This window comes from Emydura macquarii, unplaced genomic scaffold (genome assembly GCF_026122565.2).
Source record: "Emydura macquarii macquarii isolate MOO-44397 ecotype Brisbane River unplaced genomic scaffold, CSIRO-AGI_Emac_v2 contig_2481, whole genome shotgun sequence".
Lineage (NCBI taxonomy): Eukaryota > Metazoa > Chordata > Testudines > Chelidae > Emydura > Emydura macquarii.
In genome coordinates, this window is record NW_027132618.1 from 580,166 (window position 1) to 724,344 (window position 144,179).

At 41.9% G+C, this 144,179-nt stretch overlaps 2 protein-coding genes across 6 annotated transcripts; one reads left to right on the forward strand and one right to left on the reverse strand.

The window, feature by feature from the left end:
• Positions 1 to 27,078: 27,078 nt before the first annotated feature.
• On the forward strand, positions 27,079 to 30,459 carry GADD45A (growth arrest and DNA damage inducible alpha). Of its 2 annotated transcripts, none has more exons than XM_067563348.1 (4): positions 27,079 to 27,283; positions 27,473 to 27,577; positions 28,194 to 28,413; positions 29,791 to 30,459. In XM_067563348.1, the coding sequence occupies exons 1-4, from the start codon at positions 27,240 to 27,242 to the stop codon at positions 29,902 to 29,904; spliced, it is 483 nt and encodes a 160-aa protein (XP_067419449.1). In that variant the 5' UTR covers positions 27,079 to 27,239; the 3' UTR covers positions 29,905 to 30,459. The 2 variants fall into 2 exon arrangements, with proteins under 2 accessions (XP_067419449.1, XP_067419450.1); XM_067563349.1 differs by having other exon boundaries at positions 27,085 to 27,279.
• A 7,383-nt stretch (positions 30,460 to 37,842) lies between these two features.
• GNG12 (G protein subunit gamma 12) lies at positions 37,843 to 102,711 on the reverse strand. 4 transcript variants are annotated; one of them, XR_010922660.1, is made up of 7 exons: positions 102,560 to 102,711; positions 94,820 to 94,890; positions 77,376 to 77,433; positions 75,381 to 75,510; positions 72,628 to 72,724; positions 71,002 to 71,101; positions 69,032 to 69,094 (listed from the first exon to the last, which is right to left on the reverse strand). XR_010922660.1 is itself a non-coding variant. In XM_067563350.1 (6 exons), the coding sequence occupies exons 5-6, from the start codon at positions 42,884 to 42,886 to the stop codon at positions 41,552 to 41,554; spliced, it is 222 nt and encodes a 73-aa protein (XP_067419451.1). In that variant the 5' UTR covers positions 42,887 to 42,908; positions 75,381 to 75,510; positions 77,376 to 77,433; positions 94,820 to 94,890; positions 102,560 to 102,711; the 3' UTR covers positions 37,843 to 41,551. The 4 variants fall into 4 exon arrangements, 1 of the variants encoding a protein (XP_067419451.1); XM_067563350.1 differs by lacking the exons at positions 69,032 to 69,094; positions 71,002 to 71,101; positions 72,628 to 72,724 and adding exons at positions 37,843 to 41,677; positions 42,791 to 42,908; XR_010922658.1 differs by lacking the exon at positions 72,628 to 72,724.
• Positions 102,712 to 144,179: the final 41,468 nt, after the last annotated feature.

Below are 144,179 nucleotides of genomic sequence, written 5' to 3' on the forward strand. Positions count from 1 at the left end.
AGCTCTCTGACTGTTCTCTGACCCTCTCTCTTTATGGGTCCTCCTCTGCTCCTCTCCTACCACTTGTGGGAGGTATCTCAGGGCTCTGTCCTTGGCTCCCTTTTCTCCTTACACCCTCTCTCTGGGCAATCTCCTCTGTTCACATGGCTTCAGCTGTCACCAATATGCTGATGATTCACAAATCTACCTCTCCAAACCTGACCTGGTGCCTCCCATCCAATCCCATGTCCCCCAGTGACTCTCTGACAGCTCCTGATGTCTTGTCATCAGATTAAACAGAACATGGCCCAAACTACACGCCTTGCTTTCCACCTTCTCTGTCACTGTTGACAGCACCACTATGCTCCCTGTCACTCAGGCCCACAATTTGGGGAGTGAGTTTTGACTTCTTCCTTTTCACACATCCAGGCCATTTGTAAATTTTGATGATGATGATGATGCTTTTTCAATGTCTCCAAGATCTCTCCTTTACTTCCCATCTCCATAGCTAAATCCTCCCTTATATCCCACCTTGACTGCTAGAACATGGCTACCCAGACATGCACATTGCCCACTCCCCACCCCCATCAGTCCAGAGTGCTGCAAGGAAAGCTATTGCGCCAGTTTGTTCTGGTTTGTAAAATAAATCCACACTTAGTTTGTGACGGGAGGAGGGGTGACTGAAGGGTGATTTGAGAAGGGTATTTGCAAGGAGGAGGAGAAATCAAAGGAATGGGTTCCCCCAGTAACAGCTCCTCAGATATTGAAACCAGCCTCGTTTCTGCCCCAAAGAACAATGGAAAAAGAGAAGTGCAAACATGGTCAGGGCCATCTTGTGACTCCCGTTCACTTCAGTGGGACTCCTTATGTGAATAACTGCTCACTAATGTGAGTAAGAGGGTCCCAGTCTATCCTGTAAGCACTTCAGGACACGGCCTCGTCTCCTGTATGGCATTTAGCACTATATAATAATTTACTGTACATATTCCTGGTGGCATTTCTATTTGTTATAGAATTATTCCCATGCCATCCACCAAACACTGAACCAGTAATTCTGCATGAACCTGGTCTCAAAAGCACAGACACTTGCATATTGTATTAAATTATTTAACAGGACAGCAGGAAAGAAACAAATTTCCTCTCCTTCCTCTCTGCCCTTCCTCAGTCTTTAGCACTCAAGTAAGGCTGGAACATGAGGGCTAGAGGGTTGCTCTGTGCATGGGCTGAGTTACCACAATCTCCTACATGCTGATAGTTAAATTCAGCCTGGGGTTGCATCAGCACAGTGTCCCGGTACCAGCAAAGTGAAGCAGCTGGTGGTGAAGCTGTGGTGGGGAAAAGCTACTCCAGCCTCTCTCCTTATTTGGGGTGGCCATAGGAGATCAGTGCAGACCAAGATAATGAGCAGAGCTAGTCAGGGAGTTGAGATAGGTAGGGCAGCTGGGGATGGTTTTATTCGATACATTTATTTGCCAGCCCCTGTTGGTGGGGGTCCCAGGCAAAGTTCGGACTTAAAGCTCTCCTTTCTGCAAGTAGAAAACTGAGAAGGGCACTGGTATAACCTCCTGCCCTCCATTAGGATGAATCCCTCATTGGATGTCAGAGGGCAGACGGAAGTGTCATTTCCAACTCTCTGTGCAAGCATTCTCCTTGAGAGATTACCTTTTTAGGGCCAGATTATCCTAATCCCAGTGACATGGTTAACATAGTCTCCTCCTGGGCATCAGTTTCCTTCTGTTGTACAGCCTACTTTTGTCTTTCCATGCTGTTGACATTCCTGCCGCCTTACACTGTCCCCATTCCTGGCATCAGAAGGTGCCAGTGGTGAGAAGTCGCCACACATAAATAACTGTCTTCTAGCAGGTTACACTGAGTAAGTGGCACCAATTGCTGCTGCCTCAAGCTAACAAGTGCTAACAGCCTCACCTGATCCTTCACTCCATACTCCCCAATCAGAACAAAAGCTTGCTACCATGAGAAGTAACAAATCACCTTCCCCTTGCAGAGGCTACATAGATATGGACTAGTATTTTTTCCATATAGATGAGAAGAAAAATAATCAGAGCAATCTAATAAATTAGGGCCATCACAAAACAATAAAAAGCTTCCTGTTTATATTTCAGTGTTATCATTGTTACATAACCACTCTGCGCAGTGCAATAAAAACCACAAACATAGGCAGATAAAACCCAGTCACAGTAAAACGAACAGCAGTGAATGGAACGTTAGCGTCTTTAACTCTGATCTTTCTGCTACCGGATAGAACCAGTGGCGAGCACAGAATTCTGCCCTGAACTCTGGTTTTAGCAGTGTGCAGTTTATTTGCTTATCTTTAAAAGTGAAGCCCCTAGCCAGACCTTTACAAGCATTCTTGGCAGGACCAGCTGTGTGCTCCTTTTTGCACAGCTCAGAGAAGTCCAGACAAAACATTGTTCTAGCCTTGTTTTCCATTCCCAGCATGTACTTTAGCAACATTTTTGTTTTCTCTTTGAGAGGAGATGGTTTGATAATCCAGCAGGATGTGTGTTTTAATCTGAAAATGAGACAGTCACTAAAGAGGATTTTCAGATGCACTTGTAGGAGGCTGACTGAGAATCAGCAGAACCACTGGGTTTCTAACCACAGATGAAAACATCCACTTACAGGATGTGGATTCTTTCCCAGTTTCATGTATAGCTGCCTTTCTTTAACCCACACTTTAAAAGTGCTCAGTACTCAGCACCGAAACTGAAGACACTCTGCACTAAACTAGATGACCTATTGAGTCCCAGCTCTAATTTCTATCAGACCTTGATTCTATGAAGATAACAGAATGGCTATAGGTGACAATTTATCACCTCATCTGAGCATAGGAACTTCTCTTTGACAGCATGGTACACAGGTTAAAATTAAAAAGGCTAAACTTTCTGCATCCAAACACCCCCAAACTTCAGGGAAGGTCAACTCCATATGCAAACCTTGCAGCTGGGTCTATACTGCGGACTGCAATAAAACTGTAAAGTCCTTGCTCTGTGTTTATAGCAGCTCTACCTTTTGAATTCCAAAAGCCACTTTGTTCTCAGAGGGTGTGTCTACGCTGCAGTTAGACACTCCCGGCTGACCTGTGCCACCCGGCTTGTCTCATGGGGCTCGGGCTTACACATTTAATTGCACTGCAGACGTTCCGTCTGGGTGTGCAGCCCGAGCTCTGGGATCCTCCCACCTCACAAGGTCCTAGAGCCCAGGTTCCAGCCTGAGCCTCTACACTAGAATTAAACAGCCCCATTGCCGGAGCCCCGCAAGCTCGTGTCAACTGGCATGGGCCAGTGGCAGGATTTTAATTGCAGTGTAGACATACCCAGAGTTTCTGACACCTATTACAGGGGAGTTGAACACACTGTGCTCTCTCGTGGAAGTGTACATTTGTTCTCTTTCATTTTCCTTATTCTAAAATAAACAGCAAAAACTTCAGCTTAAAATGGCTTTTGTGTCCAGAAACACAAGTTCCAGAGCTACATTAAACATAGCAATTTAAGGACTGATTTGCACAGCTTATCATAGTCATCAAAATCTGTTTCCTCCTGAGCCCACACTTACTTTCCTGGCATCAGGATTTCAGTCTAGTTCAGTAATTCTATTCTTACTGATGGTTAGTGCGGTGAAATCTAGCTCTGAGTGTCACAGGGTTAAAAAGTGCCAATAACTAACTGGCAGTTACAGTTTAACTTCTTGCCACCTACATCTACACAAACAAAACCCCAGCAGCTATGGAAAGTGTTTCAGAAAATGTGGATTTTGTTTAGGTTTTATGCAGCCAGCTTAGCCAGCACCTTCCAGGAAACAAGGCTTGACTTCTGCCAAGCAAGTCCTGTTCTTGCTTCATTAACTTCTAAAACATGTTTTTAAACTGCTGTGCAGTTTGAGAAATCATAGTTTGCTCAGACTTGATGCATTTTTAATCACGCTTCTGGTAAACTATTTTGTCAGCTGGTTCATGGCAATAGCAATGATCATTGAAGATTCAACATAGGACTGATATTAACAAACAGAACCCTTTTCAAGCTGCATTCAAATGGAGCCTCATGGATCTGTACTACAATAATGAGGATCAGTGAAGTACAGTTATCATTGCTCAACACATAGGTTAGAACAATATTAGTGAGTTTCTTTTACTGTACATCTCTCCTGCATCTACAAGAAGTAAAACTAATAATTAGCAAGACTTGTAGGTAGTTGTAATTCACTTGATGAAAAAAGCACCATACAACAAACCATGTTTTCTTGTGGACTCCCTTGACCCAGACTTTTAGGAAAGCGGTTGGCCAGCTGCCTAGACTCATGTTCACCCACAGTCCTCAGAAGCCAAATAAACTCAGAGAGCTGCATTTTCCCAGCTGCATTATGAACTCACTGAATGCCTGGCCAAAACAATAAAAACAGCCCAGCCTAGCCAGCAGAGCAGAGGGAGTTGCTTCAGCTGAGCTTTGTTTTTTATTTTCATTAAGAATCAAGAAACGCCTCTAAGTAGAAATGTGGGAAACAAATTTCCAAATGTTAGGGGCATAGTCTGTCCCAGATGAACACACCTAACTCCCATGCTTAGTGATAGGAACTGTGTGCAGTTGGCTGAAATATACCCCCAGGGTACAAACGCCCAAATAAATGGGCTTTATATTGAGACCTCTGTAGAGAGCAGGGGAGGATGTAATCCTCAGTCAGGCCATGGGCAGCCCCTCCATGACCACCATTCCACACCTATGAGCTGTAACTCATTGGTAGGGTCCCTAGCTACTGGATTCATATGTGAACAGACCCAGTGGTCTCTCCCTCATCCGTCCCCAGTGCTTCCCTCTATGCCAGTATAGTGAGAGCCAACATGAAGTTATTTACCCTGTGTGTAGGGTACCATAAGGGCATCATGGCATGGAGGGCCATGTGTGAGCCTTCCACCTATGAGTACAGGTCACCCATGTTGTATAGCACAACTAGAATCTGCGCTTCAGAGAGAAAGGGCCAGATTCTTGTGCCATGGGCTGTGAAGGGGATCAGTATAAATGAGAACAGGTGCAAAGTCTTTAACTTCGGAGAGGCAAAGTGATCTAATGCTCTGAGCATGGGACTGGGAGCCAGGGAGTGCTGAGCTCTGATCCATGGTTGTGTTACTGACTCCCTGTAACCTTGGGGAAGTCACTTAACTCTCTGTTCCTCAGTTCCCCGAAGTGGGGCTCACAATACCGCCTTGCCTCACCGCCTTGGTTGGAGGGTTAACTCAATAATGTTTGTGCAGCACTTTGAAAGGGCCTGGCTTGTCTCTGCCCCATCCTCCTCACCTGGCACAGCTCCACAGGAGCTGGGATTCCCAAGGGTAGTGGGTTGAGTTTGCACCACAGCCCTCCATAGGGTTCTGCAGGGCAGCTACAAACTACAGTTCAGGCTCCAAATGGAGCTGAGCTGGCAGAGATTACCATGGGGTTGTGTTTTTCCACCCACAAAGCCATTATCCTCACATCATCAAGTTCCCACCTGAGGACCTATTTCTAGGGGAGGAGCTGAAAAGTTATCTATTTCCTGTGGTTCTTATCTATTGGTGGTGGCTTATCTAGCCCTGTGGAGTGACCTGCTTGTGGACATGGGGAGAGGGGTAAGGGCACTGGAACTGAAGCCGCAAAGGAATCAGTGTAGGAGAGAGGCATAGACAGCAGCCTGAAGGGAAGCCCCTTAGAGGGATTGTTCGTACATTAATTTAAAAACCCACACAGATGAACAACTTCCACCGAACCTATAATTAGCAAGACGTGCCAGTCACAGCCCTGATCACTGCGACTGAGTGTTACAAATCCAACATCCTTCTTTGTCTAGGAGTACAGACAGTGAACTTTGGGGGTATTTCTAGAAGGCAAAGAAGACTCCGTGGTAGGAAGTAAATGGACAGAGAATTTACATTCATGGAAATGGGATCTCAGCCTACCTTTGCTGAAAAGGCCTGTGTGTGAGATAAACTTCTTTAGGTAGAAAGTGTATTATGGTTTTGTTTTATATGTAGCCATTTGTTTCCAAGATTCTTACTCACTATCTCCTGAATCTCTAGTCTTTAATAACAAACTTATTATTGTCTTCACTATAAATATATCTAAGTGCTGGCCCCGAGTTGAATCTTACAAGCTGGTGTGTACATGGTTCCTTTGGGAAGAGCAGGTCTGGCATTTCTGGGAGTGCTCAGTGGATAAGGGGCAGAACACTACCAGAAACACTCAGAGAGGCCCGGGGTTGGTGTGTGCCATTCACTAATATAGACAGAGGAAGTGAGGCCTAGAAGTCAGGACTTGTGCTGCCAGAGGCTGGTGGTTTTAGAGAGCTAAGCCACAGCAGGCACAGCCAAGACTCCTTCATGCTAAGGGCAGGTAGTGGCAAGGTGCCTCCCAACTCTGGCTACCCTGGGGAGCGTCACACCAGCTGCCTCCACAGCTGTTTTTCTGTGGGAGGTGTTCGTTCATCAAAATGAGACACCCAAATTGAAAGCCAGCTGGACTCTAGCTGCTTTCATGGCAGCGATGGTCACACCACGATGTTGTTATATGCAGGTCGGGGATATAGTGTCTGAGGGCAGTTCAGTGACTAACAATGTAAATATTCTCTTGAGAAGGGCAACTCTTGAGCCCCCGCTCACACACAGCACAGGTGGTCCAGTCACTGGACCTCCCTCCAGCTGCCTGGCTGCAGCATGTTTCAGTCTGCTGCCTGTGTCTGCAGAGACCTCGATTGCTATCCATAGCAACTCAAGAATTATGGAAACTCTTAACTGAAGGTGTGTGAAGTTAAATGAGACAAAGACAGATTCTTTTAAGACCTAAGTGAACAGGTCATGGAAACAGCAAAATGAACAGGGTGGATTTTTCTTCTCTTCTAGTGAATTTAGCACTTGTGAAAGGTGCTGGATGAACACCCCTAGTGAGGGAAGTCTTCTCCAAACTAGTGCAACAAAGGCAGAGTCAGTGCAAGAGTAGCAGACTAGCAAAGTGTGTGTCACGTCCCCTCTACTGGCTGGTCCGCTAGAGGATAACAGTTTACTACTACCAGCTAATGGAGTTGCCCCCCTCAGCTCAAACGGCTTCTGTAACAGGACTTTGGGTGTTTTTGTGAGTTCTGTGTACATGCCCTTGCAGTGTTGTTATATCAGCACCACTGCTAGTTACTTCATTACTGATTCTGAAGCCTGGTCTACACTGCTGCACTGGGTCGACGTGAGATACGCTCAGTATATTACATATTTACGTCCACGCAGCGTCATCTGCCTTCTGTCTTTTGGGGAGGTGGACTAATTCAGTCGACAGGAGAACGCTCTCCCATCGAATGAACGGGCCTACACAGACCTGCTCAATTGATGCTGCTGCATCAATGCCTGCCGCCGCAGCAGTGTAGGCATGCCCTTAGCGTGTTAATTCAGGAAGCTCACAGGAACCTGCGCTGGTTGGAAAATGAAATAACTGTGGAATCTGCTGGCTAGTATTCACTCTTCAATGTGAATCACTGTCGTGGTTTTCTCACATATTTAATGGGAAATTAAAATTACAATCCCGAGTCTGAGACAAATCTGAAAGAGTTTTGCTATGTTTGCCTTCCAGAGAGCCTGCTAACTGGTGCAGACAACATACTTCAGTACATTGTTGACCAAGGAACCAAATCCAGGGCCTTTACATAGCAACAACATGACAGAGGGGAGAGCTCAGTGAAGCAGGCTAACCATTCTAATAGTCAACAACAGCAGGCAGCTGGAGACAGGTTTCCACAACAGGCAATGCAAATGACAGAGGGACAGAGCTGAGATCCAACCATAAGATGGAAACTGGGCCAAATGAGCACATCAGCAAGGGACTGGGTAAAAGTGGAGCAGCCAGAAGGCAGGCAGGCAGGCAATTTCTGTGTCCTCTTGTGTAGAAAGAGAAGAAAAGAAGTGCTGCTATTAACAAAGGACGTTCGACTCTGGAATAAATTTATAGTTACTTTTCACTGAGTAAAGAACTAAAAGTTACTTTCCCCTGAGATGTGATACCTCGGCCCCCAGTTTCAGATCAGATTTTCATATATGAAAAAGTACTTTTTTTGTGCTAAAAAACCTCTTTCGGTAATAGCTGTGGTTCTCGCTACACTCAAGATGGGTGAATAATAATGAAAAGTTTCCTCTTCTTTTTGAGTGAGCCAATTGTCATGACTTCCTCAAATGTATTTGCTATTTGAGATTTACTGAACAATCTCAAACAATTTTGTTCATAGAGAGTTGCGGTGAGTGCTCGGTATTTAGTCATCTGATTGAACACATAGGTCCCCATGTACTGAACTACCCCGGACAGGAAGAGTGTAACTGCAAGGGCTGATTGTGACTTTTTAGGCACAGTTCTCCACAAGGGGCGTTGTGCACATCCTGCCACAAGAGCAGCCCCAGAGGGGAACTGTCTCTCAGAGACACCCTCTCAAGGAACAGTTCCTGCTCTGCATCTCCCTTGTGCAGATGTGCATGCTGGGGTAGTATGGGGTAGTCATCTGGTCTGAGAGAAATCAGTTAGCACACAGTCCTCGCTTACCGCTGTATGCCGGCACCAAACATCCATGTAGCAGGCACATAGGTTTAAGGAGGGTTCTTCCGCCCCTGCACAGGTGTGTATTCCAGCTTGCAATCTAGCTCTTAGCCTCAGTGTGAATGCTCCCAATTAAAAATTCAAAATATGCTTCCTGTAACTATTCTGCAAATCACTCAACATCTGCTGCCTCTTGCCAGTAACTATGACTGCTAGAGTAGACAGAGAAAGTTATTTCATGAGGGGCACAATCAACGTGAATTTGTTTTAAAATGCAAACAAGTATTCCTTGAAACTTTTGCAATATCTTCCCTGCTCTAATACATGCAGTGCACAGGATACATTTGTCCCAGCAAGATTCAGCCCTTTTCCCTCTCTGATATTTATGTTGTGATGAACCTACTTCATTTAGCATTGTATTTTTCCTATTCTAAAAGTCAACAACAAGTTATTGCGGCCCTGATTCAGGAACGCATCTAAGCGCATGCTTAAATGCTCTACTGAATAAGAGTTTCTGCTGAGTAACTTCCAGAAACATAGCATGATGCAGAGTTCAAGACACAGTTAGCATGCATAAATTCTTAACATTGTTCTTATTCTCTGCTTCAGCTCATTTCCAACTAGAAAATTCAGGAACAGGTAGATCCTGGGAGCAGGGTCAGACACTGTACCTGTAATGTGAGCTCCAGCCAGTTACTTTCACTAGTTAACCCAGATGCATCCCAGAGGTGAATGCCTGGCTGCGAGGATGCTGCCAGGAAGGCTTTGGCTTCCTTGACCACGGGATGTTATTCCGGGAAGAAGGACTGCTCAGCAGAGATGGGGCCCCCTATCAAAGACCGGGGAGACCATATCTGAATACAGACTGGCTAACATAGTGAGGAGGCCGTTAAACTAGGTTTGATGTGGTCAGGAGACAAAAGCCCAAAGGTAAGTCAAAAACATGGAGACCTGGGAGAAGGTTGGAATCCGGCGGGAGCATGGGCCATTATAGCAGGGATAAGAGAGAGACAAGAAAGAACGTACGGGGGAAATCAAATCAGTATCTTAGATGTCTGTATAGTAATGTGAAAAGTATGGGGAATACGCAGGAAGAACTAGAAATGCTAGTTAATAAATACAACTATGACATAGTTGGCATCACAGACTTGTGGGATAATACATGTGACTGGAATATTGGTATAGAAGAGTACAGCTTGCTCAGGACGGACAGGCAGGGAAAAAAGGAATGAGATGTTGCCTTATATATCAAAAATGTATATACTTGGACTGAGGTTGAGATGGAAATAGGAGACAAACTTGTTGAAAGTCTCTTGATAAGGATAAAAGGGATAAAAAATGAGGGTGATGTCATGGTAGGGATCTACTCAGATCACCTAACCAGAAGGAAGAGGTGGATGAAGCTTTTTTTTAAACAAACAACTGACAAAAATCATCCAACGCACAAGGCTTGATGGTGATGGGGGACTTCAACTACCCAGACATCTGTTGGGAAAATAACACAGCAGGGCACAGATTATCCAACCAATTTTTGGAATGTATTAGAGACAATTTTTTATTTCAGAAGGTGGAGAAAGCAACTGGGAGAGAAGGTGTTCTAGATTTGATTTTGACAAAGAGGGAGGAATTGGTTGAGGATTTGAAAGCAGAAGGCAGCATGAGTGAAAGTGATCATGGAATGATAAGAGTTCATGATTCTAAGGAATGGTAGAAGGGAAAACAGTACAATAAAGATAAGAAGGCAAACTTTAGCAAAACTTAGGGAGTTGGTAGGAAAGATCATATGGGAAGCAAGTTTAAGGGGAAAAACTATTCAAGAGAGTTGACAGTTTTTCAAAGAGACATTATTAAGGGAACAGGAGCAAACTATCCAACCGCATAGTAAAGATTAGAGGTATGGCAAGAGACCCTCCTGGCTTAACCAGGAGATCTTCAATTATCTGAATCTCAAAAAAGAGTCCTACAAAAAGTGGAAACCAGGTCAAATTACAAAGGATGAATATAAACAAACAGCACAAGCATTTAGGGACCAAATTAGAAAGGTCATGGCACAAAATGAGATTAAACAAACTAGAGACATAAGGGTAACAAGAAAACATTCTACAAATACATTAGAAGCAAGAGGAAGACCCAGGACAGGGTTGGCCCATTACTCAGTGAGAGAGAGGGGGGAAAACAATAACAGAAAATGTTGAAATGACAGATGTGCTAAATGACTTTTTTGTTTCAGTTTTCACCAAAAAGTTTAGTAGTGATTGGACATCTAACATAGGGAATGCCAGTGAAAATGAGGTAGGATCCAGAGGCTAAAACGGGGAAAGAACAAGTTAAAAATTACTTAGACAAGTTAGATATCTTCAAGTCACCAGGGCTTGATGAAATACATCCTAGTATACTGAAGGAGCTGACTGAGGAGATAGCTGAGTCATTAGTGATTATCTTTGAAAAGTCATAGAAGATGAGAGAGATTTCAGAGGACTGGAAAAGGGCAAATATAGTGTCAATCTATAAAAGGGGGAATGAGGACAACCCAGGAAATTACAGACTAGTCATCTTAACTTCAGTACTTGGAAAGATAATGGAGCAAATAATTAAGCAATCAATTGCAAATACCTAGAAGATAATAAGGAGATAAGTAATAGTCAGCATGGATTTGTCAAGAACAAACCATGTCAAACCAACCTAATAGCTTTCTTTGACAGGGTAACAAGCCTTGTGGATGGGGAGAAAGGTATGTGGTATATCTAGTAGTATATATGTGGTAGATGTGGTATATCTAGACTTTAGTAAGGCTTTTTATACTGTCTCACATGACCTCATAAACAAACTAGGAAAATACAACCTAGATGAAGCTACTATAAGGTAAGTGCATAACTGGTTGGAAAACCGTTCCCAGAGAATAGTTATCAGTGGTTCATAGTCAAGGTGGAAGGGCATATCCAGTGGATCCCGCAGGGATCAGTGCTGTTCAATATCTCTATCAATTATTTAGATAATGGCATAAGGAGTACACTTATAAAGTTTGCAGACAATACCAAGCTGGGAGGGGTTGCAAGTGCTTTGGAGGATAGCATTAAAATTCAAAACGATCTGGACAAACTGGAGAAATGGTCTGAAGTAAATAGGATAAAATTCAATAAGGACAAATGCAAAGTACTCCACTTAGGAAGGAACAATCAGTTTTACACATACAAAATGGGAAAGGACTACCTAGGAAGGAGTACCGCAGAAAGGGATCTGGGGATCATAGTGGATCACAAACTAAATGAGTCAACAATGTAACGTTGCAAAAACAGCAAACATCATTCTGGGATGTATTAGCAGAAGTGTTGTAAGCAAGACATGAGAAGTAATTCTTTCACTCTATTTCATGCTGATTAGGCCTTAACTGGAGTATTGTGTCCAGTTCTGGGCGCCACATTTCAGGAATGATGTGGCCAAACTGAGGAAAGTGCAGAAGAAGAGCAACAACAATGATTAAAGGTCTAGAAAACATAACCTATGAGGGAAGACTGAAAAAAATTGGGTTTAGTCTAGAGAAGACTGAAGCGGGATATAATAGTTTTCAAGTACATAAAAGGTTGTTACAAGGAAGAGGGAGAAATATTGTTCTCGTTAACCTCTGAGGATAGAGCAAGAAGCAATGGGCTTAAATTGCAGCAAGGACAGTATAGGTTGGATATTAGGAAAAACTTCTTCAGGGTAGTTAAGCACGGGAATAAATTGCCTAGGGAGGCTGTGGAATCTACGTCATTGGAGATTTTTAAGGGCAGGATAGACAAAAATCTCTTGAAGTCCCTTCCAGTCCTACAATTCTATGATTTAGTGCATGGGCCACATCATTTGCATGTTGTGGAGCAGTCTGAATTACTGATAATAAAGTTAGACTTCTCCTGCATAATGGATTCAAACAATTTCAAAAACAGGTTGGCAGACTCGTTTATTGTCTCCACCAAACCCTAATTTGTTAACTATGAGGAAGTGAGTCGACTCTGCTTGGTTTATTCTTGTTTATTTGAAGTGAGCACAGCTCAATTTCCCACTTACAGGATTTGCTTTTGGGTTTCATTCCCAAAAGCTCAAGCTAGGCAAATTGTATTTTTACATGCAGGGAACCTTTCTGTTTAATGCAGCTTTCACAACCCCTGCTTCATGGAAAGGCTTATGGCTCTTCGTGTATTTTCAACATGCAGGCATTGGCTGCTGATCAGGCCTCTTGTAACTCTGAATATTTAGTCCATGGATTTCCATTATACCATGAAACAGTTAACAGGTGAAGGACAATGTCACAGGCACATGTGGTGTAATATTTTAGCTTGATCTGTAGAGAATTAGCTGTTCCTAAATCATAAAGGGTTTTTTTAAGTCAATTAAAATTCTTAATTATAATTTGTGTCCATTTTATCTCTCTCAGAATTGCTAATGCACCCACCACCTTAGTATGAGTGCTTTTGTTCACAATTGAAGTGTTTCTGAGAATGACAGAGACATAGTTTTCTACTGTATCTCTGTGTGAAGAGCTTCATTTTGGAAGTATAAACAAGGGTGCAAAATATAATCCACGTATTTTGCATAATAAGAACATAAGAACGGCCATACTGGGTCAGATGAATGTCCCATCTAGCCCAGTATCCTGTCTTCTGACAGTGGCCAAAGCCAGGAGCTTCAGAGGGAATGAATAGAACAGGTAATCATCAAGTGATCCATCCCATCGGCCATTCCCCAAATGCTTTATTTGGTATTTTACTGGAATAAATTCCGATTAAAATGTCAGTAATTGTGCCGTCAGACTGAACCATTCTCCTATAACTGGCTGACTACGAGAGTTATGCATGTACTGTATATGGTTGCTATCTCAGGTGTCTCAACAGTGCCTGTGAACATTGTATTTAAACACTGCACTTTGCAACAGTAACTGAGGTGGGTCTTAAGCCAACCCTTGATTACAATTAAAGACAGATCAGGGTTTTAAAAAATCCCAAAGTTAGAGGGTATTTGAATGGGGGATTTTAGCTCAGGGTTGCAAAAAGGCATATCTGCCCTCTAGCACACCCTGATGGCTCTGAGGAGACCTGTTTCAGTTTCCCCTTCTCTCTGAGTTTCTTAATAAATTCCACACAGGCTTTCTTACGGCTAACACCACCCAGGCCTGGGGATGGTTTAATTGCATAAGCAGTTAAAAAACAATCCCCAAGTCCTAAAATAAAGTCTGTTACCACGCATCTCTGAGTTACAAGTCTGCACGTTTGATTATGGTCAGCGGAGATTGAAAGCCTTCTAATCTGACAGCTATGGTGACCTATGTGAAATGAGTTGGTGGTTTCGCTCTATTTCCTAGTGGTTGTAATAGTACACTGGTTTTGACGACAGAGATTGAAAAGGCAAGTAGAGTGAATCACCATTAAAAACAGCATAGCCTAGCATCTGAACATCGTGGTAGGGTCAGGAACTCTTCAGTTCTAATCCTAGTTCTCACATTTGCTCTGTAGCCTTTGCATGTAACCTACAAAGTCAACATTCACAGAATTTATTCATTTTCTGAAACTTTTCTATGCATCAGAATAGTCACAACTTGCTGATCTGAAGACTGAACCCTGGTTAAAATAAAACAAAAAACTGGAAGCTAAAGGTAGACAAATTCAATAAATAAGGTATACATTTATAACAATGGGGGTAATTAACCAGTAGAATAAATTATCTAGGGACTTGGTGGATTCTCCATCACTTGAAGTCTTTAAATCAAGATAGTTTTCCACAAGATGTACAATAGCTCAAACTGAAGTGATGGGTTTGATACATAAGCTACTGGGTGGGTTGTACAGTCTGTGTTATGCAGCAAATCAGACTGTGACTCTAAAACTCTGTTATGTTACATTAAGATCTAGTGTAAAAGTGGAGGATGGGGTGGAGACGGACTGGAGATCTTCATGACACAGACACAGATAATCAGAAAGAGAAAACCTCCATGCCTCTGGGTATGCTTCCCTATCCCATGTCATTGCATGGACATAGTCAGCTTGAAACCACTTGGTTGTCTGAAAACTTTTCATTTACTAATATTACTGGTAACTAGGGTGACCAGACAGCATGTGTGAAAAATCGGGACGGGGGTGTGGAGTAATAGGCACCTATACTAGAAAAAGCCCCAAATATTAGGACTGTCCCTATAAAGTTGGGACATCTGGCCACCGTACTGGAAACATGTATAGTTTCCAATAACAGAGAGATTAAAGGGGGAAAATGTCTCTGTATTTTCAGTTTGTTTACATTATGCATTTGACAGCACATTGTGTATAGTCAGTTTAAGAGTTTCCCCGTTCCAGTTGCCTGTTTTCCCCTGTTCTTTGTATGGGTCTTTCACACAGCAACAAAGGAGGAAAAAAACCATAAACAAAGATAAGAAAGTGAGATTATGAAACCAGAAACGTTGGCAGGGGGACTCAGAGACTGGTGTAATTCCTAAAACTGCTCTGAATTTCCTTTTTAAACTGACTAGATTTCAAGCTGACGATGTCCCTTCAACCTTTCTGGGCCAAATCCAGAGGTGAGTCAGAGGGCTAGACTACATATAAAGTAATAGCAGTTTAACAAAAGATGTGGTTTTAAACCGATTTAATTAAACCGGTGCAAAAAACTGTGCAAATGCTCTTATTTTGGTTTAAACTAGATTCATTTCAGTTACAGTGAAACAGGAGTGTCCATGCAGCCATTTGCAATGATGTAACTAAACTGGATTTAGGCTATGTCGACACTACGAGCTAAGGGTGTGATTCTCCTGCTCTCACTGAACTAGTGCGAGTATAAATAGCAGGTGGCAGCAGCAGAGGCATGGCTGGGCTGTGCTGAGCACAAACCTGCCTGAAATCAGTGGGCTCAGCACAGCTCAGCTGCCACTACCTGTGCAACCACAACTACACTGCTGAGCTAGCACGAGTCTGTGTACACGAGCAGGGGAATCACTCCTCTAGCTTATAGTGTAAACATCGCCCTAGTTAGCAACTTTCCCCTAGAGATAATACCTCTGTTGCTGTAATTTACAGCTTCTGGTCTCTGGATCAAGTGATTTATACCAACCTAGATTCTATTAGGCTGGGAGGGCCAAATTCACAGGTGAAGTAGTAAGGGATGAAAGTTACATGATAGCAAATGGATGTGAATCTAAGGGAGAATTAGTTGCTATAATTTACAAGCATGAAGGGGCTGGAAGAAGGTAAAAAGTTACTCCATCTCAGAGCCATCTCTGAATTGGTCTCTCTGTGTCTCAGTTTCTCCTCCATACAATAAAGGTGTTAAAACTGACCTACCTACCTGACATGGGCGTTGTAAGGATTAATTTATTAATGCTGGTAAAGGGCTAATTTTTGCTATTAGCTTTTCAACTGACTGGTGCTGCCAGGTCAGTGCTGAATCACATTGGTGTGGCAGTCTGAGGAAGCTTGCACCGCTGCTGGCCGTGCAATACGTGCACCTCTGGATACACATAAGACTTCCACTGAAGTCAATCTGGCACCTTTCCCGGGAACTGAATTAACTGAAAACAGAAGAGCCCTCATTTGGCTACTAAAGGAGCATTAACATCAGCAGTTAGTCCAATGCCTGGCCATGAAGCATGGCAAACACACCCTTATCCTGGCAGACTTCAGCAAATCATCACCTGAAGACTTGGCCTGTGCAAATCGGAGCACAGAGCTGCTCCTCTACCAGGAGCATATGTGGAGAAATACTTGAGCAGCTGCATCTAAGGCTAATTGCAGTTTCTTGACAGAGCTATCAGGGAGACCCATTAAGAGAGAATTACAAGCATCAACCTGGCAAATTATGAAAGTCAAGATTAAAGTTCAGAGTTTGTGTGAGACTGAAATGCCCTCAGCACTTTTTGGCAGGTGATGAAAGGCAGATTTAGTGACAGCTGCCAGATGAGAATCAAAGGACAACTGAGTTCATATGATCTCTAGCTTGTTGGCAAGCTCTGAATCTTCTAATGTAACGTGGTGTGGGTAATGGGGGAGCCTGACTCAGATAGCACTTCAGGCCAAGCAGGATCACATCAGCTTTATCTGACTTGAGCCAGAACCAATTTTGAAACATTCCATCCTGACCAGCTAATGTTAAGACAGCACTGAGCCTTCCCTTCCCCCATTCCCTCAGCCACTTCTGCAAGGTAAATCTATAGGTTGTTCACACAGCAGAGGAATCCCAGAATAACTGAGCCAGCTGAAAGACTTTTAAAGGGAAATTGATTAAATTTGGTAATGACTGCACCTCACAGGCCCTAGATGGGTCCATAGGAATGACAGAACCCAATGATCTAGTGCATCAAGCACTATAGTCAGATCTAAAGCTGGTTGAAACTCTGAATTTCTGTTCTGTGGGAAATCCTGACATTCCAAAATTGGCTCAAATCAGAACAAAAAGTTAAAATTTCAAATTTCCTGCAAAATGAAATTTCAGAAGAATTCTGTTTCTGTAATATCAGAATGACCTTATCTAAACATTTCCTTTCAATAAAGACAAAGCACTTCACTTCAATTGAGAATAGCCTAGAATAGAAAAGTTGAAATGATAAAGTCAAAGCAAAGCTTTTTGATCATATCAAAATAAAATGGTTTGCGCCCTTATCAAAGCCAAACATTATGACAATGTTTCATCAAATTTCCATTAAATCAATATGTTCCCGTAAAATGTTTTGATTTTGTGGAATCAGCATTTTCCAAAATGTTCCATCAGAAAATTTTAAATCAACTCTAGTCTCTGCTAATAGTGCAACGAATTCAAAGGAGGACAAGATATCCCCACCTATTTGCTATGGAGGTATTAACCACCCCATATCAGACTGTCTTTATACTGTGTCTACATGTGAAACTAAGTGGGAATTTTCATACAAGCAAAGGTAGATGGGATGCATTGCTACGCCTTTCCCTACAATCTTGCTCACAAATCAGCGGGTCTGAAACAAGCTTAGTCCATCCAAAAGAGAAGAGGGAAAAGAGAGCTTTTCAGCAAATCAAATAGTTCATCTAAGTACACAAAGACATGCCACACACTTCAAGGGGGAATGAATTAGCCTGACCAATATCTGACCCAGGATTAAAAACCACTGAGTAAGCAACTAGGCTGATCATAGATCCATTTGACAAGGACAGGGGTGCATCTGGTTTACCATTTCAACTAACTCTGTTTTGGAAATCAACTCAAAAGTATCCCAAGTTCTTGACAGCAACTTCAGCATGATTGGGGGCCCTGATTCTGAAAATTTCAGGGTAGGCCTCTAGTGGAGAAAGATTAATCTATGTCATGATCAGTTTATCAGTTTTGCAGTTTATCAGTATAAGGAGAATGGAGGGGAATTGCCCTGTGCATGAAAATCCCAAGAAAATACATCTTTTTATAGCACTGCACAGGGTTTCTAATGTCCTGGCTTCTGGGGCTTACTGACACCCAGAAGAGAGAAATAGGCGTTTTGTTTTGCAGTTGATTTTAAGACAGATTTGGCTCTACAAGCAGTCACAAATGGACTTGCACTGACAGTTTGTCTGCGAAGGATAAACCTGATCTCGTGCAACGAAGTCTGAGATTTTAGTTGCTAGGGATAAGCAAAGATATAGCAAATTAACCGAAGTTAATTCAGATGGTCATCAAACAATGGTTCCACCTGTTTTGCTGTTGTCTTACCATCTGCCATCCCTCTATCTGCTGCAAAAGAAGCTTTTCCCTTTCCCCCTATGTGATACACACTGTTAAGTTACGTCATGTCATATCTCATGCACTGCCACCTTAGAAGTGATAAAAGGACAATACAATGTGCAGGCTGAGCTCAGCCAGTAAAATGTGCCCAAAACTGTTTTCTTTGACTTGTCGAAAGCAACTAAAGAGCCACAAATTTTGCATTTGCTGAATTACCTCTTTATACTGTGCTATGGCAGATACAACCATTTAACTGAGCATCTGGTATCAAGATCTGTGTATGAACTATGTACAGCATACAGAATAAACCTCTACCTCACTTAGCTGCATGCTTCAAGTTACGGTTTTAGAGGGTTTCAGACATGCATGGCACTAGATTGACTTAATCGTTCTGAAAATTCCATGTTGCCATTTATAACAAGCAAAAGCAAATCTGAAAACAAACAACAAAGCATATTAAACCACATTGCCAAGAATCTTTATTGGATTTTTCAGGGCCCGATCCTTAGCTAATGTAAATCAGCATAGGTCTGTTGAAATCTAGGGAGCTATGCTGTTTTACACCAGTAGAGGATCTGATCCTCCAGCTCTGTGTTTCTGTAGGTAATTGCACAATGAATGCAAGTCTTCTGGAAAAGGGAGGCTTGTTTCTTGGGGCAGCAGCTGAGAAAGCATGATCTCTGACATAGTTCTGATTGTAATAAACCCTCCCCTGTAGGTCTTACAGGGTGAACTGAAACATATGGCAGGAAAAGTTCAAAGAGAAGCATTGGGTTGACTTCTGTCCTTACAGAGTTTTACAGGTCAACTGTAGAATCTGAAAGCACGTACAGAAAGCCAGTACAGTTTACCAAATGCAGGAGTAAAGCATAATAGCTAGCCAGAGAATAGCCTGGTAGAAGCAGTCTGTGTTAGCTAAAGGTGGTAGATTTTCTTTTCCAGGAGTCCAGGTTGTAAGGTTTTATATAGAAGATAAGCACCTAGAAGATAAGGTAATAAGTAACAGTCAACATGGATTTGTCAAGAACAAATCATGTCAAACCAACCTAATATCCTTTTTTGAAAGGGTACTAAGCCTTGTGGATCAGGGAAGAAGCAGTACATGTGATATATCTTGACTTTAGTAAGTGTTTTGATACTGTCTCACATGACCGTCTCATGAGCAAACTAAGGAAATATAGCTTAGGCGAACCTAGTATAAGATGGGTGCACAACTGCTTGGAAAACGGAATAGAAGTTATCAATGGTTCACAGTCAAGCTGGAAGGGCATAACTAGTGGGGTCCCACAGGGATCTGTCCGGGGTCTGGTTCTATTCAGTATCTTCTATAATGGCATAGACTGTACACATATAAAGTCTGCAGATGATACCAACCTGGGAGGGATTGCAAGAACTTCAGAAGACAGGATTAGAATTCAAAGTGATCTTTACAAACTGGAGAAGTGGTCTGAAATAAATTGGATGAAATTCAATATGGACAAATGCAAAGTACTACACTTAGGAAGGAATAATCAAGTGCACAAATACAAAATGGGAAATGACTGCCTAGGAAGGAGAACTGCAGACAAGGATCTGGGGGTTATAGTGGATCACAAACATGAGTCAACAATGTAATACTATTGCAAAAAATCTGAACATCATTCTGGGATGTATTAGCACAACTCTTACAAGCAAGAGAAGACACGCAAAGAATTTCTTCCACTCTACTCAGCACTGATAAGGCCTCAGTGGAAGTATTGTGTGCAGTTCCAGGCATCACTCTTCCAGAAAGATGTGGACAAATTGGAGAAAGTCCAGAGGAGAGCAATAAAACAGATTAAAGATCTAGAAAACATGACCTACAAGGAAAGATTGAAAAAACTGCGTTTGTTTAGTCTGAAGAAGAGAAGACCGAGGGGTACATGATAACAGTCTTCAAGTATGTGAAAGGTTGCTATAAAGAAGGAGGCGATAAATTGTTTTCCTTAATAACTGATGACAGGACAAGACGTAATAGGCTTAAAATGCAGCAATGGAGAGTTAGGTTAAACATTAGGAAAAATGGGGTTTTAAGGGTAGTTAAGCCCTGGAAAAATTACCTAAGGAGGTTGTGGAATCTCCATCATTGGAGGATTTTAAGAAAAGGTTAGACAAACACCTGTCAGGGATGATCTAGATAATACTTAGTCTTGCCTTAGTACAGGGGATAGATGACCTATCGAGGTCCCTTCCAGTCCTACATTTCTATGATAGGCAAGTATCAGATAAAAAAGGCTATGTGTAAACTAAGCTTCCTAACTCTATGCAATGTGGATTACCATTGAAATAAATAAGATTTGCTCTAGCATAGAGGATGGTGGCAAGTCTCTCTCTCCCCCACAGCCAATAGCCCACACCAACATCTCCTTTCCATCAGAGCAAGAATTTCAATGGAAAACAATCACATGCTTCTTCTACATCTCAGCAATCACCAGCCAGCTGAGAGACCACCAGTCTCTCCTTGGAGGAAAGTAGGTTGCCACACACACATTTTCTGGCACTGCCCCCAAATCTAGCCATTCTGATCAGACATTACAAAACCTTTGACAGACCAGAAAGATTAATAAAAAAAATCACAGCCCAATCCTCAGCTGGTGTAAATCAGTGCAGCTCCATTGACCATAGACTATTACATTCCAGGAGATACACCTCCAAACCTACAAAAAAACCAACACAGGACATTTATTAACAGAAACAGCAAAGACTGTGACTCACAGGAATATTACAACATGGCTAAACAGCATATGAAAAACAGGGGAGAGGGAACAGATCACTTCTTAAATCAGACAGCCTGTAACTCCTCTGAAGAGCTAACACACAGGAAACAAATGACAATGCCTCAGGGCTAAAGTTCCACTGCACTATCTCTAGGGTGAGCAGACAGCAAGTGTGAAAAATCGGGAGGGGGGTGGGTAGGAGGTAATAGGCGCCTATAGAAGAAAAAGCCCCAAATATTGGGACTGTTCCTATAAGATCAGTTCTTCTGGACACCCTAACTCTCTCTCAAAAAATATGAGTCACTGAATAATCATCAACCCGAACACAATGCTGCACGAACCATCCAAGTATCTATATATGTATAACAATCTCAGACCTACCCTACCTGCGTATAACAGTGCTGCACTGAATACCTATGTACATACAACAGTTAAACGCAATAGCTATAAACATACCTATGTATAACAATACCACACCAAACCGTACTGGATCTTTCTGTTCTGCAATATTATATCAAATATTTACAGGTATACTTTACCTTTGGACTTACCTAGAAGTACTCCTATGAACTTCAAATGAACAGCTAAATAAAAGACTGCATACAATCTCAGACTTTCCCATTCCGAAGTTGTTTAAAACCAGCTTTGCCCCTTCCCCCTTTTCTTCCTGCACTGAGTATGGCTCAGCTTGAATGGAGAGTTGAAGCCCAAGTTTGCATTTCACTCTCTACCTTAGATAATTTTGTGGGGTTTTGTTTTCTTTCCTGGCTTTGAGGAAGGTGCTGGATTTACCTTTGAATTATACCTTGTATTTTTAATATGTGAAGCATGGGCAGGTGCTTTTTAAATGTCTGATGTAAATAAGCCCAAACAAATAGTAATTCTCTCAGGTGGATCCACACTTTCAGACCTGGCCTGAATGACCCATGCACAGCAAGCTGCAGGGAACTGAATGGATCTCCCTTAGAAGGATGGATGCACCCTGATGGGATCTGAGCTTCGGTTCTAGGGAATCTAATGATTTCAAATCTGCGGCTTGGCTCTTCAGGCTATGCTTCTCTCCAAAAGCTAGTTATTTGCAACTGCTGGAATACTAACAAAATAACTTGCTTTTCTAAAAGGCAAGGTGAGAAGCCTTCCATTTTGCTCAGTGTCTTGTCTCTTTTAAGCTCTGGTGCATCTTTAAAGCATGGTGCTAAGAGGGCCCAAGCCTAACAGATGGTAAGCAGCTTCTGGAATGTGCTGAGCCCCCTCAAATCCTACTGAGGCCCATGGGAGCTGAGGGTGTACTGTACCTTCCAGGTTGCTCTCAGCACTTCACATTATCAGTGGTACCTTACCAGCAAGGGGCAGAGATAAGGTGCCATTGTATAGATAGTGTTCTTATTTTAAGACTCTATTGCCATATTTAGGGACCTTCTGAGCCCAAGAGGTCCACTTTAATAAGCATCAGACTAAAGTGTTCTGAATCCAGTAACTGTCTAAGACAGGAAGCATGTTCTCTAGGAGGAACAACTAAGGGTGACCAGGAACACCAAGACTCACCATCTGACTTACCACACAGTTTAGTACAGGAAGCTTCCTCCAGTAAAAATCTTTGGTGACAAGATCACACCACACATGTCCCTTCACATACACAGGGCAGAATTTAACGATGGCAAAAGATGACACAATTGTATGATCAAAAACCATGTCACAATAAAAGTTATGGACTTGAGGAAACCTTTGGGCTCCTAAAAACAAACCCACACATTCCACAAACTCAATGACAAAAGCTCCTATAGTCTTTAGAGGATGATGTATGAAGAGGACATTGACCCCAGCAACTGAATGCCTAATAAGGACAGATGTTCAGAAAGCCACCAAGGGTGCGGGATAGGCTGCATTGTGCAATCAGGATATACAGTATCTGCTGCACCCATGCCCCATCCACCTTCTACTTACTCTTAGCATGTTATTGGTATGAGTAATTTGAATTGCTGCACAATTAAAATAATAAAATACTTAAATAAAGCGGAGTGGCTATTTTTTTTACCAGCTTCTTGGAGAAAAACACAAATAAACCTACTAAGAGGCGGCTGTGTCTGTCGCTTTCAGTGTTGCCAGCTCTTAGGATTGTATTGCAAGTCCTGCAATATTTGGTGCTTTGTTCTTAAAGCCCTAGCTGCTGAGGTCAGAGTATCTCAGCGTTCATTTAAAAAAGCAAAGTAAGTACCTAGCCCTCCTGGGTGTGGAGAACAGTTTGAAAAACATGACCTGAGTGTACCCTAAAGCTCAGAAACAAGATGGCAAATTAAAGAGAACCAAACATTTATTATTTTTTTTAAAAATTTCATTATTTTTAATCCAGTCCCATGATTTTGGGGGCCCTAACTTGAGATTTTTGAATGCTTGGGGTTGACAATATTGCACGTAAGAAATTCTGCTGCAGAAGGAAAATCGATTTCATTGGGCCAAATACCCAATTATTGGGCCCAATGATAGTTACCTGTGTGGAAACCAGAGTGACACCATTGATTCTGATACTAAGCACATATCAAACTAACTCAACTTAAAGCATTTCCAGTTATGCCGTGAAATGCAGCTCCCAATTCTTCCTCCTTTTGAAAGCACCAACTCATCTCCGTCCCACTCATAGCTGCCATCTCACTTTTATCACAGTGAATTCACATATATGCTGACTCTGGCAATGGATATGATAGAAAAATTTGTACCTATGCTAAAGCAGGGGCACCTGAACATAAAGTCACTGACAGCTGTATTGGCAATTGGCCCAGGACTTAACTTGACTTGCATGTACATTTACCCCCAGTACAAGATTGAATGTGGGCCTTAAAATCATACAAAGGTAATTTCTTTTCACAGGAGCTGCCCATTGTGTGGCACATGATTTAAAGGATGATTTCAGCCATCTCCTCTCTCAAGAAAAGTACAAGTTCAGGCATTTCTAATGGTGATATGACTTCATATTTCAGGATTTTTTTAAACAGATCTAGCTCTGGCTGATTGCCAACACAGATGTCACGGACTTTACCTTTTGCTTTAGCCTAGAGATAAAGTTTTCTGTCATTTCCACCGCATGAGTCAGCATATTTTACGTCAGTAACTTACTGTAAGAACTGTGAGATAGCAGATTTGGGTGGGACAGAGGTGAATTGGTCTATACAATGAGGGAGTTTAGAAATGCATTTCAGTGCATGACTGGGAATGCTTTAGGGTTATTTGGTTTGATACGTACTTACCACAGGAATCAGACTTTTACTTATTTCCAGCCTATTTTTTTCCTTTAGTTACCATCCTTACCTAGGGAGAGCAGATTTTTAAACTGGAAAACCAGGGCAGTTGCCATGGTAGATTGTGGGCAGAGAGGCCAGTGCTTAGAGGCACCTGTGATGCTCCCCTCCAAAGCTAGCCACTTGTCCCTCTTCCAGAATAGAAACTAGGACTGTTATCATAAAGGATGAAGTGGGAGAAAACAGTCATTACACCCCAGTGCTCCCTTTAGCCAGGGTTTCCCCACTCTGAGCACCACCTCTTGCAGACTTTTCTTCCTTTTTAATTTAGTCCAGCCTTATTTCTTTATTGCGTCTCTGAGTTTCTGTCTCCCAGAGTTCTTGGTGCTTTTTTCTTCTCTCTGTTCACAATATTTCCCTCTTCCTTCAACCTGCACTACTTAGGCCTTGTCTACAATAGCACTTATGCTGGCATAACTTTTGTCGCTCAGGGGTGTGAAAAAACGCCCCGAGCGACATAAGTTTTGCCAGCAGAAGTGCTTGTGTAGCCGTGTTACGTCAATGGGAGAGCGCTAACCACCTAAGCAAGCGGCGGTAACTATGTTGGTGCAGATTCTCCATGAATGCAAACAGCAATCTGACGCTGTTTGTTTGCATGGCACACAGCAGGTCAGGCGTCTTGGATTCGAGTTCAGATTGGGAACTCATGATGTACTGCACGAACAGCCGCGATGTGGTCAGAATGCTGACAACAACAGTGGAGAGCAGTGCAGGATTCACTCTTTCAGATAGAGATGGCGAGTGCTCAGGAAACAAGAGCAGCTGAAAAATGCTGCAAAACGCAGTCTGAAACCCATGGAGTGACAGGATGGAAATCACTGCATCATGGGATGTTAAGCCCAAATCCATGATGCACTGCGATCCTCTTCGCCTTTCCACAACTCCTAGCAGCACAGTGGCATAGTTGCCTACAGTGCACCGCTTTCAATGTCGATGCTAGAGCACCAACTATGGATGTGCTTCAGCAACACGAGTGCTGTGTGGGGGACAGGCACAAAACACAATTACAGTCATTTTTGATCATCGCTGTAATTTCGGTCAACAAAACTTTCTAGCGTAGACAAGGCCTCAGTCTCCCACTTACTCTCCTCCAATGTCTCTTTCCTTGCTCGTTCTCCCCCACCTCTATCTCACGGTGGCCAGAAGAGAAGGGAGACATCCTACCAGGGGAACGGGGTACCTGGAAGTAAAGAGGAGCTGTTGGGGTGAAAAGAGGCAGAAATTAACAGTAGCTGGTTGCAGTAGCAGGTTGGAGGCCAGAAACAGAGGCATTGGGATAGGGGGAAGGAACCTAGAAATGTAGCTGGAGTCCAGAAATAGATGGATTAGGGGTGAGGGGTGCAGGAGTGTGACCCTAAAAAGGTGCAGTTAGAGTGGAGGTAGGGGAGAGAAATGGAGCTATTGTGTAGCAGGCAGGAAATGATGTCAGAGTGCACAGCTGAGAAGTGGCCTGCAGGAGCTCAGGGGCAGTTATCCAGAGATGGTCAAAGGCAGCACAATGAGGCGGCCATATCTTCCAGTACACAGCAGATACTTAGACTAACCTAACCAGGAAGACAAGGCAGGCCCCATAAACTGGAAAATTCCCAGTAACCCAGCTCCCTCTGCCTGTAACCATAATGCTGGCTAGCAAAGATCTGCCAGGTCAGCGCTCTGGCCCTGACCCAGAAAAGCACATGCTTAAACATTAAGTGCTTTTATGGAGTAGCGCCAGAGCATTCAGCACCTTGTTGCTTACTAAGCCTACACATCTTGATTTTCAGGAGTCAAGGGCTACATCCTCAGCCTGTGTAAATCCACAGAGCACCTTTGACTTACATGGAGCTATGCCAATTTATATCAACTGAGACTATGCCCCTACTTTCTAGTTACAGTTGCTTCGCAATCACCTTTTCACATTACAAGTGACTGGGGAGCTCACGTCTGATGTTAATGAATTCAACAGTAACACTTGCAATGGCATTCGTCAAACAGACGTTAAAAATGGCTCTGCCGGAACAACCACTCTCAATAACAGGGTTTTGTGTTTCCATAGCACCTTCCATCTGAGGGGCTCCTACACTCCCACCAGCATTAAGGGACTGAGCCTCGCCACGGTCCTTGGAGGTGTTCAGGTGGGGAAACTGAGGCACGACGTCTGATTTTGGTGCCGGGCACGCCCAGCTGCCCTTGTAAGACAACAGCTACAGTGGAGTCAAGGGGGGGGCTGTGGGTACTCAGCACCTCTCCGATCGCAGCCGCATGCACGGGACAGGTCATGTGCAGCAGCAGCAGAGCTGGCAGCAGACCCCGGCTCCCTCCCCAGCCCACGCAGCGTGACTCCTGGGGTGAGGGGGTCACATATCGCACTGCACTGCAATGCACTGCACTGCTGGCCACACGTGGAGTCATGCAGCGCCTGGCAGCACAACGCGCTGCCTGCCGCAGGCGGCCGGACCCCAGCTCTAACAACGCCCATTGTCCAGGGGCTGCGCGAGCGTCAGCCCTGGCAACAGATTCCGGAGCCGCCCCTCCCCCCACACAACGAGGGGGGGGGAAATGTGCACCGACCAGAAAAACAGCTGAAGCAGCCCGCACAGAGGCTGCAAGGACGATCGACAACGCCCTGCCACCAAAGAGAGACCCCGCCTCCCAACCCGCTCGCTCCGCCAATCCGCAGGAGAGGAGCCGCCGGCGTCACGCCCCCGGCTTCCCGGGCCCCCACCTCTCGCCGGCGGGGCCCGGCCAAAGGGGGCCGCGAAACTCTTATTTGCATGGCCCAATGGGGAGGCCGCATGCAAATGAGGAAGAAGACGGTTGGCTGGATGTTGGCAGGATAAGCCCAGCCGAGGCCGCCTTTGTCCCTCAGTCGGAGGGCGGCTGCGGCGCTGCTGGCGGCGGCGGGTGCCGGGGGACTCGCAAGTTGGTGTGAGGGCCGCGGCTGAGCCCCCGCCGGTGTGTCGGGAGAGGCGGGGCAGGGCACGCTCCGGCCGGCCCTGCCTGCGGGCGGCTGCACTATGACGCTGGAGGAGCTCGCTGGAGAGCAGCAGGCCATGGGCAGGTACCGCGGCTCGGGGGCTGGGAGGAGGGGGCCGCCCGCCCGCCCGCCACGGGCCGGTGCGCTGCGGGGGTGGGGCTACCTGTCAGTCGATCGCACCTCCCGGAGGTGTTCCCGTCCCGTCCTCACCCGCGCCGCGGCCGGAGCCGGGGGTGGCTGACGCGAGTTTCGGCTTCTTCTTGCTGCTCTCAGGATGGTGGAGACGGCGGGGAGCGCGCTGCAGGAAGTTCTCAGCAAAGCCCTGACCCAGAGCAGCGTCACCATCGGGGTCTACGAGGCGGCCAAGCTGCTCAACGTGTAAGTGAGGGAGGCCCCGGCTGCCTTCTGCTGCTCTCTGCCAATCCCCTGCTCCCCCCCACCCCTCCCCGGGGCAGGTGGCGGCCCCTGGGCACAGCCTGCTGCCCGGCTGTGCAAGGAGCTGACCTCTTCACGGGGCTGGGGGGCGCATCTCTGTCTGGGTGTGCACAGACCGACGTGTCCCGGGCTGACCTCTTCACGGGGCTGGGGGGGCGCATCTCTGTCTGTCTGGGTGTGCACAGACCGACGTGTCCCGGGCTGACCTCTTCACGGGGCTGGGGGGCGCATCTCTGTCTGGGTGTGCACAGACCGATGTGCCCCGTGCCTGCAACACCTATGTGCACCGACCGATGTGCCCACAACACCGGTGTGCACAGACCACAGGCATTTAGGGGTGCATCTGTGTGTACACAGGTCTCGCTTTGTGTACGTGTGTGTGTGTGTGTGTGTGTGTGTGTGTGTGTGATTGCTCGTGACTCAGACACACACCATCAGCCTGCCCGGTATCGTGTGTGTAAGGTGTGAGTGTTTGTTGTTTCATCGGTGTGTGTCCATGTTAAATACGGAATCGTGGGTTAGCTGTGACTAATCAGCCTGGATTGTTTCATCCTTGTAGGGATCCGGATAATGTGGTGCTTTGTTTGCTGGCTGCAGATGAGGAGGATGATCGGGATGTGGCTTTGCAAATCCACTTCACCCTGATCCAGGCTTTCTGCTGTGAGAATGACATTAACATCCTACGAGTGAGCAACCCAGGCCGGCTGGCTGAGCTGTTGCTTCTGGGGGCGACTGGGGGAGCTGAGCAGCCTGCAGACCTGCACTGTGTGCTTGTCACAGTAAGTGACCCTCCTGCCCTCCCTCCCAACTGGAGCTCAAAAGACTCCCAGCACAGAGTTCTTTGCTGTTGCTTAAACTGGATCTCAAAGGCCTGTTCCTCACCTGATTACTATGGAGTTTGCTTTAGAGATGAGCATAACATCTGGGTTTGGATAAGATATTAAACATACCCACAGCTTTATGTTTGGGATCTGGGGTTCTGCCCATTATATATTCAGATCTGGGTTTGGATTTACACCCTCCACCCCCAAATCTGGGAGTGCTCAGATCTGGGATTTGGATCAGGCCCATGTTTAATGTGCTATAGGGAAGGACATGCCCTTTTCCCTAATTAGGTATTTCCTGTACGAGGGATGTTTTGCATCAGAGCTGTTCCTGATTTGATTATAAAAGATTTTTTTCCAGTATGGACATATGCAAACATGTTAGATCCTGCCAGCAGCAGAGAAATCCCCATAAGTCACCTTGCTACAACAGCCTCCTCTATTTGTCTTTCCTTATTACTAAGTGGCTCAGAGTAGAGATTAGATAGCACAGGTTAGTTGCTTTTAGAGTGGGAGGAAATTTTCATTAAAAGTTCTGGCAAGCCTGAACATATGAGTAATTTCTTAACTCTAGGCCATGTTCAAAAGTTACTGTGTAAATTTCTCTGGAGAAAAATAGGAAAATCACTCAACTCAATTGAGATCCATCTGTTCTTTAGAGAGACAGAGCAGGAAAAGGGTAAATAATTTTCTGATTTAAAAAGTAGAAAAAGTTTTTATGCATCCTGCTCTTAGTATTTTTTCCTATACTAAAAGTAATCCACAAAACACTTGTATGCCCATACTGCAGAAGAAACATGAAAGGAATCCTTAGTGGTCTTCCTCTTGTTTGCTTTGCTGTTCTGGGTTATTAAAGCTATTTCTACAACCTCACTACAATAACCTGACACACTTATCGAACTTTCACTGAAATCAATGGGAGTTATAACCCATCATATATAATCCTATATTTCAAATAAGCCAGTTTGAGTATGTGTGGTTTTCAGCATGATGAACACTAGACTGAAACAAAATTTCGAGATGTCAGGAAGATGCCAGTACATAAAATAGGAATGTATTCACAGTACTCTGACCACTAGACCACACTTCCACCACAGCCAAATTCTGAAGCCTTTGCGTAGCTTTTAGATTCCTATTGCAGTCATGTATATAGACTTAAGATTTCAAGAAATCTCTCAAGAGCTTGAGGGCAACTGTCTGTATCAAACTAAAATCTGAGTTCAAGGATCCAGCCTAGCTTTACTTTTGGATGTTAGTTAGTAGCCATCTTTTTGCACTAGTGATTTAAGACTATTTTTTTGTTTTAAAAACAACTTTTTTTTTCTCCTCCAGAATCCCCATTCGTCTCAATGGAAGGATCCAGCACTGAGTCAGCTGATTTGCTTTTGCCGGCAAAGTCGCTACATGGATCAGTGGGTTCCAGTGATTAATCTCCCTGAGCGGTGATGGGATTTGGATGAAAACTAACTGAACAAAATTGCACTGAAATTTTGAAATACTTTAGCAGTTGGTCAGGGAGTAAATCCCGACACCTGACGCAAGGATTACAAACAACTGATGTCAAGTGGGTAGACTGAGATTGAACTACATGGTGTGTGGGGCTGAAGGAAGTTGATTTTTGCAGCCAGAAAGTCGTGGGAATGAAAACAGAACTTGTGTTGAAAGAGTAATAAGCAAGTGTCACTAAAGGAACTAAAAACCAGGCAGGAAGATATAAGAAGCTGCATGGTTGAGTTACTTTCAAAATGCACCAAACACGTTGAAGTTTTTAAAAGTGCAACTAGTAGTTTCTGGTTTAAAACACTTTTAACACGAAAGAGCAAAAAGGTTAATCAAAACATTATTAAAAAAAAGTATTGTATTTTGGGACGTTGATGCTCTAGGTTTTATTCTAAGATATATTAAGTTATTTTATGATATTGACGGAAGATTTTATTTATGCTATGAACTTCAGAACCAGAATACCCTTAAGCAACTGGTATACACCTACACCACTTGTTTTAATAAAAAGTTAAAACAGCTACATTAATATAATTTGTTTGAAACTGGATGGTGTTTATTTTACTGAAATAAAAATTTTAAAACCTCAAAAAACTATGTTAGGTTTTATTTCACACCAATTGGGGCTGATTCTAGTGCTACAGTTCATTTTAGCAGACAGGCATTCCATGTACACAGAAGTTACAGGACCAAGCCTGAAAGTTGGATGTGGGTCTAATTCCTAAACTCTGTCATGGTCTTAAAAAAAAGAGAGTACAGTGTTGAGCACGGAGCTTGCTATGAATTATTTAAGCACTTCAAAATGGGCTAGATGCTTTACAGCCTAAATTCAGACAGGTAAGAATTTTCAAAAGTGCCTAAGTGACTTAGAAGCCTATTGAAAGTCAAAGAGTGTTAGGTGCTTTTGAGAACTTTGCAGCAAGGTTCCTATGCTAAAAAGCTGACTACCTAATGTTACATTTTGGTCTATGAACCTCTTAGCAACTCCTACCTCCCTTGTATCTGAGAAGGGTAACAAGGCACCTGTTCCAATGAGTCAGCAAAACCCATGTAAGACTTTTCCTGCTTGATCGACATCTGTTAACAGGATGGAGGTGAGTCAGACAAACGGCCAGCTCTGTTACAAAGAATCCATGCTCAGAGAGCAGGGGGCAGCCACCAAAATCAAAGAAAGCTAAAAGAGGAAGGGGTGGGGGTTAGTCAGTAGAATCTGCCTGTCAGCAACATGCACCTGTATTTTTTACAGCCCTGCTGCACAGGACCTGATGAAGGCAGCCTTACAGGCCAAGAACGAACTTATAGAGGTTAATCTATCTTTGACTAGGCCCACTGCCAATACATCAACTTCACCATAGGCTCAGAAACCCTGGAAGGACTAGCATTCCTAGGTGGGAAGACTCCTCATGTTCTAGATGATTCTTCTATCGGGTCTACCAGGCCTGTTTATACCTGACCTCTGTTTAGACAGGGTATCTACTTCAGACACAGCCTGGAGGTTACATAGGCAGCCAGTATAACCCTGCAAGCGGCATCCTTTCTGCAGCAAGCCTTGTGTCCAGATTACCTGCATGTAAGGCTGTCTTCACTACAGTTTATGTTGGCATAATTTAAATTAGTCCCCTGAGCAGCACAAGTTACATGTTGTGTGCACAGCTTCTCCCACCACCATAGCTTCTGTCGCTTGTGGAGGTGGTTTTAGTATGCTGATAGGAGAGCTCTCTCCCGTCGACATAAAACGTCCACCAGACGTGCTGCAGTGGCACAGCTGCATTGGTACATCTGTGCCACTGCAGTGCTGTACATGTAGACATACCCTTAGAAAAGAGTGACAGACAGGAAGCTGGGGCTGACGTGTAATCTACAGAGACCAGCCAAATTCTACCCACACTTACACCATATGTCCCAATTTTATAGGGACAGTCCTGATACTCAGGGCTTTTACTTATATAGGAGCCTATTTCTCCCCACCCCATCCTGATTTTTCACATTTGCTACGTGCTCACCCTATTTACACCTATTTCAGACTGGATTTGCACCATGTGTAAGGCAGGGCAGAATATGGCCAATTTTAGCATGGGCCTGGGAAACACAAAGATTAATCGTAGGGCCAAACTGCATGCAATACTAAATGTTGATAAATGCAAAGTAATGCACGTTGGAAAACAATTCCAACTATACATATAAAATGATGGGATCTAAATTAGCTATTACCACTCAAGAAAGATCTTTGAGTCACTGTGATGGTTCTCTGAAAACATCCACTCAAGGTGCTGCAGCCATCAAAAAAGCCAACAATGTTGAGAATCATTAGGAAAGAGCAAGATAATAAGACAGAAAATATTGTATTGCCTTGTTATAAATCCATGTTATGCCCACATCTTGAATTCTGTGTGCAGAGCTGGTCACCCCGTCTCAAAAAAAAAAATATTAGAATTGGAAAATGTACAGAAAAGGGCAACTAAAATGAGTAGGGGGATGGAACAGCTTCTATATGAGGAGGGATTAATAAAACTGGGACTTTTCAGTTTGGAAAAGAGATGACTCAAGGGGGAATATGATAGAAGTCTATAAAATCATGACTGGTGTGGAGAATTTAATAAGTGTTGTTTATTCCTTATCATAACACAAAAACTAGGGGGTCACCAAATGAAATTAATAGGCAGCAGGTTTAAAACAAAAGGAAGTATTTCTTCACACAATGCACAGTCAACCTGTGGAACTCCTCGCTAGAGGATGTTGTGAAGGCAAAACGATAACAGGGTTAAAAAAAGAACTAGATAAGTTTATGGAAATCCGGTCCATCTCTGGCTATTAGCCAGATGGGCAGGGATTGCTGTTTGCCAGAGGCTGGGAATGGCCAACAGGATGGATCACTTGATTACCTGTTCTAGTCATTCCCTCTGAAGGACCTGGCATTGGCCACTATCAGAAGACAGGATACTGGGCTAGATGGACCATTGGTCTGACCCAGTATGGCCGTTCTTATTTTTATGGCCCCCCCTTTTCCTAATTTTTTCCAGACTGAATATTAATGCTTTGTCATTTGAAACAAAAAGCCAGTAACAATTTTTTAAAATTCAGATTTAAACATTCCCTTGCAGTGTTTGCAACCCACACATTGTATGTGTGCAGGATCACCAGAAAGTGAAAGTGAGTATAGCCAAAAGTGACACTGATCAGTTTACAGCAGAAAAGGTGAAGAGTAAATTATTCTTAGGTAGGGTTAGTGACACAGGAAAGGAATTTTTTAAAAACATTTTTAAATTTGACATTGTCTCTTTAAATTCTGATGTGCTGCTTTACCATGGCATGTAAATTTACTGTCAGCATTTCAAAGGTACACACTGAATGCTTAAAATGTTAGACATTTCCCCTAACTCATGCCCCTCTCAAAAATCTCTCTCTTCTGTTGTGCTAGAGGTAATACAGAAGCAGAAATGTAGATAATAAGGCAATAGTTTAGGCAGCCCTTAGCTATATGTGACTATAAACATCTAATTATAGTTTGCTAGATCTTTAATCTTTCTTAAAATCCATATCCCAGAATTTGTTCCTTTTGTTGCTAATTCCTGTGTCAATAAGGTAAATGGTGTAATGACTGTTGGAATCAGGAGCTGGAAAATTAGTTACAATCCCTCCGTCTTCAGCCACTAGCTTCATTTTATCCTGATCTACACAACAAATCTAATGGTGTGATCACACATTTGTCCAGTGCTGTTAGGAGCATCCGCATGTTCTAACACTGTCTTTTTGTTGGTAATGGTGACAAGTTATAGAAGAGTATTAGGGAACCACAACACAGACTAACAGTGTGTTAGAATACGGACAGTTGTAATGGTGCCAAACCACCATGAACTGGCATGGATAGACTTGTAGCATATTTGGAGTCTTACATTAACAGTGCCCAGACAACATAGCAATTGGTACAATATAAAAGCCTACATAGAATAAAATAGCATAAATCTTAACATACAGCTGTGTGAAATCTGCCCCCATCATAAATCTGAAGGACATGGGAGCAGAGCTTCCTTGTCCAGTCACTTTTCCCCAGAGAAGAACAGAAAGTTCTTTGTGGCCCTTCTCACCGAAAGGCATTTTAGCACATTTACAAATATAAGCTATTTTCTGGAAAGGTATTGTACCACTTCTGTGGCTACCTGCAACATCACTGTTGTCGCTTTGCTGCACAACAGAACTACTCTGAACTTTGTGGAGAGCATGGGGAACTTAACATACATCCTTCTACTCCAGAAACACAAATCTCTAGTATGTGATTTAAAAGAGAATCTCTTTTACCTGTTTGCAGTACATAGCCTATGACACAACTGAATAGTTTGGATCCTACCCCATACAGTGCAGGGGTACACAGTGACCCATTCATTACAAGATAGAAGTTTCAGACTATTTATTACTGATTCCCTCCCCCCATCATTGTGGAATAGTGTCATGGAAAGAGACTTAAGCATTCAGGTGGGCCTATTAGTTTCTATGTATCATCTAGTAGTTAGAGCACAGACCCGGGAGTCAGTATTTATGGGTACAATTTGATGGCTCCAGAGGCATAGCCAGAACTGATTTTTTGGCAGGACCTGTGGTTGACATGGGTGGGCACAAATGAAACAGGCTGATAAAAATGCAGGATGAATTGCTTAAAATCTGATTGGATGGGCCTGCTTTCAAAGCGGGTAGGCCATGGCTCACCCAGGCCCACTTGTAGCTACTCCACTGGCTGGCTCCATCCCGGACTTACTATATGAAAATGGGGACACTTCCTATTAAAAATACTACTAACTATAAACGTGCAGGAAGAGCTGTTTTGAGACCTATATTGGACCATTCCTGCAGAATCGTAAAGAGAGGATTGTAACAGGAGAGAGGCATTGTAGCAGGAGCGGTGTAGGGAGAGAACATGTAAAGAACAGACATATGCAAAATGACCAGAGAGCAGCACAGTTAAAAAAAAAAAAGGGGGGGCAAAATAAACACATCCTGACTCCACTGGAGTCAATGGGAGTTTTATCATTGAGCCAGGTTTTCACCCTTTTGGTGTCCAATCATTTTAATTGAAGAGAGTAAGCATCAATAAATGTACATTTTGTAACTCTGCAGCAGATCAATTGCTAAGTGAGTGTATGAAAAAGGGTCATGTAAATTGTCTCCTTAAGTGTAGAAATGTGGTCCTTTGCATGCAAAGCTAAATGGCATCCTCAGTTATATGCCCTAGTCCTACTATCAGGCCCATGACGAGTCCCACTGAGGTTAGTGGAACTCCCCACAGATGCAGGGCTCTGCCCACATGGGCCGTGATGTGGAACGTTGTTGCTTTTGTAAGTGCCATTAATAGTTTAAAATAAGTGCACTGCTATAAGGGCCTGATCCTGCTTTCACGGAGGTCAGCAGTAGTTGTACATTGACTCCTGTCCAAACAGGATTGGCTATTAGGTCAGATATCTTATGTTCAGTGACACTGAAATAGCTCAGGCCCAGAGAGTCACAAAACCTAGAAACGTAGTGAAACACTTCCTTGACACCGAAAAAAAAAAATCCAATAAAAAACGCTTGTTTGGATTTAAACCATCCCCTGTTCTGTTTGCAACTCAAACACTGGACCAGTGCCTGAGAACCAGAAACGGACTATAAAATGATTATAAACTTAAGTGAAATGGGACTAGTCTTCTGTACTGTTCAAAGTCCAAACTGAGTGAAGTGTAAGGAGCAAACAAGCAGCAGAAATGCTGTGAAGTTGAATCTTTAAAAAAAAAAATCCATTTTAATAACCATGGGCAGTAATGATATACAGAACGAAGAATATTGGTTTTAAAATCATATTTTGACCCAACAGCATTTCTTTCCACTTGAATTTCTGCAGTCTCATTTCTGCATCACAGGAGGGCGTTTGCAGGATGTGTGTGAAGGAACACTAATATCATTTGGGTACAGTTTAGAACGGGCCCTGCAACTTGCTTTAGCACTCTGCATATGCTCATTGATGATGAGCACACTTGAAAGTGCCCCTCAGTGCCATGTTTATTATCCTCTGTATAGCGGTAGCTGTGTTGTGGCTGCCAAATTGTTCAGTGAATTTCAGCAGCTGTTGCTTCTTTCTGGAATGAGCACAATCTGTAGCACTGGCACAACAGCCCCACATGGAACATTAATTTAGAAGAACTTTTCCATTGACATGTATGAATGAGACATGGATTTGGGATGAAGGATGGTATTGTAGCTAAGGTAGGGAGTAGGACTCAGGAGATCTCAATTGAAAGCATTCAGGAGACAGAAGTGCTTCATGCTTTGGAGAACTGGGAACAATTCTCCCCAAATCCCTTATTACAATGGGGATATGGTGCTTGTTTCTAGCCTGTAAGATATCACCCCTTAAAAGTTAATCATTTTTATGGATTTCAAAAATTTACTGGTTATAATTTCTCTCTCCCTCTGAGGTCTGTGCAATTGGACTAAGACAGGCCAGTTTTACAACTGGAAGGAGATGAAAAATCATTTAAAAGAAAAATTGGTACTTAGTCTTTACTAAAGATTTAACAACAAACAAACATAACTCGACCAAGTTTTCAGTAAAATATGGTTTGGCATGTAGTTTTTACTACTGGCACTCACTTGGGATGATTAGCATAGCTCACTGGTGCTCCCAACGCTTGGGCCAAAAAAAACCTTCATACCAGCCTGCTCGTTGCGAGTGTCAAAGAGAAAAAATCACATTCACAGTGTAATCAGGAATACAAATCATAGCTTCATAAGTTCTATATACATTATGAAAGACTTGATAAAAGGGCACGAGGGAAGTAGTAACAAGATTTAAAGAAGCCCAATGGGTAAATTTCCAGGATATCAATATGTGCTGTCTCATAGCCATGTTTGGATTTTGTAGAAAGACATGCACTGAATTCTGTCTCCCACAAGGATTTATGCAGAGGTCCTTATAACTCCAAAGGGAGAATACTGAGGAAGTTAAAAAGTACCTTTGAGCCAGCAGAGCATTTGAATTGGAGATCCTCATGTAGGGCTAAATCTGGGCTGGCACAACTCTACCGACCCCAATGGAGCACTGCAAGAGCAGAACAGGCAAAATAAAACGGTTGTACTCTTCCAAGCGCTGTCCACTTGAGATGTCACTCACTGGAAGAGCGTGCAGATGTTCTGAATACGAGCCTGCATGCTCTGCTGGGCTATGACTTTCCCCTCTGTGGAGATCAGGTACCAGTGAGGCTTTGCTAGCCTAGTGGCCTTGACTCCTCGATTGTGGAGTTGGGGAGAGAGAGGCACTAACTCTTCCAAACATTACCAGTTAATGGCACCATAATGGTATCTCACTTGCAGTTCACTGTGCAGATCTTCATAACATGATCTTCCTTTTCCTTCTTCTTCCCCGCAAGGCAACACTGACATTTAAATTTAGCCTCATTTGGCAACCAAGTTAACACTCCTTTGAGATGAGCTGTCACTGTCATGAATTTCTCTGAGTTTTTAATTCAGGTTCTCTGCATGAGCAGGCAGAGATCCCTCTATCTGCTACATTTTGAAGGTTTTCTTGATAACCACACGGTCAGAGACTTCTTTTTTAAAAAGAAAGAAAGCTAAAATTTTAGACTAAGATTACAGCTAGCAGTAACACTGCTCATTCATAGCCACCCTCCCAAGTTTTAAACCCTAGTGCTGAGCTAATTTGGTCTACAGAATGTGTCGTTCCTCTTCCCCCAAAAAGTATATCTAGTCTATCTTTCTTCCAAGAACATCATCTTTGTCAGTGTTTGACACCCTTGTGCTGACACCCTTCGGACCCTCTGGATGGCTGACGTTTGTATAGTTCAACGTTCTCTGTACATCGGAAAGTGAATTGAACTACAATGACAAGCTGAAACAATATACAAAGCAGTGATTTTTTTTTAATAAAGGTGTTTCATATCCATGGTACTGAACATATTAGCCATCCATCAAATTCTCTAGGTTAACAGGTTTTTTCCCTCATTGCGAAAAGAAGCCCTCTTCTACACAAAGACTACAATGAACTACTCATGAATGGCAAAAGCATGTTAGAGAAAACAAAGGAATTTCACAAAGTCATTTGTAAGTCAAAAGCAAATCATTGTGACAACATTCATGTGAATCTGAAGTTACAATGACAATACAAAACAACACAGTATTAAAACAATCAAATTAGCAAACTCAGAGGAAAAAGATATAAAAAACAAACAGGCCTCTTAGTTTAAGAAAAAAAGCCCTAAAACACTTTCTGGAATAACATCGGTTTCATTTTACATGACAAAGATTTTACATTTGAGGTATCTGCACTCAGAGCACCAAGTTGCAGTACTGTGGACAATTGTTCTGGTTAGCCAGCAGGGCTGAAAATCGTTCCTGCAACCTCCAATATCCCAACAGCTATGAATTTGTGATGGCTTGGTTTTCATTATTTCATCTCACTAACTAGAAAGTCTGTATATTTTCAAACTTCTTCGTAAATCTGCATGACATATTCTCCTCACAAGTTCATCACACAAAATGTCTACTTTATACTGCATTTTGTATACTGAAAGAGCAGTGTTATTTGTACATAAGTAGCTGCTTGAGCCTTCAGATACGCTACATATTATGTTTAAAATACAATAGCGAGAGTTTATTTAAAAATCTATACAACAAAAGTCATCAGAAGCAGGCAGTTGTATTTCACTGTTTTAGCTGTAGTTTCCATGTGTTTTAGGCTAAATGTTAGAAGGCATCTGAAAGAAGTTGGCACACTATTTACTCTATTTCTAATCATACATCTGTGGATAAGGGGAAATCATGTTCTAATAAAACTCTTGTTCTTTAAATGCATATGTATAAGAAAGAATTAAACAGCTGCTACTATAAATTTTGTCCTGGTGTTGTAAAGATGTCAAAAGTGTATGAAAAAAGTAGAAAAATACACTTCAGGTTAAATAGGGCAGAAGAGGATAACTATTAGCTCTTCCTTTAAAAAACAGGCATACATTGTGGCATTATGAAAATTTAGAATCCTAATATTTATGAAGACATTTTCAACAGGTTACAAGTATAGTATAGTATCCTAGTCACTCCAACTCTGATCATGCTCCCACTGAAGTCAATGGCAAAACTCTCACTGACTTCAATGCGAACTGAGTCAGGCCCTAGTTGTTTACGAAAATATTTCCAGTAGCATTTGTTTATGGCAACATGTTTGTAACAACACTGTAAGATGTATTATTTATATATTTTGATTCAGGAAGTTAAAAAACACAATCATGGCACCTATGACTCCAGCTTTAAAAATACTGTGTAGATATGATATAGAAGTAGCAACCGAACAAAATGGATTCATGGATTCAGGTCAAAAGAAAATCCATGAAAAAAAAGTCTGCAGCTAAACTCCGTACTCAAATTAATGCAACGTAAGTGGTTATAAAATGAGTTTGCAAAGTTCTAATTCAGTTAAATACAGGCTAACCGAACAGCAGTAAGAACAGCTTAGAAATGGCCAAAGAGAAAGATCAGGTATCAAAATACCCTTTGTATTTCCATATTTGTTAAACTCTACCCTTTCATACATTTGTTTGGGTTCTAAACAGATCAAACATTTACCCACAAATTCCTGTTAATACTGGGCATAATAGATCAATTGAAGGGCAGTATGTGGGTTGTAAAATGTTATTTTGAAAAAACAAGGTATTACAGAACTGAAGGAATACAGCGTGACTGCTTCTAAGCTCAGTTATGAAACTAGATAGCTAAGTTAATTACTATTTTTAACAAGATGCATTATAAAATGATAGACTGAATTATGATAAATAAAATCAGTGAAAATCTAAACTGTTTTGAAATTGTCGTTAGAAAAATATTCTAATTATAAAAATAATTTGAATGTCAGCACAGAACGAGCAGTGGTGCATTTCTTTTTTCTTACAGGAAGTCTCAAATTTAGATTTTTTAGGGAGGCTTGTTAAAAACAATATATAATTTCTCAATATATTATCAACAGTGTCTATATAATTTAATACAGAATTAGACAAATATGCAACATAAAACAGTAAATTAAAAATGGTTAATACATTCTGTAAATACCATTACAGAGGATCACAATTTCAGGCGTTGTATAGTTGGCCACAGAGAAACACAAAACACGAATGTAGCCCACTAGAAAGAAGTCAACATTGTTTTCTTTTCACTCACTTATTCCATCAATACACAAAACATATATAATTTTATTAGGCTATTTGTACATCTGTGATATTTTGGAAATGCCTTCAAATTACATTTGTTTGATCATAATCTGGATAGGATTTGGCTTTTTCTTCTTCTTCTTTTTTTTTTTTTTTTTTTTTTTTTAAAAGAGAAAAAAGTGAATTTGATCCTGGATCACTGCACAAAACCTAAATGAGACTTGCACAGGTGACTTACATGGCTTGGAGTGATAGAATCCTCCCCCTCACTTTAGCCGCAAGGCAAAAGAAATGCTAGTTCCAAAGCATTTGCGTTTTACTGTAGCCCTACTAAAGGAGCTACATTTATCATAATTTGAGGGGAAAATGTAGAGGGCCAGAATGAGAGGACTAAAATCCTCCTTTTTTAAACTGTCCCAAAAATGAAAAATTACATAAATCATCAGAAATCTGTTGATTCTTGACACAAAAACAGATTTTGCATTTCTTAAAAGAATTAAGACATAACTGAAGGTAAATACATGAACTTCTGGAGTTCAATAATTGCAGCAGTTGTTTGCAAGGAGTCTTTTGTCAGAGAATGCACTTTGGAATGTGTATATATACAAACACATACGTATGCACAAAACCAATACACATATATACTAACTGAATGCAAATACACCATTTTAAAAAAAATGAAGTAAATTAATCTTGATTAAGAATCAAATTACTTGTCTACCTTGCTGATCAGTAGGTGAAACTCAAGCAACTTTGGTCTTGATTTTGTAGCCTAACACCTTAAACTGAAATGTGGACATTACACATTTTTTAAAAAGACCTTTGCCTCATCCAACCCTCTCCCCCTAGGGCTGGTCTTCATGTATAGTGCTATAATGCACTGATGCAGTTGCGCCGCTGTAGCGCTTTAGTGAAGATGCTCCTACGCTGATGGGAGAGCTTCTCCCTCAGCATAGTTAGTCCACCTTCCCAAGAGGCAGTAACTGTCGACGGGAGAAGCTCTCCTGCCAACACGGTGCTGTCTACATGGGGGGAGGGTATTAGGTTGGTATAACTATGTCATCAGGTGAGTGGATTTTTCACACCCTTGAGCGACATAGTTATATCAATATAGGTCTGTAGTGTAGATTGGGACTTATATAAAAGACAACACAAGAGAATTACCAGCTGCATGCCACAGACCCTATTCCATTTTACAAGAAATAGGATAATTTAGTTTACAATCTTCCTTCCCAGTAAGGATGCTATAAAGAAAAGAAAAAAACTTAAGAAGCTTAAAAATTCATTGACACACATAGTAAATACATTGCTGTTTTATACAGATGATACCCAGGTGACCATAAGGTTATTTCTCTAAGAATTTGCTTGTAGTTTTTGTTTTTCTTGGGAAAGCTAGGGAGGTGTTTACTGCTCTGCTATAATATAATGCATGTTTTTTTATCCTTGAAAGGGTTTTCAGAAGCAGGTATGCCCATTAGTAAAGGATCTTTCCTGGCATGTTCTTCACAATAGCACATGAGATCTGCTGATGCTTTGGACACCTGACAAAAATAAATAAATAAAACAAGACACAAAATGGTAAATATCCCAAATCATTTGCAATAGGATGGAATGGGCTGAGGGATGCGTCCAGAGCTACAATGAATTAGTTCTGCATGTGGAAAATCAGTTTGAGAAATCTATAAAATCTTCAGGTCCAGACCTAAGGCCATTGAGCAAAGTTCAAAGTTTTCTGGGATTTGCTTCTTGGACTGGCCTTGGTGAGACTGGTAGAGTGGGAAAAGAGTAAGCTAAAACAAGGATGAGCCAGGTTGCTGTGTCTTTAAAGATACTTTTGGGTTAGTTTGGGAGGGTAGGTATCAGTAACTTTACATTTTTCTGAAACTTAAACAATAGATTCAGAATAATACATCAGGCTTCTAATAAGATTTTATATTTTTAGACATTATTGTTAATAAACACTGAAGTGTCATCAATTGATTTAGAGTTTTTAAGAAATTGATTCAGTCATTTCCTTGCAAGACATTGTTTGTTCCTAATCTCTAGTTGACTAAAGAAAAGCACCTATGTCAGGTGAATTAACCAGTCTGCTGGCCTTTGGACAGCTGGTAGACTGCAGAGAAGTATTAATAAAACAGAGAATGAAGACAAGGAATGGTATGGTCAGAACAACCAAAAAAAGTTCGGGCTCCCTGCCATCATAATTTAGCTATGCCGTCTCAACTCTCTTCCTCTTTCAAGAAGCCAATAAACCCTTAACCTACCTACAGAGACATATAAAGTATAATTTAAACATCCAAAACTAACATGTTCAATTGGAAAAAACTCTCACTGCTTTTCATCACAGCCCATCTTCCATCCGCTACTTATGTATTATAGATTTAGATTATAAACTCACAGTAGCAAGGATTTGGTCTTCTCAGAGGTCCCTAAAGTATTATCATACTGTTGGTACAATTTTTTGTATAGGAATAAGAAGGAATCAATGAAATTCAGTAACCCAGATCTGAGTAAAGTTTAGTCAAATTCAAAGATAATGTGATGTATAATGCACAGTAAAAAATAGGTACATAAATATTGGGAGTTTACTAAAAGATACCTGCCATATTTCATATGATTCATATAAAAAGGAGAAAGAAGAATGTGTTTCTCACCTTTATTCTTTCAATAGAAGCTTCTATTCTTAACTGCTGAACAGTCCTTCGTGCCTGAGCTATATTGTTTGTTGTGCTAGCTGTTTTGCTAGACATTTTCAATTAAATCTCTGAAACTCTGTTAAGAAAAACAATTAGTTATTTTTCTAAAAAACTGCATCGAAGCTTAAAAACTGTCTCCCTGCAAAGAGGCAATGTCATATGTTGAAAAAGGATTTTTAGTTCTTTACGTAAAGTGTTGACAGATCAGATATTGGACAGAGAAAACACTAACAATAAAAAGTGCATAACACAGCTGAAGCTTTTATATATCTTCTCTCTCTCTAATTCAAAGCCCATTAATATGAAGTGTCCCCACTTGTACTTTCCCCTAACAGCTTTTTATTAATCTATTTATTATCTTAAAATGGAAAACATACATAAAAGTATTCCTATGCTCATTTTTAAACCAGACATTTGCACAGTAGAGTATGGAGATTGTATACTAGCTTTAGAGCCACATACACCTCTCCAAAGCTAGAGTATTATTACTGATTGTCACGGGATGAACTTTGCCCCTAGGCACAGCCCAGAGCAAGGGGAGGTTGTAGAATCTAGATTGTACCGGAGACACTAGGTCTGAGATAGACACCATTTCTCTCCTGCTGGCCTCTGGTGCTATTGTAGATGGGAGGAGGGGTGTATTTTACAACAGTCCTTACAGGGGACAGCATCCTTTCTTCAGCCAGATCTGCTGGTCAGCAAAGGAAGGAAGGAAGGGGGCAGAGACATGTCCCACTTGCTCATTAAGAGAGGGAATAAAGTCATGTATGCACCCCCTGCTCCCCCCTCCCCCACACCTCCTGTGCCACACATCCAGGTAAGGTTATGTATGGATTTTGTAGTGACTCAGGAACAATCTTCCTGCTCCTCACAGGAATCAGACATAGCAGCTGCCAAAGTCTAGAGAAATACTCCCACTCCACACCCCTACCCATCCTCTCTCCCCACGCACGGCCAGCTCAAGATGTGTTTCTGGTAAAAAGAGTGAGCAACATTGGGACTGATCATACTTTTCTTTTCAGGGTGAGAATTCAAAGCAGCACTCACGCCACACAGTTTAACACGGCAGCACTTAGACGCCATCCAATGAGCAGTGAGGACATTACCCATTGTGTTCAGTTGACGACTGATCTCAGCAGCACATGACTGCAATTCTCTCAAAGCTTTTGGACATTGATTCTATAGCGCGTAAAGTTAGCCTCTGTGAAGGCATGAGTGATCTGAGTGCAGCTTTTGATCAGACAATCCAAGCGTGTGACTAAACCAGTGCCAGTAAATCAGAGTATCTCACTGGGAGTCATGCACAGAAATACCAGATTTGCTCTCAGCATCACAGACAAGCAAATCCTAAGAAGTAGCTAATGAGAATTCTGTTTAAGGCCATACTTTGACAAGCATGAGAGCAACTGTCTCTGTGCCAGATCCAGCTCAATGGTGTGTGTGTGTGTGTGTGTGTGTGTGTGTGTGTGTGTGTGTGTGTGTGTGTGTGTGTGTGTGTGTGTGGGGGGGGGGGGGGGGGGGGAAGAAAACTGCTATCTGAATCAAAACTGCAGCAAAAGTAAATAGTTAAGTATGACTGTTTGCTCAGACTGGTGTTTTCATCTGGGAAGCACAACGAAGGGCCTTAACAGGTTCCTTTATCATGTCCACAGAAGTGCATTTCCTTATGTCTGTCTGCTCATGACACATTACTCTCCCAACTTCTACACCATTCAAACTTCGAAGATCTACCAAATCACAAGAGTGTCCTCTGAAAGCCCTGGCTTTTCTAGCTGTGCAATAAGCAAGTTCTAAAGATACCTCATGTGATCAAGCCACTTTCAATTTGTTACACATGTATGGAGGACTACAGGATTGTTGAGGATTTCATTGCCCATATATTGTTCCCCCCCACTAAATCCTGCTGAAGCATAATCTTTGCAAAATCTTCTTTCTAAAAGACCTCTGTATCTTTGATTTACCATCACTTCTTTATTACATAATACTGTAATAAAACCCTGGCATCCTGGCAAGAGATGGATCTTTGCTTCCTGACAACCATCATGGGCCAGTGTCATTGTCTCAAAAGATTATACCTGTTACATGTCCAGGGTCACTATCCACCCACAGTGGTAGCTACTGTTACATTTTGATCTTTTTTTTTTTTTTTTTAATTAAAGTCAAATGCAAAAAAAGCATATCAGTCAAGACCAACCACAAAACAATGCGTCCAATTAAACAACACACAAATAGAGACATCCAAGACGAGTAAGAGTACTCTTAAGAAGATCAAGAAATGCAAATTCCTGGACCCATCTATTTCACGATGGATTTAAATCACTACTGGGGCTGAAGCCTCTCTCATTTTTAGCAGAAAATGTTGCTGCTTTGCTAACAGTAGAAAACACTATGCTGGAACTCACAGCAATGAAAGACAATCCTCGCCTTTATGTCCAAAAATTTATCCTTGATGAGCACCCGCAGCTCCCATTGAAAATTTCAGCCTAGCATGACAGGTGCTAAACACAGTTCCTCTGCACTCCTGTTGGAGCTAGCTTATGCAGCACTCCTGAAAAGTAAGACTGCATGCCACTCTCATGTAACTCTCCACCTACAAAGCATCCTAAAGAAGAGCTAAGTATAATTATTTATTTATTTTAGTGCAGCAACATTCATGCCATTTGTTCTATGCAATCCAAGCTGCTTTTCATCTCTGCAGAAAGTATGGCCTCCACTTCAGAAATGAGCATTATTTCTGCTTAAACACAAGCACTGTTAACTTTGTGTCATGCTGTGAAAATACCTGCTTGATCACAAGTGTCATTAAATAAATTCCTTAGTTTAGCCTCTCACACTGCAAGGATGACAGAGGTAAAAAATCCAGGGTCAGCTCTGGATTTTAGAGCCCCATTGTATTGCTTCTGCCTAGTGAAGAACTTTATAGCCTGATGGTATTGCTTCTGCCTAGTGAAGAACTTAACCTGCAGGCACTTGTGTCACAAGCAGTCATCTCAGATGGCAGTTTACCTTTGTTTCCCTGCCCAACCCTCTCTAGAGGAGTGTGGCTAAGAGAACAAAATCTAAACAAAAAGATACTTGTTTCAGCAGTACATTGCTTCTATATCTGGATACACAAAGAAGAGCTAATTAGGACAAATCCACTTTGCCAGACTGTAATTTAAACTATGTCAATCTTTTATCAAAATATTGGCACGTCTCTAATAGGACTTGTATACATATTCAACAGTGTCAGGCTTATTCTCCACAGATGTTTGTGAATAATCAACTACTGCTGTGCTGTGTTTAAATTCTTCATTTATACTACAAGGACTCAACTGAAACATATAAAAATCACCTCTCGAAGATCCTTAATATAGCATTTCATAGGAAGTTTCATATTTCTCACCTTTGTCCAAGTAGCCAGAACACCCCATTTTTTTCCTCTTGATTCTTGCACTTATCTAGCCAAACAAGCATGGCATTATTTTATCCTAACAGAAAGGCCTCCTTTTTTTTTTTTTTTTTTGCACATACTGTAGTTTTCAGCCTGTTCAGCAGCACCTTGCTTTTTAAAAAGCTCTTTTGCACAGAATAGTATAGAGCATTCTCTCCCTCTCTGAATTTTAATTGCATTCCAGTACTTTTCTAGATCTGGTCGAACAGTTCTGCATTGCAAGTCAGCAAAGATTTATCAAGACATAGATACATTAACATTAGCTGTGATATATGCAGAAAGTATATGAAGTTTTTTCAAAACACTTCCTGCTAGCTTCTTGCCAGACATGCACTCTGGACTCCGTACAGTGAAAGCTGGTCAAGCAGCAGCCTCAGACCCTGTCCCAGTGCAAACCTGGTCTCCTCCCAACTCCCTTGGCCTCATCATTAATGTCACTGCTCTCCCCAGACAGTGACATGAGTAATTATCCAGTATTTTCTATTAACTGTGAATTCCATGTCATCAGGATTAAAGGTCATCTATAGAGGCATCCTAATTTAGCAGATTCTACTATAAATAATTAGCTGAAAGTATATAATAGGGATGTAATTACATCGAAGGGTCCCTGTGACAAACTAAAGAAGCAAAGAGTGTATGTTATGTTCATGCTGTGAGTACAAAGAGAAAATATCAAAAGTAACTGTAATCTCATTTACACATATTTTGATATCTTCTTGTTTAGTAAAATACAAGCAATAGTAAAGAAAAAAAAGCTCTACTAGTGTAAGAAAAGTCTTGTGGCTAAGGCACTGAATTGGAAACCATAAGATTTCTATTATATTCTGCCATGAACTTCCAGAGTGACCTCTGGAATTAAGAAATTAAGTAACTTAATTTTGCTGCACTTCAGTTTAAGTAATAACACTTCTCTACCTCACAGAGGTGTTGTGAAAGTAAATTCATTTTTTCAGGTGTATAGCTACTACAGCGAGTGCCATAGAAAGGCCTATAGTAATCATATATAGTCTTCATTTCCCTTATTATTAAAGATTTGTATTACCATGGCGCCTGAGAGCCCCAGGCATAGATCAGGACCTGACTGTGCAAGGTTATGTTCAAAACACAGAACAAAAAGACAGTTGCTACCTGTCATGGAGTCCTCCAAGGTGGAAACTGGAAAGTGGGGTACCGCTGAGCCTCCTTACCCTTGCAGCCCGGGCTGATCTCCAACCATACTTCTACTGATGATAAACAACCAGCCCCTCAGGACCCTGTTATCACCCAACACAACAGCAGATGGTGTCACACACTCAACTGCATTACATGAATATTTTGCCTGAGCTGCTCATGAACCCACCATAGAGCAAGACATTAGCCAATTTACCACCACAGTCCCCAAACTCTTCACTACAGGAATGTACCCGGAGATTATACTCTCTTGCACTGGACAAAGGTTTTGTTCAGTACAAGCTCATTAATAATCTGCTTCCCCCTTGATGTGGGGAAGGCATACACCAGCTTGTTAACAGAAAACAAGGTTACTTACCAGTAACTGTTGTTCTTCGAGATGTGTTGCTCATATCCATTCCAATATAGGTGTGTGCGCGCCCCGTGCACAGATTCCCGGAACTTTTTTCCCTAGCAAGCCCCGCATGGCCAGCTCAGGCGCCCCCTGGAGTGCCGCGCTCATATCACGGTATAAAGGGCGCTGCTGGCTCCGCGGGTCCCCAGTCCCTTCTTTCTGCCAACTCCGACAGTGGGGACGGGGGGTGGGTTTGGAATGGATATGAGCAACACATCTCGAAGAACAACAGTTACTGGTAAGTAACCTTGTTTTCTATCTTCGAGTGATTGCTCATATGCATTCCAATATAGGTGATTGCGTAGCCGTACCTTAGAGGAGGGTAGGAGTTATCGGTGACCTGCTCTTGACAGCACGGCTCTGCCGAACCCTGCGTCCTCCCTCGCTTGTTCCACGATGGCGTAATGCAACGTGAACGTATGGACTGACGACCAGGTCGCTGCCCTGCAGATGTCCTGCAGGGGAACCCGCTCCAGGAAATCTGCGGAAGAGGCCTGGGCCCTAGTGGAGTGTGCTCTCACCGCACCTGGGAGGGGTACTCCTGCCTGCTCATAGCATGCCTTAATGCAGGCAGTAATCCACTTGGAGATGCGCTGGGTGGAGACAGGTGAGCCCTTCATCCTATCTGCCACAGCTACGAAGAGCTGTGTTGACTTCCGGAAAGGCTTGGTCCTCTCGAGATAGAAGGCCAAGGCTCGCCTGACATCCAGCGAATGTCCTCTCCTTTCCTCCTCCGACCCATGGGGTTTTGGAAAGAACACAGGAAGGAAAATGTCCTGGTTACAGTGGAACTGAGACACCACCTTAGGCAGAAAAGCCGGGTGAGGCCTCAGCCGGATCTTATCCTTATAAAAAACCGTGTAGGGGGGCTCCGAGGTTAACGCCCTCAGTTCGGAGACCCTTCTGGCCGAGGTGATAGCCACCAGGAAGGCCACCTTCCATGATAAAAGGAGAAGGGAGCATGTAGCTAAGGGCTCGAATGGGTGGCCCATCAGCCCGTTGAGGACCAAGTTGAGGTCCCAGGGTGGCACCGGGTCCCGCACCTGAGGGAAAGTCCTCTCCACCCCCTTAAGGAACCTCACCGACATGGGGTGAGAGAATAGGGAGCGGCCCTCCATGTGCTGGTGGAAGGCCGAGATGGCCGCTAAGTGTACCTTGAGGGAGGCCAAAGCCAGGCCCTGCAGTTTAAGCTGCAGTAAGTACTCCAAGATAGCCTGTATAGGCGAGATGCTTGGGTGTAACCCCCTTGCTTCTGCCCACCCCGAAAACCTCCGCCACTTAGCTTTATATGTTACTTGCGTGGACAGCTTCCTGCTGCCCAGGAGGACCTGTTGAACCTGCATGGAACAAGCTCTCTCTCCCTCCGTCAGCCACAAAGTCTCCAGGCGGTGAGGTGGAGGGAGTCCAGGTCGGGGTGTAACAATCTCCCATGGTCCTGGGAGATCAGGTCGCACCGTCTGGGTAGCGGAATCGGCTCGGTGATGGAGAGGTCGAGCAGCATGCTGTACCAGTGCTGCCTCGGCCACGCTGGGGCGATCAGGATTATGTCTGCCCTGTCCCTCTTGACTTTGAGGAGGACTTGGGGCAGGAGCGGGACAGGGGGAATGCATACATTAAATCCCCTGTCCAGGGAATCAAAAAGGCATCGGACAGAGAGTCCAGCTCGCGACCCCTGAGCGAGCAAAACCTTGGGCATTTCCTGTTCTCTGCTGTAGCGAACAGGTCCAGACGGGGAGTACCCCACCGTTGGAAGATGAAAGCCACTATGTCCTGGTGTAAGGACCATTCGTGGCGGGGAGAAAAAGATCTGCTGAGGCGGTCCGCCTCGCTGTTTCGTACCCCCTGGGAGGTGAGAGGCAGATAAATGAAACCCGTGTCTCACCGCGAAGTCCCAGAGGCGAATAGCTTCCTGGCAGAGTGCCGAGGAGCGTGCCCCTCCTTGCCTGTTCACATAGAACATGGCTGCCGTATTGTCCGTGAGGACTTGGACTACCCTGCCCCTCAGGAATTGGAGGAAGGCCTTGCAGGCCAATCGGACCGCTCTGAGCTCGCGCACATTGATGTGCAGAGCTCTCTCCTCCGGTGACCAAAGCCCCTGGGTGCCCTGGTCGTGAGAAATGTGGGCTCCCCATCCCCGATCGGATGCGTCTGTGATGAGCGTCACAGATGGGGTAAACTCTCTGAAGGGGACGCCCATCATCACTTCCCTCGGGTCCCTCCACCAATCGAGGGATGACAGCACCTGTGGGGGAACCAGGACCATTCTAGTTAGAGAATGCCTATGCGGTACATACACTGAAGCCAACCACGTCTGGAGAGGTCTAAGCCTCAATCGTGCTAGTCTTACTACATATGTAGAAGCCGCCATGTGTCCCAACAGCTGCAGGCAGTGCCTGGCTGTCGTCATGGGGGACAAGTGGAGATCAGATATAATGACTGCCATCGCCTCAAACCTTGCTTGAGGGAGGAAGGCTCTGGCTTGTACCGCATCTAGCCTGGCTCCAATAAACTCTATACATTGCACCGGAGTGAGTGTGGACTTTTGCTCATTAATAAGCAACCCCAGCCTAGTGCACAATTCGCGTGTGAGAAGCAGACTATGTCTCACATGTGAACTCGACTTCCCCCTGATTAACCAGTCAAACAACTAGGGAATGAGCTACTTGCACGCAGCAAGAGGCGATAGTTCCAGCAACCGTCACAGGCGGAAAGAAGGAACTGGGGACCCGCGGAGCCAGCAGCGCCCTTTATACCGCGATATGAGCGCGGCACTCCAGGGGGCGCCTGAGCTGGCCATGCGGGGCTTGCTAGGGAAAAAAGTTCCGGGAATCTGTGCACGGGGCGCGCACACACCTATATTGGAATGCATATGAGCAATCACTCGAAGATAGAACTATGATATTCAAAACACTTCAATCAAAAACATACTGGTTAAGATAAAACACTAAACAAGTTTATTACTACAGAAAAATAGATTTTAAGTGATTATAAGTGGTAAGTGTAAAGAGAGTAGAAATAGTTACCAAAGAAATAAAAATAAGCATACAACCTAAATTCTATATTACCAAACAGGATTGGAATGTTTCACCCTTGTTAGTTGGTACAAGCAGTTCCTTAAATGCAGGCTGGGGACTACCTTCCCTGCCTGGGACTCCCCCTTCTTCCTTCAAAGGTGTTGAGGTGAGGGATTGAAGCCAAGTGATGTCACTCCCCTTCTTTTTTAGCAAGCTGGAACAATTGAAACTTGTGACCTGGAGGAGGGGGAGGGGGGGGCATCCTCACTGATCACTCAGCGTCCATTGCCTATGTGCTTTCTCAGTGAAATCTTCACTGTAAACAATTCCTGTTAGTGGATTCCCTGAATTGGCAACAGAGAGCCATCAATGCTGCCTGACCACTTTGTTATTCTACCTGAAAAGTTGGTCTGTGGGTGTTTCCCACCTTACAACATGTTCTAGTAGTACTTTCAGCAATATTTCATAACTTCACATACAATGATAGCACATACAATTCACCAGGAGACTAATGTTTAGCAGATCAAGACTTTTAAAATAATACCTTACAAGGCATATTTTGCACAGAACATATCATAATTACGGGACTGTATTGAATACATGGTTCTGGGGTGTTGTTTTCAGACACTCAATGTCATACTGCCACAAAGAGTTTACAGTCTAAGGGTATGTCTGCATTGCAATTGGGAGGCGTGACTGCAGCACATAGAGGCTTAGCTTTGATCGTGCTAGCTTGCTAAAAATAGTGGGATAGCTACACTGGCATGCATGGGTAGCAGCACTGGCTAGCCATCACACTACAAGTATGCCCAGGATCCCAGCCAGGTATATACTCTATTGGTTAGCCCTCGCTGCGGCAGCTACCCTGCTATTTTCAGTGAGCTACCATGATCAAAGCTAGCTTGATTTTGTCTACACGTTGTCATGACTGAGGTGTTAGACATACCTTAAGTATAAGACACAAGACAACAGATGGATACAGACTGACGGGGGAGTACAAGGAAGCAAAGAGACGACGTTGGTCAGCATGACAGGCAGTGGCCTCTGCACACCAGCAGCCTAACTGTTGTCAAGATTTCTGTAGGCATCGTGGCAAAAGAGAGTTTTAAGGAGTTACCTGTTCTATTCATTCCCTTTTAAGTGCCTGGCATTGGCCACTGTCTGAAGACAGGATACTGGGCTACATGGACCATTGGTCTGGCCCAGTATGGCCGTTCTTATGTTCTAAGGAGGATTTTGAAAGAGAAGTTAGTTCTGCAGCTATTTATGGTGAGCTCCTCCCAGACGTGAGGGGTAGCGTGGCACAAAGCACAAAGATATCTGTTTGAAAATTTAGCAAATGGGTGACGAAGGTTGGTGTAATGGGCTGACTGGAGGCAGGAGATGACCTTCTGATACTGAAATGAGAGGTGACTGATAGGGTGGAGATAGGCTGTGAAGGACCTTGAAATTGAAGACAATTAGTTTATGTTCATTGTTTTACATTTGTCAAGGCTGGAGAAAAGGATGTTGCAGTTATCTTAATTTAGGTCCCTTGCCTCTCTCTTTTCTTTTGTATCCCTTTTCTATATGTGAAAATGATTGTGATTGTTTTTTCCAAGACTTCATTTCTCCATGGCATTGTCAGAAGTCTCTGCTTTTGGATGGCCTAGGACTGGAATAGCAGAAAAACTGAAAGCCATGACTGAGATGCATTGCCAGTTCAACATTGAGAAGCTCACACGACATTTGCTTATACAATACCTGGCTCAGAAGGGCTGATTTAAGGACAATTCACATCACAGATCTGTTATTGCACAATCTCAGGTGGCTGAATACCCTTGGCACTCTAAGAATCTGGACGTTGACTGCCAGGGGTTGCATAACTGGATAGCATGCCAGAGACTCATTCGTTATCAAAATTAGCCAGACAAGTCACTCAAGAAACCAACAGCTGTACATCTCCACCCACAGAACTGAAAAAGAGCTATCAATCTGTCAGTCTTGGCTGGGCCCTAACTATCTTGAGCCTTGACAATTCACCATTTTTTTTTAAAGTGGGCCACCATAACAAATGCATGTATTATAATTACATAAAGCCTCAACACTCAATGTGATAGCATTATAAAAACAGCTGTATGTTTTATACAGAGCGATTACAGAGGTTACTGAATTCTAACTCCATAAAGAAACTCAAATTCAACCTATAAGCATCTCACAGGGGCTCTTGTGAGAGCAGACGTAAACGTTCCATATTTCCAAGTTCTCTTTTGTAATAGCAAATTGAATCTTATTAACAGACATTCGTACATGCAGGAGAGTAGATTCATTGCAGTAAAACACGTTTGGTTCCTTACAACTATTTTCACATACCCTTTGCACTTTTATTTTTAAGAAGTGTATTTCCATTAAGATTTTATTCTTTTCTTCTGTTTCCCTGCACATTTGTTTCATGTCCTGATTTGTTACAGGGCAACTGTGGAATGCTGAAGGTTAAGTATGCAGTAGAGGATTTGTAAATGCTGGCTATTATTTCTCTAAGTTAGTAAGATGAGACCATGAATTACATGAAGGACACTGATGTAAGCAGAATACTACTTCTTAACCTTTTGTACTTAGTTTGCCCTTAGTTTGAGCCTCTAAAGAACAGTGAAAAACCATCATAATTTGGCTGAACTAAGAGTCCTTGAGCAAGAAACTGTCCACATTTCATTAGTAAGTGGGATGTCAATTCTACTTGTAAAGGAGCCATAAAGCAAATGAACGAGCAAACAGAGAGAGAGAGAGAGAGAGCACTGATAGGTAGGAAACATGGTAGTCCAGTCATTTGGAAATACACATACAATGTTCAGAGTTGTCATTTATACAGGGGTGTTATGGTGGGGACTCATTCTGGCAGTACCTCCTTGTGTCAAGGCTGATGTTGGTCTGCGTGCTTCCTGGTGGCCTGGTACAGAACTGTAGGTGCATCCCTGCCTCAGTTTTCTCTAGAAGGCTTTCAATTAATTCAATTAAGCTTTTGTGTCATTAACATGGCCCCTTCAAGGGGTATAATTTACTTAACCGAAGGCCAAATGGACAGGCAAGCAAGCCTTTACCCCCAGAGTCCTCGCTGGGGCTGGGGGCAGGAAACAAATTTATCTTAGTCTGTCTACCTGCAAATCCATCCATCTCCTCCATCCTCTTTCCCATACAGCTCTCTTGACTTGGGGCCCCCTTTTAGAGTCAGGCCTCTGGCCATCACTCAGTGGACTCAGCCTCCAGAGAGGTCAAACCATTGCTGCTCTTCTCTGGAGTTGCATGTAGTTCTTCTATCTGGACCACCTGCCAACAACTGGTAAGGTCCATTCATTCCTTTATTAGGCCCAAATGTTCCTTAGCTTATTAACTGCTGCCCAGCCACCTTGGCAATTAACTACTCAAAGATGAATTTGGATTGGCTCATCCTCTTTAGTGGAGCCTATCACAGGTAGCTGGATGCCTGACCCCCCTCAGACGGCCAGACACCCTGTGACAAGGGGATTCTGGGGTGTGTGCTGGGGGAACAGACATTTAAAAGCATTAGGGTGTACCAAATTTAAATATACTTTAGAAAAGTATATTTGACTACAACCCACCTGAACTGCTGTATCACTGATAAACACTAAGATATCTGTAGGTAACAGCTTTCTTTATAATCAAGCTACTGTCCATTACCAGTTTGAATCAGTAATGCCAGAATCACTAGTTGGATCAGGTACAAGGTTAAGCTGCCTGGTTTCTAACCAGGCCCCCTTTTTATAACGTGTCCAGTCCCTCTGGTTTTATGGGCCATGTGAAGTGGCTAACTCATTGGATTCCCACCTGCAGTGATGGGTCTGCTTGGTTGGCACTCTGACAAATACACATGAATCAGGAGCAGTGCATTTCAGAGGACTGAACAAAGTGGAGTCTTACATTATCTGTGTAATACACATCTACCTGGCAGACCACTCTCCCAATTTTGTATTTGGCTTGGTTATTTAGAATTTCTTTCCTGCACCCTTGGGGGAGTTGTGTATATGTGGGGAACAGGAATTGCTGCTGATTCAGAGAAAAGTGTAAAATTAGATACTAAAATGAGGAATGCTCTCTAAATATGGATTATAGACTCCAACTCCCCACAGTTACTTACATTGTGATGGATCTGCATAGTACTGAGTACCCTCAACTTCCATTGATTCAAAGGAGGTTAAGAACACTTGACATCTTAGAAGATCAGGCCCATTAACCTTAGATGAGGGCTCTGTGGTGCTGGAGCAATTTTTATAGTGTAGTCGCCGAAGGTGGAAGCCATGTAGTTGGATTATTATTACTATTTCAAGCCAGGGGGTGCAAGTAGCACCCCCAGCACCTGTAATTCCAGCACCTATGTAAAGGCTCAGAGTTTGCAGAATTCCCTCCTTCCTTGGGATCACCATTTCAATTGACTTTTCAAAACTTGGTCTCACTATCCCCACTTGCTAACCTGACAAAAAGATTACACCTACAAGTGATATCAAAAGATAAAGCAAGTGGGAGTGGTGTGTGCTAAGGGCTTGCTGGTAGGTCCAAAAGCAAAATTCCAGTGAAAGACAGAGAGAAGTTTCTCACTACCTTTCAAAGTTTAAGGGACTTTACCTGCCTCTGAGTTGATCCTAAAATTAGGATAGATCTGTGTCTCCTATTTTAAATAAAAGCTTTCCCCTCCATTTCTGCTCTCCAGTAACTCTGACAAGGCTCAGCAAATCCACCTTTCAGGGGGGTGTAGGCAACTGCTTTGTCTAGATGGACGAAAACTTGCCTGAGCTGGAATACAAGGTTCTGTAAGATTCTGATTTAATCAAAATAAAGAAATCTTGATTGTTTAAATCTCAGATTCAGAATCTAAACATTAAAATATCCATGAAATTCCAAGATATCATAGAAGTAATAGAATGCAAATGATTAAACATTTTTGGGAGGATGGTTCTCTTTAAGTATGGGCCTGAAAAAATCATAAAGTGTTGAGTTTGCCTGGGGAAAGGGAAAAAAACCCACTACTTGTCTTTAAAAGTCAGTTAAATTTAATCTTGGATCCTAAAAACCAAAATGCCTTAATCATAATCATACGGTTATTGCATAGTCTCACAGGGCAGAGTTAAGGTTGTTTGTGTGTCTCAACTATGTATTTCTATATTTTAACTTGATTGGATGTCTTTAAATTTAACCTTAACTCTGAATGTTGTAAGTTTATATTGCTTGATTTGAGACTAATTACAACATTCCTGTAATGTATTTTACCCTAAATTACTGGTAAGTACTCTCAAATTTAACTCCACTTTAACTTAGTTTTTGTCTAGGATTTTGTGCGCTTTATGGACTGTGCCACGAATTGTTCTATGCAATAGTACCTGTATATGAACTGACAATCTCTGCAAGGGACTGAACTAGATTGTCAAATTAAATTCAGTTAAGGACTTTAGGTGTAGTTTATGTTTAGCCCACCGATGAGCGTCCAGTGAAGTATATATTGTGACCAAATGGATAGAGACTGGACTGGGACTTATGAAGTCTGGGTTCTATTGCTGGATCTACTAGTGGTTTGCTGAGTGACCATGAGCAAGTCACTTCTTCTCTCTATGCCTCAATTTCCCCATCTGTAAAATGGAGATGATATTTACCTCCTTTGTACAGCGCTTTGAGATTAATGAGAAAATCACTGTACAAGAGCTAGGTACTAATTATTAGCGATAGACTCTTTTTATTGTCACTGTTCTTTTAAGTTTTTCTTCAATTAACTTAATTCTGTTATGTTTATATAATCACAATGACTAATCAGGAGACAACACAAAGATCATCAAGAGCCTGCTGCCATTCCCGCTGAAGCCAGAGTAGCAGAACTCTCATTGATTTCAATGGGAGCAGAAGCAGGCTGCACAAAAGCAGCACATAGAAAAAAGTGAAACAGCAGAGTATAGAGCTTTAGAATGAATACAGTCAGCCTTCAACAAGCTACACATAATACAAAAGCTTTTCCAGCTTGGAAAAAGTCAAATACACAATGTGGAAGGACTCTACTTAGCATGTTGGTGACTAGCTTAATTAGAAAACAACAGGCAGTGCCTCCTATTGAAAAGCAGGTAGAAGAGACATTAAATAACTGATTTTCAAGTATCATTTAAAACTTATTTCCTGGATTATGCATATTAAAAACACATTCATAAATCTCACAGATCTAGATGAATCTGGCTATTTAAATAATCACCTGCTTTCGCAGCACTGACCTACTTTTCCAACAACTCCCTTATTTCCAATGGGACACGGAGACTAGAGAATGAAACACAATAAATTTAATTTATGCTACCATTCCAAATGGCTGACTTTCAGCAAACATGACTGAAGGAGTTCTTCTATAAATCATCACCAGTTCAAAGATTAGGATAGTCTCTAGTGCACACTGCATACAAATTTTTCAGAACTGAACTAGCCTTGGGTTATGTACTATTCAATTCACAAAGTATTTCCATTGAGGGTTTGTGTGTGCAGCTTTCCTTAGCAGAGCTGGAGCAAAGATGGTGAAATCTGGGAAGAAAAGACATCTCTCACAGCTGTATGCTGGGAAGGCAGAGCAGACAGCACGCACAGCCAGTCCTTTCAAACACAGATCACTACCAGAAGGAAGTCATCCAAATTCTGTGATAGGAAAACCTATTAGCTGATTAGTTGCAGTGCAGGTAGCTCCCTCATCTCAAGTTTACTGTGTCAATGACCTGAATCTAGACTTCTATCAAACTTACAACACTCCATTTTACAGAAACCTATTCAGTTTTCTCACTGTCCTCAACACAAAATATTTCCAAGACAAATCAAAATGCTGATAGTGCTTCCTTTGGAACAGTTTGTTTTCAAGGGCTTAAATGAATCATTATTTTTGTGATACCATAGCACCTAGAATCCCCTATTGAGATCTAGTCCTATTATGCTAGGCACTGCCCATACACACAGCAACATACAGTCTCTGTCCTGAAATTCTGAAGAAGTACTATTAATCTGCTGATAAAAATCTGGTCAAGTAACAATGCATTGTGGCCATTTTTATCCTAAATACTGAGGTATGGTCCACAGAAACTACAGCATACAATGTGCCATTTGGGATTGAGAAATGCATGCTGGGACCTGCTGTCTCCCCAGGTCACATGTATGATGAATGTGGCTACAATCTGCTCCATTTTATGCAAATCAGCAGTGCCTATCCGGATCCTGCGAAGCTGTCAATGTGGCCCTCCGGTGGTAACAATTTGGACATATCTGTATATTACTCAAAGTTAGAAGAAAACCCCAAGCTGATTTTGTCCTTTTTGTTTGGTAAATATTGATTCCCCCCCCCCCGCCTTTCCCATCCCGCTAAAAAATCAGTGTGACTTCTGGAGAGGGTGGGCAGGGGAGGGATGAAGGAAATTAGGCCATGCATGGCACTAATTCACTAGCCTTTCAGCTCTGCGGACCTATATTAAACTCCTGATTTAAGTCACACGTGACAAAGTTTTTGGTCACAATTGGCAGACACTGCTCAAAAGAGGTGCAGGACTGGAGTAGCTGAAGTGCTATAGGTTAGGACTGCAGTATACTGGCAGAAGTGGGTGAAGCAGCTCATACAGCATCTGAGAATTAAAACTCACTCGATCTGCTCAAATCCCACACTTTCAGGAACAAACATTTATTTTATTAAATTTAAAGGAAAAAAAGCCCTAGCACTAATAACTGCTTAATCTGGCATAAGCAACGTCTAACCTGAATAATGTCTGTTTTCGGGAGGTGAGAAGTATGTGTAAATTTGGCTGTGCAGAAGATGGTCAAAGGCTGACAAATTATGTGTATCAACATTTTGACACAAAAATATCTAACAAATGCTAATAACAGCCTTCTAGTCTGGCCTACCATATTAAATTAAAATACCAGCATAATTTGTGAGAATAATATCCTGGTAGTAATGTACAGTGTGTGCACAGAGGGAAATTGTGCATTACTCAGCTATTAAAATGCTGTCAGCATGGCAGTTTTAGCAATTTCACTTGCAAAGGACTTGAAGAGTAGAAAATTCTACCAACAGGTCAATTAATTTGTCTGAACACAGTGACAATCTGCATATGAAAAATTAATATTAACAAGGCAGATAGTTTTTCTTTATGGCAAGGAAACAGCATCCTGCTATTATCTGAACAGGATGTCTTGTTTTGGTGGTGGTGGTGAAGTGTTTTCAGGTGCACTTTTTATTTTTGGAAAATATGATCCAACAGAAAACTGCTGACAATTAAAGTCAAGAGACTTTCTGTTTTGGTTTCTTGTGTGGTGAATTAACCATCTGCTGACTCACCATATATAAAGGCCTACACAGCAAACAGTCTCTTTTTCAAATACAAGATAGAGACAGTCAGCTCAATAAGGGATATTTTAAGTGACATTCCTGGATGATCAATGTATAATACAGTCTACCACAAATATGGAAGTAGAGTTTTTAAAATGGGAAGAAATAATTTAATGCTGAAAAACAGCTTAGTCTAGTTTAAAATCTTACACTTTCTGATGCCTAACAGTTGAGTTAATATAAAATGTTTTAGCATCAGAGAATCACAAAATAATCTGTAGTTAGTCTAAAGAACTCACAACAGTTCAGATTTCCTGTTGTGCAACTACAAAAGGGAAGCCAGTCCCATGAGAGCACTGGCTGTTTTGTACCAGACATGTGTGAGCAATATGATCTTTAAGAGATTGCTAACCAGAACTTACAACAGTGCCAAACCAAAGTTGTTATGACGCTGTCTCAAGGGCAGCACCTGAGTTGACATATTTACAACTCTACCAGTAAAACTACTCACATGACATAGCTCTACCACTGTCTAGAGAACTAAGCCAGGAGACTGGAACATTACTGGACAGTGACTTGCAACTACTAAAAACAGAGGAGTTGGCTTAAGGAGCTAGAAAGCCAGAACTCATGTACAATAACGAACTGCCTTGGTTTTACAGCAGTGTGTTTAAGTTTAAAAACATCTTAAAGATAGAATGTAATTTTTAAAAAATTGAGAAAAGGTTCCTGTTAAAGTATTGTTCAAAAACCCACACATAATAAACTCCATTAATTACCTTGGAAGGGTGAAGGGCTGAGCCAACCTTAATGGGATTTAACCTGTCAATCTAGTGAGTTTAACTATTTCAGATCTGATGAATAAACTACTAAATCCCCAGTGGAAGGAGTTTAAGTTCGAATTTATACTACACAAACCCACTAATACATTCAGGACCTAATCCTACAGTCTTTACTGAGTCAAAGTTCCCATAGAGTTCAAGGAGGAGTTTTGCCTAAAGACTGCAGGATCAAACTTTTATTTATAAATACAAGTCATATTTCTTGCAAAAATATAAGAAGCATCTTAAACTGTTCACTTCGGTTCTGCAGTTATAAAGAGCTCAATAAGCTTTTGTTATAATTTATACAAATTATTCCTTATTTGCTAGAAATGTTACAAGTCAAATTTATTTGACAGTGAATTTTTTTATTTAGACTCAGCCCTGAAACTAGGACTTTATCATGGAAATACTGACAGAACTTTAATAGCAGAACAAAAAGGCACTGCTATGATATCAGTTTTCCTTCTGTGCAGGAAGAGAGTTTACATTATTAATTTTTGATGAAGGTTTTTGCTATGTGACTGTTCCTCTTCATTAAATAGATGATTTCATCTTGCTATGAGACAATCAGAGAAAGAATCAGCTACTGTGCTGGAAAGTCAAGCTGTTTTCTGCAAGTAGTCAAGTGCAATTTCAAAATAATATTTTAACTGCAGGGAAATCAATTAGCAAGACTGGAGTTAGACAGGGGCATGTATTATCACCAATCCTCTTTGCATTGGCAGTAGACTGGGTGATGAAGCAGGTAACAAAAAGTATTGTGGATGCTGTAAACTGGGTTAGCAGAGATGAGTTACGCAACCTTGACTTTGCTGATGACATTGCTTTACTAAGTCTGAAATGGAACGGAATGATTGCCCTTACATCAGAGGTAGAACAGGAACTGAGATTATGAAGGTAGGGTAGGACAACAGATGCAAAGGTGTACATGGATGGAACAGAAATTGAACAGGTAGAAGAATTCTGCTAACTGGGGACTGTGATGAATTTAAAAGGTGGCTGTGATAAAGCTATGCATACAAGATTAGGAAAAGCAAGCAGCACTTTTGGAAGGATGAACATCATCCGGTCAAACAGAGGTCTCCAGACCAAACTGAAGGTCCGATTATACCATGACTTGTACTGAGCATGCCATTGTACGGAGCAGAGACTTGGCCAATGAGAGTCGCTAACAAAAAGAGGTTGGAGGCTACCCATCACAGACTGCAGAGGAAGATACTACACATTTCATGGAAACACAAAATAACAAATGTGAGTAAGGGGGCTGACAAAGCAGGATGTTAGAAAATATCACCACAGAAAGAAGGTTCAGGTGGTTGGGACATGTACACCAAATGGAAGATGGAAGACATGGTAAGCAAGCATTGAATTGGGTTGCAAGAGAGGAAAGAGAAAGCAAGGTAGGCCAAGGAAGAACTGGCAGAAGACAATGACAGAGGATACTGAGTGTGCTGGCATAAAGTAGGAAGTACCACAATTAGCGAATGACTGTTATCAATGGAGGAACTGGACTATCTGATGTGAGTGTCAGTGGTACAGAAGGAACTAAGGTCTAAGGTAAGGACTGTACTGGAAGACTGCTGGGCACAAGTTGAAAAAATTTAAATACTTTTACCCAAACAATTGCTGTTGTTGTCACAAGTATGTTATGTGACTGTAATAGGGCAGGGGAGTGTGCCTGTATTCGCATGTGGTTCGCACTACAAAATGTTTGAGAACTCTGGTCTAACTGGACTTCCCACAGATTTAATTTTTTTTTTTTTTTTAAAAAGAATCAAGCCAGATTGAGAGTTGTATTCTCTAGGTTAGTTATTTATTAATTGTATTACAATAGCACCTAGGAGTCCCAGTCACGGACCACAGCCTCATTGTCCTAGGTGCCATGCAATCACCTAGCAAAAAGATGGTCCCTTGTTGCAAGAATAAAATGTGCTTGTCTGAACATGCTGTTTTTTGTTTAAGACAAGACTTCCAACTGCTAGCCTCCAACACATATTGTTAGATGTGACAAGCAATACAGCCATTGAATTTGATATTAAGTACATTATATCCATATTCAAAGATTTACTGGTTATCAACAACAGAGCAAATTGATTGTATGTTTGGAATAACAAAGAGCTATTTCCTAATTGGTGTGAAGTCCTTTCCCAACAAATGCAATCCAAACTTTGTTTCCATGCTCCTCAATTTTTACTTAATATACTATAAAATTTTGTCCTGTGTTTGTACAGTGCATACCACAATGGTTCTGGTCCATGACTAACACTTACAGGTGTTATAATATAAATAATAACAAAAATTACAGGGGGGGAAAAGGATATCTGAGATTTGCTTTTCTTCTTAAAATGGAATACACATATTTCTAGGATATAACACTTGCTGATTTCCCTAGCTTTTGCATTAAATCTTCCTTGGCCAAAGAAAAAACAGATAACAAGGCAGTTACTAAAAAGTTTAAGAGCTAAATTTTTCTCTCACTTTCACTGGTGTTAATCCAGATTCATTTCATTAAAAATACTTTCTCCCATTTAAATCAGTGGAGTTAGTCTGGATTTACATTGTAAAATTGGACATTAGAAGTACTGGATAATAGAATATTCTATTTGCCTGTCATACTAAAATAATGACCTTATTAGTAAGTTCCACTGCTCATTTTCTTAAATAATTAGGCTTGTTGGTAATTTAGATGTACAAGACATTCACACCATTTGGAAATTAAATTGCCAAGTTTGATACTGAACCTACACTATTTCTTCCCTCATCGTCAAACCAACATAAGAAGCAGCACTACTTTACATAGTCCTCCTAAAATTGAGTAAATCTTTTCTGCAGAGTTTTGAAAAGGAAGACACTAGCTATATGACTGTAAAGATGGATTGGCTGCCTACATAAATTCGTAATTTTAAGAGGAGTTTTAAACAGACAACCACCAAATAATATTCTTTTCCTTCAGAGTCCAGGGGAACCCACATTTATACAGTCACAAAAATCCTAAATAAATGGCTGCAATTCTTTGAGGTTGCATTCCACTTTAGACTGTGGTGGTACACCAAGCCCACTATTTGTAGCTTGATATATATTGTGAACAAAACTCTTAAGAATTTATATATTTATTTGCGCTCAAAGTTTAGGAGAAGGATTTTCTCAACAGGTTATTAAGCAATTCATTCTATAAAAAGCTCTTCAAAGAGGTAGAAATAGGTCACCCTTCCAATTACTAGTAAATATGCAATCATACACTCCCATCAGCAGGTAGGGCATTACAGTAGAAAGACAAAAACATCAGAAGATTCCAAGTCAGTAATTTTCTCAGTAGGATACCCATAGATCTGTCATTTCTCCTTTAGCAGTTTGCAGTTATTTTCTGCTATGTTTAAGTCCACCTTACATTGTGATCGGGGGAGGGGAGGAGGGAGGAGTTGATCTCCATTTTACGCACTGCAACTCAAATCATTACCTAGTGCATATGGTGCAACTGGAAACAATGGGTGTGTTAAATATATTCTCAAAAGCTTGCTTGTTCAAATGGATATATTGTTTTCCACGCATCAAGACAACTTTGGTATCATTGCTATTATAAAACATCTACATGCAACTGTAAAACGAGATAATTTTACAGAACATAGGTAGGGCACATTTCTTGCCCCAAAGACCTCACCGTACACAATCTACATAAGACAAGATATTATTATTTAACATAATATTGTGTAAGCACCCAGATGTCAGCCAGGTAAAGCCCCATTGTGCTAGATGCAGTGCAAACACATAGCAAATGACAGCCCCTGCCCCAAACAGCTTGCAATCTAAAATACTAGACATAAGAAGCAGATGAGATAAAGAAGTGAGTGAGGGTAACAAAAATGATACGATAAGTGCACTTTTTACCTAGTTAGGAGCACTAATCCAAATCACCACCTACTTAGCCATAGGTTAAGGACAACAATCGAAGAGAGAAAGGATCTGGTATTTACTAATGATGATATGAAAGATTTCCTGAAGAGGTGGAATTTAAAGAGGAATTTGAAGGAGAGAGGACTCTTGGTGGCAGAGAACAAAGAGACTGCTGCACTCATGGGGCAGCAAGAGAGAAGGCAGGAAGCTGGGATTGGGAAAAGAGTATAGAGAGCAGAGATGTAGGTAGGGTCAAGATTACACAGAGCGTTGCAAGTGAGGAAGAGGAGCTTGAACGTATGTGGTGAGAAACAGGAAGCATAAGAATACAAGGAGGAGATGATGTGGAATGGAAGCATCTCTTCCACTTCCTCCCCCCCAAAAATCTGGCTCATCACTACAATGACACTCAATTGTCTGAGGGTTTTGTCTGTGCGACTGCGTATTCAGGGGTGTGTACAGGAATAAAAATTGGGGCCCTTTTGGAGGAGCACATTCTGTGCTCTCACCATGGCCCTGGATCCGGAGGAACTTGCTCTCCCCGCTGTGGCGCCACTGGGGATTCTATGCTCCCCCCTCCTACCTACTCACAGCACGGGGTACCCTGTGCTCCCCCCTCCAACTGACTCCTTCCTTCCCTGCCCCACCTCAAGGACTCTGCTACTCTTGGTTAGGAGGATTGTCACTCCATATTGTCTCAGCTGCCAATTGGTAGATGCAGAGAAGGGGGTAGGCTGAGTGAACTCCGGAGAATGCCAACTCCTGGAAGAGGGGATCCATCTGGCTGTTCAGCGCTGCAGCTAAGAGCTCTGCCTGGGGTTGAACGTGCATACCTCTGGTGTGAAATTTTGGGGGGAAGCAGGTGCCCTTCCCCACCCTCCCTAAATGGCATCCCTGCCCCAGGGGCCGGAGGAGGTCACTCTCCTCACTGCAGCCCCAGGGGCCGGAGGAGTTCTGTGGCCCTGCCAATTATTGGGGGAGCCTCCGCTTACCCCCTCCACCTTCCTTGTGCATGCCCTGGTAGTACTTCAACGCAGACACACTCTACAGCAATCGGAGGGGTTCTTCCACAGGCATAGGTAATCCACCTCTCTAAGAGGTGACAGTTAGGCTGATGGAAGAATTCTTCTGTCACCTAGTGCTGTCTACACCAGAGGTTAGGTCATCTTAACTATGTCGCTCAGGAGTGTGGATTTTTCACACCCCTGAGCAATGTAGCTGGGTCAACCTAACTTTTTAGTGTAGACCAGGCCTTACTCACAAGCTACAAATAGGAATATACTAATCAGATTTATCTGTAACCTTTTCTGTCAGATATGTCAAAGAGAGCACAAATGTCAAGATATCTGAAAGGGCTCTGGAGACAATTCATTTTGCAATTTGATGATGATTTCTTTTTGGGGGTAATCCCCGTCAGATCAATCAGCAATGAAATAGTTCAACTTGGCCTTTTTAAACAGTGACTACCCTGTACCCACAACCTGAACCCTCATGCCTCTCTGCTGATTCAATGCTCCCATTAATTCTGAGCCATGGATCCTGAACAATCTTAATCCTCCAGCTATCCCCCAGAGTATCATCTTCTATTTTATTGTGTGTTCTCTATCATCTTTTGTCCTTTTCTCCCCTTCCCCTTTCTCAGTGTTTTCTCTCTTATTGCTCCTCACTCCGGCTTCATAGCAGAATGATGGAATCAGCTACCCACCAGGAAGATACCTGTGCTCCAATGGTTGAGTTCAGAAAGCAGCATCACAACAATCACGTTTGCATTGCAGTTATCTGCACGAATCCATCATAAAGAAGTTCTTCCCTTAAAAAAAGAACTTTTGAAAAATAAAATAAATGATCTAAATCAGAAGAGAAACAAAGTTTGTTGGGGGGAAATTAATCAGCACTAGAAACTAGCAAAATCACCTGCCCTCTTCTACATATTTCAAAGTTATGTAAGTATCAGCTGTGCTAAAACTCTTTATTTAACAGCAGAACAAACAAACAGATCTGCCAATGGGCAGACTTAACTCAGCCTTTGGGGGAAAATGCCTGGTTTTTCCACAGAGAAATGAAGAGATTTTAGTTTTGTTTTAACAATGACCTCTATCTACCAGGAGAACATTAGCTAGCCACAAACTGGTAGGAAAGGTTTAATGAATAGGGTGGGAAATGTGATTTTTTTTAATGTGCATTTGGTGTGTTCTGCACATTCCCCCTTTTACAAGTGAAAACAGAAAACCACATACACAAAGTTAAAATTTTTTTCCCAGCTAGAATGCATACACTATTTTCAACTCGTCATCCTGCTTCTTTTTGCAGACTTTGTTAAATGCCGAAGATACAGTGCTATATGTGTTTAAAACAACAGTCTCAGCAGGTACATAGCTCAGTCTTAAAGCTGCGCTCCAGCTGGGATAATTAAAGGCCAATCTATCTTTTTTTTACTGGTTCTCTTAGATCTAGGACTTATGAACAACCTGCTGAGTGAAGTGTAATTAACTCACTCCTGTAAAAGTACACAAGGGAATTCCATTTCAGCATTCCTTTGTAGATAATTTGCTATTCACTCCAGTTGCATAAATTCAGCTGATGCTCTAGTTTTAAAAGAATACATCAAAAACTCAAATCTACCAAACCTAAATGAAGATTCAGAATAAAATATGGAGTATTTTGCCACTAATTCTTTTGACAGAGAGCTGCTTTTAAGTTGAATAACGTAAGAATATGAATCCAACAACAAATCACTGAACATAGAGCCACAGTGATCATTACAGTACTTAAGATGTGGGTAATCTTAGTACACCAATTAACTGATTTTATAACCATGCACTGTGTCAATCCATGGTATGAGGACAATATTAACAGGGATCCAAAGTCACAGTCTACATGTAGCTGCAAGTTTAATGTTTTTATACCAAAAGTAACACCAGCCCAAAGTAAAACTAAAGGCCATACCCTACACACTGATAGAAACACCACAGGGACAGGGGTGGCAAAATGGCCAAGCAGCTCTGGAATGAAGGTGACCTTTGAATACACCCCTGACTACACTGAGATTTGGAGGGCTGCACGGTGGAAGATGATACTGCCTTCAAATTTGTGCAGACCCCAGGGAACTGTGGGCAAAAGAAGATGCATCCACATGGTGTGCTGAAGTCTCTATGGCACTGCCAGGCTCCCCATGATGGTGCACAATCTTGGCGATGCTGCTACTGGCTCTTCTGGCCAAACATAGGCAATCCCTCCTCTCTGAGAAAGGTATAGGCATAAATCAGGATTAAGGGCAAATCTTCACAACAGCAGCACAGCTGTAGTAGTACACAGTACAGCTGTGCCTTTGTAAGAGCACTCCTGTAGCCGTGTTATGTCGACAAGAGACAGCTCTCCCGCCAACATAGCGCTATCCACACAAGCACTTAAGTCGGCAAAATTTATGTTGCTCAGGGGGTTGTTTTTTTCACACCCATGAATGACAAATGTTTTGCCAGCATAAGTGCTAGAGTAGATAAGGCCTTAGTGATATGGAGTAGTGTTAACTTTTGCTCAAAGATCCATGCACTCGTGCAGGGAGCATGCCCCAAAGAGTGGCTGCTCCCCCAATTCACCACCTTCTGAACAACCGAGTCTCAATCTTGTGGAATCAGAGTGATGAATCTTCTATGGGACATGGGGAACAAACTATGGAGCCACTACTCTCCCCTTCTGCATGCAAAAAATGCATCATCCTGCTGTTCATATTAATGGAGGGGAGCATAATTTTAATTACCCACTCAATACTATGCTCAATCATCATAAATACTACACAATAAGTGTAAGAGTCATTTCAAAAAGTTTTTTTCTTTAAATCATAGTAATGAAAAAAAAATGGAAAAAACAGCAAGCTCTGGAATCCCAAAATACTTCACTTGCTCTGTGTGACAAAATCAGATCTGGCAGCTATCAGAGAGTGGTGGAAGGCTGGTATATCAGGCCTAGAATGGTGAAGGCCCTTTTCCCCATGAGCTGAAAAGAGGTCAACTCAGGTTAATTATAGACACCAGAGTCCAATTTAAGAGCCTCCAGTGACCTTTAAAAATCCCTTTTCTGGTGAAAGAGAAGGAGGAGGGATGAGAAACAAGCTGCAGCAGGGACAAAAGGCTACTCCTAGGTGGAAGGCTGTTTTTCCTATAGAGGGAAACAATCAAGTAATTTCTGTTGGGTAAAGGACTGGTGATTAGAAGGCAGAATAAGGCAACACCCTGGGGAGAGAAAAGAGACATGTATTTCTTTTGTGTTCTGCCTTTGTTTTTTTGCTTAAGAGAACTATTCAGGCCTACCTTGAGGCCAACCTTATAAATACTAAAAAAATAAACCAAAGCGAAGAATTAAAAACCTCTGAAGCAGGGCTTTGTCTACACTAGAAAGTTTTGTTGACACACGTTTTGCGGGCATACAGCTATTGCTGTAATTAAATCGCTGCTGCATGTCTTCACTGTCTCCTGTCAGTGGAGTGCATTCACACTATCAGCTCTTTTGTCTACACAAGGAGCAGTGCACTGTGGGTAGCTATCCCACTGTGCAATTGCAGACAGGGTGCTTTGGGAAGGGTTTGCAATGTCTCACGGGACAGGCACAGTGTCACATGATGAAGGTTTCTGAATCCCATCATTCCATGGGCATCCTACTAGTTTGATAGTCACTTTTAAACTGCCCTGTCAGCCAAACTGGCACTGCTGAACACAAACACAAGAAGCCCACAGAAGCGGGGAGGGGGAGAGGGAGTGTGTGAGAGAGAGAAAAAGACAGACACACACACAGACACAGTGTGTGTTGGGGGACAGCAAGCGTGTCTCCAGGTATCGCTGTCTCTTTAAATTCAGACAGCAGCAGCTGGAAGCAACCAATCCTGAGGCAGAAGCTGCTGCACAGACAATTTATATAGTGGGGTGCTGAGAGCCATTGAACCAAACTGCAAACCCTGTATATGATGGAAACCATTTCAAGCCAGGGGCTTGGGTAGCACGCCGAACATCCCTAATTCCAGCACCTATAGTTATCAACAACTTCTAATCATACCATAAAGGTAAATATCACACATTGCCACAATATTTGCTGCACGCTTAAACAGGATTTTCCATAAGTGTGATTCACCTTAAAATAAAATCAACAAAGCAGATGATGTTTCCCACAGTTTTTTACTGCATTTGGTGATCTTTCACAGCATATTTTCAGCATCCATGCAACTAAGGTTAAAACAAATGAAAACAACCTTTTGTTACAATTTAAAAAAAACCAATTTTTAACTGGGCCTTAACATGGCCTCTAATATTTTGGACATATTTAGTGGTTCCTACAACTGCATACATTTATTATACTAATACTAAGTTACAGTAATCTTTGCATTTAACGAATACCTTCTATCTAAGAATTTCAAAGTGCTTTGCAAACATGATTAAAATAACTTTCACAATACCCATCTGAAAAACACTGGCATTACACTCAACTTGCTAGCATTTCTGTTTGTCTATAACATAACTTTTAAACATCACATCCAATCAATTCCAAAATTTCTTGTCTCTTTGATTGTATTTCTCTCTGTCTGTAACATGACAACTTTGGAATTCCACATCCAATCAGAGACCGTTTCTGTTGAATGTGGACTTCACTACCACCTACGGTACCACCACTGCCTTTGTCACCTCAAAATTAGATTACATAGTGCTGCATTTTATAACTATTCAGAAACCGAAGTTAGATCAGATCAGAACACAGCTGCCTGCCTGCTGCCTAGTCTATCAGCAGCAGCATATTACACCAATACTCTGAATTCAGCATCCGTTCCTTATTAGTTTTTAGGTGGCAATTACATTCTATTTCTAATCTGAAAACAGACTATAAAAAGTACATTGTAGAATTACCTGTTTATGGTCTCTGATTTCATATTAAATGTGCTCACTTTACAAGTGAACATTTTTTCTAACTGCTAGCTCTGCAAACTCCCCAGTCTGGGCTCAGATGGTTATCACCGCCAGCAACAAAGGGCCAAATTACACATGTACCAACCTATTATTTCTAACTTATGCCCTTGGGGATACCTGTGTAATGACCTTATCTTTCTAATTATGCTCTCAGTGACACGTTTGGACCCCACTGCCCTTAAATGGAAATTTGTAGACAAATTGATAGATGATACACAAGGAGGTACAGAATCCAGCTCAGTCTCTCCTTAGGTGCTTTGACTTTTCAGAGCTAACAGGAGTAAAAAGCAGCAAACTTATGGTCACTTAAGTCATCAGTTTTAATGTTGAATACATAGAGAAAGCAGATCTGTTGAGTAAGGAGGTGTTATTTTTATAAGCCATGTTTCACAATACATCTGCTCCTTTCAGATGTTGACTTTGAGCTATAAAGCCACCTGCTTCTCTTGAGATTCTGCCACAGTTGCAACTGTTGGAGGCACTTGACTAGAGCTGGGACCTTGATTTAAATGGGAAGGGCTTCTGACCATGTGATTTTGGTGAAAGGACCTGGACTTTGGAATTCACCTGGGCCTCTGGGTCTGAAACACCTCAAGTTTATTCCCTGTAGGGCATGCTTCAAGACTCAGCTATTTTTTCAGATATTTAGGGTGGCTTAAAAGGTTTGGGGTTTGTTGGGGCATTAGGGAGGGAGAAGTGTTACTTGAGTACTGGTTAGTTGTTTATTTAGCTGTAGGGGTTCTGATGTTCTAGACCAGATTTGCTATTTTTAAAATGAGTTGTGTAATTTAGAAAAAAAATGGCCTCAGCCAAAATTTTCAAACTTGAGAGCCTAAAGTTAGGCATCAAAGTCCATAGTTAGGCAACAAAAATAAATTACCTAATTTTCAAAGCAACTGAGCATCCAGGAGCAAAATAAAACTTGTCAACTACACAACCTTTGCTGAGTACAGGTATTTAAATTTCACAATCTGTTTGACTATTTTCAGGTCCCTGAGGGAAGTACCAGTTGAAGGACCTTGTAAGAATGCCTGACATTGCCATCCTACTGAATTGCCTGGCTCACTGCACTGGAATTTGCACTCCCTGCACTGGAATTTGCCTAGAGGACTATGTTTAGACTCCTTGAACTTTCGAAGCTCAAACACATCTTTATGGATAAATTTTCATACATGCAGCCAGGTGATCCAGTGAGGTTCTATGATTCTTCTTCCAGTGATGTGTGCATTTCCACACTTCCTTCAGCAGATCCTCCCGTAAGGGTCCTGAACACTGAATGAGATTGTTATTTGTTTAACATCAACTCTGTGCTTATTGCTGTGCAATACACAAAAACAGAGTCTATCCTTGTCAGATGAGGTCACAGGCCCTGAGTTTGCAGGCCACAAGACTGCAAAAACATATGCATGTACCTAACTTTATGCATGAGTACTCCCACTGAAATCAGTGGTACTAATGTGCACAAAGTTAATCATTTTCAGGTTTGCAGGATCATGCCTTAAAAGAGAGCCACTAAATAAAAGCATTCACCAGCGACTCCAGTGGTTGGAATAAAAGAGAGTTTTATTGGTTTACCATCTATTTAAAATGTCAGTCACTGAGGCTTTAAACACAGTGTGTGTTCAAGTTGATAACCAAATTGAAAAGGAGTTATTTAAAGGATTTCTGTAAAAATATATCACTAAATATTATGCATATTGAAAAACTATGAAATACTTACAGCACAAAGGAAAGTAAAAGTGTGATACAGTGTATTTCATGAATCATAGAAGATAATGTATTTATGAGAAGCATTTTAGTGCATTAAAATGATTGCTCTTTTTTTCTGTTTCACTTAAACATTGACCAAAGTTAAAATACTACAAGAGTTCAAGTTATTTTGCTCTACGTGACGTCTCAGGCAGCCATGAAGGTTATGGAAAATGTGATTTTCCCCTCCCCCCCTTTCCATGGTATTGTTTTGATTTTTTGTTTAACATCAACTACCTTGAGGAGGAGAGACATACTGTTGATAAACGTGCGAGTGTAACCCACTACTGAGTGCAAGCTGCTGAGGATACAAGTCACTTTACAGATGCAGTTAGAGAGCCTGGACTTTTTGGCGCAAGCTGTTAACAGTTTATGCTTTTAGTTCTGGAGGTCTCCAGTTTGCTCCCTGGTATGTCACCAAGATGCCAGTCATGACAGGGGTAGGGATGCTTACTCTGTAATGCTAGTCAGATGACTAGCTCTCCTCTTTGCTGTGCTCCAAGGCTGGAGATCCCCATTGCAAGCACCTTAGTGCTAACTAGCTGAGCAATCTTATCTTCACTGCTTTGGATGACTGGGGTTCTGGAGGGCAGGCTCCTCACTGCTGGCTTCCCAGTCCAGTCTTTTCTTCACTATATAGTGGGGCTGGGGACCTGGAGGGCAGACTTCTTACTGCTGTCTGCTCCCTTAACAAAATAGTCTAGTTACCAAGGCACTGCAATGTGAGATGCATCATAATCTACTGTATAGGAACAAGGAGAAAGGTGGGGGTAATTAGGCCCAGCACAGGCACAATGAGACCTAACAGCATGAGTGAGGGGGAGAAAAGTAATTGACATAGCTGAAGCAGCACGAGGACCCAACAAAGACAACAGAGCTCTGGGGTTGTTAACTGTGAGGGGATGGCACCCCTGCTATCAAAACCCCACGGATCACCCTCAGTTCCAGACTGACAGGTTTTGCATTTTATATATCTGGTCACCCTACAGGTAGCAAAGTTTATAATATCCAGTTTCATCACAACTAATGTCAAAATTATCCATCCCAACCTTATTAAAGACAGTCCAATGCTCTATGCATAGTCTTGGAATTGGAAAATCCTCTGATGACAACTCCAAATGGATGATGCAGCTTTTCACCAACATCCTGGAGACCAGTGAAATTCCCCGCAAGTGGAGAGAAGCCAAGATCATTTCAATCCTAAAGCCTGGAATATCTGCAGATCACCCTTCTAATTATAGGCCAATCTCCTCTTCACCACCACCTACAAGGTGATGGAGCATATAATTCTGAAACGAAATTGGGCCCACTGTGGATGCCAGCGTACCCAAGGATCAACCTCGTGTTTGATCACACAGAAATTGCTGCAACCACTACAGATATGGAGGCTGGATTCCAATGAAAATTCAAGACCAGTAATGCTTTCATCAATCTGTCAGAGGCAACTGCTCTCCAGCTAACAGACCTCTTGCAGCTTCTCAAAGAAACATGTGTTACTTCAAAGCTGAACATCTGATTCAGGCTTGCTCAGCTGTTACATAGCTAGCCTCATTTCTAATTATGAACACATACAGAGAAAATCTTAATAAGGCATACTTAATTTATCTCTTACATAGGCTTCTATTTCTTTCACTTGTAAACCCAAGGGTTTTTACTGCCTTCCTAATATTGGAACAAGAGTGACACCTAGCGGACAGCAAAGAAATTAGATTTATCAGACTATCAACAAAACTGACACTGTCTGGAATTTGTAGTCCATTATTTTATCTTTTTATTTTGAGTTGCATTCAATAGTTTAATGCAACAGAAAAATTGTGTGATTAGACGAAGACTTAAAGTTTTGTCCTCATTGACATCAGGACTCATGATGGATTAAAAAAACCACAAAATGCCTTACAATCATTTAGATTATGAGCTATTTGATACAGGGATTATCTCTGTTATATGAATGTACTGCTCCTAGCACAATGGATCGTAAGTATGAGATTCTGTGCTGTTCCAGATCATGCAGCCCAGGGGGAGGGAATAGTTAAGGTGGCCTTGAGCCACCTTTCTACCCTCCTAGTCCTGCTTTGCTTTGGCAATGGAGAAGTCCTGGAGTAACTTAAGACAGTCCTTGGGGCCTGTTTAAATTTCAGAAGCCTCCCCTAGTTGCCTTAAGGGCCACCGTGCTGCTTAGAATCTACTGTTGAATGCTGTGATCCCATCCCAACACACCGTCTATGCTAGGTAAGGCTTGCAGTGGAGTTTTCAGAAGACAGCCCTCTGGCTGTCTTCTAAACTGCCTGTGCTTGGGCTTCTACAGCCACTTTATGTCACTTCGGCTGTTTTATAAAGGGGTTAGAGCAGGGCTGCCCCTGACCCCGCATTCTTGGTACTACCACAGTACAAAGGATTAACAACAACAACAGTAATGCCAATAAAACTAGAGTCCTGTGGCACCTTAAAGACTAACAAATTTATTTGGGCATAAGCCAATTATACCAATAACGCCAATGATTTACTAGCAGGGATTGAATAGAGGGATTTTTTTTTAAATGCATGCTTTTCAACATAAAGCTTTTATAGTCAAATAAAAAAGCTCTTGAAAATCCCTGCTGTGTTGCCCCTTTTAAAGTTTTTCCATTTTCTGTTTCATAGAAGAACTTTACATGCACACAAAAGTTATTTTTCATATATCCTATGATTATCCAAAAAGGATTTCCAGTCCTACTGTAATATGTACAGTGTAAAAGACTGTATATTTTAGTATGCAATATGACACTGAAATAAATGCACTGAGATATGATTTTACAGAAGAGAGTTGAAATTAGTGATTTAAGCATGGGACTGGAATGTCCATATTGTAATCAGAGCAATGCCTCTGTTTACCTATTGCCTGGATTCTGATGCATATTAATATATGTCACAATCACTTCCATAATAAATAATAGTACAATATCATTCTCCCCATTATAGATTTAAAATCTGAGGCACACGGAGGTACAGTGACTTTTTTGAAGTCATTCATCAGGTCAGTGCATGTGCACAGTGAAAGAGATCCTTTTTATAAGGAAACAGATTCTTGCTTCCAAGAGATTACTCAGAGTACATTTTAAAAAATTACAGCCAAACTAAAAGACAGTGATAAAAGTGGCATTTGTATTCTTGAACAACATAAAAAACCCTCCTACGGTGAAGTGAAGGAAAAGACAGTTACTTCCAACCTTCTCAACTAGATTCAGCATATTGGATAGTGGATAACTGGATATCAGTTAAGGATTGGATCCTTCAAATCCTTACTCCAAGAGCAATTCTTTTGCAAGTTGCCGCACTGACTAATGGGGCTACTTGTGTGATTTAGGCTTTTCAAGGTTAAGCTCTCCTTCAGCATGTCTTGGGGATGAATGGCATGTGCAGTTCTGTCGAGCACAACTGATTGGTGGTAATGTGAATAAATAGTGGAGAAAACTGTCTCTTTTCCTCCATTTTTACTGATCACATTCCCAAAACTCACAGATCATTACAGTAAATAACAGTATAAAAGTGAAAGTTGACCCTTAGACCTATATTACTTTGAAACCACTGAAAATTATCTTATTCAGGTAATATCAACAAAAGGTCATTTATAAGAACAATTTGTACTCCTCAATAAACTGTAGGGTGATTTCTCTAAATCTTTCTCTAATGAATATACCAGTTACCCTCCAGATGGCGCTGTCAGCATAATCTACCATTGGAAAGTTTTCCAATCATTTAAAAGTACATATAAACACAACTTTAATTTATAAAGAAGTCTTCTTCCCTATCAGAAATAGCTTACCTTACAGCATGTAGGGCAGAGATGATCCTTTGGTCAAAACACCAGACTAGAAGTCAGGAGATCTGTGTTCTGTTGTTTCCGGCTCCACCACACACTTTGAGTGTTTGTTACCTTGGGCAAATTCTTTAACCTGTAAAACAGGGATAACATCCACCTGAAAGGGTTGACAAGAGGCTATTTATAAAGTACTCAAGGTCCTTGTTTGAAAGGCACTACATAAATACAAAGTTGAGATTGTATGGAGCAGATGACGCTTAAAATTACCATTAAAAACACTGGAGCAGGGATGTTGTTTCCTGAAATTCATGAATCAGATCAGTACACAAAAAATGAAGAGCAGTCCAGGTCACTACATTTTTATTCAAGCTGAACTGGTTTTTATCAGATGTCTGACATGCCTGCTTCTGCACATGCACGCTCTCTCTCTCACCACCCACACCTCCAGAATAGCCACCACTGTTAGTTTTGGAGGTGTGGTCCATAATGCTTACTATATTATGAAATACATTCTATCTAGATTCTTATATGGCTTCCATCACTGTACTATATGAGTGCTTGATTTCACACATGAGATAGTACCCTAATATAAATGCCCCTAAAATCATTTACCAACTTCTGCCTATCCACTTCCCTACAGGAAAACTGAACAAACTGACTCTTGTCCACCATGATCACACTCCACCCTGTATTTATGTGAATTAACACCACAGTTTCAGGGGTTTATAAATAAATAGGGCAAACAAGTATCCCTGAAAACTGACAAAGTCTCTGTCGGTTTTACACAAGACATTGTTTTGTCTTGATTGTTGTAAACCCCAGGAGACTGGGCACCTGTAGGATACCCCAGATAACTGAACTTTTGGAACTGACAGTGGGGCTGGGTAAGCATGTGTGCACCTCAGGGACCATGCACAGATTTACCAAGCAATCATATCCCCACTCAATTAAATCTCACAATGAGCAACTCTATGAGCCAGATCTTCCTCACACATAGGCCCTTGCTTACTCTATGGAAATCTTCTTAAAGTTTCCCATCATTGTTGACACCTGTTCAGTTCCACTGCTGTTAGCAGCACTGGAAGCCTTAGTATGGATGGGATACCAGCTGCTGCAGATTCTTTTATTATTATTTATAATAACAATAATTAATAATAATACTATTATTATTATTAATAACAAACACAGTGTTAGAGCTGATCTGAGAAGAGTTATGACACTATGATAAAGATGCCAGCAGCCCATCTACACCCAGTCTCCTAATATGCAAACACCAGCAGAGCTAAACAAGTGTTAACTGTTGTGGAAAGTTGTCAGAAAATTTCCATAGCACAGACAGGGCTGTACAGTCAGATCTGAGCAGAGTCTGAGACTCTAGGCACTGCTGCAAGTGGCAAGTCGACAGGTAGCTTGGTTGTCATGCTATTATATGCAGGCAGCTACTGACCTAGAGTTGGAAATGGCATTCACGCTTCTGTTCACCTCTCCTGCACTTAGCAAGCACTGGACTGTTGCTGAGTTTTAAGAGCGGTGGTGATGAAGCAAAATGGAGGAAAAGGATTGAGAGTGGACGTGAGAGAGAGGATATTCTGAAGGAGGAAGACGTGAGGGAATAACTAAGGATGAAAGATGATAAAGGTTGGAGCAAGGGAAGACAGAATAGAAAGGAGCAGAAGAAAGTGAAGACAAGGAAATAGAGAAGACAAAAGCATAGCAAATATGAGGAAAGAATGAACATCCAGTACGTTTAATTTGTTTAGTAGATTCTTCATAATAGAAAGAAATTCAGTCGCTAATATTTCCTCCTACCCGAATAGGATACACAAACTATTCCAGATCAACAAACATGTTCAAATTCAGAGCCCAGTATAAATGTTGACTTACTTTATTTATTTTACTCCAGAGTAAGATTAAGGCAACTTGGTTTGACAAATTAAATATCACGTCATTTTATATTTTGCAACCAAAGACAGAAAAGGGTGTGTGCTGAAAACGTACCAGACAAGCAGTCTTTCCACTTGTCCCAGCTTGTTCAGGTTTAATTAGTGTTGTAAATCTGTAACACAGGAAAATTAAAAATACGGACATACACATAGTATAAGAAAGCCAAGGATTAGAATTGAACACTGAAATTTCTTATTGCAAAGACTACAGTATTTTGAAAGTTTCCTTATATACAGGAAAAAAATTACTGTATTCACCTCCCAAAGCATAAAACAGCAGTGTCTATGGCCATGGCACAGGAAGTTCTCCCAAAATGGATGAAAAATCAGGAAGCTGCCAAAGAAGAAGCCAAGAGGAGCCATTTTACATCTGTCCTCCAGACCACTTCTACTGTTACATCTAAAGAAACCAGAACAGATTTATCTAGCCAACAGATAATGGCTAAATAGAGGGCCAATGAGCATACCCAATAACTACTTAACAAGTAATCCTTTGTATGTTTTATCCATCTCCCAACTCTTTGTACTTTACTTGTCCTTTACAACTGAGAGCTCTATGGGGCAGGAATGGCATCTTGTGTTTGGGAAATGCCTAACACATAGGAGACACAAAAGCAATAATAAATAATAGTTACTCCTATAATTTTGAAAATGATCTGAACACATGCCTCTTTGAAAAGTAAACTGGCGGCTAGTCTACATTTAAAAATTATATTGGCATAGCTACATCTGTCAGGGTTCTGAAAAACCACATCCCTGTCCAACAGCTATGTTGTCAAAACACCCAGTGTAGACACAGCTATGCTGACAAGAGTGCTTCTGTCAAGGTAGCTAACATCATTTGAGGCAGTGGTGTTCTGCGCTGATAGAAACAATCATTCTGTGGCTGTACACTGTATCTATGTTAGAGGATATGCAATCATAGGCTATGTGGTGTGCACATAGCCTCAATGTCTGAAACTCTGACTCCCGTTGAAGTCAGTAGCAAAACTCCCATTGACTGCAATGGGGTCAGGATTTCACCTCGTTCCTGCTCCTGTTTAGTGACTTCTGAGCCTGATTGTAAGGAAAGCCCCAGCCCCCAGCATCAGGCCTTTAGCAACAATCAAGCTACTCACTCCCTCTCCACAATTATTAATATTTCATGTATTCTGTCTCACTTTAATTTAAATGTTATAATAAAAATGAGCAAATAATGTAAGCTTTTGGCTACAAGATTTTGATATGGTTCAATGTTTGTAACAAAAAAAAAAAAAAAATGTAAAAAAGAGCTTTTTCATAGATAACCCTTCATAGCTCAGTGTAGATGCCCACCATCAAAAACACAAGATGAATTCTATACTCACTTGGTGATTACTCCACTGAAAATGTAGATGGGCAACAGATAATTCATTACCAGCACTGAAAGAAGCCATAGGATTTGGGACACTCACTGAATTTTTTTGCAATTAAAACAAGAAGCCTGGGCCAGTGCTATTGGAGACCTAAAGCAGAGCCCTGGCTTAGTCTGGCGGCTGACAGATTAATATAATTAGCTAAAGATTTATATTTATTGCTATGCATGAAATGTAAAACAAGCTTCCAGCACGTCAGAAGTAGAATGATGCATAAGTGGTTTACTGATTATTAAACTAAAAACAGATACATAACTCCTTCCTCCTGCTGGCATTTAAAAAAAAAAAAAAACCCTGCTAAATATAATGCTAACATGTAAGAATGAAAAGATTTTGAATGTTAGGCCTGGTCTATACTGGCAATGGAGCCTAAAATATACGTCTCCACTGGCACGTAAGTGCCGTCCATTTAAAGCATGGTAAAAGTCGACCTAATAAAACCACCTCTGCAAAAGGCATAGCACTGAATTCAATTACATGGGTTGAATTTGCACCTGTGTAGGTAAAGCGCAATGTAAATCAACGCCATTGGCTTCTGGGAGGTATCCCATAATGTCCCATTGTGACCGCTCTGGACATTCACACTCTGCTGTAATGTGGCCACATACACGGGAAATAGCTCCTCACCTCAAGACCTGGGAAATTTTGAATTTCCATTTCCAGTTTAGACAGCGTGGAAAGAGCTTTGTAGCTGAACTATTCATGGTGACTGCGAGACCCAAACACACTCCAGCTTAGAGTCGACCAGAGGCCTTAGATCTCATCAGCCTGTGGGGCAAAGAGTCTGTTCTGACTCAGCTCCGAGCCAGCAAAAGAAATTTAGATATCTACAAAAAGATATTTTGTGGCATGTTGGAGACGGGGCACAACAGGGACACGCAGCAGTTCTGCGATAAGATCGAAGAGCTGAGGCAGGCTTATCAGAAAACTAGGAAAGCTAACAGCCATTCTGGCTCCTCGCCCAAAACATGCCACTTTTATGAGGAGCTGCATGCAATTCTCGGTGGGGACCCCACCACTGTGCCACCAAGCAGCAACAATACCTCCGAAGAATCCTAGTCCAGGACGAATGAGGAGGACTCAGTGGACAAGGAAGATGATGATGAGGAGAGCAGGGTATCCATTCTCCCTGAGAGCCAGGACTTGTTTGTTTCCCCAGAGCAGTCCAGCCACACACAAGACGGCGAGACTGATCAAGATGCAGGGGAAGGCACATCTAGTGAGTGTGTGTGGCAAATCTTTTTTTTGCAGTTCTGTCCCCAGTCAAGCTACTTAAAAGGAGTTTGTATTTTTGAGGGGAGGGTCTTACTGTGTGGTGGCAAACTTCAGTGGAGAGTTACTCCCAGAACAGACTATTTATGTGCAGAGGTATGCTCCGAGAATCCTCTGTGGAAAGTTTCCTTGAGATATCATGTAGGTAATCTGTTAACCTTTGCAGAAGGTATCTGCAGAGGGCAGCCTTATTTCTTCTGCCACGGTTGTAGACTTTACCCAGCCACTCTGCTATTAAATGAGCAGGCATCATTGTAGAACACAGCATAGCAGCATAAGGGCCAGGCCTGTACCCCGATGCTTGCAGCAAATCTTTCCTTTCCGCCTGCGTTACCCTCAGGAGACTGATATCACACATGGTCACCTAGGAAAGATGGCGCAAATTTAAAGTACCCAACCAATATAGTCACTCCTTTTTATTCCTCTACCATGGATGGGGTCCCTGCGCCCTCCCCAAGACTATTCCTAGTCTTAGTACTGTTGCAATAGGCATTATGGGATGGGACACTGGTTGCCCTATGTTTTCTGCCGCTACAATTCACGTGCGGTGTCCTCTAATCTGTTCTGCCCATCCCCTCCCAAACCGGTCTTTGGAATGTTACAAGGGAGCCCGGCAATCCCTCTCCTTGCTCAGGTGTGGATTGTGGATTTTAGTGCTAATGAAGCCTCTCTCTAACAGATGCAAGGGCCCCTTGCTTACCATGTCTGTAACGCCAGCCTGACCCTTCCGAGATGTGCAGAATGGAATGCAGGTCTGGCTTAGCCTTGTGAACATGAAGGGGAGTGCTTTTTACATTGTAACATTTCCTTTACTACTTTGGGTCAGCTAACAATGGCAACTTTGTGCTTTGCTTTTACAGTAGACACCTTGGCCTTTGGCCCCCCCTTGCCGAACTCCAGCTAAAAGACTTTCCCAGATTAGGAAGCAGAAAAAACCCCACACACAGAATAACATGTTCAGCAAACTAATGAACGCCTCCTCAACTACCAACACAGAGCTCGGAGCCTGGAGGATGTCCTTTTCTGAAAAAACTAGACATGGACATGGAACACAGAAAATCAGCATAGCAGCAGGAGCATGATATGCAACAGGAGATGTTGTGTATTATGAGGGATCAGTCTGACATGCTGAGGCGTCTCATAGAGCTCCAGAAAGAGCAACAGCAGGACAGACTCCCTCTGCAGCCCCTCCAAAACACTCCACCACCTACCACTTTATCATCAGCCCCCACCCCCAAGTGGTCTAGAAGGAGACTGAGCAGGGTGCAGTTTGTGCTGCACTCCGCATCGGTGGAGGTGAGCAGAAGGACACGATGGCCCCTTTAAGAACTGCACGCAACCAGTTGCTTGCACAGTGACACTTTACAATGGTAAGTTATCCTCCTTTCCCTCTCATTGAAACGGGTAACAAATAAAAATGTGTAGCATTAAAAAACATCTGTCTTTATTCATTCATAGCTTGGGTGGGGAGAAAAGGGGAGTGGGCCGCTGGAGCGAGGGTGGAGGATGGGAAATAAAGGCACAGCACAGACATACATTACTGCAGTTCACTGAAAAACCGATTTTGCAATGCTTCCCAAAGCCGAAACACTCCTCAGTTGGTTTTGAGCATAGCACTGGAATCTGGCTGCTCAAAAATTGCAGCCAGCCTATCAGCCTCCATGGCCCAACCCTGGGGGAACATTTCCCCCTTCGTTTTACACAAATTATGGAGCACACAGCATGTAGATATAACTGATGGGATGTTCTTTTCACTGATGTCAAGCCTAGTAAGCAGACATCTCCATCTGGCTTTTAAATGGCCAAATACACATTCCACCACCATTCTGCACTTGCTGAGCCTGTTATTGAAACACTCCTTCTTGCTGTCCAGGTGCCCAGTGTAGGGCTTCATTAGCCAAGAAAGCAAGGGGCAGGCAGGATCCCCCAGGATCACTATTGGCATTTCAACATCCCCAATGTTTATTTTTTAGTCAGGGAAGAAAGTGCCCGCCTGCATCTTCATGAACAGACCTGAGTTTCTAAAGATGCATGCATCATGCACCTTTCCAGACCACCCCACACTGATGTCAGTGAAACGTCCCCTGTGATCCACAAGGGCCTGCAACACCATTGAGAAGTATCCCTTCTGGTTTATGTACTCTGTGGCAAGGTGGTCAGGTGCTAGGATAGAGATATGCGTGCCACCTATTGCCCCCCCACAGTTTGGGAACCCCATTGCGGCAAACCCATCCACTATGTCCTGCTCTTTCCCAAAGTCACTACCCTTCTTAGCAGAAACCTATTGATGGCCCTCCACACTTGCATCACAGGAAGCTCCAATGATGGATTTACCGACTCCGAATTGATTCCCAACTGACCAGTAGCAGTCTGGGGTTGCCAGCTTCCATAGAGTGATGGCCACTCGCTTCTCCACTGGCAGTGCTGGTCTCAAGAGAGTGTTCACATGCTTCAGGGCTGGGGACAGCTCTGCGCAAAGTTCAAAGAAAGTGGCCTTTCGCATACGAAAGTTCTGCAGCCACTGTTCATCATCCCACACCTTCGGAACAATGCGATCTCACCAATCTGTGCTTGTTTCCCAGGACCAGAACTGGCGCTCCACAGACTGAAGATGATGCATGACAGCTGCAGCAAATAGGAATTGTTCCACTCTATGGCTTGTAGCAGGGTGGCCTCAGTAACATCACTATTTTCCATGCTGCAGCTCCTGTCTCGCCTTTGAAAATATGGCAGGATAAGCCATGAGGTATTTGTGATGCTCACAGTGATGGAGCCTCTCAACTCTGCACTGTGTCTCTCCAACAATGGCATGCAAGCGGCATAGAAAAATGGCGTGAAAAAACATTTGCAGTTTGTTTGGGATAAGAAGGGAGGGGGAGGGAGCATGTTGCATCATGGGAGGCCGACAGGCTTCCCAAAAGCCTCCGCGGCTAGTTTGAATGTCAACCCAAGCGTGGTGAGTGGGGACGCAAGAGCCTGGTGCAAGGAGTGTGGTGTGATCACGCTCCTGCAACTTCTAAAATTTGGCAGGTGAAAGTCGCAGTCTGCAGTGTAGACATACCCTAAGAGACCAATTGTTTCTCTTGCCTGAATCCTTTTTACTCAATAAACACTGACATTTAATTGTAGATACTTGTGAGAGTAAGATACATTTTAAAGCAAACACTTAGGATACCCAATTGTAAAAACTAATGGCCCTGCATTTCTCTCCCATGAAGTGAGCAGAGGAACTAAGAGTCAGAAAATCCCCTAAAAGGGAGCCAGGAGAAATGCAAAGAAAATGCAAAATACTCCCCTTTTATAGCTCCCAAAACCCTCCCTGAAGAGGGAGGCAAAGGAAATGCAAAATACTCCCCTTTTATAGCTCCCAAAACCCTCCCTGAAGAGAGAATAATCATCTAAAGCTGTGTGCACAAAACCTTGCTGAGTTTCCTGAGCTCAGTGTTCCCACCCTATGGGTTCCATCTCAGAACAAAAAAGATGCCATTAATTCAGTATTGAAGGCAAAACTTTGACTGGCAAAATTTAAAATTGTTTGCAGTATAAAAAAACCCAACCAACCAACCAACCCAAAGATTGCTGATTGCAGCAAGTCACTTGTACTCTTTCTCCTGGGCTTCTGCTTTGAATGTTTAGCCAGCAGAGGCACAAATTGCCATACATATTTTGAATAATTAGAATGCTAGGAAATTTTCAGTTTAAATGTATATGCAAATATACGAGTTCTGCTATAACTAATGGCTGTTTTCCATCCCAAAAATGTAATATTCCAAGTTCCTATCAAATCAACCAGTGATTAAAAACCACGGCAAGTATAACTGTGATATAGAAACCGGGGCAGCCAGAACTCCCATAATAAAGCTTCCTCCTCCACTCCCCCAGATTTGCTTGTGAAGCTTTCAGAATAAACCCACACATAGGGGCAGGAAATGAGGCAATGGTGCTGTAAGATTCACACCTCCGCCCTCATCTCTTCCATTGGCAAAGCAGAAGCTCTCTGCTACAGTTCTGAGATTTGGTACTCCAGGATTTAGGGGAGAAAAGAGCATGGAAGCACCCGCTTTCCACATCCTCAGCTTCTGCTGACCATGGGACTGTATGAATAGAAGTAAATGTTGCTTCAAACCATGTTAACTCTTTCTGGGTCTCTCTGTGACTGCTACTGCACAACTGGTGGGGGAAGTCACATGATGGCAACATGGGTTATAAGAGGATGAGTCAGTAGTGTAGCTACGCATAAGCTCTCAGGGGCTCAGTGTGTGTCTATGGAGATCCATAAGCAAGCCCTGCTGTAAACAGAACAATTCCAAGAAAATTCCTGAAGTTTCTCTTCTCTTTTCCACCCTTCAGTACAGATCCATCTGACTGAGGTTCCCTTCACTTGCAAAAACAGAGGGAATGATTGTCGCCCAGAGTAATTTTAAGAAGCAAACAAATATCCAAGTTACAGTTCACCCACATAAAACCCACATATTCAGGAATGAGGCAAAATTACAGGGAGACATCAACGTAGGTAGTAAGGGCATGTCTATACATGAAAGCAAAACTTGGAATAAGGGAGGAGGTGAATTTAAAGTAAAATAGCTATTCCAGAATAACTGTGTGTGTGAATTTTCTTATTCCAGAATAAGAGTGCCTTTTTCCGGTTTAGCTTAAGCCACTTCCAAAGCAGTGACAACTGACAGGAAACCTAAAATGATTTAGTCATAACACAACAGATACTTAAATAAATATTTAGTAAGTCATGTAGGTATTTTTAAAAACATGTTCCAACCAGCTTTTATAAATACGCAATGCTTCTTCAGTAACACCATTCAGGGTATGGGGGCTGCTTTTCTGCTCATTAGGGGCTGTCATTTCTATGCAAATCCTAAAAGGTGGCTCAGGTCTGTCAATGCAGAGTTCTGTGTTACCATTTGCAAGCACTGGAAATCAAAGCCTTTCAAAACTACTGTAAAGTAGGGCTCCTCATTTTAAAAATTATTTTGATTAATTTCCTAATTGTTCATTTAACTGTGAAATTAACCATTATTTTTATTAAATGTATTTAAATACCTATATAACAAATATACAGATTTTTGCACAGAAGTAGATGACACCTAGGAGGTATGCTACTAAGCTAATAACTGAGTGGATTTAGAGTGTTCGGTTTTTTGTGCAGATTTAAAGAATGCATCGTAAGCAAGGCTTAAAAACTCAATAACGTGTGTGTAATATATAAGTTTAACTGAATGTGCCTGTAGTTCTTAAAAGTTCCTGTGGCAGAGCAGAAGGTGGTAAACCCTCAGCTATCTCTGTTGCCCCTAACCCAGGGGGCTGAGCTGATCAGAGCAGGCCAGCGGAGCCAGGAATTACAAGGGGAGCAAGTGACAGCTGGCTGCACTGAGTTAGGCTGAGCCAGAACCCTGACTAAGGAGTCAAAGGGGGAACAGCTGGTGACCTGGACAGGGAGGGTATATAGGCCAGTGCAGGAAACTAGGAGAGAGAGGGGCATGGCCAAGCAGGGCAGAGGGATGATTGTGAGCGAGTCTTTCTGCTGGCCAGGGGGGTGAGCAAGCCTGAGCCTCTGAGCCCCTAGAGTACCTGGGGCAGGAACTGGGAACTGACTGCATGCGCTGTAAATAAATGAACACAGGTGACTGCAAATGAGAAGGCTGGGAGTCCTTTGTATCTGGGGAGTGGAAACTTAAGGGAAACAGGGGGACCAGCGATGCAGCACACTACAGTTCCAGTTAAAGAGGAATCTAAGCTTCAAAGTTTGGACATGGATCTGAAATTTCCCAAAATTCAGAGATGTTCAGCTTTGTAGTTTGGAGCCATCTTTAATTCTCATTGTGTCATAACTTAGAATTCATCACACAGTTCAGATGTTGTTACAGAAAATACTAGAGAACAGTGAGAAACTGTGGTAAAAGCTGAAACAATAAGACTTCTCACACTGAAGTCTCTCACACAGAGCCATTCCATACAATTTGCTTTTTTATTTTGTTAGCCCCTGTGCACGCAGTACAAAAGGACAGTATTTATATCTCATGAATGGAGCCCATTTGCTCTGATGTCCAAGTGACCACTTATTCTACTCCTTTCTCATTATTTCTGTACCGTTGGGTAACACCAACCTGGTACTAATGGTTTGGGTTCTTAGCAGGATTAACTGATAGGAGTAACTAACAAAAGTGAATGGTGCGTAGAGATAACAGGGAACATTAGAAATCTGTATGAGAACATTTTCGGCATTTCTGCTCTGCCTTTCTCATGCAGCCACCCCAGTTCTCATTGTGATTTGGCATCAGACAGTTGATAAAGCAAATTTACATGGGTTGAAGGATACATTCCAACCAGTACACCTATGTCCTTGTGATTGGTTAGGGATTCCTCCTCTCCCGCCTTGTTTTCTTTAATATGTTTTCAGAAATGATTAAAAGAAAATGAAGAAAATGTGCCCTGTGCCATTCAGTTATGTAGTTGAAGTCTGGTCCTTTTCACTGTGTCCACAAGTCTTGCTGTACTTCCAAGAGAAACAATGGCTTGTTTAGGACCTCTCCCATGAATTCCTAGTGTCAATTCATAAAAAATTAAAGCATACATTGTTTTTTAATTAAGTTTCTAGCACTTATGGCAAGGAACAAAACCTTCCAAATGTTAAGTGAGTGTAAACCAATGCAGTGCTTTTTTCCCAAATCTGCACATAGACTGTACAAGCAAGAAAGATATGTGGGCAGGTTCTCTGCCTATTCAGAACTAGAGTCAGTCAGAACATTGTTATTTCAGCAAAATATGTTGTCTTGTTGAAGCCAAAATGTTTTGTGGCGATGTATCAGTTCAATCTCTATAAAGCAGTTTCCAAGAAATGTTTGTCAGGAAGGCACTTTGGTGTGGGGCATGGGAAGGGGAGGGGGAGGAGAGACGTGATGTAAAAAACACCTTTATTGACTATAAGATCACATTTAAATATATTCAAAATGTCATTAAAACAAATATACTCAGAAAAGAGAATAAATAGCAATTAATCACCCCAAACAAACATTGTGCATGGATCACTACAGCGTCACCAGTACCACGTTTGCTCAAGACATTATTAATGCATCAGATCAACTGATCTGAATCCAGATTACAAGTGAGTTTGTAAAAGGTGTAATGAATCCACAGGCAGGCCACAATCAGCATGCAGAACAATCCCAGTACATCACACCCTCTGATCCTGTCACTTTGTCCTTGGGAAAGTTCAGAATGGCCAGTTTAGCATGACCCAGTAACAACAACAACAACAATCACCAACAAAAACAAGTTGTGTACAGGCAATGTATCGCACTCCCAGAATAAACTCAAGCATAGAGAAAAACAAAGTTCCCAGCCACTGAAAAGCTACCACAAAAAAAAACCAAAAGAGATTAATCAGAGAGGAACAACTGAGGAAAAAATGAAACATCGTATCCGGATAGGATAGGATAGAAATTTGTAATTGGGACAGAGAAGGAAAATAGATCTCCAGTTCCACACATCATAAAGGTATCCTTTCTTCAGCAGCAGGCTAATTACTGCTCCGTGACAACTGAGGGACAGTTCCTTCCTCTTGTGGCACTCCAGTACTACCAGGAAAAATATCAGGACCAATTAGATTCTAGAAATGTTTATAAAACTTAGAGGACAGCCCATGTATTCCTGAGGCCATGCCTGTAGAGAGCTGCTGGACCACAACAGAGAGTTCCTGCAAGAACTGAAGGATATCCAGACGTTGTTCGTCGCTAGTCACACAGGGTAACCCATGGTGCAGATCCACCATTGCCAGCATGTCACAGGACTCAAGTGAGTACAAAGCACCATAGAAAGACATAGATGCTTTCTCGATTCCCACAGAATCAGATGTCAGACATGCCCTGGGCAGCTGGAGACAGCGAATCTGCTGACAGTCCACAGTCTTCCTCTCCAAACCAAAGAAATATCTCATGGGAGCTTAAGTGTCATGCAGCTGAGTGAAATGGGTCCAAACCAGAGCTCCCTACAACATTCTCCTGCAGCAAGCGCCCTGAAGGCTGATACTTTGATATCAGCTTTCCCACATCAAACCTGCCATGAAGATCCACGCTGTCCCATTCCAAGGCACTCACAGCATGACACAAGACCCACACAACAGCCTGGGTGTACTGTTGGCAAAACAACTGGATTTGGAGCTTTCTGGTGTTCTACCACTGTCTCTGGGACTCCTACAAGGACTTTTGCTGCTGCCACTGCTCCCAAAACACAGCTAATACCTGGATGAAATTCAGGTCCTGAAACAATTAGGTGTTAAAGCACCAGTGGGAAGCACAGGCAGAAAAGGGAAAACACTGACAGAGACACAGTGATGGTCAGACAAGTGAGTGGGAGACATGAAGAATCAAACATATTCATACTGGACTTTTATAACATAAAAACAATCCAGTCTAGCCGCAGAAATGTGGTTGGGGAGATCTTTGAGCCAAAGTACTGCCTAACAGCGAGGTGAGAGAACTGCCAGTCATCCGCTAACCCAAAGGACTACAAGAGACAATGCAGCTTCTTGGACAGCAGAGGGTGTGGCTCGGGATGGCTCCTATCTAAAACACAGTATACAGTACAGATGAAGTCATCATCCCCACCCCCGCAGACAATAACAGTATCCAGGACCAATGCCAAGCAGGAGCTGGGTGAGGATCTGCAGAAAGGAAACATGGTCCTGCTCCAGAGTAGGGGCACAGACAGTTAAAAAAAAAAAACTCAACACCAAAGCACCAGTACACACCTCCATCTGACCCTGCATCATCTCCTTCACAGAGGAGAGCAGCACTCTGGCAGAAAAATACAGCCACCCCAGCACCGACATCAGAGCCATGGCTCAAACAAGCTTCCCCTTCCTCTTCATTCAGACAGCTTCTTGGTCATCAGGATCCAAACAAGTCTCTTGCAAAAAAGGTGGCCAGATTTTGCCAGAGAACCTCAAGTTGTGCCCTTTTATAACCACCTTGGTACACAATATTCAGAGAGCAAGGGTTGAGCAGCACTATGGAAGCTAGGAGGAGAAAGCCAGAGACCAGAGGGAAACAATTAAGAACGGGAGTACCTGGAGATACAAAAGTCTTAGGGGAGTTTTAACACCCTGAACCGTCCCTGCATGCTTTCTGATCTTGCCTACGAACTTCTTGAGATGGAAGATATTTCCTGCAATCAAATGAGGTATTGCTCAAAGCAAGAGCGGCCAAATGAATAAAACACTGTCTGCAGATCAGGGAAACAGACCTCAACCTCAATTCCCCACTTCCTGTTAGTGTCATCTCAAAAGTCACTGACTTTCTGCATGCTACCCACCCTTCCTGTCCAGCTGATTGGTCAAGACATCCAGGACGAGCAAGAAGTCAGAGACATCATCCTCTTCATTTCTCTTGGACTCCACCAACTCAGAATATTGGGCTCCTGCTGCAGCATCCCCATTGTTCAAGAGGGGGCCAAACATATGAGGAGCAGCTGGCACATCGATCACATCCATCCTCATAGGAGTAGGGGGCAGAGCAGCCTGAGGTTGAGACTCTGCATCATCACCATGGTATGCAGGATCTGAAGCCAGTGGGCTCACCACACTCGGGATAAGCAGGGCACCACTGGGAACCTTAGGCATGGAGCTGCCACCTGGCACTGCACAAACCTATTCCCCAGAAGCCTGCATGGATCCACCATCAGCCACAGCCAGCAGCTCAGGGGCCTCCCAAAAGCTTAGGCATTTTAAAAAAACAATCAACCTCTCCATCATTTGTAGCTGTTCACTTCACAAGGAGGTACTCCTCAGTGTGTAGGCCCTGGTCTACACTTACCTGAAAATTCAGCAGCAGTCAACGGGAGTTACACAAGCTATGCAGAATAGACATATTCTAGGACTTGTTTCTATCCAAGCACAGACTATCAGGTCACAACAGGGGGCTGACCCCTGAACAGCAGATCATCTCTAGGGCAATGAGGCAATGCAGATCCCAGAAGTGCACGCATGGACTTCTGTTGTCCTTGTGATGCCCCAACCTTAGCACCCTCCCTTCTATTTTTGGGCCCCATATTCTTACTGTTGTCCTTACATTTAGTGGTACATTGGCAAGATCCCCTGGTGACCGGGCTCACCACACAAGAAACATTTAATACTGTCAGTGACTGCAAACACCATATAATTCAGTGTTTATCTTGTTTTGTTACTTCCATGTCTGTTATTAGTCAAATTGCAGTCCCACATCCCATCAATGTGGCACTTCAGAACCAGGTTTAAAGGGCTGGTCAAGGTTATTTTAAACCACATTAACCTGGTGTCAGAACAACATGACATGCCTCATGCCCAGACTCTGACAGCAAGCTGGATCATCCTAATGGCAGAAACCACCTTCTCACAATGGAAGAGACCAGACACCATGGTATCATTGCAAATAAATGGAGGGGACTCTAGAAAAAGATCTTAGCAGCTGGAGTAAAAAGGAAAACTGGAACAACCATTCCTTCACCCAGAGCAGTGAAACTGTCAGGAGTCTAGTCAATTTCATGCTGCTGCTGCTCCTTAGGAAGGCTATGAGCAATAGCAGAGACAGACAATGGATCTACTCACCAGCAAGGACTTAAAAAAATGGAGTAATAGAGAGGAAGATTAGATTGATCTCAGTTTCCCTCCACTCCTGCAGTACCAAGGAGTAAGTGGAAGGGGATAAATAAAAGAGAAATGGCTTTTTTTTCCTTTCAGCAGCTAGGTTTGAGTGTAGAGAAGGGTTTCAAATCTATCCAACACCTACTAGTCAGAAGCTACAAAAGGGGACTCTGTTCAGGGGACTCAGGGAGAGCACCCTTGTAGGAATCCAAGTACCATTCCATTGGCTTCTCACCTGGGCGTTGTCCCTGGACAATAGCCCTCCGCGCCCCCCTTCCCCACTCTGTTTAGTCCTCCTGCTGTTAAGTGTTCTTCTAAATGTTTCAAGTCCTTTATATAAAAGAGGTGGATGATTGAGTACATGGATGACTGTGGATGCTATATAGAGATTGACTGGATAATTAAGAAGAGAGATGTAGAGCACAGATTTTTTTTTTTTTGGAGGTGGAGAAGAGTGGAACAGAAAATATATGGAAGGAGGTAGAGAGCCTAGAAAAAAGGGATTTGTGTGTGTGTGTGTGTGTGTGTGTGTGTGTAAATAAACGTAAATGAGAGAGAAACAGTACAAATAACAAGAAAATTAAATGTAAAGTATGTCTGTCATGTTTTATATTACAGGTGAAAATTTTAATTTAAAATGAATTAAAAAGGATTGGTTGAGGAATTGATTAATGGGGCACAAAACCTTTTGCCTTTAGGTCAGCAGTTCAAATACAGCCCAAGTTGTTAGTGACTAAAAGGATTTTTTGTTTATTTGTATAAAACCACCACATGATTTACATTCCAGGCATTTGATGGTCGAAGACCAATTTCCAATGGACAAAAATCATCTCACTAACTGGCATAAAAGCTTGTCTTCACTAGAAAATAAGATCATGATGGAATACAACCTTGAAGAACCATGTTAACTAACACAATGTTCTGTACTAATCAAGGTATTAAAAAAAATCGCAAATCAGGCCTCAAAAAAACATGAGATTGGCTTAAAAATTATGACTAAAAATAAAAAGCATTGAACTGTTTTTATTTGCCCTCTGGTTTCTGACTGTTTAGGCTGCACTTGGTTCACATTTTCAAGTTTTTCCTCTATAACCATGAGACTAGAAACTTTTTTTTAAATGAAAGGATTCTCTTGAACTGTCTTAGTTGAAACAGCTGTAGCTTTAACACCAAATATCACAAGACTCAAGATAAAGTCACTAGAGCAGGCAACACTGCAATGGTAAACTTGACTTTGCATTCAGTAAAGATAGGACAAGCAATCCTTAAAATTGTCACTTGATTGTGACTGAAGTGTTAAAACCCACTTATCCACACTGACAGCAAAATCATGCCTAATATTGTGTTAGGCTCCTCAAGGTTGTGCCCTAGCACAATCAAATTGTCTAGTGAAGACAAGCTCTTGTCAACCGTGTTGGCAGTTTTAAGGAAGAGACCAACTTAAAGAAAAAAAAGTGGCATCAAGACAGGAAAGGAAAGGAAGTATAACAAAAGCAAGAGGGACAGTGCAAATTATAATTTTTTAAAAATGTTTTAAATAGAGAGTTGACTGATATATTAGTTGCAGAGTGTGTAACAACATAAATATTTTTCACCCTAGCTAGACTTAACCTTCAAGCTAGTAGATGTTAGGTAAGTTTTCAAGCCCTATAATAAAGAGATAAAGTGAGTTCCCATTTTACTAAACCTTTATTATCTTTAAGAACTATACTGCACTACCATTTAAGTGGTATGCTAAAGGCATGTTTGCACGGCAAAGAAAAACCTGTGGTGCTAAGTCTCAGGATATGTCTACACTGCAATTAAATACCCGCAGCTGGACCGTGCCAATTGACACAGACTCGTGGGGCTCAGGCTAAGAGGCTGTTTAACTGCGGTATAGACATTCAAGCTAGGGCTGGAGGCTGGGCTCTACGTCCGTGCGAAGTGGGAGGGTCCCAGTGATCAGGCTGCAGCCCAAGCCTGAGCATCTACAGAGCAATTAAACAGTCTTAGCCCAAACCCCGCGAGCCTGAATCAGCTGGCACAGGCCAGCCTCAGGTGTCTAACTGCCATGCAGACCTACCCTTGAGCTCAGTCAACTGATTCAGGCTCACATGTTCGGGCTGGGGCTCTGAGACTCACTATCATCTTTGGGGGGAGTTGATTTTTGGGGGTTTTTTTTGCTGTGTAGATGTACCCTGAATTGTTATAAACAACTACAATTGTCAAAATAAATGAATAAAGCACATTGTGTCTTTAGCATTATCTTTCTTTATATCATTTGCTCCTTTACCAAATCATAAAATTCAAGGATTCGCAATGGTCTTCACAGTCATTAGCGCAAATTATTGAGTTGCTGTTGTGTGTGTGAAATTTAAAACAAGAATTCATATACATACATATCAGGTAAGTTTACATATATGAACTCATGTTTATTTTGTTTTAAGTTACATACTTACTAAAATCCATTCAATTATTTTTGCTAGTTTACACAAGTACATTTCTTTAAATAATGTAGCTTTAAAAAAAAGCAGTTATTTAGTGAAAGAAGAGTCACAAAGATTTGTTAAAAACCCTGCATTCACAGTTTCCCAATTTATGCTGAACTACTGACACAATGGTCTATTTTAACTATGCTTCTATAAACTCAATAGTTCTTTATCCTAGTCATTTTTTCTTCTGGCTAGGTAAATCCAGCTCAGCGGGTTTATGCTATAAACATGACATATGTCGATTTGAGCAGATCCCTCTATAGTCTTCTCTTTTCTTGAGAGAAAAGAAAAACAATGTTTTATATAAAGGCAAAACAAAGCAGCTACAATGCAACACAAAATATTCATTCTTCTGCACCATTTATGTAAGAGAGTAGGCCAAGTGAGGCCAACAGGACTGCCCACATAAAACTTATTCATTTGAGTGAAGATTGCAGGATTGCACCATTATTTCTGTTGAGTATTAGTAAACTCCAAGCAGAAATGAATTGTGGCTTCCACAGATGAATCTCCATATTTTTTCTAGACTCACTATACATTACAGATGAAATAATATGGTCAACACTTCCATCTACTTTTAAATATATTCATATTCATCAAATGTGAAAACACTGACAAGTGTCAGATAGTTCTGTTTTGCTTTATGCAAAATTCTCTAAATACATTCCTGGTCCCTCAAAGTTAAAGTTAGATATATAGAAACTGATAGTATATATCAGTGTAAAATATCTGCTGCACTCACTATAGCTCAAGTTCCTTTAGCAAACTTCCTAAAAACCATACACCATATCATTGCAAAAGATATTCTTCCACGAATGCTTATTCTTTCAATTCAAACTGATACGGACTGCTCTGCAATAGAATTTCATTTATTCCACTGTGACATACAAGTCTGTAACAAATTGTGAATCCCTTTTTATGTAAACTTGACTTTTTTTTTTTTAATGTAGAATGGAAATTTTCTTCCTGAAAAGCTTCATTACTTATTGAAATGATTAATTACTTATAGCAATGAGCCAGTTTTAAGGATTTAAATTCATAAACACAGACAGTTCAAATAGCATGTAACTGTATATTAAACCAACTGTTAAGAAAATTTAAGCATGAACACAGAACAGAAATCTAAACATATCCTATTAGGGATAGATAGTTTAGGGAAAACATTTCTGGAGATTTCTTACAGTGCCTTTGATTTTTAAATAAAAAATTTACAATTAATTAAAATGACTGAATTCCTATCTACTGTATACAAAACAATTTAAAAACAAATAGGCATTTGGCAAAAAAGAAAAAAAACATTTCTAACATCTTAATTTGATTGATGGTCTCCTTCCTAGGACTGCAAGGCAAGGTGTTGTGAAGGTAAAATAAATAAATGAAAATGATAGTTTGTACTACCTTAGGATAAGATCCTGTAAACACTAACTGCCCAGTATAGTGCCTCCATTATCTTGTTCACAGGATCTGGCCTGCAGTGCTTTCTCCCCACCAATGCCTACAAACTATCCACCAAGTCACGTTCACCCCCTCCCCCTGCCACTCAGCTATTAGCTACAATACACAGTATTTTGGAAACCAATCCCTGCACCATTGCTCACCTCTCACCTACTATTTATCTAGATGTTGAAGGCCAACCAACATCTTTAGATGATCCAACCCTCTAAAAATTAAATATGTAGCAGTGGCATGCTGTGTAGGCAAAAAAATGAAAGTAATTTTGGATTCTAACCTTGGCTCTGCAACTGACTCCCTGGGTGACCTTGGTCAAATCACAATTTCTCCATCTCTCAGCTTCGCCACCTGTAAATTGGACAAAATAAAACGTATACACCTCAAAAACTTAGTGCACTTTGAGATCTTTTGATAAAAGATAATATACAAGTTTCATGCAGGGAACGCTGGGCACAGCAAAACATGGGAGCTGTGTTGGCCATTGTGGACCCAAAGAAATGTAATTATATGTAAGACATCATGAAGTTCTACTGTGAGTGAATGTTTTTAAATTGCTATATCTTTGAACCTATAGATATTGACAGTGTTCCTTTAAAAATAATTATCTCAAGAAAGAATAGAGAGGATACTTTACACTTTTAGAGAGACTTCCACCCAGGGACCTCAAAGCACAGTATGAATATCAATGAGCTAAGTCACACTACACTCCTGTGAGTTAGGCAGGTCTCGTTTTGCAGGAGAGGAAACAGAGGTACAAAGAGATGCACAGTTCTATGCCTTAACCACACAATAAAATGACACAATCTACCAGAAAAAGTTTTGGCTTCTCAGATGAATATGTAATTGATGCAGGATGGTAGAAGTGCACTAGTATTCATTTATAAGCAATTAGCCCCCACCATTTTATAAAAACACAAAGATGAATGCCAACCTCGACCAAATTAGAAAGAGTCATTGAGTAAGTCTAGATGATATACAACTTTTATAGCTCCCCACCAAAACACAAGTGCTCTCACCAGAACATTGTCTTCTGGTTTTGTTCAATCTAATTTTAAAAGCGAGGCTTCTACCACTTCCATTGAATGACTATTCTACAAAGCAGCAAGTCCCATGGTCATAAAATTCTGCCTGATATTCAGCCTACATTTTCCTTTTTTAATGATACCTAATTACTCCTAATTATAGTCCCTTGAATGATTATAAACAATTCTTTTCCCTCCTTGGTATTTACATCCTTCAAATACTTGCTGATAGTTATGCCTCCCCATTCCCTTCAGCTGTCCCTTAGCCAAGGCACATGTTTAGTCTCTTTAGTATTTTCTCATTCAGGCCTGATTCTGACACCCTCACTCATGTTGAGTACTAACTTACTGTGCAAGCAATCCCATTCAATTCAATCAGACTACTTGCAGAGTAAGGTGCTACTCAGCATGAGTAAGAGTATCAGAATCTGACCCAGGAAATCAATCCCTCTAGAACTATAACAACGTTGGCTTTTTTCCTCTTGATCTCCCTAGAGTTTCTAGTAGTGAAAGCCTAATTAAGGTTTCTTGTTTGTAATTAATCCTATATCAACATTAGGAGTAGTATAACTCGCCTTTGCTATTTTGCATTACATGTGAGGAGTATTTTATTTCAAATTATTATATGACATTTATAGCTGCCTTTGAGCCCTAACACAAACTGCCCAATCTCCACCCACACAAATAAGAAAAGTTGTTCCAAACATTGGGTTCTCCTCAGAATACCTATCTGCATGAGCATTCATAGATAACTATCAATTAAGAATGCAAGATCGAGCAGAACTTCCTTTAACATGTTACAACTCCCTGTTCAACAAGGGTGCGTCACAAACAGCAAGAGAATGATTCATTAAGGAACTGATAATACCAGTCTTTTCAGCTGTGAAAGAATGGGTTTTCTACATACATTACCCACCAAGATAAAAATCAGTGTTACATTCTCCAAACATTTAGGAGAACTGATATTCAAGGATCTCGTCCTTCACTTTAACTGTCAACTTTTACCAGACGTTGCATGACAGAAGAGTTGAACATTAAGCAGAGTGAAAAAATAATGCTTAGAACAAGTTTATGACTAAAAGCAAAACTAAATCATGTCAAAGAAAGTGAAATGTTTGTACTGCAGGTTTTTAAAAATATGGGATAGGAAGAAAGATGGTGTAAACAAACAGAACAAATTTGCTTTCCATTCCACAGCAGCCCAGCTGACATTTAAATTGTAGGGACAAAATTCTTGACCTACACACAAGTCTCATACTAGTATACACTACCAAAGCAGCACTATTGTGTTCTGACTAGGAGCAGCCTCTCCACAGCCCCGTTTTTAAACTGATTACTTATGCCAGGAGCATGCATCAATATATAGTTTTGTGTCCCAGTGACAAAATATCATCACCTACTGATGTAAAGTTACTAAGCAAAATATCCATTACATTAGAACATGATTAGAGCTGAACAAATAATCAATTTCTTGGTTCAATGGCTGAATTGAAAAATCCAAAAAAATTCGGCTAGTTTCTAAACTAAACTGATGTTCTTCATTTTTTCGCATAAAAATGAAAAAAAAAAAAAAAAGTCATTCTGGTCAATTTAATTCAACTTTTTGTTTTTAAATATCGATTTGACTTTTTTAAAAAAACAACTTTTTATTCAGCTGAAACTGCAGTTTTCAGCAAATTTACTATTTGCCAAAAATTTTCACCCAGCTCTAAATGCAATCTCTTCAGGGCAGGGGGTCAATCTTTTACTACATGTACATTCAGCATATTGCACTGTGGGGCACTGATTTCAATTGGGGCCTCTCTACACACTATTATTATACTACTACTACTATAAAAATAATTATCAACATTTATTATGGTGAAAAGTAATTACTTAAGACTCAGTCATACGTGCATATCATGTGAAATGAGCAACTGTGCACATATACACTGAAATGTTAGGTCATTTTACAATTTGAAGAACTCTGGACTTTTCAATAGGAGATTGAGGGGGATTCTAGTCCCACCAAATAATGACAGTCACAGTGTCTCGATTCCCATTGGCGATTATGGATGATCCTACCATACCCCCTTTTGCTGCGGCTAATGAAACCATTCAGATTAGCAAACCCAGGAAGAAGCCAGTTCAGCAAGACACTCAAAAGGTGCAGGTTGGTGGTAGACTATACATTTGGAAGGTAAAACAAGATGGAGAGGTCTGCTGATCTACAAAAAAATTCAGTGATTAAAGTAGTTTTTAACCTGTGGCCCAATCAGCACACAGCTGCAGCCAATTTGACATCCTCAGGGCCATACAGGTAGAATTGGATGCAGCCCACAATGATAAATAAGAACCATAAAGTAACAATGATATCAGTTGCACACTGGATTTAGTACAATATATATAAAAACAAAGGTTAGGTCTTCTGTACACAGTCGAGTGAAGAGGCACAGTAACCTGCAACATTCCCTTTGTTCCAGTCTACCATTTTTAGTAAGTCCATATGGCACTGCTCAGCCAATGCGTGTGCATCCCAAACTGGCCATGTCCACATTGATCAGCAACAGTAGTCCACACGGTTTAAAGGAGGTGTGGTACCAAGGCTGTCCCACAGCCAAGACTTCAGCAGTATCTATTGTGAAACATCCCTATTACCAGGTTTGACAGTTGTACCTAAACAGTTATGAGTCTGCCTGTCTCTCCCAACTTTAAAACCTACCCCTGCACTAAAAAGTAGAGCCCCAAAGAGCCGTAAGTGCAAGATGCAGGCACTGTGGACTGCACAGGGTTCCACTGCATTCTGGATCTTCTGCATATCCAGAGCGGAGGGGGAAAATCTGCCTTTTATAGAGGAAAGCAGAGGCAGACATGGAAAAACAGACAGTAATAGCAGTCTATAAGTATTGACTACCTCCACCAACTTATTGGTAGCTTATATTGTTTTTCCAGTGAGAACTCATACCCCAAAGTTTGAAAGTGGGCTGTGTAATTTGCCATTTTGTTTCCCACTGTGCCATCATGGAACAAAGCAATTTGTTCACATCTAAGTAAAGAACTACACTCTCCTCCACCAACTTACATATTTGCTCTTCTGTGGAAAAAAAATCCTGAAACCCTAATATATACAATACTACTACTATTGGAAGTCACCATTGAGGTAAATTTCATTGTCTTTTAAACTCACTGATAATCCTGAAAGTGCTGATGAATTCTTGGAAGCGAGACACTGAAAAGTGTTCACTTACCAAGCTAACCTTCCCCCATTGCTTTACACATCCAGTCACATGCACACACTGGTTTATATTTAGGAACAGAGGAATTGCCACATCAGTTGCAAAATTGTCCTATGGTCAATCTAAAATATCACAATGATGACTACAGGCTAGGATTTGTCTATATGGAGAGTTATTCCAGTACAGCTATTTCTGATTAACTCCACATGTGGATGATCTTATTAAATAAGAGAGTCCACACATGGATAGTTAATGCACTTCAAATTCCTAAATTATTCTGAATTAACTTTCATGTGTAGACAAATCCTTAGAGAGATGAGGACTAGTCCATGCAATATCACTACATTGAGGAAAAAAGCTGCTTGAGTCCAGCAGCGATTAAACTGGACCAAATGCAGAGAGATGCCAAACAACCTGCTGGTTTGGTTACACTGGAAATTGCAAGTTCTTTACTCAACTCAGGATTTGAAAAAAGATCCTGCTCCTTGTTCTCACTGAAGTCAATAAGAGTTTTATTATTGACTTCAATTTAAGCAGATTCAAGCCCTTAGTCCTTTATACCCTAAAGTAAGGGGACTGATAGCCCTTGTCATTTTTATCTTTTATTTAGTAAATGCAGATGCTAATTTTATTTCTAGAAGGCTCTAATCCTTTTATGAACCTTGCTAAATTACTTGCCTATTTCTGTGGCAGCAAGTTTCACAAGTGAATTCTATATTGCATAAAAAGTACCTTTTATCCACTTTAAACTTGTCAATTTCATTTAGTCTGTCTTTGTTCTTGTATTATGAGATAAGGTAGACCAGTTCATTAACACCAGGCTGTGGAATAATTCCTATGGGTTTTCTTCCTCTGCAGGGCCCAAGCAACAGACCAAGAATTAGGAGTTGAGGAGCTTTGCCCTGTACAGCAACTGAGCTACTGCCTGCTGTAAAGCTTATGTTGTTTAATATCCTCCAAGACAGACACATTATCCCAAGAACAAGTAAGCCTGCTGTGGAGCCAGTACCCAAGACATTTCACAGGTTGCACTCAGAGCCACAGATACACTGTTATGAGTTAGGCTCCAAGGTTCTGAGCCTTTGCAAGATCAAGGCCTAAGAGTATCCATAGAATTAGTTACATAACTCCATATACGAAATATATATTATTTAACATGAAACAAATAGTTGAAAATGCATGTTTGTTATAGCTCAAAATCTGTGTTAAAAGATTAAAATAGAATAAAAGCATGTATACATCTGAGACAGCAATGTATCCTAAAAAGAGTTGAAGTTAGAAGATTTGAGAAAATTCTTAACAATTTTAGTGTTTCATTACCAAATAAATGTAAATTGATTAGCTTTATAATTATGCAGACAAGATTGCTTTATTGCACTACTTAATTTCTAATGAAAAGCAATTCATAAAATGTACTCTGACACTTTAGCACTTGATTAAAGAGCTCCCAAATTGCCCTAATATGTACAACATAGGGATGAAATAGAGGATTTAAAAGTCATTAACTGCATACCAATCCTTTAATCTCATTTAGTTTGTATTGGACCAGCACACTACGCTACTACTACTATACAGTACTGGTCACTTACTGATGGAATTTTATTTCCAAATTAATCTACAATTAAGGTAAATACAAATTAGTAAACTGTTATGATTAGTTCTAAATTAATTCCCATGTTGGGAAAAATTGACAAATCACATTATATGTTATTCTATACATAATGCTAAAAATACAATATAATAAATACATAATCTAGATGCAGGTTAAAGAATTTTTCTCATTAAAAAAAGTCAAGAATTTTAGCCTGACATATAATACTAAAGTTTAAGATGACTAAAATCAATTTATATATAAGACAAGTACAAGTTTTGGTGAGGATAAAATGTGGGCACATTTTCATTGATAATGTTAATTAATAATATAACATTTCTACTTCAGCACACTAATTAGACTCACTCTGCAACTTGTTGCATGAAGTCAGACAACTGGACCTGCACAGAGCTCCAGTGAAGTCCTTATCTGCCCATACATAAATAGCTGCAGTGCTGGGGCCTTAATCAACATAACTTTTCTTTGAGAAATTGTGATTCTTACTTTACAGATGAGGAAAATGAGACACAGATTTAAGTGATTTGTCCAAGGCCATACAGCAAATCCTTGGCAGAGCTAGGATTAGATAGCAGTTGTTTCTGGCTCCAGTCTCACGCTCAGATCACTAACATACCCTATAAAGGCATACTGAATAAAAATAAACCAGTATTCACAATGGATGGACAAGGGTACTTACTACAAAGATTTTTTTATTTCACAGGAACTTTTATAGCTACATTGTCAGAGTATTTTTAATAAATGAGTGGGGGCTTTAGTAAGGATATGTAACTAACCGAAATTTAATAAAATCAGTCTAAGATATATATTGGTTTTAATGCAAAATTGTTTTAATGGAATTTGTGAGGGAAGTTTAAAAAAAAAAAAAAGTTGCAACAAACTTGCTACCTGAAATGTTTGCTAATTTAGATGCCATTATCCCATTTATCCCTTCACTACTGCAACTGAAACACCACCAGACTGCTACACACAAGCACAAGAGTGTAATATTTGGAATGTTTAATACATTTTAAAGGCAGAGTCAAACCCTTTCTTAAAACAAATACACTTTTTGACATCAGCTAAAAGATTCTCTGTAAACAGTATACCAGCTGTATCAGAAGCTGCCACTACACTCTGAATGTAAACATTCTGTCCTCAAAAGCCATCTTGGGAGTAGGGGATAAACAGATAACAAGGATGAGGAGTAAGATAATAACAGAGTATAGATCCAGCTTCACCAGGTTGGAATTTTCAACAAGTTCCATGTTTCTTCCAGTAGCAAACAGGCCAAACACTAAGCATGCATGACAAGACATGTTAACTAACTCCCTTATTACCACATTTCTCTTGACACTAATTTTGCCAATCTATTCTACCTGGGGAAAAAATATAGTAAATATGCAGTAATAAAGTGGCAACTATCACCAGACAATCTCTGGGTCTAGAAGATGTGTTCTACTGTGGTTTTAAGTCCCGTCATACCTTGTTCCTCAATGGGAACAATTATTTCCTTTTTCTACCTGTAACAGCATCAAGGACTATTACTGCTAAATTTATCAGGGCAGCGGCAAGTGGAAAACCAGGCTAGCCAGGGTAGGTCTATTTCCACACCTGTAATAAATCACCCCCAACACCGTGCCATCCCTGCCAACTCGGGCACTCCTAGAAGCTGGCATACTTTCCGTGCAGGGAGAGGAAGGAGTTCAATAACCACTTGCCCTGTCCCAGCCACACTGAAGGAGTATGTGGACATCACCCTTCATTCTCAGTGCGGGGCGGAGGGGGCAGTCTCAGAAGTCACCTCTCTCCCAGTGCCAGGGGCAGTGGGGAGCTGGGGGGGTCGGGAAATCACCTTCCCCCAGTGCCGGCCACACCTGGGGAGCGGTGGGGGCGGAAGGGAGCTGGGGGGGGGCGGAAAGGAGTCATCTCACCCCCCGAGCCCGCCACGCCGGGGAGCGGCCACAGCGCTGGCCCGTGTTCTGCCGGTCGAACAAGCCTCCGGGCGCAGAAGCGTCTGCGGGGCGATTCCCCCCCCCCACAGCGGGCGGACAGGCTGCCGCGGGCCGGGCCCCTTCCCTACCACCTCACCCCCGCTGGGTCACCGCACTCACCGCGCGCCGCGAGCCGCCGCCGCCCTCTCTGCCCGGGACTCAGCCTCTGTGGGCGCCCGGAGCTGGCCGACCTCTTACCCGCTCCTCCTCCCGCTCCTGGCTCCGCCTGGCCCCCGGGCGGGGGAGGCGGCGGGGCTGGCTGGGCCCGGAGCTCTCCCGCCCGCCACAGGACCCAGGGTTTGCCGGCGCTCGAGCCGGGCAGGGAGACGCCCTCTCTAGGCCCCTCGCCCCTGCCTCGCACAGCCGGGGGTGGCAGCTTCACGGGGTGACACGGCGCTGCCCACCGCCCCCACGCCGGCGTCATAACCCCCGCCCCGTTTACACCGGCCCCCCGACCTCGGCGTCATGCCCCCCGCCCCCACTGACACCGCCCCCCCCCCCGCACCTCGGCGTCATGCCCCCCGTCCCCACGGCGTCTTAGCTCCTCGCCCCCACTGACACCCCCCCCACACACACACCTCGGCGTCATGCCTCCCCCCCCCGCACCTCGGCGTCATGCCCCGTCACCCGCCCCCCCACCAGGGCGTCTTAGCCCCCCTCACACCACCCCCGTGCCAGGGCCTCACACACCTCCCCACCTCAGTGCTCCATATCCTACCACCCCCCCACCACGCCCTCACACTGTGCCCCCAGCCACATGGTAACATGAACCCCGGACAAGTCGTCATACCGCATCCCCATGCCAGGATGTCACACCGCACCTCAGCTTCATGGTGTCACCCAGCCTCCACAGTGCCCATGTATGACAGCGCCCTGCCACAGCATCACATCACCGTAGCACCACGCCCTCATAGCGCTCCAGTGCCACAGCATCACACAACCTCCCGCCATGCCGTCACACAGCCCCCCATCACGCTCTCACATCACCCCAGTGCCACTGCATCACACGCCCTCCCCTGCCCCGGGCCATCAGATTGCCCCAATGCCGCAGCATCACACAGCCCCCTGCCGTGCTGTCGTATCACCCCAGTGCCACAGCATCACATAGCCTTGTATCCCATGCCACTCATGTCATGGAGTCACACAGCCTGTACCGTGCTGTCACATGCCGCTTTCATATCATGGCCCCACATACGTACATGCCACTCATGCCATCATATAGCCCGCCACCATATTGCCACATGCCATTCTCTCTTACATAGCCCCATGACTACCTAGGGAGGTGGTGGAATCTCCATCCTTAGAGATTTTTAAGGTGCGGCTTGACAAAGCCCTGGCTGGGATGATTTAGCTGAGGTTGGTCCTGCTTTGAGCTGCGGGTTGGACTAGATGACCTCCTGAGGTCCCTTCCAACACTAATCTTCTATGATTCTATCACACATATCTCCCCTGTATACGTACTCCCACACCATACTGTCATGTCACCACAACATTGGAGAATCCTGTGCGCCTCTTTGCCACATCACCCCAGTGTTACAGCATCATATATTCTCAGCTCTGTCACTGGCCTGCAGCGCAAACTTGGACAAGTCACTTCACCTCTCTATGCTTCTGTTTCCTTTGTCAGTCTTGTCTATTTAGACTGTCAGATTTTCGAGACAGAAGCTCTCTTTCTCTATGTATGATGACTACCTAGCACAGTGAGGCCCCAATCTATGTGGGGTCACCAGGCAACACCACAATATAACTAACTAACAAGCCATGTCACATAGCAACCCAGCATCACAAATCCCTCCACCATATTGCCAAAGTTATACTGTCATGGCATCACACCATGCCATCACGATCACCTAGACGATGTTGTGGTATATCACCACACCATAAGACCATTACTTTGTGGCAGCATGAAGTCTGTACAATGTAAGTCATTACAATGCACCGTCACGGTGGCATGTCACGTGTCATCACTTTGTGATTTTACATCATAATGCACGATCATGGATGTTCCTGTACCCAGTAACAATTCATCAATACATTGTAATCTTACAGCATCATGACATCATACCATGTTTCACTGAAGCCTAATGAAATCAGTTTTTGTTATGAGAGCATGTCACCATGTCATGAGGCAACGTTTACATATTGTATTCCTATGTAGCATTGTAAATTCAACCCAGTGATCTATTACAAAGGTGAAAGGCCTGGTATCCTCTTAACTTAATAATTCCATCACATCTTCCATCCAAGATCCTCAAGAAGTTTTACAAACATTAAGAATTCATCTTCACAGCACCTTTTGGAGATAAATAAACATCGTATATGAGAAAACAGGCATAAAGACAAATGACCTGCTCAAGATCATATAGCGAGTCAATGGATGAGTTGGAAGAGAACCCAGAACTGCTGACATCCATTCCTGTGCTCAGACCTCATAACCATGTTCACTTCTTCCATTAACAACCAACCAAGCTGTCTAGTCTTTTCAGTTTCTACATTTCAATGCCACTGATGCAGTATAAGGGTAACTATTTAGACTCAGAACCCTTTTGCTAATGAACCTGAAAGCAGATTTTGACATTCCTCCAAACATGATTTTATATCCATATAAATTACATGCAATTTATGTATCTGTATTATGCATACAACAAATAATTATCCAGAACAGTCCATTAAGTTTTAGTTTTTACACATGTTAGAAGAATATATATTCTTTCTCAATAGAACAGACTTTTTAGAATTTAAGTCTACATCTTTAAGACTAATGCAAAATAATTACTAATATGACTGTTTTAAAATGAATCTTTGAAAGCATTTACATAGAAGATATAACTATTTTTATTTCTTATTTCTGGTAGCACCCATATTGTGCAAGTGCTTCTGAAACTGAGATGAATCATAGAATCGTAGGACTGGAAGAGACCTCGAGAGGTCATCCAGTCCAGTCCAGTCCAGTCCCCTGCATTCTTGGTTGGACTAAGTATTATCTAGACCATCTCTGACAGGTATTTGTCTAACCTGCTCTTAAAAATCTCCAATGATAGAGATTCCACAACCTCCCAGGCAATTTATTCTAGTGCTTAACTATCCTGACAGGAAGTTTTTCCTAATTTCCAATTTTTCTTCCTCTTTCTTGTAACCACTTTTTATGTACTTGAAACTGATAACATGTCCCCTCTCAGTCTTCTCTTCTCCAGACTAAACAAATCCATTTTTTTCAATCTTCCCTCATAGATCATGTTTTCTAGACCTTCAATCATTTTGTTGCTCTTCTCTGGACTTTCTCCAATTTGTCTACATCTTTCCTGAAATGTTGCACCCAGAACTGGACACAGTACTCCAGTTGAGGCCTAATCAATGTGGAGTAGAGTGAAATAATTACTTCTCATGTCTTGCTTATAACACTCCTGCTAATACATCCCAAAATGATGTTTGCTTTATATGTCAGTGTAACACTGTTGACACATAATTAGCTTGTGATCCACTATGACCCCCAGATCCCTTTCCATAGTATTCCTTTCTAGGCAGTCATTTCCCATTTTTTATGTGTGCAACTGATTGTTCCTTCCTAATTGGAGTACTTTGCATTTGTCCTTATTGAACTTCATCCTATTTACTTCAGACCATTTCTCCAGTTTGTCCAGATCATTTTGAATTTTAATCGTATACTCCAAAGCACTTACAACCCTTCCTAGCTTGGTATTATCCTCAAACTTTGTAAGTATACTCTCTATGCCATTACCTAAATCATTCATGAAGATATTGAACAGAACAGAACCAAGAACTGATCCCTGTGTGACCCCACTGGATATGCCCTTCCAGCTTGACTGTGAACCACTGATAACTACTCTCTGGGAATGGTTTTCCAATCAGATACGCACCCACCTGATAGTAGCTCCATTTGGGTTCTATTTCCCTAATTTGTTTATGAAGTAACAATCTCTGCCCTAAGGAGCTTACAGTCTGAACACAGTGAAGAAAACATGTAGAAGGTAGGAGGTAGAGGAGCAGCAACTACACAGATCTAGTAACCAAAAAGTGTTATTGGTACTATATTTTGTATTCCTTAACCTCAACAGCCACAATCAGTTATTACTATACAGCATATGGGGAGAGAAAGAGTTAATGTTTAGAAAATTCCAAAGATTGTCTAAACTGGATTTTCCCTACAAAATAATGTTGTGATTATAAGTTGTTATTATGCCACCTACCAAGGCTAAAGTCAAATGATGTGTGTCCCAATGGAAAGTTCATGGGGGTGCTTATCTTTCTTTTACAGTAGTCTAAAGCTCCCCAGTTCCACACTGAGGAGAAAGAATTAAACAGTTTTAGGGCTGGTGGTAAAAAACATTATTTGAAGCTGAGCAAAGGTTCAAAATATTAGTAATAGAGATGAATTAGTGGGGGCAGAGTACAGATAAGATTGTCAAGGATGCACAATAAAATGTAAGTTATCTCATGGATCTCACCACCATTTTGTATGTGTGTGTGAGTGAGAGAGAGAACTTTTCCTAAATCCTGTCACTCCGTGGGCCAAATTAATTGTAGCTGTAACTCAATTGTTTAAAATGCAGTTAGAGCAAGGATTCATTTTTCCCCATATGTTCAAACAAATTTTGGGTTGAGCAATACGGAAGGAGAAATAAAAGCTGCTGCTTTTAATTATTTAGCTTTTGACCAAATCATTAACCACAGCCAAAATTAATCTTTGTCTCTGCCCTGGAGGGGCCTAATTCTGAGGAGAGCTGAGTGTCTCCTGACTCACTCTAATTTAAATGAAAGTCAATGGAATTCAGCATCCTACAGGAAGTACTCAGCACCTTAAAGGATTAGGCCTGAAATGTGCAAGGACTTGTCTCTGCCCAAACTGGCAAAACTTGCCTTTACTTGTGTGATTAGCTACTTTGATGCTATGAGTTACTCAAAAATACATTTGTTTCCAGAAGCAAAGTAGAGTGTCTAATTAAAGTTTTTAAAAAAGTTATCACTTGCAAACCAGAAGGAGGCATGTTATAACACATTAGATTAAACTTTGTCCAAGTCTTAATTTTGTATTTAAAATTGAAAAAAGGTTTGAAAAGAACCCCCAAACATGTATAGTTTGATTTGATTTTCCTGTGTTTACTGTGCTGTTTGTTAGTAAAGATATTGTGTTTTTAAAAGAGGGATTTTATCTATCTTTCTCATAGCCTAACTAAGCCTTTTGCTAGATCCCATGGGAAGTCAAAGTCCCTCATATTAAAGTTGAAATTGCCACATACAATACACATTGTGATGTCACAAATTCAGTATAATAGGCCAATTTCTGCTCTGATTTGCACCCATGCAGCTTCACTAAGGGGAATTTGGCACTGTGGCTAATATGAAAGAGCAGACAAGTTGTGAAGGAGAAAAAGCTTGTTTTATTACAAATGGCTCTCGTAGTTGTCCAACATCAACAATTCAAATGACATATTACATGTCATCTTTTAAATAACTATCATGACACCAGTGTGTGAGGTGTAATGAGTATGTCGATCCTGACAAGAGTTGCTGACATGGAGTAGTGAACCACAAGCGGGCCTCTGTGTCACAAGCAGTGTATGTGGACGTGAAGACTTCAGCTCTTAGGAAACTCCAGCTAGTACAGAATGCTGCAGCATGTTTCCTCAGCAATATAGACTATTGCCGGTACATCAAACCTGGGCTCTGCTGTCTACACTTCCCATAGCATAGTGAATCAAATTCAAGATCTTGGGCCTTGTCTTCAAGATGCTGAACACCAAAGCCCAATATAACTAAAAGATTGCCTAAAGTTGTGGGATGAAGACTGTAGCTGACACCACCACTTTTCAAGCACAATGGAAATTTCTGCAATAAGGATAAAGCAAAACTGTGCGAGACACAGAGTTTGCTTGGGGACTGGTCCAAGACCGTGGAATGAACTCTCACAGAAAATAAGGGCCATCACAAACTTCACCACCTTCAGTTCCAAGTGCAAGGACACTTCTTTGTCCTGCTGTGTCTAACAAACACACAATAATGTGTACCTTAAAAACAAAATACCAAAACAAAAGAAACCCTGATCAAAACAAACAAAATCCATGATTCTCCTTCTGGGGAGAATTTGGAAGGGAGAGAATGCTAAATGACAGTTCTGGAAGGCCCTCAGATCTTATCCTGTTCTGAAAAGAATAGAATCCTGGAGGTCTCAGATTTCTCTCTGGATTCGCTATCAGGAATAAACATGTGGCCACCAGAAGGCACTGTCTCCATGAAAAATCAACTTTGGGAACATTTATTTGACAGTTTTGAAACAACATAGGAGAACTCAAATGTCAAAGTGCAGTGATGACCTTTGATGGAACGGCTCAGCAGACATTGAAAACTGATGATTCAGCATTAGGTTAGGGGACTACCATGTACCTTGACACTGAATCTAGGCTTAAGGTGATCTTTTCTTCTCAGCCTTTTGACCAAGATCAACAGCAGGTATCAGTTTAATAGCTGTCACAGGTCAGCACTACGCTTGGCTGATGTGGCGACTCATGGTGTCAGACACCATCAGGTAGTCAAGGGACATTTATTTAGAACATATCACCGGACATCAGCAATACTAGGAGAAATGAGCCAGAGTGCCATTGAGAAGCGATGCCAGGAAAGTAACTGAAATATTTTTCTGGTGGATTGTGTTTATTGAGGGACAATCTTTCCTAAAATTCTCATTCAGTGAGGGACAATCTACACTCATTGCTATATTTGCTTTCCACAAACTACTCTTAGCATAATTTTTTATGAGTGATGTACCTGAATATTTGGATGCTTATATTTTAACTGTATTGTTAAATGTATTACTCTTAATTTAGGATATTGCAGATTAATGTACTATTTGTATTTTATGACTTTTTAAACCAAACTCTGTACTTTTGGATAATTTATGCATTATACCTGGATGTACAGAAACTCTTTCTTTAAACTTTAAATTTCTTTAAACTTTAACATTATCTTTAATAAACATTTATATCAGTTTAATAGCTGTCTGCTGATAATTTTGACAATTTCCTGCTTTGATCCTGGTCCTGCGAATTCTCTGTGCCCAGAACTCCAGTTAAAGCCAAAGGGAGTTCTATGCATGAAAGATTTGCAGGATCAAGCCCTTAAGGCTATGTCTACATAAGCATTTCTCAGGAAATCTCTCACCATTGCAATACCACCACTGCAGCTCCATAGATAATATTGTCAGCAAAGAGAGGGCACAAGCATTTTTACTATCATGCCATTTAACCCTGCTCAGAGCAGATATGTATGTCATGATGGTAAAATTGTCAACACTAACACTCCTACTGTTGCCACCACCCTGACAACTGCACCCATGGGAGATTTAAAATCAAAGTCAAAACCAAAACCCTATTGTAGACAAGGTTGTATTGTCTGTGTCAAATATTTGTCAAGTTTCATCTGCACTGTCTTCAATTGTGCTTTTAGATACACTGACAGCAAATATTTAAGCAATTCAGTTGGTAACTGCACAAAAATGTACAGTATGAACACAATGTAGACTTAATTTGATAAAATAGATATCAGACCAAGTTACTAGTTTTAGTTACTGCTGTTTTCTTTTGGTCACTCTGCCATCACATTCATTTCTATTTGTGTCCATGGCATATTCTTTAAATATTTTTTAAAAAAGCTTCCTGGCTTTTTTCCATAATTACATTTGTTTGACATCTCCCTGACATTAATTCAGATTAATTATAACTCTTCTTAGCATAGTCAACTCTTTATAACTGATGTTGATTCATCCATCAGGGAATATATATAGCAGGTGAGCTGGCTAAGGTTTCTACATTTTGTTTGTGGCCATTTCTATTATATTTATAGTCTACTAATTTATACTCCAGAACTTCTGTTCTATAAAGGAAAGTGTTTTACTGGCCCTTCATAAGATTGCCTATGGTAATGTACTAGAAAAATCATGTTAATTGTTATAATGAATCAGGGCACAGATTCTGCTTGCCTTGAGGTCTATGAGACTACTCACATGAATAAGGTAAGCAGGATTTAGCCTGAAGTAGGTAGTAGATGTTGGTTGTCTCCGTCCATTTTCTAGTAATGAGGTATCACTACAGTTGGAAGGTTGTCAACAGTCTCCTTAGAGAGGCCAAAAATTGGCTGGATATGGAGAGTGACCTCTTATTACCCTTAGGATGATTCCTCCGAGTTGAAGCACACTGGGAAATTCGTATGGCCACTGCCCACGCTGAGCTTCTTCTGAGGATAGAGGATTTCATTCTGTAGGGCTGCCAACCTAGCACTTACACAAGCACTAATCTCACATAAAAATGTTATAAATTGTTGAGAAAATGTCTAAGTAAGCAATCATATATTATTATTATAATGAATAATAAATAATAATAATAATCCTTGGCACCTATAGGGCCTTTATCCAAGACTATCAAAACACTTTAGAAAGGTGGATATTATTATACCCATTTTATAGAAGGGTACACTGAGGCCCAGAGCAATGAAGTTTCTTGCCCAAGGTCATAATGGAGATCTGTGACAGTTATGAGTAGAAACCAGATCTCTTGCCTACAAGTCCCTTTCTCTAGCACTGAGTTTACATTGCTATTTTATTAGGGGGGCATTCTGTTTATGCTCTGATGGGTACTCCAGCCATCCCTTGGATGGAGCCCTACAGCAGACCTTTTCATGTACTTGGTTGCGTGCCAAATCTCTCTTTTGACATTTCAGCTACTGGACCCTACGGCTTGGGAGCCTGGTGGATTCCCAATGAGTATTTGTACATGCCTCCCAAATGAAAGGATTTGCTAGGGCTAGCAAAACAAGAAAAGAAAGGATACCAATGCACTTGGTACATTAGTTCTTAACCAGTAACAAGTAAAGACAAACCCTGTAATTTTTAACTCAGCTCCCTAGTGAGCAGTCTCATAGAGGGGTACAAAGGTAAACTTACCTAATGTGGGTCTTAAGCCTAGTACTTTGATGCCTCTTCTAGTTCATCCTTCTGATAGAAAGCAATTAAGTCTAGGGTTATATTTCCCAACAGAAAAGGATCAATCCCATTGTCTGGGCCCTTCTGCATGCTTCTGATGGACACCCACAGCTCCACCAACTAAATGCATCTCAGTCCCCATATCTCCAAGTGCTTGTTCCACTGAAGGGAGATTTAGTTTAGCTGCAGTACAAACAAGGATCTTTTTGACTAGTTAAAAGTAGTTATTGCTAAAAACCATCCATATTACTTTTTACTCCTTTAAAATATAGGAGGAAATGTTTATCAGATGGAAAGTACCAAGACTGAGGGGGAGGGAGCGGAGAGAGGGAGAGAGAGTGTGTGTGGAAATCATTGCAAGTTTAAAATGATGATTATAAACTACGGAAAGAGGGTGGGGAGGGGAAAGGAATATAAAGATTTGATTCACTCTGTCATAATAGCTTGAGTCACATTTAAATGGCCATAACACTAGTCCTGCCGTCAGTGGGACAATTCCCCATGCTTAAAGTTAAGCAAAGGCTCAAGTATTTGTGAGATCAGGGCCTGAATGGGTAACTAGCAGAGCTGGTTGAAGTTTTCTCATCAAAACAAAAATATGACTTTTCAACCAACATGAACATTTCCTTGCAAACTTTCCTTTTGGTCAGAATTCTCAGATTTTAATGAAAAACCAGAAAGTGAAAAAATGTCAGTACAATTTTTCAGGTTTTGGTTTTACACAAACTGAACTATTTTTTTAAGTCAAAAAATGGTTGTCAGACACTGAAATGCTTCTTGTTTTTAGCTTAGATGTTTCATCAAAAATCTGAAAATCATTCTTAAGATTTCCCCGCCTCCCCCAAAAAAATTTTCTTCACAAAAATTGGGATTTTTCAATCAGCTCAAGCAACTAGTCACTTCCATTGAAAGAAGCATTGCCCTCTAGTGGACAAAACAATCCAATACCCAATTATCCATTTATATTTGTAAACTGATTTATTAATGACATGCATTCTGTGTCAATAAATCTCTCAACATAAAACAATTTTGATAAGAGAATGTCTGAAAATAAAGTGACAGTGAAGTCAATGGGAGTTTTGCTGTTGAATTAGGTGGGCTAGGATTTCACGCATTTAGTCAGTTCAGGGTCAGCAGCATACAGGCCCTTATCCTGCAGACATGCACACTGGTAACTTCACATTTGTTAGCAGTCCTATTGCACAAGGTTGAGAGGGAAGGATGGTCCTAAGTAGGTCAGAACTGGACTGCGACTTGAGAGACCTGGGTTTGCCGCCAATTCCTTGTCTCATTTTGGGCAAGCTACTTAATCTCTCTGTTGCAGTTCTCTGACTGCAAAATAGGGATATTAATACTTCCTTTCACCCATCCTTACTCTTACCTTTTTAAAACTGTAAATTATTTGGGACAGGAACTGTTTCTTACTCTGTCTCTTTACAACACCAAGCACATTGGGGTGTTGATTTTGGTTGTATTATGGAATACAAACACATCATAAGCCCAAATATGAGGGAGCCTTGGTACAAGATCTTACATTAAATCTGTAATTCTGTCAACAAGCAGATAGATATTTGCTTACACCATAATTCTGTACTGTTTTTTCTGTTTCTTCCCTTCAGGGATTTCATCATAGTTTCTCTACATTTGTGGTTATATGTAAGCCAGATTCCACTCCTATTTTACATTCAGCATAACATGATTCGGTTTTATATCCTTGCATAATAAATGTTGCCATGAAAGTTTCATGGGGAACATGAAAGGTAAAATGTAGTTTCACCATGTCTTCATGTTCATATAAAAATAATGAAACTGATCGACTGTTTTGTGTGTGTCTGGTTTAGACTGTGGTTAATCTTTTTTGTTGGTAGACTTTGAATGTATTTTTGTCTGCCTTTGACCATGAATGTTTTTCAAAGCTAATAAATAATATTTCTAGAAAATGGCACTGTTGAATTTTTTAAAAATCAGTGCTATTTAAATAAGAATGCATTATTATTCTGAGATTGAAAACACAATTACATCATAAACATGCTAGATGCAAGTTGGGGCCAAATCCTCAAATCTAGAGGACTTTGGATACAGAGGATCTTCTACAGTTCCCTCGTCCAATTGAAAATAAGTTCCACGGTGCATGAGAAAGTAGAATTCCAGGTCTGTGCTTTACTTTGTGAATCACAGCAATTTGATCTCAGTGCTCTACTGACTTGAGGAGGTAGGCAGAAGACTGAGGATCAGTCATTATTAAACATTCAAATTGTCATAGCTCATAGAGATTTCAGCCAGGTTGGTGCCCCATTATGCGAGCCACTCTACAGACATACAACCCCTGCCACAGATTGCTTACATTGACTGTGTGGACACACTAGACATTACATCCTGCAGAGGCAGAGCACCACCATCAACCTCAGCTTGGACCAGTCCACACAAGAAATCCACTTCCTGGACAGTACAATACAAATAAAGGATGGTCACATTAATACCACCCTATACCGAAAACCAACTGACCGCAATACATACCTTCATGCCTCCAGCTTCCACCCTGGACACATTACACGATCCATTGTCTATAGCCAAGCCCTAAGATACAACCAGATTTGCTTCGATCCCTCCGACAGAGACAAACACCTACAGGATCTCCATAAAACATTCTTAAAACTACAATACCCACCTGGGGAGGTGAAGAAACAAATTGACAGAGCCAGACGGGTACCCAGAAGTCACCTACTACAGGACAGACCCAACTAAGACAACAACAGAACACCACTGGTCATCACCTACAGCCCCCAGCTAAAATCTCTCCAACACATCATTAGGGATCTACAACCTATTCTAGCAGATGATCCCTCACTCGCTCAAGCTGTAGGAGGCAGGCCTATTCTTACTTACAGACAGCCCCCCAACCTGAAGCAAATACTCACCAGCAACCATACACCATACAACAAGAACACTAACCCAGGAACCTATCCCTGCAACAAACTCCATTGCCAACTCTGCCCGCACATTGACTCTAGTGATACCATCACAGGTCTTAACCACATCAGCCACACCACCAGGAGCTCATTCACCTGCATGTCTACTAATGTAATATATGCCATCATGTGCCAGCAATGCCCCTCTGCCATGTACATTGGCCAAACCGGACTGTCACTACGCAAAACAATAAATGGACACAAATCAGACATAAAAAATGCTAACATCCATAAACAAATGGGAGAGCATTTCAGTCTCCCAGGACACTCTGTAGCTGACTTGAAAGTTGCCATACTTAAACAAAAAAACTTCAAAAACAGACTTCAAAGAGAAACTGAAGAGCTGGAACTCATGCAAACTTGACACAATCAGACTGGGTTTGAATAGGGACTTGGAATGGTTATCTCATTACAAGAAGTAATTGTCACTGTTCACACATTCTCACCTTCTGATCAACGGTTGTGAATAGGCCTCATCTACTCTAACTGAATGGACTTTGCTAACACCTACCCTCCTCATTTTTGTTTCTTATCCTTGGATGTATATATACCTCCTATCTGTGATTTCTACTTCATGCATCTGATAAAGTGGGTTGAAACCCACAAAAGGTTATGCCTGCAGAAATTTGTTAGTCTTTAAGGTGCTACAGGACTCTCGTTGTTTTTACTGAGGTGATTGCATCCTTTAGGCTAGATTAGTGGCTTTGAAGCAGCTCTGCTGCTGCTCAGTAACATGGAGGGCAGATTTCTCCCTCCTCTGTTACTTAGGATGTTCGTAAAAGCCAAGATTTGCTCCTTAATGTTAAAATGTAATAAGATCTGTGTGTGTATTTAAGGTTCAAGATTGACTTCTTCACCACACAAACTGGTACAAAATTAGAGGAGACACTACATTTAGTCTGGGACTCCAGAAATCACAATCATGTCTCAAACTGAATCCTATTAAGGAAAATCAGCTTAGCTCCATTGATACCATCTGAGAATCTGGAGCTCTCTCTCTTTCTTTTTGGAACAGTCGATAGGACTTTTTGCTGATACATTGGTCTTTCTGTTGCTTTCTTTGAAGACATGCCTTCAAGTTTTTAGGTGCATTACAGAAAAACCTGGCTGGCTATTTTTCAGTGTGGCTTTGCTGGCACATTAAAAAAGCAGTCCCAAGACTTGACTGGCTTATTTTATATAAGCAATAGTCCCCTTTAGTAGTAAGGAGAACACAAATGTGTTTCAAGATTACTATGCTTGAGACATTGAGCTGATTCTGTATGCCTTGGGCGGATTTCAGAGGATGTACGAGTCGAAGTGACACTTCCTCCAGCCGAGGGGGCAGTATTGGAGCATTGTCCATAGCCAGTGAAAACAGTGTTCTATGGATCAAATTCTGGTAACACTCATAGGTAGGGGGACCAGATATTACGCTTTACTAGGATTATCACTATTTTGAAATATTGCCCTTGCATTCTGGATCATTCTTACCGGAACCGGGATTGTGGTTTGGGAAGATGCACAGCCATCTCTGCCAACCTTTCAGACCCTCTTCTCCAATTATTGCAGCACCAAACTACCTTACTGCTGAACTCAGTTTCATCAGCTACCTCTATCCTGGCTGATATGTTGCCTTCCAGCCTGCCTCTCTCAACACATAATTTCCAAGTCTTGGTTATGGGACTGTCTTTAGTCTGTCCCCACTCCAGCACCCCACGTATGTCTGCTGGAAAAAAATAAGACTGTTAGTCAGGCTGAGTGGCATGTGGTATACGTTGCCCAATATGGGATAATCTCCCTACTCCTGTCCTCTTCAACTTTGGCAGTACGATTTCAATGTATAAATCAGTAAACTCATAGAAAGCCAACAATACACACAGGAGAACACTGGGATGAGAGGGTAATGATCTAATTTCCATTTTCATAACAGGCAAGCTGAAAATCTTCCATGAGCTAACTATTTTCTATATTTAGGAAATCATAGTCAAAATCTGATTTTATTAAATCTGGTCAAATACTATTCAATGATTTTTTTTTAAATTTTACAGTACTGACCAGTTGGATAATTTGATGAGCAACAGCAAAATGTGTTGAACAAATAATTTTTTTTTCTAGTTCCAGTTCTAGTTCTGATACAGATCTTCTGACAAAAGACCTAAGAGTCAATTAACAATGGTTTCTGGAAAGGTAAAATTAAATCAAAACCAGAGACTTGAAAAGATGACTAAGAGAGACAGTGTCTAACTATTTGTACCATACATAGCTGAGTAGGATCCTAATAATGATCTTTGGGTGCTACAGTAATATTAATATAGACTATAAGGCATTAGCATTAACTAATGAAAAGTAACTACCGAAAAGCATCTGTTCGATTTCTGTGTGATTCTTTATACTTACTAAACCTATTTTAGTGAAGGATATGATAGTTTCACTTGATTTCACTCTGAGCTTTGGGCAGAAAAACAAAACAAATAAGGTCATTCAAATTTTTAACAATAACAGCAGAACTAATTTTAAGTGTATTCTCAGCCTGAAAAATAGAAATACAAAGATCACACAGTTCTAGTATGATGCTAATAGTTGATTTATCAGTTCTCTGGCAATTCCAAATTAAATATATATATATATATCATTTTGCGTCAACCGGAAAAGCAAGTTTGTTGGTATATTTCAGCAACTGAAAAGTTACTTTGCATCTGAAAAAGTTGTTTTGTATCACATAGCTCAAAGTGTTTCCTTCAAATCAAAATAAGATGTTATGTTTCAGTTCTGGGCATCTTTAACTTAAAAAAAAAAAAGCAAAAGGAAATTTAGAAGTGGAACACTCGATTCACAAAGGAGTGGTGATGGAAGGGTCAAGTCCCTGTCCCAGAGTGGGAATTTGAACCTGGGTTTCCCACATGAGTGTCCTAGCCACCAGGCTATTGACTAGTCTGGGGCAGATCTCACCTGTTGAAGTGGTTCCACTACACTTGTGTTACTCCACTACACCCAGAGTAGGGAGTGAGAGTGAACATACTGCAAAACACTAGCTACACTATGTCCTTTGATTAGCAGCACAGAGTGATTGGATTAGCAGAGTGACAGGGATACTACCATACTTTTCTCTCAACGTTTGTCTGTCTTGCCTATTTAGATGTTAAGCACTTTGGGGCAGGGGCTGTCTCCTACATGTTTGTACAGTGCCTAGCACAATGGAGCTAGGATGGGGTCAGGAGCTACCTACATACAAATAATTTTTTTTGTTATTTTGAAAGCAGCCTTACAGGTTGGTGGGGCACAAGACAAAACAATGTTCTCACTCCTTCCCTTCCTGTTAAGTTGCCATTCATAATCATTATAAGTGCAGTCAGTCAATGAGCCTGACAAAATTTACAGGTTCAGTTTAGTTAAGACAGTCCCAGGTGAAGATGCTCATTTGAACATATCTGAACTTCATTAGGACCCAATTCAGTGGGATGCTAACTGCCCTTGATCTCCCACTGAATTCAAGTGGAGTTGAGAAGGCTGCATCAGACTCTTAGTTACCAATATAAAAATCAGCCTCATTGAGGAGTGTCCCAGAACTAATGCAAGAGAAGGACCTCTCAGCTGTACAATTATTATTTTAAAGCTAATCAAACTCTTTTGAACCCTAAATAGGATTCAGACTGTACATGAGTTTTAGATCAGTTCTGATTTTAGGAGGACAACTGCACTCATCTCTAATTACGACATTGCTTAGTGAGATGGCTCAAGTGTAGAAATGTTTGGTCAAGAGCAACCACTCATCTTTTAAAATGGATGGCCAGACTGCAGAGACAACAGACCCTCAGCATGCAATGGGGTCCATTTTAATCCAAGCAACCTGCTCCTTAAAGGTGAGAACAGCCACAATCTACTCCATTTTAAATTATGGACAGCCCTTGGGCTCTTGCCAAGTTACCAATACTGCCATCAGTTGGTCAAATTGTGGATGCCCACACTGAATGGAAATCCTTGTGTCCTCTCCCCTTCATAAGCCTCACTGCCCCTTACTGGAGACCTGTGAAAGTTCTTTCTTGGATTGTAAAGGTTGGCCTGTAAATCAGATGCTCTGTTTTACCGCATGAGCTTCCAAAGTATTTAACATTCTCTGAGAGTCCGGAATGAAATAAAATTGGTGTACATGGAGTGTCTGGTGAAAGGAGACTGCGCTGGCATGTAAAGAATTCAGACAGATCTGGAAGGAGAACAATGAGGTTTCCTTCTGACATAACCAATAGCCAGGAAAAAATAATCCTTTTAAAAATTAAAAATACACCACCTTCTGCTTTATTTAATTATGGGTTTGCTGCTGCTGCTGCATTGGAAATCCATGTCTGGTCTCCCATTCAGTTTGACCTGACAGTGAGAGCTTTGCTAGCTCCCTGCTTGTGTTGTTCATTTTCACATCACCTGCACGTTAATGAACATTTACAGTAGGTTAGTCTGTGAAATAGGGCAATGCCCAGCAAATGAATCTGATCCTGGGCTATAGAAAAGGTTTCAGACAAGTTGAGGACATAAGTGACCATGCCTGCATCACTGCCTCAGTGGGGCGTGGGTTTGATTGCTGAGCTGTTTTCCCGGCCCTGCTGAAATAAACCAGATACCCAGTGGAGGAGGGCAGGGGGAGAGGAGATGCGGGAAATCACCTATGAAATAAGCAGGGCTCTCAAGTTCCCCTATAGAAGATTTCTGGGGTCAGTGAGTGCAGGAAACAAATGTAAGGCAAGGGATTTCTGCATGTGGAATTTTTCCACAGATTTGCTATTAATGAACAATTAAAAATGCATGCCAGCACCTGGGCTTTGCATACATTAACAATTAGTTATTCTTACAACATGCCTGGGAGAGTGGTATTTATCACCTCCATTGTACAGATGGGGAAATGAAGGAATAAGCAAATTGATCCAGGCACAGTCAGTGAGAGTGCAAGGATTCCTGGCCCCCAGCCCCATAATCAGGGTATATCTTCACTGCAGAGTTAACGTAGATGATTGGCACCTATGATGCTTCCATGGGTGCCCAAGGTTGTGAGACACTTTGCTACCATCTGCCCTTAGTGTGAGGAAGCCCTGTCTGTGCCTGCCAGGGATCAGTTCCCTGACTCTACCTGTCACGGGCAACACAAGCTCTCCCCTCTAGGCCTACACAGGCCCTGCTCTCTCTCTGCAGGTTAGCAATAGGGATGCTTCAACCCTGGAGCATCTTCCTGAAGTGCCCAACCACCATTTCACTGGACACTCACAGTATTCACAGATTTACCGCTTCTAAAGAAGCAACACACCCCAGATTACCAGTTCCACCTCAGATCACCGCTCTGCTTAACACACGGCACTTAGATATGTTCATAGTGGAAAGAAGTAAAAGTTATTCAACAAAAAATATAGAGCTTCAAATGACCTCACACAGAAGTATTGGAAACAAATGGTTACATATATAATAAAATCATAACATACATTCTAGAAGCTAGAGACTTACTTAACGGGGTACTTTCATGTCTTGTAGAGCAATGCTCACCCAGTGATATTCCACTGTTTTAAAGCCAGGCATGGCTGTGACCCTTTGTTCATAAGACAAACACACTGTTAGTGTGCCTCCTCAGTGAAGGATCCAGGGTATACCTCTGCACTCCACAGAAATACCCCAACAATCCATTGTCTTTATTCATAAACAGGATCCCCTTCTGCTGTTTCTTTCTTCCTGTAAATTTCCTCTCCTGAAGATTTCACACTCTCTTGATTAGCATTTGGCTCAGTATGCAAACAGACATCCATTGTGACACACACACAATGCCTGATATGCACATGACCAGACACAGACAGAAGCAACTGTTACCTCCTGCATGAAAGAAACCTGTATGAGACATGTCCCCTCCTGGTTACCTGCACTTAAAAATGTAATTTTCAATATAGACATAACTGCTTACAGATTATCCAATCATACATTCACAGTGAGCTATTAGGTCTCGGTAGAGACCTCACCTGCCACCTGTAATTAATTATTATGCATATATCGACCCAGGGGATCCCTGTAAAATTTTATGCACTCACTGTGCCCTCTTCCAGTTGGCACCTAGAGATTCCTGGGTCACAGCACCCACATTAGCCTAGCCCAACTGTAAGCAGCCACGGAGTCCTCACAGATGCTGCGTTCCCGAGTGTGTGTCACTAAGACCTCTGGAGACATAGCTTATGGCTCTTTGTGCTGCAGTAAGCTGAGCCACTGCATGAATTCTCTCCCAGTAAATGGTGGGAGAACTTTTGTCTCCTTCTGGACACACAGGGGGATTTGTGGGAAGGCACTGGAGGACTATCAGCACTTAAATGGTGTAACCTGCATCTTCACTGCAAAGTGGCGGGTTACCAGCCTGAACTAAAGCAGAACCCAGGTTCTAGTCTGGCAAGCCAGCTAGCCCAGATTGAAAGCACCACTACACTCTGGTCAGAGGTTTGCATAGGTGGATGGAAGCTGGGTTAGGATAACGCAGGCTCTTACTCAGGTGTTAATTCTGCAGTGAGGACATACCCTCAGACACAAACCCACATAGGTTTCCATGGCATGCCGGCCATTCAGAGAGGGAGGTAACAAACACATAAGGTGACCACTGATATTCAGGATTTTTTAAAAAAAGGATCTTTATTCCTAAGGCCGTTTGTGGCTCCCCAGTGAGAAGTACAGTTATACCCTCTGTTCCACTTCTCCAGGTAGTGGAAGCGGTCAATTGACTGAAAGCTAGGTTGGTGGCCCTAGTGCAGTCCCTATTGGACAGGTGCCCACAAGTAAAGTTTTTGAAACTGCCTAAGTGACTTAAGTCTTATCTACACATAAAGTTGAGCCATTTATAATTAGACCAGTCTAGTTAAAAAGATACAACTCCCCTCGTGTGGGCACAGTACACACCAGTAGAAAGGTGCCTATACCGATGTAGCTTATTCCCATAAGGGAAGGGAAATAAGCTATATTGGTACAAAGCATCTTTATACCGGTAACAACTGCAATCGTGGCATGGGGTGTACAGGTCTGACTGCCAATAAATGTTATTTAAAAAAAAATCATACCTCTAAACTAAATAGTTAAAGCAGTACAAAACCTGTGTAGCCCAGGCCTTAGATTAGAAGCATAAGTTCCATTGACCTCAATGACTATGATAATCATAATAACCATTAGCACTATTTTGCTCTCTCAGCAGAGGCCAGCAAGTCAGTGTTCTAAGCAGTTCCTTTCTCACAAAACAGGGGGTCCCTTTCCCAGCAGGACTGAAGCACAAAGGCAGGAAAGAATGGGAAAATTTGTCCTGCTGCCTTATCTGTTCTATAACTAAATAGAGGATTCCCTTTTCCAAGGATGTCAGAAACTAAATCTAGCTCTGTTTGGTTTTATAGACCTTACTTACAGGACAATCAACAGTGGCTCCAGAAGATTATATTCCTGTGGGGTGGTAAATAAATGTGATGTAACTGCATGGCACACGAAGACTTATATGTTTATATAAAAGGCTGCAATGTCTCAAAAGGGTTCTTATATATTTAAATACTTTTCAAAAGCAAAAACAAGAAAATTGCAGAAAACTACAATGCATAGTCAATAACTTTATAGTTCTGGTTCAAGGCAACAGAAGAAAGGAAAGTTCTCTATAAGGCTGACACTCCATTTTATACTCCTATTGTTGGGCTTTTCTTTTCACAAGGATCCAAGTCAAGAGTCAGTGTGAGGCATCAGTCTTAGTTTTGTATTTCTTGGATTTTGAGGATTGGCTTGTTTCACAATCTTAACATTACTTAAATGTAGTACATTGTTACTTTGCCAGCTATCCTAGAGAGAAAGAGAGAGAGAGAGAGACTCTTCCCAGAGTTACATGATTGCAGCTTCCTTTTTCCCTCCCAAAACAAATATGTTAATGTTTATTATTTATTTGTATAACAATAGCATCAGACAAGATCAGCATTGTACTGAACAGCATACACACACACACACACAGGGTGATAGAGTCCCTGCCCCAAAGATCCTGAAGTCTAAATAGATAAAGGTTGGAAGGGGAAACAAAGAGGTGATGTAATTTCCTGCTCAAAGTCACACAAGTCAGTGACAGAGCTGTAAATAGAACCTAGGTCTTCTGACTCCTACCACAGAGTCTTATCCACTAGATTATGCTGTCTCCTGATAGTTTAACAGTAAGTAAATTTCTCCAACTGATTCAGTACTGAATCTCCAAAAGATTCAACTGAATCTTCTCCAACTGAATCTCCAAAAGATTTGGCATTGATTCAGGTGAAAAACAGAGAAGTGACAAAAGATTAATTCCCATGGAACCAGGGTCCATTACGTGACATTTCCTTAATATAGAAAACAATCCTAACATCATTCTTCTGCTTTTCTTATTAAGTGACATTTCTAAATACTTGCTTATGACTTAAACCTGTTTAAGGAAAAGCAAACAAAGCAAAAAATCCTTTGTTCGCCCAACTTGCCTCTAACAAGTGGCTGTGGCTGTATTTTAACTTAAGCCATTGTAAAGCCTTTTTATTACTATTTGATTTTTCTCCCACTTTGGTTTCTTTAGCCCATGGTGAAGTGCATCAAATCTATTTTGAACGTGAATCATTAGCAGCAGGCAGTGCCTCTGGGATTCAGTGCTCATCCATAATTTGCTCTTTTCCTCCTTAGTGTGTTACAGTCACATTTGCTGAATCCTTATTATTTCACATGAAAGAAATTTTAGAGTTCATCCAAGAGATATGCTGTAGTACCAAACCATGAAAATAAAGAGGTCTAATCTCAGCTATGCAATTTTGTCATACTAATGCCTATGGGGGTTGGTTTTGTTTTACATAGCAATTTTTACTCTTTTGGTGCATTGCATCTGATTCAGTCAATAATCCGTTGTAAAGTGTAGCAGATCTAATTCATAAACAGTTAGATATCTCTGCAGTGCCCTGATAATGAGGTTAAATGAATTTCATTAAAGGAACTGCAGTAAAAAAAGCCTTTTAAATCTTTCTTACTGAGATCTTAGATATTAGAGACAAATTTCTTTAAGAAATTATGCTTTTGGACTGAAAACTAATTAAGATCTGGCCTTGTAAGCTAAGTGGAGCATCTGTATAGCAAGGCCAATTATTTACTTGCTAAAAGGGCTAGAGAAATGAAATTCACCACTTTGAGTATATGAGAAAAATAGGCATATTGACAAGTGTGCATGGAGATCATATCCCTTCAGCTTCCTGCCCGTCTCCCTTCCTCTGCTTCCAAGAAAAAGTATTTCCAGGAAAGTACTGGAAACAAAGACTGGTTGGTGCTTTGATGGCCTTCCCAGAACCCACACAAACCTTTCTGTTCAGAAGGGGTTCTTCCCAGAACAATGTTCAATTGCACTGTTCAGAGTGCCTACGCTAAGGTGCATTTGCCAACTGGCTTCTCTGGCACTTGAGTAGTTTAACCTGCATCCTCATTGCAAAGCGGCAGGTTACCAGTCTCAATTAAAGCAGAACCCAGGCTCTGGTCTATAGCCCCAAACAAGCCAGCTAGCCGAGGTTGAAAGTACCATTAAACTAAACAGCTACCACCACCATCCAGCTCCCAGCACCCTGCAGGACTGGGTCTTTAAGAAAAAAAAAAGCATTTAGAGCAAGCCATCTGCGACTATCTAAATGAGAGAAATATGAATGATTGCTTAAATCTCCCATTTAACTCTGTTAAGAGAAGTAGTGTTACATGAGGAGCAGACAAAATTTGAGGCGACCAATGAGTGTATGTCGTTCAAATAATTACATTTCTTGGATGAGCATATTGCTTTTTCTGTGTCAAAGAATGAGACAGCACTTTATCTAACACAGAAGCAATAAGCTTTGAAATGAAAAGTGGAGTGCGGTAGCTCTAGCTAATAAGTTCGATAGCACTGGAAAGTGCTGCCAGCGTTGCTGTAATCCAGGTGGAGAATTACAACCACAATAACATTAACATGAATAAATTAACATTAGCATCATCTTCTTGGTTCTTGAGGAGAGAAGAAAGAAGATCATTGCTTGAATGTGCTGTCCCAGAGGGAAGGACTGCACCGAAGGAACTTAAGTGACTTTCCATTGTCTATTTGACAAGAACACAGCCCTAAATCAAAGGCTGTTACCAGCAGTCTCTGCTATCTGACAGCCCGATGACAACTTCGCACTCTCACCAAGTCCCTCCACAGAGCCTCTGGTGGCATTTTAACTATGTCACAGAAAGCTACCATGCAGCTGAGCGCAGTTTATAGTCACCATTTGAGCCACGCAGAGCTGTTACAGGTCAGAATTCAAGTATACCAGTAGAGGAAGCTTACACAGTACTCACCTGACCTGTGCCTGGCTCTCGCCAATCCCATTACCCCACACCCTTCTTCACATGCACTAGTGTCACACTTCCAGGAGGGTACATGAAGAAAGAGTTCTAGTCTTGCTGACAGAGGCACATATCTAAGCATGGGCAGCGCGTATAAGAGGCTTGGGGAGGCTAAGCCTCCCGAAAATTAAAAAGGCTGGCCATGCAGCAGGCAAATGCTAGATGCAGGTCACCTCCCTTTGCAGGCGTGCTGCCAACCTGCCACTTTTGTGCCCTGGAGCTGGGTGCTGGAAGCTCCCTAGAAGGGTGGGGTGGAACGGTGCCCGGACCATGGCCCCATCCCCACTCTGTCCCCGAAGGCTCCTCCCTCGCTCCCTCTCTTCGGTCTGCCCTCACTCTGCCTCTTCACCCCAGACCCTGCCCTCACTCCGCCTCTTCCTGTCCCTTCTCCGCCTCTTCCCCTGAGGCCCCAATACTAGGGCCCTATCAAATTCATGGTCCATTTTGGTAAATTTCATGGACATGGGATTTAAAAAAAATCTTACATTTCATGGTTTCACATATTTAAATCTGAAATTTCATGGTATGGTAACGGTGGGGTCCTGACCCAAAAGGGGGCCGTGGCCAGTCTCAAGGCTCTTGTAGGGGGATCATGGTATTGACACCCTTCTGTGCTGCTGTTGGGCAGCATTACCTTCACAACTGGGCTTCCAGCCAGCAGCCACCACTCTCTGGCTGCCCAGCTTTGAAGACAGCGCAGAATTAAGGGTAGCAATATCACCCCCCCCCATACAATAGCCAGATTCCATGGGGGAGACCAGATTTCACAATCTGTGACGCATTTTTCATGGCCGTGAATTTGGTAGGGCCCTGCCCATCATTTTTTTCCTGCCTTAAGGGTGAGCGATGGAGGCGAGGGTGTGGAGAGGAGTGAGCGGCAGAGCACGGGTGGGGCCATGGATGAGAAGGGTGGAGCGTGGGCAGGGCTTTGGGGGAGGGGCCGCGGTCCAGGCGCTGGTGGTGCCCCCACTTCTAGGGAGCTTCTGGTGCTCTTGGGCATAGCGTCCCCAAATGAAAGACTCACGGGCTGCCTATGTATCTAAGCATTCATTTTCCCAATGAGTTTAATTCATTTGGAGGGGCTTTACGTATTTATTACTCATCCCTGACACGATTTCTCCCGCGAGATGAGTTGAGAAGTGAAGCAACCATTCTGGCACCTTAGCTGTGGGGTTGGAAATGCTGTTCTGGTTCTTGTTCTCCAGTCACCTCGTAAGGACAGAAAAGGTGTATCAATGATTGTCTCCCCAAAGACAAACCAGGATATTTTTGAGAGCCACAGGCTGAAACTTTGCCTTCAACTCCAGCAGAGCATCGTTTTCACTTTTCTAAATTGTTACTCCCGAATAATTATTAGAGATGGGCCTGACCCAAAACAGGTTTTATTGACATTTGGATCCAGATTCAACATTTGCAGCTTGGGCCCCTCTGCAGTAGTGATCTATTTCATACCCATTTCAGCTTAATTTTATCATAGTCTTAGACAATGCTGCCATCTTACAAGTAGTGAATTCGTGCAGTATATTTGCATTGTGACCTTGTCTATAGCATGTGCAATACACTTTGGAGGCCCCGATTCAAGAAAGCATCCCTGTTCTGAACAGCACCTGAGCATCTGCTTAATTATAAGCACATGTTAAAGTCCCATTGAAGTCAATGAGATTTAAGCACATACTGAAGACTAAGCATGCTTTTAAGAGCTGTTCTACATAGGGATGGATATAAGCATATGCTTAAGTGATTCCCTGAGTATAAGTGCTTCATCCGAGTTTAGTATATTGATACTGATATGAAGCAGGGCTGCATCTTAGCACCCACCAGCTTTGGCATCTTCTTCTCTATTCTTTTTAAGTACACCTTTGGAAATGATCAATCTGCATACTAACTGAATCAAGGATAGACAGAAGTTTATTTAACATCAGACAATTCCAGAGCAGAAGGCACGTCACCCAGATTACTGTTCAGGATCTACAACGAGAGTTCTGTGTTTTTGCTGTATACAGACTAACATGGCTACCCCTCTGGAACTATTCAGGATCTGTTTTTCACAGATGATGCTACATTCATCTCTAATTCACTCAATGAATTGCAGATCATGATGAACAAGGTCTTTGATGCATGCATCAAGTTTGGCGTGGTAATCAGTATCAAGAAAATAATTATGTCAAAATCTATATCCATAATGAAGCTCTGGATAATGTGGATCACTTCTGCAATCTCAGCTCAATTCTTACCAGCTCACTTAATCTTGATAGGGAACTTGATGCTAGAATCGGCAAAGCTTCTGTCACTTTTGGCAAACCTACCTTACGAATTTGGAGCATCAAGTTGCTAACCTTGAACACAAAGGTGTCCATCTTTCAAGCTTGGGTCCTTAATATCCTCCTTTATGGTTGTGAAAGCTGGGGTATGTACTCCAAATAGGAGTGAGTGGAGACGTCTACTGTTTTAGAAAAATCCTTGGAGCTACTTGGGACCAATGGATCATCAGTAATGAGATCCGTCAGAGAACCGGCCTATCATCTATGCAAACTATGCTGGACTTTCACAGGCTTTGCTGTCTGGGACATGTGAAGCACATGTCTCAAGATCATCTGCTGAAGGCTGTACTCTATGGCCAACTTAAGCACTGCTTGCGATCCAGAGGAAGGCCAAAGCTCTGACAAAGTGACAAGGTCAAGCAAAGTCTCAAGAAATTCAGCATTCCCACTGACAACTGGGAAAATCCTGCCCACAATTGCTCAGTCTGGAGAAGCTGGGTTAAGACTGATGCAGTCACCACAGAAAGCCATCAGGGAGCCCAGGATGAGGCCCACAGGTGAGCCAGAAAGCAGAGTCTGCTTCAACCTCCATCTGGCGAGAGGACCTGTAGCCACTGCAAGAAGGTTTGCCATTTGCGCATCGTGCTCTTTTCCCAGACCATTGCTAAGCACCACTGTCAGACTGACTTTGTCATGTCTCCTCTTATCTGTCAAGATATTGGACGGCCAATGAAGTGCTTCCCTGAATCAGGGCTAAATCTGGGGATCTGTATTGTTTTAACTGGTTGCACTTTATATTTACTGGGAGTAAAAGTGAAAGTTGTCAGCTCTGTTTACAGTGTGTATTGAATGTTATCCAGCTCAGGGAGTTCCTACAGCAGGCCACAGTCTATTACCTGTCTTTCCCTGGTGATAAAAAAACCAAGTGATATTTTACTCACCTGTGAAAAAAGTTAAGCACTGCAGGTGGGTGGCTGAGAAGAATTCTGCAAAGCTATTGGCTATATAATCACATATTATGTTGAGTCTCCTACATCACAAGGCATTCAAAGCTATTTCTTCTTGTACCCAATGTAAGTCATAGCACCACCTTGTAATGTGTGACCTGATTCTATTTGTTTTGGACACAAAAGCCATTTATAAGATCTTAAGTCTGAACCTGATCATCCCACCCCAAAAAATTCTGGACCAAAAGGACTCAAACCTGAATCCCACAACTGAGCATCCTCCCAAAACTTCAGGAGAGTTCAGATTCAGCTCTTTTTGTGGATCAGGCCCAGCTTTAGGAAAATTAGATATCAGGACAAAAGACAAGCTACTGTTTGCCCTGATTTTTAAATGTTACATAAACTTATATTTGACAGGCTCCACGTCAGCAACCAAATTACAAGATCCTGTGATAATTCGAAGGACAATTCTCCTTTTTTTCAGTGGAGGGAACCATTTTTAAACTCACAAATGGAAATTATTATTTGTATTGTGGTAGCACCAAGAGTCCCAGTCATGGACCAGGACATTGTACAAAGACAAAGACTGTCCCTGCCCCAAAGAGCTAAACTATTTGCATAAAGAGAGTGGTGGCTCAGTGAACTAAGGAGACGTATGTGGAACAAACTATAGTTTGATTTCCTGGCTACCTGGTGGATGAGGAATTATAAACCAGAAAAGAATATTAGCCACAAGATTCAGATAAGAGTGTCTTAAATTCAAGCACAAACACATCAGTAATAACCACGACTGGATAAGACAGTCCTGAATGTACTCTTTCCAACTGCTCTCTGGTGCCTCCTTGGCAAAAATTAGGTTTAGTACATATAGAAATAATGAAAAAGTCACAGCTACCAGAAATGGGAATCACTTTGCCACTGGATTCTAATCTTGCAGACCAGCCTCTGCCATGTACATTGGCCAAACCAGACTGTCACTATGCAAAAGAAAAAATGGAGACAAATCAGACATAAAAAATGGTAACATCCATAAACCAGTCGGAGAGCACTTCAATCTCCCAGGACACTCTGTAGCTGACTTGAAAGTTGCCATACTTCAACAAAAAAACTTCAAAAACAGACTTCAAAGAGAAACTGCAGAGCTGGAACTCATCTGCAAACTTGACACAATCAAACTGGGTCTGAATAGGGACTTGGAATGGTTATCTCATTACAAGAAGTAATTGTCACTGTTCACACATTTTCACCTTCTAATCAATGGTTGTGAATAGGCCTCATCTAAACTAACTGAATTTACTTTGTTAGCACTTGGCCTTCCCATTGTTATGTTTCTCACCCTTGGATGTATATATACCTCCTATCTGTGGTTTCTACTTCATGCATCTGACGAAGTGGGTTACAGCCCACGAAAGCTTATGCCTGCAGAAATTAAATTTGTTAGTCTTTAAAGTGGTACAGGACTCTAGTCGCTTTTTTAAAGATAAATACAGTTGCTTTCTTGGTCTAATATGGATTCTTATAGAAACATTACCTTTCGTTTACAAGAGTGTAAGACGTGGTGCACTGAACAGGTCACCAGTCAAAATCATTTCATGGATCATCTCAATGCCTATTGCCTTGTATCCAACACAGTCTCCTTCAAAATCTTTGTGATGGTTCATATCTGGCATTCAGTGACAGGCCAGGTGGGTAGTAGGCAGCTGTTGTGAGTGGGCATAAGAAGGGTGAGACACAAGGGACCAGCCCCACATTTGAAGAACATAATAGGGCTGATTCTCCATTGCGCTCTCCTTTGCGCAGCCAGTTATACCAATGAAAGGTGAGTTAAAGGCCAATATTCTGATTTGGAAGTGTTTTTACACTACTCTTCATTGGTGGGAATCAGGGCCAATGTCTACTGGAAGCAAGCTTCCTGCTCCCAGTCAATCCAACGTAGCAAGAAAAGATTTTCCACAGCTATGTTCTAAATAAATTCAACAGAGTCATGACACGACTGACTACACTCAAAATAACACAGGAAAGGCTTCCTTCAGCACTGGTTTCTCTCAGTAACAAAACAACAACAAAAAAAGACAGTTTTGCCCAAATCCAATATACCAGATAAGCCCCTTTGCCCTACTAAGCCAGACACTGACAGCAAAAAGCTTGGTGTTTTACACTCACAAAGAGTAGCAATAGTCTTCTTGCACGCCACTGGATGGAATCTGTCCACCCTTCAGACCTGTACACTGAAGCGTGGTTTTCAAGAGGAAGGAAATGGGGCTTCGGTGATATTTTCAAAGTCTTCGTAACATTCTCTTATTTATCTTTTCTAAGTGGAGAAGTCTAGAGGAGTTGGGTTGTGAATACAACGGGAGGACATCTAGGGAAAACATGCTGTCATCCTGTCATTGCCATCCAGTTTAAGTGTGTAAATAACAGGCTACCCACTGTGGAAGTGATAAAAGGTTCCTGCTTTTTGTTATTTGTTTTGAAGGAAAAATTAAACGCACAAGTAGGAGATCACAAAAGTTGATTGCCTAAATTCAGCCTATGAATTTAGCCAGGTGCATCCGTATTAGTGAATCACAAATGCCTGCTGACAGAAATTTATTATTTTGTGACATAACCAAAATTAGGGCAATTTGAAAACTAAACAAGAGTTGCATTTATGTCTGAAGGACAGCAGCTCAGGGCCTGATTCTGACCTCATGTCAGTTTTACACCATTGTAGCTCTACTGCGTCTGATTCTCAAATGCCTTGCCCCTGGCATCTTCCTTTATTCTTGTGAAAAATGCTACCGTTCTTATTTGGTGTTTCACATTCATTTTGCAAACTTATAAGTTCTTACACGAGGAGCAAGGCAAGGGGAAAATCAGGCCAGTTGACCTTAGTGGAGTTAATCCTGATTTCCATCAGTATCTGACACAGGAATCAGACCCTGTGTTATACTAATAGAGAGGCTTCTCAGGGGAACGCTGTCCCTGAAATAAGCATAAGACCAGGACATCATAAGACTAGGACAAGACCATGCAATCCTTGGAGACACAACAACCTTGTAGTTTAAGATGGGCTTCCTTCCCCCAACCTCCAAAACAATCTGCAGGGGTAGGCAGCAGAGTTTAATCACTAGTGGCTGACATGATGCTGAATGCAATTTGCTCTAATTTACATTGACCACAAAGTCAAGGTCAGCATCATGTCAGCTAACCTGACCCTTCAGGGCTCATTCTAACACAAGCCCTGCCCTTCCATGCTGATACACAATTGCTGAACTCACTTCTCTGGACAAAAGTTCACAAAAGTTACTTTTGAAATACCCATTATGTTCCTGACATTTTCTTCATTATTCTTGGTCCTTGGAATAAACATGAGGCAAGTGATGAAACTTGTCAAAGTCTTCTTTCCACGTCAACTGATTTGAGACGCAGGCTCCAAATCCTTCTCCTGGCTAACATATGTGCAACCTATTTTCTCACCCATCATGTTAGACATATTGTGCTAAAGGGGCAAGAGAAATTGCAAAACTCATTTACCATGATCTGCACTGGATTAAAGCAAGGGATTCAATTCAAGGATTTGCCAGTTGCATACAAAGCCCTTAGGGTTCAGTCCTGCAAGCTGGCTACTGCTCTCACCTTCCATGTACTACACTTGGAGTTTAGGGTACTCAGCACTTCTCAGGATTGTGCCTTGGCAACCATTCTTTCTTCAAGTCCTTCTAGTGAATTGAGATTGTCTGGCTTGTCCTTGCTGTCATCTGAGATTCTATCAACACTGGCTGGTGGGCTCGGCCTACTTAGTTCATGAGACTCCCACCCTGCAGATGTCTCCTGGAGTCCAACTGTTCCAGGCAGGTCTGTACTTATTGACCATTGCACCCTCCCTTCCCTTCGAGGATGTTTCTTTTTGGCCCAGGTATTTGTATGGCTTTTTTCCTGGGCATTGAGCCCAGTCTGCTTTAATTTATGTTTATTGCACAGTGTCCGGGATGCTAGTTAGAGACAGGTGCTTTGTAAATAAAATAAATAGGTGTCCACAGCCAGCAGCTAAGCAAGAACATCCTTTTCTCTGAGTTTGAAGACAGTAATAAATTCTGCTTATAGCAACTACAAGGTGAAGCAGAGGTAGAAGAAACAATTAAATATAATTGACAAGTAAGCCATCATGCAGTTTTTTCAACTGAAGTCAGAGCCTTCTTACATGACTAGATCCTGATACTGCACACAGTCGTGCACTGGCATTGAAATCAATGGGACTATTCATGGTAGTAAAGTTAAGCACACGCGTGTCTTGAGTAAGATCCTGGCCCCACAAACATTTGTATATGTGAGAATGCAGTGACGCAGGCCAAGAGGATACGGGAAAAATATCAGAGCCTCAAAAAAACAGCCATTATTGACATATACCATAACTGTTGTATCAGAGAGTTGAATGGAGTGTTCAATCAGTTGATGTACTTTGTCATTTGCCTCACAGGCCCTCTCCATATTTTTGGAGTGAGGCTGTTAACAGTGGCATGTATATACTTTTTTCCCAGTCTGCCCAGTGCCTATCTGTGCTAGTAGGGTCTCCATGCATCATGTATATTTAAATAAAACAAAAATCAAATGCAGTGTCTGATCCTACTCTTCCCACCCTGGCAAAACTCCCATGACCAGAGCAGGACAGAGTCTATACTGAGGGTTTGTTTCATTTTCTTCATTTATATTGATATAGATTCTATGCTCTTTTGGGGAGAAACTGTCTTTTTGGTCTGTGTTTGTACAGCTCCTAGCACAGTGGGGTCCTACTCCTTGAGTGGAATGGAACACAAATTACTCAGAGGAGGCTGATGCTTAGAAAATAAGTTTCTTTTCAATGCAAATAGAAGGCTCTGTGGCCATGTATTTAAACATAACTAATTTGCTTGGTAGACTCAGTGGAAGCTTTCACTTACAGGAGGCATCAGCGGCATTACAGACCTGACCAGAGCCACTGTTCAAAATGAAAGGATAACACCTGCCAATACATTTATTAGTGACCCCTCCAAGTAATATTGTCTAGTCCAAATGAAAGTGAACAGGGGTACCATATTTATGTCTCTCCTGCTACAGCTATGTAAATCTTCAGTAAATCCTTTTGATTGTATACAGCCAATATATCTAGAAAGATTTCTGATAGCAGAAAAGAGAAGGGACTTTCTTTACTGGCTTCTTGATTAACTAGAAAGCCACATTACAGCTGCCTTCCTTCAAAGACAACTGTGTAATTAAGAGGTCACCCTGTTTAAAGCTCTATTCTTGAGATTCATTTCCTGTAGCTATCCTGCAATGCTGCTACTCCATACTATGTAAAAATGGCTTTGAATAGGGCATTCACACAATGATGATGCTTTGCAACAGAAACTTGCTTTGTCATAGGGACTTGATGGTCCAGATATACCCCAGTAATTTCTGCAATTGCTGGTCTGCACTGCACCATGAGCCACTGTTTATAGATTATCTTTCTTCCCTTTGCACTGTGTTATGTGAAAAACCAGCACCATCATACAATTGACATTTAAAGAAAAACAAACTCTGTTTCGTATATATAACCCTGCTTTCCATATTGATTCACAGGAACTGAAATCTTATGTGTCCCAATATGAATTTAGTAACTGATTATTCTTGATAAATAGGTAATAGATGGCTGAATTGATTTAAAAAAATAGATGAAAGGGAAATGCGGCATCTGTATAATAACCATTGAATAGCAGTAAAACAATCAAGCACAAGGCAGGCAATTACTGTGGTAATTGAAAGTAAATGAAGAGTTACAGCAGTGAGCTTTGGGGAGAGCCAGAGTCCACATCTCAGAAAAGAGAATAGCTTTCAATCTGGGAAAACAGACAGCTGGAATGGGAGAACAAACTGCATTGTGTACCTATAAAATGTGGCCAAAACAACAGCCTGTTGCTGTTGGAATGGAGCTGAAAGCACAATTTTAATCATCACAGACTGAACCCTCATATTCATATTTCTTAGATCTGTGACACCCATGAAGCCTCAGGCTGGAGGGTGGGTTTTTTTTTTTTTTTTTAAAGTCACCTTCGGAGGGATTGTCCTGATGCCAGAAGAATCCTGTTACCACAAAGCAGGCAGCTTGTAGACTTGGAGTGCAAGGAGTATTGTACAATGGAGAACCACAGTGCTGTAAAGTAAGAGATTTTATGGCACCAACCCAATAGCCATAAACAGGCTCAGTGGGCTCTAGATCTACACGGATGCTCTAGCGCTTAATTAGGGTACCAGGAGACAAGAGCTCTGGTTCTGTTCCCAGCTCTGCAGTACTTGCCCTCCAATCTTGGGCATATCATTTAAGCCTCGATTTACAGAACTGGCCTCTCATTTTCAGTGTGCCCAACTTGAACTACCTATGGTCAGATTTTGAGAGCTGCAGTGTACTCAGAAGTCTAATTGAAGTCACTGGGGATGCTTGAGCCAGACTGGGTTGCCCACTCAGCAGTTTCCCCTCATTGACTGTGGGATGCTGCTCTGGCCCAGAATAGCTGGAGCACACTGTACCCTAGCTACACCCTTGCAGCCTTCCTTGGGGCGGCACTTGGGGATTAGTTCTCAGCCAGCCTGATGCCCCCTCCTTCTGTTGCTCTCCCCATTTCTCAACTAGATTGTTCCCGCTCTGTGGCGTGGCCTTCTGATCACATCACTAATTTTCCCCTTCCAGGGTATCACAGGAACTCTGGACTAATTGTCTCAGCCACTCTTCCAATCCACTGCCCAGACTGACCCACTTCCCTAGTGGCTGGCAGGGGAACCCAGGCATGACTGATACTCTAAGTTCCAGTTCAGGAACTGTATGATAGCATGCTGTCTGCATGACCCCACATCCCACTGCTATTTCTCTGGGCTGCTTCCTACGTGTCTTCTCCAACTCCAGCCCTCCTATGGGTTACCATTGGAGCTCCCTGTGACTATTTCATCCTTCTTGGGCTCTTGCCAGAGTCTGTAGTGCAGGGCAGGATCCCAGGGCTGGCCGACCGATTTGCCTGCCTGCCCCCTCTCTCCCTCCCCCCCTTGTCTCTTACTAACTCCCCTCCTCTCTAGGGAGTGGCTGTAGAGCTCTTTCCTACAACCCCTGTCTTGTGCTCCACTTCCTGGTTTTATACTAGCTCAACCTGCCCCTGCACAGCTGGGCTTCATCAGCTAGACCTTATCAGCCCTGACTCTCCTCCAGGTGCAGCATGTCACAGGGCTAATTGGCTCTTTTTACTTACTCAGGCCTCCTGTAGGGTAAATGCCCCATCACAGGGCTTCATAAGGGATGGCAGACGACCACTAAGCCAGTCCTACACTCAACTGCAGTAAAGAGGCTGCAATGGAGCACAGAATGGAGGCTCATGTGAGTTTATACAGTGCCTAACAAAATGGTGCCTAGTCCAGATTTGGGCCACTGTGCCCCAACAAATAATAGTCCATCACTCCCACAAGAAACTCTCTCTGCAAAATCACAAGTGTGGATATTTAGGGTCAGATTTTCTAAAGCACCTAAGGGATTTAGGAGCACAAATACCATTCAAAGTCATTCATATGCATCTCTGATACCTAGCTTTCTAACGATCTCATGTGGCTCGTTCTTTCATGGATTAGATCCATTACAGTGCTTCTGATGTTGGCTGCTATAGGATTATCTCAGGTGTGATCTCCCAGCAAAGTCTACTTAGATTGCCTTGTCCGCTTAGAGCAGAGATCCATTCTCAAGGAAGATGTGTGCACACAGAGAGAATAAACTATTTTAGTCAAGATCTACTATGTGAATCTGAGAGGAGAACTGTGTCCTCATGCTTGGAAATGACTGAGTGGTGTTATTCGATATTGTCTTATCAGCATGCAGAACCACTGCTAAAAGCATGAAGAAGAGAATGCAGAAATAAGAAGGAGAGATAAAAGGAGGGGGAAAATGTGGTATATTTGGTGATCCAAATCTTCATCTGATGTAAGCCAGCACAACTCTTGAAGAAAATGGTGCTACACTGCTTTACCCCAGCAGAGCCTCTGGCCCACTCTTTCTCGTGCTGCTATCCCCATATAGGTAAAGCTACCAACATAGGGCATATACTGCCAAAGGATCAGCAGTGACATTCTATGCAGCAGCCTGTCGCTGTCACATAAGCATTTGACTTGCATTTTCTAGCCAGCTCAAAGCAGATTTGAGGGGGATCCCTCACAGTTCTTGCACAAAGGCCACTGGCACTAATCCTACTCAGCAGGCACGGTGTTTAATATAGAACCAACTGCTCTCCCATGCCAACCCAAATCTGAGTCACTGTGACTGTATGATTCCCCCTGCCCAGCTCTAATGACTGATTGCCCTCACCTTTGCCATTAGCCTCCTATGCCTAAGCACTTTCCCATTAGCAGTTGTTAGAATTAACAGCTAATTGAATCTGACCTCTAAGAGAACCTGTTCATTTAATATTTGTTTGCATGGGGAATCCATATTGGTCCCAGAACATGGGAGAGAAGGTGGGTGAGGTCATATCTTTTATTGAACCAAAAGCTGTGTGAAACTCAAAAGCCTGTCTCTTGCAGGCTACTAAAGGCTACACAAAATATCCATCTCTAAGCATTACTCGTTTTTATGAGGATACAGTGGCCACAACTGAAACACTTTTTTGGTGCCGAAGAGCAATTTATAAAAAAAATTCCTGCCGAATCAATGACAAAAATTGTGTTTGTAGCAAAGACTAATTTTATAATCTATACAAATGTTTTCCATTTGTGATCCATGTTCTGGATAACTACCAGTTAATTAATTAATCAGCCTTGTTAATACTTGTTCAGCACAGCTGGCAGTCAATAACTTTACCAAGGGCAATGGTGGATTCTCCATCAGTGACCATTTAAAAATCAAGATTGGATGTTTTCTAAAAGATAGGCTGCTCTAGGAGTTATTTTGGGGATGTTTGAAGGCCCATGCCTATAGGTGGTCAGACTAGATGAGCACAGAGGTCCCTTCTGGTCTTAGAATCTATGGAAAAGCATCTGACAGCAGAAATGGCTGAAATGCAGCCTAAGAATAAACACCATTCCTCCTCCCCTTACACTGGTTGTACTCCCTAGTAATGAAGTGTTATGACCATATAGGGACAGGCTAATGACTCATAACTATATAGTAATACTCAGAGATGGAGCAAAGGGTATTTCAACTCCCCACTCTCCCCTCTTCCATTTACATCCTGAATATTGAACCCATAGCATCCTGTTTGCTATTTGGCATAGGAAGAGAAGTAGTGCTGGGCTGCAGCCTGCCAAAGTGATTCCCTGTAGAAGGGCTCCATAGAACCATGTCTGGCTTATAAAATGGTGTTTACCAGTGTAACTCTTTTTCTGGGCTTCATTTCTGTATTGCTTGGAGCAGCTGCATCTGGCATTGGCTGGTGAGTCACTGATTTTAACCCTTTCGATTCTCTGATCATTGTAGTGACTCATTGCAGGACATGTATCTCACCCACACTGTATATGTTATTTGGAGGACATTGGTATAACAGAAGTAAAATATTGTGGATGCCCCGCTGGGTTCAGCTAATATGTAGAATAGCCACTGCCTCCTCTCTGGAGCAAATCCTTGTAAACCCTCCAGGATTATTAAAAATGATAAATAAGTGATCTAATGAAAACACTGGTAACAGTGAGCTCAAGAATTTGGGGTTTTATAAAGAAACAGAGGTGGAATTTAGCGTGTTTTAGTCATTAATTTAAGCGTCCACTGAGGGACAAGAAGAACAGAAACAAATCGCCCAAGAACCCACCCCTAAATCCAGAGTTCTTCAATCCCGGCAACAGCCTGGAACTCTCAAGTCCTTCAAGTTGCCCCCTACAGTGGGACAATCCGGAGCCATCTCGAGCAGCGACGGGAGCAATATAACCTCAAGCCACCTCTGTTAAACAGTGGGACTGCAGGTCACAAAGCAACAAGACAACAATTAATAACCCCCTTCTTGAGAGGCACTTTGCACCCGAGACCTTCACGCGGATCCAGAGGCTCCATGTGAATGACAGTTATTCCCCCTTCCTACTGCCATGAAATGTTGGCTTTCATTCAGCCAAGCAAGCTGGCTCTCCTGAACACGCTGCTGTGCTGCCTGCCAATTTCCTTCCCCTACAGCTCAGCAGAGGGGAATGTACATACCTAGAACATTGCATAACACTGCTCACCCTGGTCAGTGTTTACCACTCTGTAGGAGGAAGAGAAAGATTTCATCTGAAAGAGTATTCAGGACTCCGGGCACTATGATTCCATGAAAGAGAATCCTTAGGTCTAAAGAAAGTCTCTTGAGAATCTCGGGATTAATTAGCAATGTTGAAAGGTGAGCCCATAAGAGAAACAGATTGTATATGAGAGAGCGAGCAAGAGAGCAGGCACGAGCAAGCGGGCTAAAACCAGCAAGCATTCTTCATCACTGGAAAACCTGCCTGGTATTTCTAGGTGCCCATGGTCCCCACTGAACCATAATCCCAGCATGGTGTTAGTTGGCACTTCGCTCCTGGAGTTGCCATCTTTCAGATGAGAGACAAAACCAAAGTCCTCCTGATCACTTGTAGTCATCACATATCTCACATGGCCTTCCACACACACTAGTACTGATTAAATTCCTATTGGGTAAGAAAGGAAAGGCATAGAGAGATGGGTAGAAATGGAGACTGACAAACAAAAGAAGGGATGGGGGGAGAAATACAAAGACAAATAACCAGGTAGAGGAAAGAACAATGGTATCCCACAAATTTCACAAAGAGAATTATGTGGGCCATCCAAAATCTGATTTAACTAGTATCTCCACTGGGATCTCAGGTTGCAGATAGACTTGTTCATCTGTTTACTGTTTGTTTATTATAAACGTCAAATTAGTGGACAGTTTTAAACACCTTAGCTTTTGTCAGTTCAAACCACTCCTTACCCTTGACTTATGTGGTCCTGACATCTAATTTTTGCAAAGTTTTTCCATAAAACTTTCACTAAAGTAAATTGTTATGCCAATAGTTATGTCAATGTTTGAGGAGTCACTTTGTGCATGGGCATCAATCTCCCAAGTGTTAATTAGTTGCTGCTTTGGTCAACTGGAGAAATATTTAAAAGCATTGAACAGTAAAGGCTTGTGGCAAACTGAGCAATCAAAAGATACAACCATATTTGAGCTTGGGGGTATTTACTCAGTCTATCGTCTGAATCATTTGATGAGGATTTTGCACTTAAGGGTGCTGGGATTGGCTGGATGAGCTTCATTTCCTGCAGCATAAGTTTCAAAGTAGTGTGGTATAATGTTTATGACAGCACAAAAGGGCACTACTACATGATTGGAAAACATCTTGTATTGGCATACATTGTAGAAAGAAAATTGGGCTTATGGGGCTGATTCTGATTTGACACCAGTGTAAGTCAGGAGGAATGGCAGCATTGAAGGCAGTGTTGTGGCATTAGCATGAAACAGATATGAACGAAATGAAAATGGGCTCCTCTGATTCAAGTGGCAGGCACAGGAGAGGGCATAATTTACATAAGCTAACTCAGCTTGGGACGCCTTTTTCCAGACCTATGTCCAGGTGCACAGATGCCAGAGCATGGAGTACAATGCAAATGCCTAGACAGGTCCAGAATGACTGGAACTATTCAGTCTGATGCTAGAAGTCAGTAATATACAAGTTACTGATCAGTGCTGGACTTAGATTTTAAGAGGAAGTTTCAGAATCATCTGAAGGAAGAGGTAGCACCTACTTTTCAGCCCCTGCCCTCTGTCTCCTCCATCAAGAGGCTGTGGTTGCTCTCCTCCTCTTTCTCACAAGAATGTTCCTACCACCCTCAGTCACTTGTTCCTACCTAAAAGCCTGGTTGTTGCTACTACTACCACCAGCTCCAATGCTTTCAGCTGCTGTGGACCCCGTGGGCATGGAGGTACCATGTGTGACTGCACTGTTCACAGGTCCCTGCTCTGGTTTTTTTTTTTTTTATAACTATATCCCACTAACTATTAACAATGCACTTCTTGGTGTCACATGCCCAGTGGCCCCTGGCTTAGGATAAGATGAATAATATTGTATTCTGCTCGGATACGACTGCTGAAAGCACTTTGCTACACATACTGGTTCAATGGAACCTCAATTATCTGAATGTAATGAGAGAAATGAAATCCACTGTGAATTAGGAATTTGGGTAGCAATTTATAGGCTTTGAAAACTTCATGTGCAGAAGTCTGGTATCAGTGTGAAGACTTATGTCCTGCAGACTTCAGGCAAAAAGAGTTCAGATTCCATCCATTATGGAGAAAAGTAAGATAAAAGATGCAAATCTGCCAGGTTGTGGTCTACCCTCAGTTCTCCTAGCTGGGAGTGAGGTCCAGCTCCTTTCCTGCTTTACTAGAAAATACAAGGTGATGCAGTCCCCTTTGTGATACAGCACCCTTTTCTATCATCTTGATCTTAACCAGCTCACATAAGGAACTGGATGTTCTCCAAGGTTATAAAATCACATATTTTAGGCATTTCATTAGCTCTGTTATAAGCTCTGCATTGCATCTCAGCCAATGTTCAACTGAGGCCTTCAAACAGCTAAAAACAAGTGATCAGAACCTCTGTGCCTGGTTATGCTTTTCTCCATGGGCTATTTAGCCATTGTTATATTTCAATGGAGGGTGATGGGGTGGACTAAATTATCCTGGAGTTTGTCCCTCTCACTGTTCTCTGTTGTACAGAAAATTCTTCATACTCCATAGTAAAAATGGAATCCACAGTATTTCAAGGGACATCAACTTGAAAAACCTACCTGCAGCCCCCTTTTCTCAACTTCCTTCCTGTATAATCATTACCCAGCTGGGCTTCATTTCTAATTAAGCCTGGCATACTCTCCGCACACCCCAGGTGCTACCAGGTAATATAATTGGCATCTCATGATCATTAACTCTTTCAGGGTCTGTGTGTGGGGGACACACCCCACCACAGGCTGTAATGGATACAGGAATCCTTAGGAAAAGTAGGCTGCTTAGCATGATCATTTGTGAATCAGTAAGCTGCATATTCTTCCAATGCACAGCAATTTCATGGTGGTGCTGGTATCTGGGAACAAATGGAACAATTTGTATTTGCTGGACACGCTCTGAGTTCTTTCCAGTGTGATATTACATGGAGAGAGAGACGGCTTTTTATTCTGAAAAGCATAAATGCTTCACTGAGATTTTAAAAAGAAAAAGCCCTCCTTCCCTCTCTTGTGTGGGGGCTCTTGGAAAATTCTATTATACATGTTCTGCCCACAGCTCTCTTCCCTGTCAGTCTCCTTTTTCCTTTCCCTATCTGCAAAGTAGGAGTGGGGGACTCTGGTGGGGTGAAAGAAAATCAATTTAGGAAAAGAACAATCTGCCCCTCTGCCTACGGGGAAACACCCTCAGCGACTCCCACTTAAGAGAAATGTCTGACAACCTCCAGGAGAAAAATTGCTGTGGGAGCCTTTCCCAATCACTGATTGCTAGTGTAGACAGTAGCATGTTTAATAATCCTTCTTTCTCAGGCAGTATAAACCTTGTGTTTAAATATGGGCACCGCAAATGTGTGCCTAAGGCTCTGGGAAAAGACAACTGAAGAACAGTCACCACTGAAAGTTTACTCTTCTTTGTCTGGGAAAAAAAACTATTAGGGCTTGTCTATACAGGGATGCCCAAGAAAATTAACTCAAGGTGTGAAGTTAAAGCTCTTTAAACCCCTGTGTGTACTCTCTCACTCAGAAGTAAAATGCCCTTAACTGGCTATAGTGAGCTATTCACCTCCCACTGCTTACTCAGGCACCTCCTGAGATCAACGCCCTGCCTGTGAAAAAGGAGAATGAAAAAGTGGAGAATTGAATAAGCACATAAGTTTATTCACTTATCCTGGGAAATCCTTGGCCAAACACTAATGGCCGTTGTTCTCTTCTCACTTATATAGTGAGAATCAAGAGCAGCTCCACTGAAGTTAATGGAGTTGCCCCAGAATAACGCAGGAGAACCTGACTCTCCAGTAGAATTGGTAGAAAAAAAGGACGTGTTTTAATAGGCACTCCTCTGCTTATAATAATTAATACATGTTTTCAGATGTTCATCCATATTATTCCCATTTACAGATGGGAAAACTGATACGCAAAGCTCTGGGTTACCAGGTGAGTGAAGAAAACTCCTAACGCCCAGTCTGATGCCTTATCCACTAGACCACACTGCCTCTTGATGCCAACACAGGCAACCTGACTGATCAACCTACCGTTGAACTACACACCTTTAGTTCAAACCTGGTTTGCTTAAAATTATGGTCAAATTCTCAAGTCCCTACTCCAGTGACTATCTCTTAAAGTCTAAGGGACATGTAATGCATGATATTTAGCTCCAGAGCTAATTTCAGGGCATTGGCTAACAACTTGCCTGCACTGCTGCAATGAGATATTTTGAGAGATCTTTATCCTAATCCTGTACTGCTTACTCTGCTGCAGAATCAGGCCCCTAAACTGCAGACCAGATACAACTAATCTAAAGCCGTTTCTGGGCAACTAATATTTGCTTGTTATATTCTGCTCACTTATGTTTGATGAACTATAAAAGCCAACCACTCATCTACCCTAGATAATGCTCAATACCACTGTAAACCGCAGTTGTTTAACCTGGACCATTGTTCTGATGTTGACTCATTTTCTTTTAGATTGCCCTTTAGAAATAAACTGTGGTGTCAGCTGTGTTTGTCTGTTGTTTTAAGGCCCAGGAAAAATTACAGGCACTTCTCCACTAGTTGAAGGAGGTATATTGTCCTCAAATGACAAATTTTAGGGGTTTTATCTCCGATTTGTAATAGTATATTTTATTATCAAAATATTGCGACTACTAAAAACACACAATATTTAGTTGATGGGCCAATTCTCCATTGATGCAAGCAAGTGCTTTAGTATGGAGTTAGCATTGCAGCTACTTACATTGGCAGTGAATTTGCCTTGTTGCCTACTTGTAAAAGCATAAGCAGATTAAACCTGGGAAATCAGTTACTTCTACTGTATAAAAGGATATAGAGTTTACATGAGCAAAGCTGCACAATTGCAATTCCTTTTATAGTAACTATTCTAGCTAAATTGTCATGATTCTGCAATTTAGAAGGATAGAGTCACTTTAAGGCTGGTAGGATCCTGGCTGCTCACCTCCTCTGTAGTCAGCCTGTCTACTAAGAAAGATAGAGTGAGCTCTTCCCTGGAAGGCCAAATGTGCATGCTACTGATATGCACTGTAGCCTGGCACCTAAAATAGTCGAAGAGGTTTAGGATCCTAAGTCATTCAGGTGATTTTGAAAATTTTGCCCACAATATGAAATGGGAGACCATTAGAGCAAAATTCCCAGGGACAGCAGCGTAGCATCCTTGGCAGATTCAGCAAACCCTCTGTATTCAGTTAAGCTCTTAAGCATGTGCTTAATTTCCATTGTGAAAAGTTCCAGAGGAGTAGCTGTGTTAGTCTGTATACAGCAAAAACAAGAAGAATCCTGTAGCACCTTAAAGACTAAGAAATTTCTGCGGTGAGAATGTGTGAACAGTGACAATTACACACAAATCAGGACACAAATTGGACACAAATCAGACATAAAAATGGTAACATCCATAAACCAGTCAGAGAGCACTTCAATCTCCCAGGACACTCTGTAGCTGGCTTGAAAGTTGCCATACTTCAACAAAAAAAACTTCAAAAACAAACTTCAGCGAGAAACCGCAGAGCTGAAACTCACACGCAAACTTGACACAAACAGACTGGGTCTGAATAGGGACTTGGAATGGTTATCTCATTACAAGAAGTAATTGTCACTGTTCACACATTCTCACCTTCTAATCAATGGTTGTGAATAGGCCTCATCTACTCTAACTGAATGGACTTTGTTAGCACTTGCCCTCCCCATTGTTATGTTTCTCACCCTTGGATGTATATGTATATCTCCTATCTGTGGTTTCTACTTCATGCATCTGACGAAGTGGGTTGCAGCCCACGAAAGCTTATGCCCGCAGAAATTTGTTAGTCTTTAAAGTGCTACAGCACTCTTGTTGTCAATTTCCATTGAAGTCAATGAAACTTAAGCATGTGCTTCAGTGTTTTGCTGCAATGAGGCTTTAATTTGTGATAGGCCGAAGCCTGAGCTTCACTGTAACTTGGCATGCTGCTGAAAGCGATGCTGTCACTATGGCTGCCAGTCAAAGCAGCATTTGCAACAGTTCACAGTAGAATCTGAGATACCCCGGGTTGCCCCCATAATTACAATAGGATATAGATGCTGTGAATGAAAACCCTG

Coding starts and splice junctions, on each gene's coding strand:
- GNG12 (XM_067563350.1), bottom strand. CDS start 42,886: ATGTCTAGCAAAACAGCTAGCACAACAAACAATATAGCTCAGGCACGA. Junction 41,678..42,790: donor CTTCTATTGAAAGAATAAAG/GTGAGAAACACA, acceptor TATTTTTGTCAG/GTGTCCAAAGCATCAGCAGA.
- GADD45A (XM_067563348.1), top strand. CDS start 27,240: ATGACGCTGGAGGAGCTCGCTGGAGAGCAGCAGGCCATGGGCAG. Junction 27,578..28,193: donor GCGGCCAAGCTGCTCAACGT/GTAAGTGAGGGA, acceptor TCATCCTTGTAG/GGATCCGGATAATGTGGTGC. Junction 28,414..29,790: donor TGCACTGTGTGCTTGTCACA/GTAAGTGACCCT, acceptor TTTCTCCTCCAG/AATCCCCATTCGTCTCAATG.